At 40.4% G+C, this 144,179-nt stretch overlaps 3 protein-coding genes across 10 annotated transcripts in view; 2 read left to right on the forward strand and 1 right to left on the reverse strand.

Moving 5' to 3' along the window:
* Positions 1-17,270: 17,270 nt before the first annotated feature.
* Positions 17,271-77,209, reverse strand: PLEKHA8 (pleckstrin homology domain containing A8). Of its 8 annotated transcripts, XR_009696689.1 has the most exons (15): positions 77,030-77,199; positions 53,841-53,957; positions 52,582-52,737; positions 50,922-51,046; positions 45,692-45,850; positions 44,619-44,659; positions 42,340-42,497; positions 39,936-40,095; positions 39,477-39,562; positions 35,921-35,979; positions 35,352-35,482; positions 34,631-34,701; positions 29,311-29,465; positions 23,346-23,407; positions 17,723-17,764 (listed from the first exon to the last, which is right to left on the reverse strand). XR_009696689.1 is itself a non-coding variant. In XM_061165447.1 (14 exons), the coding sequence occupies exons 1-14, from the start codon at positions 77,067-77,069 to the stop codon at positions 17,567-17,569; spliced, it is 1,563 nt and encodes a 520-aa protein (XP_061021430.1). In that variant the 5' UTR covers positions 77,070-77,209; the 3' UTR covers positions 17,271-17,566. The 8 variants fall into 8 exon arrangements, 7 of the variants coding, with proteins under 7 accessions (XP_061021430.1, XP_061021423.1, XP_061021429.1 ...); XM_061165447.1 differs by lacking the exon at positions 29,311-29,465 and having other exon boundaries at positions 17,271-17,764; positions 77,030-77,209; XM_061165440.1 differs by lacking the exons at positions 29,311-29,465; positions 77,030-77,199 and adding an exon at positions 76,634-76,688 and having other exon boundaries at positions 17,271-17,764.
* A 2,926-nt stretch (positions 77,210-80,135) lies between these two features.
* Positions 80,136-92,429, forward strand: FKBP14 (FKBP prolyl isomerase 14). The gene is made up of 4 exons (XM_061165449.1): positions 80,136-80,497; positions 83,515-83,666; positions 87,228-87,355; positions 90,133-92,429. The coding sequence occupies exons 1-4, from the start codon at positions 80,301-80,303 to the stop codon at positions 90,289-90,291; spliced, it is 636 nt and encodes a 211-aa protein (XP_061021432.1). The 5' UTR covers positions 80,136-80,300; the 3' UTR covers positions 90,292-92,429.
* An 11,957-nt stretch (positions 92,430-104,386) lies between these two features.
* The window catches only part of SCRN1 (secernin 1), a 62,017-nt gene continuing 22,224 nt past the window's right edge, over positions 104,387-144,179 (forward strand). The window contains exons 1-3 of the mRNA XM_061165450.1: positions 104,387-104,500; positions 124,442-124,601; positions 140,980-141,161. Coding sequence (XP_061021433.1) covers positions 124,443-124,601; positions 140,980-141,161 — 341 coding nt within the window. The 5' untranslated portion in view covers positions 104,387-104,500; position 124,442. The remainder of the gene's footprint in view (positions 104,501-124,441; positions 124,602-140,979; positions 141,162-144,179) is intronic.

Below are 144,179 nucleotides of genomic sequence, written 5' to 3' on the forward strand. Positions count from 1 at the left end.
AAGACATTTATGGACAGTCAAAAGATGTCCTTCCTGAAAATTTTATTTCCTTTGTGTCCACGAGCAGCTGGAGTGAGCTGAGAAGGAAGTAAGTACCTGTTAGAAACAGGTACCTCTCTAACCACTCTGCCATCACCACTTAACTAGTCTTGCCATGTGCTGGGCACAGTGTTGCTCATCATACTTACTCCTCATAACACCACCATATCAGTCTTAAAGATGAGGAAGCAAAAGATTCAAGAGGTCAAATAACCCAGAGAATAAATTACAAGAGCAGAATGAGAATCCAGATCTGTCCACTCCAGTCCCATGCGATCTCCATCTTCATGCCCAGGAAGGTAAGGGTACAGAAGGATGTGCACAAAACGTGAGTTCCCACCACATACATGTTCAGAAGATTCAAACATGGGCCACAATGAAAACACCCACAAGCTTGTACCTGTCCAGGTGAGTAAGGCAACATACCAGGGGACTGTTATATGCTGCCTCACTGAATCCCTCCAAGGAGCTCAAAAGCAGGGAGTGTCCCCTCATTCTTTTGGTTTACAGAGGAGAAAGTGAAGCTCAGAGAAGGTAACTTGTGCAGAGCCCCACAGGCAGGGTGCGGCAGAGCTGGGGTTCAACTTCAGGCGTCTTTTGTAAATGACATCAGTCACTGAGCACCCAGGATGTGAGTTCTAGAGTCCGCCTGTCTGGGCTTCACAGCTCAGTTCCACCTCTCACACACATGCTCCCTGGACAGATGGAGCAGCATTTCCAAGCCTGTTTCCTCATATATAAATGGTGTTAAAAATAATAGCATGTACTTCCTAGTTAGGGCTTCGCAGGTGGCACCAGTGGTAAAGAACTGGCCTGCCTGCAATGCAAGGAGACTTCAGAGAGCGGATTCAATCCCTGGATTGGGAAGATCCCATCAAGAAGGAAATGGCAACCCACTCCCGTATTCTTGCCTGGAGAATCCCAAGGACAGAGGAGCCTGGCAGGCTACAGTGCATGGTGTTGCAGAGTCGGACATGGCTGAAGCAATTTGGCACATTCAGTTCAGTTCAGTTGCTCAGTCATGTCTGACTGTGACCCCATGGACTGCAGCACGCCAGGCTTCCCTATCCATCACCAACTCCTGAAGCTTGCTCAAATTTGTGTCTATTGAGTCGGTGATGTGATCCAACCATCTCATCCTGTATCGTCCCCTTCTCCTCCTGGCTTCAGTCTTTCCTAGCATCAGGGTCTTTACCAATGAGTCAGTTCTTTGCATTAGGTGGCAAAAGATTTAGCACATACTTCCTGGTTATTCTGAGGGTTAAATGAGATACTATGTATGAAGTTCTTGGCACAGTTCTGGGTGGTACACAAAAATTCATTGCTTGTAATTGAGGAAGGAGGTAAAGGCTAACAGAAAGCAAAAACTCAGCCCAGCATGCTGGTGCTGCTGCAGAACAAAATAGTTATGACTTAATCAGACCTCCAGCTGGCCCTCATTTTAGGCACATTGCTAATTTTCCTTCTGTTAACCACAAAAGATTACATCCATATATTATGTGAAGGCAGAAAGCACTGAGAGAGAGTATGGTCATCTAGCCAGTCTTGGACTCATTTGAAAATTTCTCAGGCCTCCCACAGCTACAAGTGACAGAAACCCAACTCCAGTTAGCTCTAAATGAAGGGGGAAGTGATGATTTGTATGTTGATTTATAGGGCTGGAAGAGATGGCCGCCATGAACCCACCCCAGACCTGGTCTGACCCAGCACTCAGCAGCATCTGTCCACATCTTCTCGCTGTCTACCCTCTGTGTGGCCATCCTCAGCTCTCTGCTGCCCCCATCCCCTCCTGTCACAGGCCTCCACACAGCCAAAGGAGGCAGGCTGCAAATGAGTCAGTCTTCTGCCACCCCAGGTTGGTAACCCTAGAGAAAACGGATGTCTTAGTCAGCTGAGACTGCTATTCCAAAATGCCATATTCTGGCTTAAACAATAGATGCTTATTTCTCCCAGTTCTGGAGGCTGTTAGTCTGAGATCAGGGGGCAGCCTGGTTGATTCTTGGTGGAGATCCCCTTCCTCCATGGGCTTTCCTGGTCATGGCAGAGACTCCTTGTCTTCCTTTTATAAGAGCATCCATCCTATCATGAGGGCCCCACCCTTATGATGTAATCTAACCCTAATTACCTCCAAAAGGCCCCACCTCCTAACATCATCCCACTGGGGGCTAGGGGTTTCAATATATAAACTTGGGGGACACAAACACGCAGTTCATAACAGGGATACTCTCTCCCAGTGTCCAAATACATTGTCCTGGAGAAGTTCCATGATGGGCCCGTTCTGGACCACATGCACTCTGCTGTGGCCAGAGGGCTGGGTACTGTGATTGGGGGCCCAAGCAGAACTCACAGTAGTGAAGGAGCTGTCACTCAAAGAAACAAGTGTTCCAGAGCAAGAGGAGAGGAGATTAGGGCAGAAAAATATATTAGATGTCCTCTGGAGGGAGGGGGAATATCCTATAGAAAGTGTCAGGTCCACCCTAATGCCGTGTGAGTTCTTCCGGAATCCTCCAACCGGGATATAGCTAGGAAGCATCACAGCTGGCTCTAGAGCTCAGGCTAGGAGGAGGATATGCCATGGTCTCCATGGAAACGGGAATAGGTGAAGGTCTCCTTTTTGAAAGTGGCGAGACATTCACTGCAGGGAGGGGACCTGCGCTAGAGGCAGCATTGGATCCTCTGTGACAGCAGGGACAAGTGGCCCAAGTAAGAAAAGGTATATTCGGCCAGGAAAACTCCAGGCACGATGACCTTTTTTTTCTTTTTAATATTTATTTGGCTGTACCGGATCTTACTTGCAGCATGCAGGATCTAGTTCCCTGACCACAGATTGAACCTGGGTGCCCGAAGCATTGGGAGTACAGAGTCTTAGCCACAGGACCACCAGGGAAGTTCCATGATGGCCTTTAAAGTTCTACCTCCTGTTGAAACAATAATAACAACAACTATTACTATCACCACCACCATTTTTGGAGCTCTTACCTTCACCTAGACACTGTGCGACCTGACATTATGCACAATTCCTGATTTGATCCTGATAACAACCTTTTGGGGTACTGATTATGACCACTACAGATGAAGGAGTCTTCCAGTTCTACAATCTAGTGATTATCTTTCTATACTAATCAAGTCAAGGATCTGGGGTTTTATAAAAGAGGCCTGCTCTCACACAAGCCATAGCAGAATATCAGGCTCCCATGAATTTCCGCTAACATAATGTTGAATGGTCTTGAAAACAAATGCTTATTGAAGACAGGTGACTGCTGCCTTCTCCCACCTGCCATCCCTGGCAGCTGAATTTGATCAGCACAAGCTAATCCTGAACTACAGCTCTACTGCCCAGCAATTTCACTTGGGCAGAGAAAGGGTTGACATTTTATTTCCAAGCTCAGAAGCACAAAGAAAGAAATCTTTCAGCATCTCCAATGGACTGCAGCCAATTCATGTGCAAAATTCCCAAGTTGCTGAGTCTTTTTGGCTTTCTCCTGTAAGATGACTGTCAGCTACTCCAAATGGCTTCTTTTTCTATTTTTTCATGTTTCAGATGCACTGGGCAAGTCAGTAGGTACCATCCTGCTGTTCCATTCCCCCCCCACCACTTAGCCCCAAAGAATATAACACTCAGGAGTTGTATAAGATGGGATATTTAGGTGAGTAATATGTGAGTAAAGAAACAGCAGCTTACGTGTGAAAAATAACCAGTGGGGAGAAAGGAAGTGTGGTGATTAAGTGAACAATTTAAAGTTCCTTGCTCAGAGTTACGAAGCAAACGTGGTCTAAGGAGCAGCATATGCCAGGGGTCCAACCATACTATACAAGGCTTTAGATTGTATAAGTCTTGTTTTAGAATAGGCCTCCTGCCCTCTGTTTTTAAAATAAAAGGATAGCATAGTTATCAAACAAAAGTCAAGCAATATAATAAACTATAAAGAAAAAAATTAAACTAAATCTATACCCACTTAAAACTAACCATCATTAACTTTAGTTAAATATCATTCCTGACTTTAACACACAGATTTTACAGAAAATAGAGGACATGTTTATAAACATAGATATATACCCCATAAAAAGTGCTCATGGGTATTGCATTCTTCGAGTTCGTGCATGCTTAAGAGTACTTGATTTGACAACTTGGTTGGCAATAATACACTTAATCCTCAGAAAACTAAAAATAGAACTGTCATATGATCCAACAATCCCACTCCTGGGCATAAATCTAGATAAAACTGTAATTCAAAAAGATACATGGAGAAGGAAATGGCAACCCACTCCAGTATTCTTGCCTAGAGAATGCTGTGAACAGAGGAGCCTGGTGGGCTGCTGTCCATGGGGTTGCAGAGAGTTGGATGCGACTAAAGCAACTTGGCATGTATGCATGCATTGGAGCAGGACCTGGCAACCCACTCCAGTGTTCTTGCCTGGAGAATCCCAGGGACGGAGGAGCTCGGTGGGCTGCCGTCTATGGGGTAGCACGGAGTCAGACACGACTGAAGCGACTTAGCCTCATCAGCAGCAAAGATAACATGCGCCCCTATGTTCGTACCAGCACTATTCACAACAGCTGAGACATGGGAACGACCTAAGTGTCCATGACAGATGAGAGGACAGAAATGTGGTACACAGACACAATGGAATATTACTCAGCTATAAAAAAAAAAGAATGAAATAATGCCATTTAGAGCAATATGGATAAAACTAGAGATTATCATAGTAAGTGAAGCTAGTCAGAAGAGAAAGACAAATACCACATGACATCACTTACAGGTGGAATCTAAACTATGACACAAATGAACCTATCTATGAAACAGAAACAGACCCAGAGACATTAGAGAACAGACTTATGGTTCCTAAGAGGGAAGGGATGTGGGGGAGGGATTAGCAGATGCAAGCTATTACATACAGGATGGATAAACAAGGTCCTACTGCATAGCAGAGGGAACTATATTCAATATCCTGGGATAAACCATAATGGAAAATAATACAAAAAAGAATGTATACAAGTATAATTGAGCCACTGTGCTATATAGCAGAAATGAACACTGTAAATACTTCAATTTAAAAAACTAAATTAACAATTATACCAAGTCACTCTTTTTTCTCCACTCAGAACTTTGGAAACATTTCTCCATTGCCTCCAGCCACTGAATCTGGCGGTAAAGAAGTCTGAGACCCTTTGGAGTTCCTTCCTAATCAGCGAAGAATTCTTTCTTCATTCTTGATGTTCATTCATTTATCAAGCTATGTTTTGGGGTCAAGTGCTTTCTGTAAGATTCTCTAGAACATACTGTAGTTTTTCAATCTGAAGATTCATTCCTTCATTTCAGGAAAAAATTTCTGTATTGTATCTTTCAGTACTTTTTTCAGTTTCTTTTTTTGGACGTTAATGTTTGAATATCTTTGTCTTTCTATAATTGTCCACTGAAGAATTAATCTTTGTTTTTTAAATTCTTCATTCACTTGAAATCATCTCAAGCCTTTTCTTGCATGCTACCAATTTCATTTTCAACGATGTTTCTTGCTATTTCTAATTTATTTATGTGTTCTATAATAGTGCTTTTGGCCAAGTTGTTTCCTTAGCTCTGCAATCTGACTTTTTATCTCATTCTTGAGAAATCTGTATGCAAGTCAAGAAGCTACAGTTAGAACCAGACATGGAACAACGGACTGGTGCCAAGTTGGGAAGGGAGTAGTACATCAAGGCCGTATATTGTCACCCTGCTTATTTAACCTGTGTGCAGAGTTCATCATGCAAAATGCCGGGCTGGATGAAGCATAAACTGGAATCAAGATTGCCAGGAGAAATATCAATAACCTCAGATATGCAGATTACACCACCCTTATGGCAGAAAGCGAAGAGAAACTAAAGAGCCTCTTGATGAAGGTGAAAGAGGAGAGTGAAAAAGCTGGCTTAAAACTCAACATTCCGGTCCCATCATGTCATGGCAAATAGATGGGGAACCAGTGGAAACAGTGGCAGACTTTATTTTCTTGGGCTCCAAAATCACTGCAGATGGTGACTGCAGCCATGAAATTAAAAGACACTTGCTCCTTGGCAGTCAAGCTATAACCAACCTAGACAGCATATTGAAAAGCAGAGACAATACTTTGCCAACAAAGGTCCATCTAGTCAAAGCTATGGTTTTTCCAGTAGTCATGTATGTATGAGAGAGTTGGACCATACAGCTGAACACTGAAGAATTGAGGCTTTTGAACTGTGGTGTTGGAGAAGACTCTTGAGAGTCTCTTGGACTGCAAAGAGATCAAACCAGTCAATCCTAAAGGAAATCAGTCCTGAATATTCATTGAAAGGACTAATGCTGAAGCTGAAGCTCCAATACTTTGGCCACCTGATGCAAAGAACTAACTCATTGGAAAAGACCTTGATGCTGGGAAAGACTGAAGGCAGGAGAAGGGATGAGACGATTGGATGGCATCACCAACTTGATGGACATGAGTCTGAGCAAGCTCTGGGAGATGGTGAAGGACAGGGAATCCTGGTGCGCTACAGTCCATGGAGTTGCAAAGAGTCAGACACAATGAGCGACTGAACTATTTTACTGAATTTATGTTCTTTTGATGTTCTTTGAGAATATAATACACCTGTAGAAACTTTTGTTTCTTAGGTAAATTCTTCCCCACTAGTTTCCTCTGTTCCCCACTCTGTTGCCTTTGCTGCTGTAGCATATTTATGTGGTTACCAGGTCATGTTATTTAAATATGCTCATGCTTAAGGTAGGCAGGTCTGTTCAGACCATTTATTTGCTCTGACACAGTGTTGGTGTATTCTACTTGACATATTTCCATCTCAGATGACAACTCTTTCTCTTCCCCTGTGTGCTTGTATTCTATATACTTTTCTGCATGGATGATATGAAAAATATTTCACAACTAGTATGACACAGACACTGAATAAGCAGGAAAGAGGTTGACCACAGTTCTGCAGCAGGGGCCTTGTTAGGCCACGTTGCCCCTTTAAGATAATAGACTGTGGGGTGGTCTGGAGTTGGATGGTTCTCATGAGAGGGGCTGGGGTCAAAGCTGAGACACTGCAGATAGTGATTATTTACTTCCTGGTATAGAAGCATTTCAATATTGTAACAGTCAGCACAGTCACACCAGTGTGTACCAGCCAAACCCGAGGCCTGCCTGTCTGTGTGCATCTGCATGGGGGAGGGAGGAAGAGCTGTGTATACAGGCTTTTGTTGGAGGAGCTGGGCTCTGCTCTGCCCTCTGATGGTTACAGCAAGTCCTGCAGCACTGTGAACTCCAAATGGAGAGGAGAGACATCTACTCTATCATGGGAGACAGAAGACCCTTGGGATGTGGGTTTTTTCCTTAAATTAGGAATGGGCTGGTTGCTCCTGTCCCTGGTTCACCCATCTTTCCTCAGCAAAACCCCCTCCCCTAAACACGAACACACAGAGAGTGGCCCCACTCAGAGGAAGTGTCCAACTCTCCAATCTTCTTTCCAAAATCTGAGATTTTAAGGAAAATTCTGCATTTTGCAAATTCCCCCAATAGGGGCAGCATTAGGAATTCTTCTCATTCTTGCCAGAAAACTTGGTCTTTTCCTTTGGCAATTATATTTTGAAGTTTAGGGCACAGTGACAAGGTTGGGCTGCTTCAGACGAATGGATAAGGAAGCTGTGGTACATATACACCATGGAATATTACTCAGCCGTTAAAAAGAATTCATTTGAACCAGTTCTAATGAGATGGATGAAACTGGAGCCCATTATACAGAGTGAAGTAAGCCAGAAAGATAAAGAACAGTACAGCATACTAACACATATATATGGAATTTAGAAAGATGGTAACGACAACCCTTTATGCAAAACAGAAAAAGAGACACAGAAATACAGAACAGACTTTTGAACTCTGTGGGAGAAGGTGAGGGTGGGATGTTGCGAAAGAACAGCATGTATATTATCTATGGTGAAACAGATCACCAGCCCAGGTGGGATGCATGAGACAAGTGCTCGGGCCTGGTGCACTGGGAAGACCCAGAGGAATCGGGTGGAGAGGGAGGTGGGAGGGGGGATCGGGATGGGGAATACGTGTAAATCTATTGCTGATTCATGTCAATGGATGACAAAACCCACTGAAAAAATAAATAAATTAATTAATTAAAAAAAAAAGGTTGGGCTGCTTCTCTCATCGCTGGTGAAACTTTTTACTGGTTAGATTTTTTTTTTTTTTTTTTACTGGTTAAATTTTTATTTTGGTAGTTCATTTTGTTAGGCTTCAGGGGATGGAGGTTCTGTGATCTGGCCTTTTTTATCCTAAAAGACCCCAAAGCACAATTTTAAAGGCCTAAACCAGCAGTTCTGGAGTTCTCAATCTGGCTGCCTATTAGAATCACTGGGCAGGTTTTAGAAATACAAGCGAAGTATTCCACAGATTGATTTAAGTGGTTTGGGAGGGGCCTATACATCAGTGCTTTTAGTTATTTGTTTTTAAATTCTTTTTATCGATTCAGATGGAAGGACTAAACAGGGTTGAGAACCATGAACCAAGATTTTGCCTTCTGATTGTTCATAATTTGATACACATAAGTACCACTTACAAAACATTTTATACCTGTATTAACAAAGGCAAAATATTTAAAAAAACACAAATTATTTATACTTTGAGTGGTCAGAGTATTACTTGAGCAGCCAAGGAAGCAGGAAGGAATTGAAGATATGTGTAGGACTTTGCTTCAAAATATTTTTATCTAACTGGATAACAGAACTTACACACCTGAAGAAAATAGGGAACACCACTGTAGGTAACGCCCAACTTCTAAGACAGTTCTGAGATCCTCCAATGGACAGAAAGGCGCTGCTGAGTGCTGGGCACACTATTGTGAAGAAGGTGAAGTTCATGATTTGGTGAGGGAGACAGCTACAGTAATAACTAGTCCAGTTCCCATGTAATCACACTTCCCATCCTTTTAAAGTTCTAATTTATGCAGTATTATCTAGAAGTGCAGGATGTGTTTAGAGGTGAAATTGATGGTTGGGATTTATCGTGTCTGGATAGTTTCTGAAGAGACTCAATCTGGGTTTTCAGGAATGGGAAAGGGCATTTCAAGTCTGTAAAGGAACCTGAACTGTGGCGTGGAGTCATCGAGGATCGTCTGGAAGACAGTAACAGGTTCAAGGAGCACAGAATTCAGAGATCAAGGCTGTAGCCACTGGGAGTGTAACAAATTGAGTCAAGAAGTGAGGGAGGAGTTTAAGGGTGTCTGAATTTCTTGCCTGAGAGACTAGAATAATGGTGGTGTCACTGACTTAGATGACAAAGCTTAAGGAGCAACCACATTGGGAACTGAGGTTTCAGATGAAGGTAGGATATCTAAGGATTGATGATCAGGAGGTAGGTGGGTCTAGATAGGAGCTCCAAGGCCACAACCCATGTGAGCACCCTGCACCTGAAGTGTAATTTCAGGGCTGTCTGCATGGAGGCTGCTCTCTGAAGCCTGGAGATGAGTTAATTTAGCAACGGAAATGAGTAGACAGCTAGGTCTAAATTAGGAGGAACTAGGCAGAGAATCATCCACCTCCCCCAGTGACTCACAAAAGCCAGGGGAAAGAGATTTGGTCAATGAAGCACAAAGGTCAGGGGAATGTCTAAGGTGATCTCATGAAGGCCTCCGAACCAGGATTTGACCCTTAAAACATCCAAAAACTTTTCAACAACAACTTGGACTGTCAAATCAAAGCAAAAAGCCCTCACACTGGTCACACTCAGTGTTTGCATAGAAGTGACGGCCCTGTTATCTGAGGAAGGAAATGTGTTTACAGAGTAAACCATTCACTGTGATCTCAATGCTGATGTCAGACCATTAACACTCATCAATTCTTATCAAAGCAAGCCATCCCTGCTCCAAACGTACCTCTCCACTGTGTGCTTCTGGAATGATGGTGATGATGAGGGTCAAGATGTGTCTGTGTGAATGCATACAGACACATGTGTACGTATGCTCATAAAAAGGGTCTTGGACATTTCTAAGCTACCCATGAGAATGTGAGAATAAAAATATTAACTGTAGGATGGCTCCCTTCCTTCTTGCTCTTTGAGTTTCCCCATCGCAGCCACTAAGCATAGATCTTGCAAGTATATTCACGTTCCTGCAGAAGGTAATAAAACAGGTAGAAAACATACCTATATTCGCAGGTTCTGGAAGAATAGGAAGCAGCAGTTGTTGCTTTTCCTCAGCTGGTTCCTAAAATTAGCACAAGGCAGCTTTACTCCCCTGCCTGCTAGAAATCAGGACAGATATACAAACATGGTCTCTTGAACCCACCTTGGTTCAATCTCCAGGAAGCTTGTGTTTTCATGGTTTCCAAGTACCCCAGGGTGGAGCTGAGGGTCAGCAGTTGATTCTTCACTCTCTCTGAGCATTCTACTCCCAGCAGGTATGAGAGAAGGCAGGAGGTGGTCACCTGGTTATACTGCCATCTCTAGCAGAACTGATGCTTATGATAAGAACAAAGCTATTACAAAAAGTCTCCTGGAGTTTTGTAGGGGAAATGCACATAACTTGGAATAAGCAGAACCCACATAAACTGATTTCAGGTCTGGATGGGCATTTCCATTTTACACAGTGAAAATAATGATAGTGGTGGTGGTTCTTCATTGTATGTTACTTGGGTTTTTGTGGATTTGCCCATATTCAGTGTGGAACAAAGACACACATGTGCTTTTAGATACACCTGCTAAAAGCAGTGTAAGCAAAAGGGCTGGGGTCTTACTGTAAAGCCACACAGTTCTCAAGGGGAGGGAGCTAGAAGTGAGAAAGGGAAAGCTGGCCTTCAAGAAAGTTTTGCTGGTGCCTGGCGACTACCTAATTCCTTGTCCCTGCTTCTAGTGTGCCTGCATCATCCGTTCCTTCTCCACTGGCTTTCTCTTCTCCTTTCTCTTCCACGTGACCCAATACGGCCACCCCAGCTCAGACTCCACAGGACGCTTTTGCTCCAACACTACCACACTTCACCAGTTTCTCTCTCTGCCTTCAAACCTCCCTGTCCCAATTCTAAGCAGCCCAGCTCATGTAAAGAGGTGGCTGGAGAGGAGGCCTCAAGTGGGCACAGGCGGGAAGCTTCCCTGAGGAGGTGGTGTGGACAGGGTTGCACTCTAATGCCAGCCACACGTACCTATCTATCTGCAGGCATCCTAACGTCCACCAACAAGTTTATGAGAGTGGAAACCTGACAAGTTCAACCCTACCTTAGCACCAACTGATTTAGACAAAAAGAAGTATCTGCTTTGAATGTAAACTTATTAATCAAACAGCAACTCAAACATTTTGCATAGCAAATTCATCTCTTTGTTCTGCATTTGTGGTTTCTCTGAAAACAGAATTAAACCAGGCCAAAGAACATGGCCACCTGTGACAGCAGCTGGTCTTTCTAGTCTGCTTAGAATACCCTGGGCAGTGCCACTGTAGTAGCCATTTGATGCTTCAAAATTATTTTTTGTTTAGGCCTATGTAGTTTGTTATAAAGATTTTGGAGCTAGGCTGCCTGAGTGTGTAGCCTGGCTCTACTCATAAGGTGAGGGATCTAAGACCAGGGGCTTCCCCAATCTGTGCCTCAGTTTTCTCATCTGTAACTTGAGGCTAATAACAGTACTGGCCCTAAAGGCTGATTAGGAGGATTAAGTGTATTAATATCTGTAAAGAGCCTGGGATGATGCCCAGCAAGTAGGATGTGTTCCAGTAAATGAATCTTATTACTGGTACATTCATTAAACAAAACCCCACACAAAAATCTTCCAGAGAAGCACTTGATAAAATACTTGAAAAATAAGTTTATTATAACTAATGAATATAAAATCTGACAAATGTTTTCAAATACTTTTGCAAAAAAAGTAAATCCCTCCCTTGTTCCCCCTCCCCACAAAATACAGAGTATGAACTTGGACAAAGTTTAACATGAAACCTAAACATGAAATTCTCATTTATCCAGTTGATCCTTAAAGGCTCCAACACATTATATCTAAGTAAATGTCCATTAAAATTAAGGAATCAACAAACCACTGGACACTTGCTTTCCACCGTCATTATGATGCTCATTCAAAATGCTGAAGGACAAGAACAGGTAACATAGGACTGCATGTGACAGATATTCAAAGTGCATGGATCTATGAAATCACAACCAACCGAGATGAAAATACTGGGGGCAGAATTAAACACTGACTTTAAAAAGCAATCCAAGGAAATATATGTACATAGTAGCCTTTGGCATCTGGTCTAATGTGTTTCTTCTTTACAGAGACATTATGTTGTCCAATCTATTAACCAGATTAAATCAACCTTAACACATGTCTCATCTGACACAGATTGTCCACAGCCAATTTCACATGAGGTAGTTGGGCTGCTTACTGACATTCTAGGGAAATTGTCATGACACCGGGGACTCACACATCAAACATGCCACGAGACTGGCTCATTAGCCTTCTGGGAAGCAACAGAATTACTTCCAGATCACCCTTCTCGTCACAACTGACTCCATAATACACCTATAAATAGACATAGATATGTGGGAATCTATGGATGAGATCAGCTTTGCTAGGGGTAACAAGCATCCCAGAGTGGTTTCTGTTTACAAAGTCTGGGAGGAAATACTGATCGGACTTTAAAATACATAAAATAGAAAGCCCAGTGCTTAGAACAAGCAAGGTCTCTTGCCTGTGTTTTCATATAGTGTAGCTGAGAACATGTGTTCACTCTGAAAGAGAGGTGATTAAAAAGGGTAACCAAAGAATTTGGAAAACTTGTGTTCCGCAGGAGTGCTATGTTTTCTCCTTTTGAAATGAAAGGTTATACAGAAATGGTGCAGAAGAAAGATCAACGCCTGCGTCAACTGTACTGCTGAGGGGCACTTCCAAGTGCCCTGAGGCAGCAGTGCGGTGAGAAATCGTGCAGACGGCCTCTGCACACAGGCTACTGCCTGTGCCAGGACTGGTCTGCGGGCATTTCCAGACGTGATTGGGCGCGTTCAGGGTGGTATGGCCGTAGAGGGGGGCATTTCCAGAGGAGGTCAAGTGAACAGTACGCTCATGGAATTGCTGAAAGGACCCCTACACCCTGTTAATAGATAAGCAGTCTTAAAATACTATTAGACAGCTAGTCGGGATTTTTATGACATTATTATGAACCCCTGAGTAAGCAACTGCAGACAATGAAGGGCCACCTGGAAGCAGAGTGTGTTTCCAAGTAAAGCACTCTACATGCATGTCATTGGGACATGGGTTGCTGTTGACACTGAAGCTCATGTACAGATTCCACCAGATCACAAACAGCATGGAAGTCAGGCATTCCAAGACAAAACACATTAGCTCAGCTAACAGAACAATGGCTTAGGATGTACTGTACTCATAAATTCTAAACTGAAAAAAAATTTTAAAGGTTGACACTTCACTTGAAAAAAAAGGAACCAAACATGAGGGCAGGAAAGCTGAAGAATTATTAAAAAAAAAACAAACCTAAAATCAGAAGCAAGTGATTCAGAAATGCACCATCATGTAACCAGCTTCTTATAGTACATGGTCATTTAGTAGGAAAAAAACACAAGAACAGTTTTCTTCCAGAAAGCTCCCAAAATCACATCTTGTATTGCTCATAACCCTCTGGCTTTCCTTACTGACTTAAATGATATTTCTTCTGATTTTTCACCATTAGATTTGGTTTCTTTAATAAGATACCTCTTGCTTCAGCTCTTTTAGTTTACTTCAAATTTAATAAAGAAAAGTGTAATTTATTTCTTGGTCCCTACCACAAGCTTTTCCTAATTAAAAACACTTTTCCAAAAATAGGAGACTGAAAACATTAACTTTAGGGATGGATATATGTGTGTGTGTGTAATTAATAATCAAAAAGAGAAGGCTGCAAATCTTTCCAGCAGCATTTATCTAATAACATATCACTTTTCCTAGACAGTACATACCATGTGGTCACCTGCCTCACAGCTATACCTTGGGACAGGGGTTCTTTAAGAAGCGCTCGCAGACTGAGAGAGAATCCTCATTGGCTGGGCACCTGACCCCGGCTAGGCCGGTGCCAGATGCTCCACCTATGTGCCAGAAAGCTGCTGCTGAGGAATAGAGCAAAACAGTTAAAAAAGGGGATGGGTTTGGTACTCTGATGAGGGTACTATTCACAACCATTAGTAACAGAAGAGGAGAGAGAGGCAGCAGGACTGAACTATGGAGTTCAGATATCCCTCATCATGGAATATGACACTTGGGGAGGATTTATATTCAGAATGACACAAATAATGATGACAAGGCCCCTGAAGTCAATACTTAGACATCCTAACAAATGCTGCCTTTCAAAGTCAATTTCCTGGGGATAGATGTCCTCAACATTCCAAGAGCCCCACTTCTACACTTCCTGTAGAGCTGGATCAGGAGGTGATGAGAAAATCATCTCCTCTTCAAAGACACAAGTTGGTTTCTTCCCCAAAAGGTACCCCCTTCTAACTTAGCATTTTTGTCAAGATTAGATACAAGGAATCAAATTTGCTTTCAAAGGACAAAAAATTGCCATCATTAACAGGATTTTATTTTGTTCAGTTAGACAAACACACGTTAATCCCTCCTAAGTGTAAGGCCTGGCTTCTGCTGTGGGAAGAAGTATAGACATGAATGAAATTATGAAAGTATGAAAGGTATGAAAGTACCTTGTGAGAGATTGTTCAAATGCTACTTATTAGCTTCTAATGACACCTAGAAGACACATTACCTTCTATTTTCCTTCAAGATCTCTCTAAAGGTTAATCTAGAAAGGGAATCCTAAAAATGATTGAGCAAGGTGATTACTCCACCAACAAACATAATACCATTTTCCCATCTCCTCTCACTGTCAGAATGAAAGCAAGCTTGGAAGCCCCAGGAATCTTGGGAGGATTCTGGAGAGAAAGCCTTAACTCTCTTTTCTCTTTGTCCTCTTCTTAGATAGTAAATGCAAATTAGCACAAATTGTGACTTTAAGTAAAATGGAGAAGCAAATAGTAAAGGTCCAGGATAAAGCTCTGACTATGTCAAGCTTCAGGTCAAATTGAATTTATCATCTAGTATGATGATAATTCAATTTCTAGAGCTTTATGCATCTCAGGTAAACTTAACATGCTCCAGTAAGGAAAATATTTATTAAAAAACATTACCCCCTTTCTGTAGGGCTGGAAAAGTGTTGAGTAGATAACGTGACTTATTCAAGTTACTCAAGCTTCTCTGACCAAAGATCCCAGATAATATGAAATCTTCTCCAGAAAACTGGGTCATATATGCCAAGGCAGTACCTATATAATGTGAATGGTTATGTTGAGCAGCTTTCTTTTTGTGTGTATTCAGAGCCTCGGTGGAAAATCTGAGGTATTTTCCGTGAGCCCACCTCTGCCAGGGACCACAGCAGTTCACCTGATGTGACAGGAAGCACCAGCATTTGCTCAAAATGGTCATGCTTCACAACACTTACAATCTCCAGGTAGCCTCCCCACCTGATGGCACAAGGGCTAATGTGCACATTCACTCAACGTAAAGCAAAGGCTGGTGGCTTTTTTCTTCCCTTTAGGAGGCTCTCTGAAGGGCAGGAAGTCTAAATTATCCCCGAGTCCTGCCATCATGCCCACATTAGCCAGAGAAGGAGATGCGCACTAATTACTTGTGGGAGTGGAGGAGACAACACACACACCTTGGCAGCTGCCAACAGCAAGTGCTAAAATATGAAAGAATCAATGTCACTTCAGCACTTTTTGTCTCTCCAGCCTTAAAATAGCCGATGCTGTTTTTCTAAAGTTTAAGCATTTTACACAAGTCCTTATTGTACAGAGTACCCAATTCAATAATTTGAGCTACGTTAGCTGCCCACTCATCTGTTTAAAGACAGACAAAAAGACCAAATCAGTACCCTTCCCCATAGCAACCTCCCACCCAAGGAGAGGGTTCTCTTTGCTCTCGGAGCAGCATCCCCTGGACCCCTCAAAGGAACACCACTTCCAGCTGGAGAGCCACCTCGTGCTGGACCTTTCCTTCCAGCGACTTTAAGCTAGTGGTCTCTGGCACAGAAGGTACCCGTGGCCTCTCCCCCATGCCCACTCCTGGCAGCCTGGCTTACTGCGGGACTGAGGCCACAGTCCTGGCATCACGTCACACTCTTTGGGTTGTTTCATGAAAGACTTAAAAATCCCACTTTTAAACTGTGACATGGTCCCAAAGCTCTTGAGACAGATAAGCAGCTGCATTTAGCCCACTCTGCAGTATTGGCGAGTAAGCCAAGACTGGTCAGAGAGCACATTCGGAACTGTGGCCCCTGGGGACAACACCAAGGCCTGCTGGTTCAGTTAAGAAAGCTGCTGAGTAAACTCGCTCCACTTCTCACTCTCCTTTTAACTACTTCACTTCAATGATGGCCTCCTCCTCTTTGCAAGAAAGGATACATTTAGTTCACGCAGAAGACTGGGAATTCCATAAACTAGAATTTAATCTCATAGTTCTTCAACCCTGTTGCACAAGAATACCTTGTAAAATTTATTCAAATTCAAGGTTTATTATCCTGAGTCCTACTCCCACAATTATGAATCTTCAGGTCAAGGTAAGGCCTGGGAATTTAATTTTCAAACAAGCTCTCCATGTGATTTTGATGCAGAGGTGGTCCAGGTCACACATGGAAATCATGCGGTTCCTCTATTTAGCGGCTATGTGACTGAGCCTATCCCTTGACCTCTAAACCTTACTTATGAAGTTTAATAATAATCCCTGAATACCATGGTTTTGCTGTGATGTCCAACTGAGACGATGCAGGGGAAAGCAGGTGGCAAAGGGTGTGTACTGCACAGGGGTCACCTCAGATGACCCACCCACCTCTCCCGTACTATCCCCCGGCTCGGGACAAGGACACACCACTCGTCTCTTCAGGGCCAGTCTCCCCACCTATAAATGGGATGGTACTGCTTGGTTACAACCAGTGTACCGGATGTGTTGAATACACAGGTTCTTCTGGCCCACAGAGCCACAGAGAAGAGAATTCTCTGCAGAACATCTAGGAATAGCAAACTCTACATTTTCAATAGCTTCAACAGAGGGGCCTAACTCCCTTGAAAATTTTAGACTAATCTAAGTTGACTGAAACACTGGCTATGAGTTATAGTCCTCATACAGAGGACTATACAGAAAATTGCTCCTTTTCAGCTTGGGTTTGGGTGACCCATTAAAACTAAAAGCTAAAAACAAAACATAATACTAACAAATTCATTTGTCAAATTTGCTCTTATAACTTGCTGTTCACATCTACATAACAGCTACAATTTGGTTTTCCATGAGGCCTTTTAAACTAAATATATAGCACCTTGATTTTTAAACACATGAAACATACAGCATTGAAAAAAATTATATATAAAAGCACTAGGCTTTGCCTTCCCCTCTCCATTCCCCAAGTAAGAGATTGGAGAGAGTTGGAGCTGCTGCTGGAAATTTAAGTCGGGCAACAAAACACTTTAGCAAACTTTATTCCCTGAAGTGAGGAGGCAGCGCTAGCCTGCAGATGTCATACCACCTCATCAGACTCCAGTCCGTGGACCTCGTATAAAGTGTCCAGTATCGCCAGCTGCTTCTCCATGGCAGGGAGGTAAAGGCTGAGGTCCCTCTGCATCCCAACACTGAAAGCTGCCTTCTGGTGGTCGCCTTCCTTAATGGTTAATGCAGCCACAAAATCTTCATAGGATGGAGCTGCCCTCAGAGCTAACTGCAAAAGAATTGTTCGTGAAAAGCTGCACCATGACATGCTCTCTTGTGCATTATACTCATGCACAAGCACATGCGTGCACACACAGTCACACAGAGACACAGAGCTAAGGCGAGCAAGAGTGAAAAAACAGGCACACATTCCTTCAGCTCATGGACTCTTCAATATGTTTCAAGAACCAAATCACTTTAATGCTTGAAGAAGCACGTGGGCTTGGGCTATCCTGAGGATGAATGATCCCATCAAGTCTTGGGCTATCCTGAGGATGAATGATCCCATCGAGTCAGGGAATGGTGAGAGGAGAACAGTTTGAGAAAAGCTCAAACTTTCTCATTCACAGTGATCCAGACTCTTCCCGTGGAGTGCTCAGGATGACTTGCACGCATGCTACTTGCACAGTCTCTGTTGGCACATGGCCAGCCTGGCAGCAGCTCACCATCCTGTTTATATCTCATCTCCACATACTTTCTTTACCTATGTCCCATTCACCCTTATGTAGAGATTTCCTTTGTATTCATGAATATTTTCTAAAAATGAAGGGGGCTAACATTTATGGTTTGCTTGCATGCTGGTGCTTTAACATATTTTATCCCAGCTAATCTTTGTAAGAACCCTGTACAATCTATATCCCTATTTTACATATGGAAATCACACAGCTAATAAGTGCCAGGGCCAGGATCTGAACTTAAGATCATCTCTCTACTTTTTCAACCACACCACCAACCACACTGCTTCCCTGAGGAAAGATTTCCTAAGCTCCTTACAGCTCCCCTCCCTCTGCAGGCCAACTGTTCCCTAAGCGTACTGAAATCTGTTCTCTGGCATCTACCGGTTTGGCTCTACAGAGCTCTCCGGAGGCTTTTTAAATCTTCAATAGATTGTAAAAAATCTTGCAGTTGCTTTCTTGAGCTTCCTTATGTTGAAAGCCTTTGAGAATCAACCCTCTCCCTTTCTGCAACTGGAGAGTGACTGGCATTATGCGGTGGTTACAGCACAGCCACTAGGTGAGGAGACTTGGACTTGAATCCCAAATCTTTTACAGGTTAGCTTGAGGAATTTAAGCAAGGGGACTAAATTAGAACCTCAGTCTCCTCGTCTGCAGATGACTGGTAGCACTTTCCTTATTTGAGGGATTAATGGGACATGCAGGATGTGTTTACTCCACTACCTCGCACATCATAAACACTCAAATAATGGTAGGGGTATATGGGAGAGCAGAGGACGGAGGAAAAGCAACTGTCCAAAAATATCATGAGAGAAAATCTCCCAGAACAGAAGGATATGAGTCTCCAGATTTAAAGACCTAGTCAAATGCTTAGCAAAATGAATGATGAAGACCAAAAGGCGAACATGGTGGAATTTTAGAATGTGGGGATAAAGAATAGATCCTAAAAGCATCTAGGAGGAGGTGAGGAGCGGTTCATATACATTAGATTTTACAGGTTTTAGAGTAGTAACACTGGAAGCTGGAGAACATCAGAGGACCGCCTTCAAAGTTCTGAGAGAAAATCACTATTAACCTAGAATTCTGGTGGTTCATGGTAAAGAATCTGCCTGCAATGCGGGAGACACGGGTTCAATTCCTGGGTTGGGAAGATCCCCTGGAGAAGGGAATGGCTACCCACTCCAGTATTCCTGCCTAGAGAATCCCATGGACAGAGGAGCCTGGTGGGCTACAGTCCATGAGGTCGCAAAGAGTTGGACACGACTGAGCAACTTTCACTTCAGAATTCTACACCAGCCAAAGCAACACTCTAGGAAATGGGGGCAGAATAAAGACAATTTCAGGCATGTAAGAACTCAAAAATTTAGTTCCCTTGCACTCTTTTTTTTAGGAAGCTAATAGAGTTTGGATATCATAAAAAAAAAAAAGGGGGATTAGACCAATAAATAGGAAGTCACAGGATTTGGGAAATAAAATTAAGGTGAGGTGGGGACTCAGTATAGGGAAATTTGAGAACAAAAGTTCTAGGACAACAGCAGTACAACAAATCAGACTGGAATAAGAGTTTAGAAAGTTCTGGAAAAAATATAGATAATCCAATAATAATCCATAATAATCCAATAATAATCGATCATTTTGTGAGTTCAAAATGATGGTGATATGAGAGAGTTCATGGTACAGGGAAAAACATAAAAGTCATTTAAGAAAGAACAAAAAAAGTCATAGAATTCTGGCTCATCACCATCATGTTGACTTGTGATATAATTAATTATACAGGGAAAGGGGAGGTAGTGACAGTAAGGTCTGAGATAGCTAAACTCTAATCCATAACAGAAATCAACATTAATTAAAATTGATAGGGCCACAAAGAAGAGTAAATAGTTTTAGAATTACAGAGGTATTGGAAGAAATAGCCAAAGCATTTGAAAGTTGCAGCCTCTTTTAGTGAGTCTGGGAAGTATGGAACAAACTGTCGTTTTTTGTTATAACCTTTTTGGTCTCTGTAATAAAAAGCAAAATAAAACTACATTCGTGTATTTACATAAAATAAAAAATGTTTAAAGTTTCTCCAGAGTGGAGTCCACAACAATGCATTTCTCAAAGGCTCCTAGGGAACAACGATGCAGCTGAGTTTATTTGGGAAACAATGACAGAACTCAGCTGAAAAGGAAGCCAAAAAAGAGAGCCACAGAAAGGGACAGAGCCTAGACCAGACGTCAGTTCTACAGACCATAACTGTTCAAAGATGAACGTCCAATATTTGGCTGTTAAGTCAGTCAGATTCTGTGAGTGTAAAAGATATTTCCCTGAGCAACCAAGATTAGTTAGATCTTCCCCTGATGATTTTAATCAGGACATCAGAAAACTCAATAAACTTCCCAAAGTAGGGATGACTTGGAGAATAATAGGAGACAGACTGAGAGGAAGTTCCTCTATTAATAATGCTGTTACCAAATGCTCAACAGAATCTATTTTCTTAAAAATCAGAAAATTTAAAAACTATTGGCAGTAGCATCAAGAGTCTTCAAGATGCTCTTTTCCTATAACTTTGGGTGTTATTACCTGACATCCATGTGTTTCAGGTTTCGTTTATAAGCAGGGAAAATAGGAGAACCTACTTCAGAGTTATGAGATTAATAACTTTACGTAAGTAAAGCACTTAAAACAACATCCAGTGCACTGTAAGTGCTCTAAGTTGGGGTTTTAGTTCTTTGCGTTAGACACAGATATTCTATGGAATATCTTCTAGGAATACTTCTAGGAATACTACGGAATACTTCTAGGAACCTATTTTGAGGAAATAACTGTTTTAGTAAAAAATGCATAAAAACAGATGCCGTTTCATCTGTAAAAACAAACTTAGAAGCAACTGAAATTTCCAACACAAAGGTTTGGACAAATAAATTACATTACCTCTATTCTGGGGGGAAATATTATGCAATCCCTAAAAATAAGTGGGGATGGCTACAGCTAATACTGCTGTTGGATATACAGCAAACGTGTTAAAGAGTAAATTCTAAGAAATCACATCACAAGGAGAAAAATTTTTCCTTTTTCCTTTCTTTTCTTTTTATTGTATTTATATGAGAAGATGGATTTAGCTGAACCTATTGTGGTAATCATTTTATAATACATTTAAATCAAACCATCTTGCTGTGTGCCTTAAACATACAGTAACGTATGTCAATTATTCCTCAATACAACTAGAAAATATAAAAACTTAAAGAGTGGAGAAAAACAATACAAAACCAGCTAAGTGTCAAAAAATTTATATGCATATACAGAGTAAGTATACAAAATTAAGATAATTATACACATAAAATAAACATAAAATAGAAATATCTATTAATAGATATTTATATAAATATACACAATAAATAGAACATTGAAAAGAATATGTTAAATATATCAAAATAAGAGCTAAGAAGATAAAACACAAAAATGTTGAAGATGGTTATTATAAAATGGTGAGACTGTGGACAGTTTAAGTTTTACCCTTTCTATTTTTCTATACATTTTATGTTTACAATGAATCTAAATTACTAAATTAATTACTAAATTACTAAATAATCTAAATTACTTAGAAAAATGCTGTAAGTTAAAATGTCCTCTCAAAGACATGCTCATGATAAATTTTCTGCTATAGCTTCATTCTTGTTGGCAATGTCTCTTGGATCATCAATATTTCAGGATTAAACTCTGCCCTCTCTACTGAAAAAAACAAAAACAAAAACCACATTTATGTTTCTTATAAATGAGGCAACTCAATGTTTCCCTGCTTTTCATCTCACCAAGGGAACTTGCGTGTCAGGCACCTGCAGGCAATCACAGTATTTACTCAAGGAGATTGATGAATGGAGCAGCATCTTTTGCCTAATTTCTCACTAGCAGCTTCTCAATGATTCTATCTTCACTGTGGAGAGCTGTGATGTGTGGGATGAGCATCAGCCTTGGAGACAGATTTGGGTTTAGACCTGGGCTCTGCCCCTGCCTCACTCTGGGACTGAAATGAACAGTTCTGAACTTGTAAAACAGCAGGAGCTAATCCTAAGGATTCCCAAAGATAATGAACACAGAAGTACCTGGCACAGTGTCTGATACACGGTGTTAAGTGTCCAATAGCCACACAGAAGCTATTATTATGTTATTAAACATCCACTGAAGGTGGATGTGTGAGCAGTGTGTAGCTGCAACTGGTCTGGCTCCTATTCCAGTGAACAGTAAAATGTTTCATTTTCACTAAAATTTGATTTCTTCCATGATAAATTCCTCCCACTTTCTTTACCTTTCTCCTAAGAAATCATGACCTGAACAGTTCTTACCTTGGGTAAACTAGAAAAAGACTTCATCTGCAAGCTAATTTTAATCTGACATTTCCTATTGTACCATGACATGAGATTCAGCCTTTTCATGGCTGCACCTGACTATGGCTGACCTCTCGCCCGATGGGAGAATCACAGAATATTATTGCTGACAGAAAGGGGCCATCTGCTCCAGCTATTTTACAAAGCAGATGACCTGATCTGTCCACCTGAGTACTATGATTCTCAGGTGTGTGTTCTTCCCAGGTCATGCTAGGAAGGAAGGAATAATAGGTAACAGGAGCCAACACACACAAATACAAACACTTCCACAAGGAAAATAATTGGCGAAGAAGAGATTTCCAGTTCTGGTCACTGGCAACCCAGGTCAGTTAATATTCAAAGATACAATTCAGTTTAGGAAAAAAATGACGTATTAAAATCTGAGAATTACCAGGCCTGACCCTGACAGGCAGCAGAGGGAGCTATGGGCTTGAAACCACCACCGGTTTCCCCTCAGAGGGTGAGCACCTGGCCGCCTCCTGCCTATCTCTAGTATACACCGACACTCTTTACTACCTCATCAGAAAGGCAGCCACTTCTGAGACAAATCTCAGGGTCCCTGGAACTAGATAAGGTGAAGCACACTCTAAGTCTTTTCTTACTGTTTATTGCCAACATTTCCACACAACAGACCTACAGATTTCAATGAAATAAGCAACGTTTTGTTCTTATTCTCAAAAACAAAGCAAACAGAAATACCACACACATACAAAGCAAAACAAAACACCTTGCTGAGACCATCAGAACATTAGGAGGCAGAAGGCTTACTTACCGCAAAAACTCCTCGAACCACCCAGCCATGGTGCTGCCGTAAAGTTTTACCATATGCATTATCTTGAAAAGAAGAAATACTCCATGAGGGACAATTTCATCAGAATTTGATGTGTTATTTGCATCATGTCCTTTCTAATGTACATAGCAGCACATTCCTTAGGTATTAAAAACTGAGGGAAAAAAGCTTAAAATTACAAGATTACATACCCCAAAAGTCCTTGAGCAGGAAAAACAAAACCTCCAGAGATTTTTTTTTTTAAAGAAAAATTGGTATTTCCACTCTTACCCTGTGTCAATATAGCTGAATGGCAGCTTATTATTATGGTTGGAAAATTCAACACATATAAGGAAGTAAAAAGGGAGGAAAGGATATTGTCATGTGGAGAATATAATTTAAAATACACTATAAAAACAGAAAAATGCAGTTCTTTGAAATGTTGTGTGACCCTGCACCAGTCCCCTAGCCAACCTCTCTAACCATCTGTTTTCCTCTTTGTAAAGTTTTCTCTAAGTATTTTCTCTTCAATTCTAACATTCTATTCTGGGATGTCAAATGTTAGTCCTAGATGTCCCATGACCCTGGATATACAGTATTAAAGCTAGAACTCTGAAAACTATCATGGAAAGAACAGCTTGATGTTATTAAGCTAGATATAAAGTAACTGGTGAGGCTTATTAATAAGTCAATTCATATTCTAGACTTTAAAGATAAAAACCTATTATTTTTTTCGAACTGAGTTTTAGAAGGAGATTTTAAAACTTCTATATAATAATTTTAATTACAAAAAATAATCTCAAGAACAAGATTACTGTATTTTATGCAAGGGATGTGTTCCTGAAGGCTTTGAATAATTCAATATATGCCAAATTGAAAACTGATTTTTCTACAGGAATAAACATTCTCTCAGGAGGCACAGCTCTATATCACCACAGTGCATTTTTATTTCAATGCTCCATTTTATTTTTTCAGCATCATCTTTAGTGGTCTACAGAGTCCTCACATTCCTAAATTATAGCACAGAGTACCACGGGGGTTGTTTGACCTTCTTTATCATGTTTTACCACATCAAAATTTTATTCCAAACTTGTTTATTTTCATGGGCTAGTTTTAGCACTAGTACAAGCACCACTGCCATCTAATCAGTGCTTGGGTAACACTATAATAGGTTACAAAGACATTTTAAATTGTAACAAGAGCAGAGGTAAAAATAATGACAACAACAACAAAAAAAACCCTAGACATCAAAACTACAACCACAAGTTCCTATGCAGCAAAACACAGTGTGGCTCACAGAACTGCCGAAGGACATCAGATATCTGCCTTTTACTGAGCAAAACAGCCAGGTCGCGTGGCTGCAAGTTTAAACACAGTTTACAATTTATTTGAGTCCTCTAGCTTTAAAATGATGTAATTCTTGTCAATGTCTATTGTTAAAATTAGGGTGAGGCTTCATTAATACTTTTAGGATCAGCTCAGTTCAGTCTCTCAGTCGTGTCCGACTCTTTGTAATCCCATGGACTGTAGCACGCCAGGCTTCCCTGTCCATCACCAACTCCTGGAGCTTGCTCAAACTCATACCCATCGAGCTGGTGATGCCATCCAACCATCTGATTCTCTGTCGTCCCTTTCTCCTCCTGCCTTCAATCTTTCCCAGCATCAGGGTCTTTTCCAGTGAGTCAGTTCTTCACATCAGGTGGCCAAAGTATTGGAGTTTCAGCTTCAGCATCAGTCCTTCCAACAAATATTCAGGACTGATTTCCTTCAGGACGGACTGGTTGGATCTCCTTGCAGTCCAAGGGACTCCCAAGAGTCTCCTCCAACACCACAGTTCAAAAGCATCAATTCTTCAGTGCTCAGCTTTCTTTATAGTCTAACTCTCACATCCATACATGACTACTGGAAAACTCATAGCTTTGACTAGACGAACCTTTGTTGGCCAAGTAATGTCTCTGCTTTTCACTACGCTGTCTAGGTTGGTCATAGCTTTTATTCCAAGGAGCAAGGGTCTTTCAATTTCATGGCTATAGTCACCATCTGCAGTGATTTTGGACCCCAAGAAAATAAAGTCTACAACTATTTCCATCTATTTCTGCTTTATTGACTATGCCAAAGCCTTTGACTGTGTGGATCACAATAAACTGTGGAAAATTCTGAAAGAGATGGGCATATCAGACCACCTGACCTGTCTCTTTAGAAATTTGTATGCAGGTCAGGAAGCAACAGTTAGAATTGGACATGGAACAACAGACTGGTTCCAAATAGGAAAAGGAGTAAGTCAAGGCTGTATATTGTCACCCTGCTTATTTACCTTATATGCAGAGTACATAATGAGAAACGCCGGGCTGGAAGAAGCACAAGCTGGAATCAAGATTGCTGGGAGAAATATAAATAACCTCAGATATGCAGATGACACCACCCTTATGGCAGAAAGTGAAGAAGAGCTAAAGAGCCTCTTGACGAAAGTGAAAGAGGAGAGTGAAAAGGTTGGCTTAAAGCTTAACATTCAGAAAACTAAGATCATGGCATCCGGCCCCATCACTTCATGGCAAACAGATGGGGAAACAGTGGAAACAGTAGCTGACCTTATTTTTTGGGGCTCCAAAATCACTGCAGATGGTGACTGCAGCCATGAAATTAAAAGACGCTTACTCCTTGGAAGGAAAGTTATGACCAATTTAGACAGCATATTAAAAAGCAGAGACATTGCCAACAGAGGTCCATCTAGTCAAGGCTATGGTTTTTCCAGTGGTCATGTATGGATGTGAGAGTTGGACTGCAAAGAAAGCTGAGTGCCGAAGAATTGATGCTTTTTAACTTGGTGTTTGAGGAGACTCTTCAGAGTCCCCTGGACTGCAAAGAGATCCAGTCAGTCCATCCTAAAGGAGATCAGTCCTGGGTGTTCACTGGAAGGATTGATGTTGAAACTGAAACTCTAATACTTTGGCCACCTGATGCAAACTGCTTACTCATTTGAAAAGACCCTGATGCTGGGAAAGATTGAAGGCAGGACGCAAAGGGGATGACAGATGATGAGATGGTAGGATGGCAACACCGACTCAACGGACATGAGTTTGGTTGGACTCTGGGAGTTGGTAATGGGCAGGGAGGCCTGGCGTGCTGCAGTCCATGGAGTCAAAAGAGTTGGACACGACTGAGAGACTGAGCTGAATTATTTCCACTGGTTCCCAATCTATTTGCTATGAAGTGATGAGACCAGATGCCATGATCTTCGTTTTTGAATGTTGGGTTTTAAGCCAGCTTTTTCACTCTCCTCTTTCACTTTCATCAAGAGGCCCTTCAGTCCCTCTTCCCTTTCTGCCATAAGGGTGGTGTCATCCACATATCTGAGGTTACTGATATTTCTCCCGGCAATTTTGATTCCAGCTTGTGCTTCATCCAGCCTAGCATTTCACATGATGTACTCTGCACATAAGTTAAATAAACAGGGTGACAATATACAGCCTTGACGTACTCCTTTCTCAATTTGGAACCAGTCTGTTGTTCCATGTCTGGTTCTAACTGTTGCTTCTTGACCTGCATACAGATTTCTCAGGAGACAGGTCAGGTGGTCCGGTATTCCCATCTCTTGAAGAATTTTCCAGTTTGTTGTGATCCACACAGTCAAAGGCTTTAGTGTAGTCAATAAAGCAGAAGCAGATGCATTTTTGGAACTCTCTTGCTTTTTCAATGATCCTACAGATGTTGGCAATTTGATATCTGGTTCCTCTGCCTTTTCTAAATCCAGCTTGAACATCTGGAAGTTCACAGTTCACGTACTGTTGAAGCCTGGCTTGGAGAATTTTGAGCTTTACTGGCGTGTGAGATGAGTGCAATTGTGCAGTAGTCCGAACATTCTTTGGCATTGCCTTTCTTTGGGTTTAGAATGAAAACTGACCTTTTCCAGTCCTGTGGCCACTGCTGAGCTTTCCAAATTTGCTAGCATATTGAGTGCAGCATTTTAACAGTATCATCTTTTAGGACTTGAAATAGCTCACCTGGAATTCCATCACCTCCATTAGCTTTGTTTGTAGTGATGCTTCCTAAGGCCCACTTGACTTCTCACTCCAGGATATCTGGCTCTAGGTGAATGACCACACCATCGTGGTTATCTGGGTCATTAAGATCTTCTTTGTACAGTTCTTCTGTGTATTCTTGTCACCTTTTCACAGCATCTTCTGCTTCTGTTATGTCCATACCATTTCTGTCATTTGTTGTGCCCATCTTTTTGTTCCCTTTTCATTCATTCAAAAGGGAACTTTTAGCATACCTTACTACAATTTTACACAATTCAAATTTGCATAAAATACATTATATTTTGTATAAAATAAGACTGCACATTTGAATTCTAACAGCAGATTTCCCTGGCTATCTAAAGTTTTAGGAATGGGTTGAAATGCCAGCATCCAGTACAGCAAAGCTAAAGTAGAAATGATAAAAACGAATAAATTCAAGTGTAGAAGGAGCTCTTAGAGAGCCTAAAGGAGAAATTAAGAGTAAATTCAATCTTTTTCTTAAGAGAAGAGTCTGAGTAGGCTAGAGCATTGTCAAAGATATAAGTCTTCAATGAAAATCATACTTAAACCCTATCTGATTCTCTAAGGGGACGGATGTTATCAGAGACATTTTAGAAGGTATACAAGAGCTTAGTGAAGAAAGGGTTGTCAGCACACAAAGTGTACCGGTGCAGATGGGCAGGAAATACTAGGCACAGCCTCTGGGGTAAATCAGCAAGACTGTCAACTTTCCAAGCATCTGCGGAGCCGTCTGGGCTGGTAATATAGTGTACAGGCCCATGGAAAACATCCAGAGGTGAGTCACAGAGTACAGTGGGAAAACTGTATTTCTTGTGATCCTCATCCATGTAAGGTATTAAATACCATTAAAAATTAGCAGATGAAATTCAGTGCCATTACAATCTGCTCATGGACAGTCACAATGGAACAGCTGCTCCATCAATAAGAATTTCATATGAGCCTACCACACGCCCTTTACTGTGCAAGGCAGCATGGATCTCTGGGTGATTTAAACTCAGTCCCCTATCCTCAGGAAGTTCATGGGCTTTTAAGAGAACCAGTGTTTAACAAATCATTATTATGTAAACTGCCAACTGCTGTAACAGACATCTGTATCCAGTACTACAGGAAACGAGAGAGGTGAATCCAGCCTGGGAGCATGTGGACAAAGAGAATTCTCCAGAGGACTCGCAAAGGCTGGCTAGGGCAGAGAGGAGGGCGGTGGCTGGAGCTGCAGATGGAGGAAGCTACATGGAGATGGTGGCAGGAAGGGAGAACCATTCACTAGTGTTGTGGACACTGGAGATGGGGCCAAATTGGGAGGACCTTTTAATGCCATGTAAAGGGTTCTGAACTTCCCATCTAAAGCACAGTAGTAGTTTAAAAAGGTATAAAACTTACTGCTTTTTTTTTTTCCTTCAAAATTAATGTGTTCATTGTTAAAAACACGGACAATGTAAAAAGGGAAGAACTAAAGAGATATATAATCATGCCTCCCAGAGATAACCACATAGGGCATTCTAGAGGTATACTCTTTTAAGTCTTCTTTACTATACAGATAGTATTATTTTCTTCTACTAATAGTCACGATCATTCTAATTTGGAAATTGTGGTGGGGAAGTAAAAAGAAACCCACATTTCTTTACAGTATGTAGCAAACACAGGTGCCTCCTGTCTTGGTCTTTGAGCCTTCAGCTCCAGAGCTTACCTGGCAGACAAACTGCCTGTTTATAAGGGCTCTGGATCCAGTACTTCTCCAACCTCAGGGACTTTATACCTTTCCTACCCTTTGCCAGTGAAGTAAAATACTCAAAAAGGCCCAGAAACCTTTCTTCACGCCCCCTTCTATGGGATAGCAAGAAAACAAGGATGTGGTGAGCCCAGGTAAGAGGGGCAGCCTGGTCTAAGGAAGAGAGAGCTTCTACAGGAACACTATCTCTGTATCCCACCTGGTCCTTCTAGAGGAGGCAGCTGTTCTTTGCTGTGCCTGCATCTTGCCAAGAGAAGAGTTCCACTGGGCAAACACCAGCCAGGCAGTCTAACAGGAGAAGAGGGAAGCAGAGAATTTCGGCTGGGTCCTGAAACAGGCCTAGGAAGACCACTTCTGCAATTGAAAACCAACAAATAAAACTCATAAAGAAAAAGACTTGACCAAAGTCCTTAGGTGACTTCTAGGGCTGCACACATCTCTGCCACGTGAGGATGCATTAAATTAGGATGAAGTCTATAAGCCTGACCTATTTTGGTTACCTAGAGAAGATTAGAAAATGAAATACATTAATCTTCACTGAACTACCCATTTATTATCATAATGCATGTTCTATAATCTGGAAGTATTTTTGGCCTCTGAAAGACATAAATGATTCCCTTCTTCCAGTTCTTTTAAATGTGTCAGTTCCTTAGAAACTAAATCAAAATTTCTGAGTAGGAAGCACTGACAATCACCTTGCCCAACTCTTTTCTTTTTATAGATTAAAAAAACAGAAGACCCAGAGAGATAGTTACCTGCCGAAGGTCACAAAACTAAAAGCAATGAGGACTTAGGCCATTCCTGTCACATTAAAGCATCCTGACAAAACTGATGTTTATTCTTTGTGATACAACAAAATAATGAAAATGAAAAATGTGCCTTTTCCCAGCCGTATCTTGAAAAAAATCGGAACCTTATTCTATTTATGGAAACAACGCTGATCTCATTTTTTTTAATGGTTAGTCAAAACCTTTGTACGAAGTATTTAGAAATGATGCCTCAATCCATTACAGCATCTGAGTACCAACAACCTTTCCATTACTGCTGATAGACAGCTATTCTGTGCAGAAGCAGAATGCATGAGAATGTTTCTTGTAAATCTATAACTAGTAAGGACTTACAAAGTTACTTTGGGTTGTACAGGGGACAATAGAGAAATACAAATCCAAGGTTTAAGAGAGCTTGAGAAGCAGACAAGTAAAGGCAGGAAGCGTGGCATCAATCATTCACTGAGCTCAGGAAACACGAATTACCTCAGTTCTGTAAATGAGTTAAATTAGGAAGTTCTCAGACAAGAATCATGAACGAAGAAAGATTTGAAAGTGAATAAGCAGAAAACAGAGTGGAAAAGGAATAATGTGTAAATGTGACACCATGTATATGAATTTAAAACATGCAATATAATATAGATACTGTTTATGGACACATAAATATATAGTTAAAGTATAAAAGCATTTATTATATAATAATAAACTACAAATTCTGAATGAAGATCTTCTCTGGAAGTAATGGGGTCATGAGGTAGTAGGTGGATTGTGTTTATATATTTGTCCAAATGATAAACATTTGATATAATTTAAATGGGCTTTCCAGGTGGCACAGCAATAAAGAATCCGCTTGCCAAGCAGAAGACGCAGGAGTCATGGCTCAATCCTGGGTCGGGAGGATATCCTGGAGTAGAAAATGGCAATCTGCTCCAGTATTCTCACCTGGAAAATTCCAAGGACAGAGGAGCCTGGCGGGCTACAGGCCACAGGGTTGCAAAGAGTTGAACGCAATTGAGCACACACATCAAAAGACCTACTACTAGGAAAACCCCCAAATTCTATAAAGTGACTAAGTTTCAGGCAAAATGAATAGTGTGGAGAAAAGCTAACTTAATAACCAGTTGACGGAGATGAAACCAGTACCCAAAGATATCCTACGTTACCTTCAGGCACCATGGAGATGAAAACTTGTACTGTAAGCCAGTTCTGCCATTAGAGCACACGCTGTGAATAGTTCTGAAGATGGCATGACTTCATTCACACGTCCCAGGACTTCCAGAACAGTTAGATCAAGTTATGATTTGATGTCAAATATCTAATAGCAAGTTCTGATTTTCTCTCTCATATAGCTCTCCTTATTTGTGAAAGCCTTTTATATTAACTGTATAACTGAGTATCCTTTAATTTTTTTTTCCTATTCTATGCTAGAGATTTTGGTTAGGTTAATGTTTATATGACATTTATGAAATCGTTTGGAGGTGAGGGATGCGGTAATACGCTATCCTGCTGAGGGAGCAGTGCAGAGCATATAACATTTAGTACAATGGTGCATGAAATGGCAGAGCAACTTTTCTTCCTTTCACTTACAAGGATGCTTTTTGAAGCCTCTTTTTGATGTGGCATCTGTGAATGGAGGGGCTCAGCTACAAGGTGGATCATTAAACACATTTGCTTTGTGTACCCAACTCTTTCCTTAGAATGATCTCTAGAGAATATCAGAGGACACTAGAGTTCCGAGCAGCTCTTGGCATGAGACGACCCAAAACATTCCACTCTGATCATCACTATGGGGGATTCAAGAGATGGCCCAAATGCAAAAGGGGGCAGTGTAAAGCTGATGGTCTCCCTCCAGATGCTGAAAACTCATTCTAGGTCACAGAACTGCAGCAACACAATGACTATACATGCATTTTCCAGAAAGTTAATAGATGTTACTGCTTTCATTTTGTCATTTTCAACTTTTACATATCTCCCATTTTTAAAGCCATTAAGACTATGCAAGTTTTATGAGCATTTACCTCAAAACCTGTCTTAGGCAGTAGATTTCAAATTTGGGAGTATCATCAAGGTTTATCTTTAATTTATCCCCACTAATTCTCCTACTACTCCTAGGTTAGGAAAAATTTTCAGGCATTGGATAACCAGTCCATTATCATGAAAAGGAGGCAAAATTAACTAATACTATGGGTAACTAATTTCAGTACTTTTACTTCTGCTTATTTAATAATCATTTAGAGGCAGTCAAAATTCCCAAATAACCAAATGTAGCCTAGCAACACGTGAGCTTCAACATCCCAGCTCTGGATGAATGAGTTTCAAATTGTAGCATGGATTAGAATCACGGATCACACACACTGTTGGGTCCCATTTCAGGAGTTTCTGAGTCAGCAGGTGTCAGGTGGGACCCACTAGCCTGCAATTCTAGTAAGTTTTCAGATGCTGCTGTCCTTGGACCACTCTGAGAACCATTGGTCTGGATCTGGGACCCTAGGGAAAGTACTTATCTTCTCTAAAGTTTAGTTTATCACTATAAAAGGGGAGTACTCAGACTAAAGAAGATGTTTATGGAGAACCTTGTGTCATGCCAACACTGAGTGCTCTATAAATGGTAGCTGTTATTACAATAACTCAAATTCAATTTTAGAATGAAAAAATGTAAGCTAATTTGCCTATATATGTCATATAAATTACACATACCCACTCTTTAACCTATATACCCAAACTACTTCATTTTAGATAAAAGTTCTACTTATAAAAGCTATTATTTCAAAATGAGAAAAAAGAAGCCATTAGTCTGAAGAAATATGCATCAAGGAGCCTATGGGTTCTGAGTGGTTAATGTGTAACATTTCTTATAAAGCTCTATTTGTTTGCACAAAGCTTGCTGTGTCTGTGTTCAGAGGGGAGGGGGTGGTTAGGGGAGCTTTCTCGCTCCACGTTGAACCACAGCAGGAAACTAGGAATCCCTGTAAGCAAAGATATTTTAAATCATGAAAACCTCTGAAATAATCCTAAGCATCAGGATGAAAATCTTAAATTTACAGTCCCCCTTTCCTTTTCACTAAAAGTAGTCCAGCAGGGAAGAGAAAGAAGGAAAAGTTGAGACTGGCTGTGATTATTTCAGCTTTGAAGCAGCATTTACCCTTTAAGTCTCCCCTCTCTTCACAAAGTCAACATCTCTGGGCCCAGTCTCCAAATAAAAGGTAGGGGAAAAACAGGGATGGGGCAGGGCAGAAATGGCATATCCTCAACTTCCTCTCGACCTCCAAGGTAAGCAGCTGGGTTCCCCTCTCCCCTAGCTCCAGCAGAGGGGTGGTGGGATCAGCATCCCGCACTGTCCCTCACACAGCCAACAATCACAAAGCAGCAGCATCCTCTGACAAGCAGAGTGCACCCCCAGGCACCCAGTGCTGAATCCCGTACCATCTGCATTTTCTTGCAGGTGGAGGTGGTGGAATCTTCCTTCCACTGTGAAATTTCCATACTGAGAAGTCAATCTGGAGGGAAATTTCTAGCTTAGCAACTGAGCTTTGTAAACTTTCCATTTCTGATTTGGGACAAATAAGCCCATTTTCTGGTGGGTTATTAACTGTGCATATGTCATGATGATGAGAATATAAACAGCAATAGAGTTAACCTCTGTAAGTGCTTACTGGGCTTCCCTGGTGGCTCAGATGGTAAAGTGTCTGTCTGCAATGCTGGAGACCCAGGTTCGATCCCTGGGTTGGGAAGATTCCCTGGAGAAGAAAATGGCAGCCCACTCCAGTACTCTTGCTTAGAAAATCCCATGGACCGAGGAGCCTGGTAGGCTACAGTCCATGGGGTTGCAAAGAGTTGGACAGAACTGAGTGACTTCAGTTTCAAGTGCTTACTATATGCCAAATTTCTAATCTTTTCACATGCATAAATCTACTTAATCTTTACAACAATCTTATTAGGGAAATCAAATCATCATTCCCATTTTATAGATGAGGAAGCTGAGGCACAGAAAAGTAAATTGCCTAAGGGCACAATACTTTCCAGAAAGTCCATGATGTTAATCACTCCACAAAGTCATAAAATTTGATAGATACTGGTTACGGGGTCCTAACTGTCATGGTGAATATACATTTAGTACTGAAATCAGGACATACAGTGGACAATATAATTGATACTGTCTTCGAAATTCAAGGATGAATGAGAAGCCCCAAAATGCAGGTAGCTCAGGGATGGTGGAGAAGACCTTTTGTGGGAAGAATGAAGACCCTGGAGACAGCAACCCCAAAGTGACCCTGCTCCAGATCCTTTGTAGTCTTAGCAAGTCTTTTAGTCTTTCAGAATTTCTATAACCTGACCTGTAAAAACAGATCGATGTTAGGATTATCTAAATTTTTTATACAGTGTTACAGAAATATCAGCTTTATATTGTTTCATGGCACATCAGCAAGTTTCCAGACAGGGAAGCCTGGGAAAATTATGTAGGGCTCATGACACATAAGGATTTATTTAAGAAGAACTGACTTCTTTAAAATATTAGGTTTTCCTATTGAAAGATGGTTCTCTATTAATTTAGCTCTTTAAGACAAACTGATTTTTAATAAGTTAGATGTAAATTACCAGGTCACTATCTCATGGGTAGTGAGAAACAATTAATAATAATGAAATGGAAAAGAAACAAAATCAAATCTTGAAAAGCACACCCTGTCTCCTCCTCCAGGGGTCTCCATTCCACATCCTCTTCAATTAATCAATCAAAATGTAGAGAACACTTACTCAGGGCTGTCTGGATGTCCTTTTCTCCATTTTTCACTTCGGTCAAAAATCCTTTCAAAAATTTGAGACCTCTGAAACAAAAAAAAAAAGGAGGAAATATTATTTCCAAAGTTCACTTATATTGAATAGGTATGAAAAAATGGCAGACATAAGCTTCTTTTTCAACAGTATCTTGGGCACAGCAATAAACAGATTAAGTCACATGGCTGTCCTTTTTGTTTCTTCCCTGTGATTTCCCTTTAGCTTGCTCTAGATCATTCTTATCTGAAATACCTAAACAGTGGTTTTCAAAATGTGGTCCCAAGACCAGCTGCTTCAGCATCATCTGGAAACTAGCCAGTAATGCAAATTCCGGGACCCACTCCAGACTTGCTGAATCAGAAACTGTGGGTTTTGGGTGGGGCAATCTCTGTTTTTTTCAATAAGCTCTTGAAGTGATTCTGATGCTGTTACAGTTTGTGATCCACTGACTTAAAGACAAACTAATCAGCTTTACTGTCCTTTATGATTCCTATCTTTTATATTCTATTAATATGAACAATGTTTTATCATTATCAAGACAGAGGCAAAAAAAAAAAGTTGGCGTTCTATTCATCAGGCCTTCTGTACAACTGCGTTCCAGCCTTCAATTAGAAGTAGCCTCCTTCGCCTAACAATTTTATTGCAGGTAACATTTCAACTTGACTAGATTTCACCTGCTGCCCTACCCCGACCACCTCACCTCTTCAGCCACAGGAGGGCTTCCGTAGCTGAGTTCCTAACCTGGGCTACATCGGCCTCCACTTCGTGTAGCACTATCTTCTGGAGTGTGGTAAACTCTTCTTTGTTGGTAATATACTTCTGGTTCACTTTCTGCAGGAAAAGCAGAGAAATAAGTTTAAAGTGCTAAAGCTACCAAGCAAGTCAGTTTACATAAGTTTGTTAAGCAGGCCTCTAAGAAATTAAAATATATTAATATTTTATAATATTATAATTTTATAATATTATATAATATTATAATTTAAAATATATATTAAAATAAATTAAGCCTCTATTACCTTCGTCTTTATGTTTTCCAAGTAATCTGTTTTATTTGTTTGAGAATTCTTATTGGGTTTAAGTCAGATTTAAATAGTTTGAGGGTTTTAAGGCACTGTTTTTAAAGTATTTTTTTCTCCTGTGAGAAAGGTTCTTACAGCTGGCCTATGCTTTTCATCCCGAGTATAAACTCAACAACCATTTGTTTTTGATAAGATTTCATGCAACTACTCCCTCCAAATTAAGTCTTCAGAGACAAGCTAGTATACTCACTTTAATATTTCCAACTAGATCCATCTTAACAGGAGCAAACACCGTAGGGCCAAGTTTGTCTAGAAGAAAAAATTGAGAACATCATTGAAAAACAAATTTTTTCAAGTGGAAAATAAACTTAATGGATAACACTCCCAACTTTCATTTTTTGCTTTTAAATCATTTTCTAAACATAAGCTTCAAAGATTTCTGGGACACTGTCATTACTTTTTTCTACTATACTGCTCCTGAGTTAACTACAATGAGGCCTTAAGGGCATGTGAGGATAATCTTCTAAGTTGAGAACAGGGCTGCACTGTCCAATATGGTAGCTGGTAGATATGTGGCTATTGAGCACCTGGCAATCAATGTACCTATTCCAAACTGAAATGTGCAGTAAGTATAAATATACCAGACTTCAAAGACTTAGTATCAAAGAAAAAAAAAAAGGCTCATTAATGATTCTTTTATACTGAGTCCAAGTTCAGATGATATATATACCAAGTTAGATAAAATACATTATTAAAATTAGCTTTATCTGTTTTGCTTTACAAATTTAATATGCCTGCTAGAAAATTTTAAATTATATATAGTAGCTTAAATATTTTTGTTGGAAGAGCAAATTAAAAGAAAAAAATAACATAAAGAGTATAGCTAAAAAGACAAAATGTAATAAAATTCTAAAATACTTGACTCATCCAAAAGAAAGGCAGGAACAAAGGTAGGTAAAAAGCTAAAAGAGGAAGTAAAACAGAATATGAAAAAGTAATTGACTAATTGTCTAGAAATCAAGAAAGGAGTACATAAGGAAGAATATATAAGACAAATACAAAATAAGTAGCCAAAATGGTAGAAACAGCAAGATAGAAGGCTTAAATTCATCCAAACAATGTAATTTATTACATTAAGTACAGGAAAAAATGATAATTTCAAAAAACACAGAAAATACATTTTGTAAAACTAACTCATCCATGATTATAAAAAACTATTCAATATACAAGTCAACTGTATCTGTATGCTATTAATGAACAATTAGAAAATGATATACTTCTCCTGATAGCATAAAGAAACATAAAATTTTAAAAATCTATTCATGACAAAAGATGTGTAAGAGTCTCATGCCCTACCGATTGAGCTAGCTGGGCAGCTTCAAAAGATGTGTAAGACCTTTACACTATACAAAACACTGCTGTGAAAATAAACACCTAATTAAATGGAGAGATACGGCACATTCATAAAAGACTCAATGTTGTTTGAGATATCAATTTCCTAGTAACTGGTTACAGATTCAACTGAATCCCAGCAGACTTGTTAATAAAATTGAAAAGCTAAAATTCATATGGACATTCAAAGGACCTAGAATTGCCAAACATCTTGACAAGGACGATTTACATTATCTGATTTCAAGCCTTACAAATGAGGCACAGTAATTAAGATACTATAATTCTAGGGTAACGAAAAACAGATTATTGAAACAGAAGAGAGTCCAGAAACAGATCCACACTTATGGGGTCAACTGATTTTCAAAAAACTGCCAAGTAACAAAAAAGGGAAAAGATGCTTTTACAACAACAACAAAAAAATGGTTCTTGAACAACAAGGTAAAGGAAAAGAAAAAAAGGAATCTCAACCTTTACCTCACACCACATAGAAAACTAATTTCAAGATGGATCATAGGTGTAAACATAAAAAATAAAGAGTGTAGAAGACAACACAGAAGAATATTTTCATGACCCTGAGGATAAGCAAAGATTTCTTAGGATACTGCAAGTACTAATTATAAAAGAAATAAAATAAATCGATTTAATGAAAATTAAAAATTCCACATTCTTCAGAAGGCATCATTAAAAAAAGAAGCAAACAAGCCATAGTCTGGGGGGAAATATTCATAATGAAAATGTCTACAATGAAACATTATTCAGAACACACAAAGAACTCTTTCAACTCAATAATAAAAAGAAAACTAACCAACTTTTAAAAATAAATTAAAGATATGAACAGACTGCATGAAGGAAGAGACAGTAATGGTTTATATATGAAAAAGTGCTCAACATCATTAGTCATCGGGGAAATAAAAATTAAAGCCACAAGGTACCACTGAACACTCACAGGAATGGCTAAAACCAAAAATACTGACACCATCAAGTGCTAGTGAGGACGTGAAGCAACCAGAATCCTCATACATTACTGTTAGGCGTGCACAACGGTGCAACCACTCCACGAAGTTAGAGGTACAAACCCTATGAATCAGCAATTCCGCTCTACGTTATTAAGAAAAATGAAAACATGTGCCCACAGACGCAAAAATATTAAGAGCAATTTCACTTATAATAGCCCCAAACAGGGGCTTCTCTAGTGGCTCAGTGGTTAAGAATCCACCTCAACGCAGAAAACATAGGTTTGATCCCTGGATCAGAAAGATCCCCTGGAGAAGGAAATGGCAACTCACTCCAGTTTTACTGCCTGGGAAATTCCATGGTCAGAGGAGCCTGGCAGGCTACAGTCCCTGGGGTCATAAAAGAGTCGGATATGACTTAAGAGACTGAACAACAACAACAAAGCCCCAAATAAGAAATTATCCAAATGTCTATCAGTAGAAGACTGAAGAAACAAATTGGGGTATACTCCCGTAACAGAATACTATTCAGCAATAAAAAGGAATGAGTTACTAATAAACCTAACAACAAAGATGAAAACTTTACACCGAGAGTGTAACACAAGAGTACGTAAGTGATTCCACTTATTTGAAATCTTAGAACATGCAAAACTAACCTACAGTAACAGAAAGCAGTACGGTTGCCTTGGGCTGGGAGACAGTTTGGGGACTGACTGCAATAGGGGACATTCTGGGATAATGAAAGCATATTCTGTCTTGATAGAGGAGTGGATTACACCAGTAGATGCGTTTGTCAAAACTCATTAAATTATAACAGTTAAGTTCTATGCAAAATCAACCTTGACTTAAAAAAAGAGATACATAGTTAAACAGATTCTACAGCAAACTTTAACACATTAGCAATTCCTGGTATTACTGGCTCTATAAAAAGTCAATGGAATTTAAACTTAAAGTTATATATGTAATGTTTTTAATCTGAAAAAATGTTTTAGGTGGTAAAATGCGTTTGCATCGTGTTGTTGCTGTTGCTCACTTGCTAAGCTGTGTCTGACTCTTTAGGACCCCACAGACTATAGCATGCGAGGCTCCTCTGTCCTCCACTATCTCCCAGGGTGTGTTCAAACTCATGTCCATCTTCATACTACTAGTGGATTTGAAGATCTGTTCCTCAACTGCTAATACTTTCACTTTTGCTCTTAAATATGATTTCTAGAAAACAGAATTCCCTTTTTTCATTACACAGCTCTGGGATCATTATTAATCATAATTAGAAATGAAGTGGAATTATGTGATAATGTTTAAGGTCACACAGTTTTAACTGTATGTGTCTGGTGATATGAAGAGGTAGATAAGAAGGGTCATCTAACTGTACACATAGTTCACTGTATTTTTACTGCAAAATAACTTCATTGCAACAGATTCCAGAAACAAATGAATTTAAGGCAAATCTAGCAATCTTACCTAATACTGGAACCACAGCATAACATGATGCTAAGAATGCTTCTGTGGGAATGCCACTGTCTTCCAGAAGTTCAATGTCACTAAAGCTAAACAATTTAGTGAAACAAAGGAGGAAAGATTGAAAATACAATATTAGCATGCTCTGCACTTCAGAGGTAGTCATGAAAACAGCTAAGCCTCTGAGAACACATCAATTAGGCTTATTCACAAACACGACCCACCCAGTGACTGTTTTCCTATTATAACACGGTCTAATAAAACCACTTTCCAAAGGCAATTCACCAAAGCAAGCTAAAACTTGTTGACAGCATATATTCTTGCAATCCAACTTCTTCTTATCCACTGCTTCAGACAAGGTGAACAATAAAGCAGACACATGGTACGCCACAATCTCTATTCTGGAGGAAGACTGGTATCCAAATGTCAGTGATGTGAAAGAGTAGAGAATACCATGAATACCTGGTGTTCATGGTACTAAAGAAAGTTGGGATGACTTCTTGGTCTTCTTCCCAATGGGATTCTGGAGAGCTGTTTGTGGAGTGCAATTCAGGCTGTGCCAAGTCGCTGTCATGATTTCCCAGGCTTTCCTCTCCATCTTCCTTCATCATTTCACCTTGGACTGTATAGCAGAAGATACCTATTAGTAACCTTTATTTTTTACAAAGATTAATATATATACATATTCATTGTTGAACATTTCTAACACAGCAAAGTATAAAGAAAGAAAAATCAATGAGTGAAATATTACACATCACACACAAAATTGGGTTTAAATATATGCAGATTTTCATCCAGCTTCTTTTCATTGATATCATAAATGTTTTCATTATCACTCAATACATTTCAAAACATGATTTTAATGATCATGTAATACTGCATCATGCTTATGTGGAGGGCATTTAGGTGATTTCTAAAATTTGAGTATAATAAATAGAGTTGAGCCTCATCATTATTAGTGTATTCTATCTTTGCAGATTTGCTTGCCTGTTTATTTGTAATACTAAAATCAATGCGTATGGCATTCTTGCAGTCATTCTAGATATGTGCAGAGTGGTAAAAAAAAAAACTGAGTTACCTCACACACGTGTTCCCAACAGAAGCTAAACAACGTGATACTGCCTTCTTGTTTCACCTTTCATACTGTACACAAATGTGTTTATTTGGTGCCACGTTTTTTGTACTTGTGTGCATTTCATTGTTGATTTTGCTGTTTAAAAGGCCCTCCAAGGGTAGTGCTTTCTAGTGTTCTAAGCATAAGAAGGCTGTAATGTGCCTTATGGAAAAACGCATGTTATTTAATATATAAGCTTATATAAGATAAGCTTTGTTCAGGCATGAGTTATAGCACTATGCTGTGAGTTCAATGTTAATGAGTCAACAATATAAACACAGTGTCTTTTTTTTCCCTTTGGGAGGAGGGATATTTTTTTCTTTTCTTTCTTTTTTAAATTTTTATTGGAGTATAGTTGATTTATAATGTTGTGTTAGTTTCAGGTATACAAGCAAAGTGAATCAGTTATATATACATATATCCATTCTTTTTTAGATTCTTTTCCCATATAGGCCATTAGAGAGTACTGAGTAGATTCCTTGTGCTAGACAGTAGGGCTTTATTAGTTATCTATTGTATACATGTGCGTCTGTGCTGAGTCGTTTCAGTCATGTCCGACTCTTTGCGATGCCACACACTGTAGCCGCCCAGGCTCCTCTGTCCGTGGGATTCTCCAGGCAAGAGTACTGGAGAGGGGTGCCATGTCCTCCTGCAGGAGATCTTCCTGACTCAGGAATCAAGCCCATGCCTCTTACGTCTCCTGCACTGGCAGATGGGTTCTTTCCCACTAGTGGCACCTGGAAAGCTTTTAAGAACCTAACCATGTGTTTCCCCTAGGAGCAACAGTTCAATATTTGCTAGTTTAGGGTCTGCAGTAACTGTATAGAGCACAACTACCACGAATGATGAGAAGTGACCGTAACGTCATAAAGGTCATCCCTGGCCACAGATAACTGTCCTTAGATCCACTATTCCCTGAGGACAGATTCCTAGAAGAAAATTACTGGGTCAGATAAACAAGAGTACTGTCTTAACTGAAATTCTCCTGTCTTTATTATTTACTCAAGGGATAAGACTTCGGTGATGTATGGATTGCTAGGTGCAGATTAACAGCTATAAAAATGCATCTTTTCTTCCCCCCACTCACCAGGGGAGATGAGGAGAAAACTTTCTAAAAAATTTTATTTTCAAACTATTTAATATTTAAACAATTAAAAGCTCTAAGATGGTTGTCATGGACTGATCTGAAGTTGGTTTTAGTGCCTAGAGACAATGAAATTAGTAAATCCAAAAGGGCAGCATTTTCAACTACAGGTTATTACTTAAATTTGAAATTTGGTTTGATGAACACAGTGAAGGCCAGGTGAAAATCTGATGGTGGCTGGTGAATTCTGTCATCCTCAGGCCTCATCAGAAATCAGGAGCACAGAAAACTGAATTGCCATAACGTTGCAGACCCTTAAGTTTCACATCATAGTATACATTCAAAGGACTGAAATTCTGAGAAGGCTCTAATACTCACACTCTTAAAAAGTCAGCACAGACAGCTACAGCTCACTGAAGCCCATGAACATCACAGCTAAGAACAGTGAGTGGGAAAATCCCTCTTCATTCTGCTTTCTCAACACATGGATCAGATGGGATGGCAGAATGTGTCATGTGACCTGTGTTATCTAACCAACATCTGCCTTAGGAGCTACCTGGCACACGGTCTTGAGGCCAATCCCTATCAAGGATCACATCATGGATAACGAATCAAACCCCCACAATCCTTTCAGTCAGTGGTTTGCTTCACATCTTTTTTGTTTTTACCTGTTACATTATCATCTGTATTTTCTTCACTTGATATGCTGCAATCTGTCTCCGCAGGTTTCAAACATAAGGAGCTCTTGTTTCTCACTAGGATTTCTTCATCATCATTTATTTCCATATTTAAAGATCCATTTTCACAACTGTTTAACTCCATTTGCCTAAAATTTTTTAAAAGGAAAAAAGTCCAATTCTTGGTCATAAATAGACTGCACAGATGATCTTATTCTGAGGGTTGGTGGGGAAGGGTTCACAATTACCAACTTCTTTTAACACTGATTAAAAAACAGAATTGCTAAATCAAGCCAAATCTCTCATCCCACCCTCCTGCTTCCAAGACAGGTATCTTCCTGTGTCGGGAGCAGGCCTGACTCCAGGCTGAAGTTCAGAAACCATGAATGGCTCTTTATGTACCCTAAGCTTACTCAAACTTCCTGCTCCCCACCAGCAACAGGAAATATTCACTGACAGCTCTTTGGTTTTCAAACAACTTTTCTACACGTACCATATTTAACACTTTTCTCACTTTCCTCAGCTTCTCCCTGGGAGGTTTTTTTCTATTCTCAGGTCTCAAATCACTGACTACTTCCACTTGTTTGCCTAGCAATTAACTGACGAGAAGCCACAAGTTGTGGTCCAGGAAGACAGAAAAAACTTGGGAAGACACAATACATCCTGAGAATCTGTTGCTCTTCAGGGTAACAGAAAAGGCTATTCAATATGCAAATGAAATAGCTGATTCCGTTTAAGGGACAATCATAACACCTTATACCCCTCTCCAGTACTCTTGCCTGGAAAATCCCATGGACGGAGGAGCCTGGTGGGCTGCAGTCCATGGGGTCGCTAAGAGTTGGACACAACTGAGCGACTTCACTTTCTTTTTTCACTTTTCATGCATTGGGGAAGTAAATGGCAACCCACTCCAGTGTTCTTGCCTGGAGAATCCCAGGGACGGGGGAGCCTGGTGGGCTGCCATCTATGAGGTCGCACAGAGTTGGACATGACTGAAGCGAATTAGCAACAGCAGCAGCAGCAGAATACCTTATAAACAACTCAACTCAGCCAAATTAGAACAAAGACGCATTCCTCTAAGGCGCTTCCCTGGTGGCTCAGATGGTAAAGAATTTGCCTGTAATGCAGGAAACCTGGGTTTGACCCCTGGGTTAGGAAGATTCCCTGAAGAAGGGAATGGCTATCCACTCCAGTATTCTTGCCAGTATTACACTAATAAAATTAAAGGGGGGAGAAAAAAAGAATAAAGGGAAAAGGTCCAAGCTATGTGGTGATTCCAGAAAAACCATTTGTTTTGTAAAAAGATACTATATTTCAACTCAGTAATTAAAAATGAGTATATATTGATGAAATACTTCAAAAGAAAAAAAAATCTACAAAATGTTCCTTGTAGAAATATTTAGATCAAGAGAAAATTGTTAACCAAACAGGAACAATCTTTGTACTAAAGAAGCAAACAGTATATAAAGAGATGAAATATTAAATTATAACTTGAAAAGACAGATACACGGATTATGTCAAAATATGGAAATGCTTACATGAAATAATAACCAAGTAAAGACCTTCACTTTCACTTTCAAAGACCTTATTTAATAACTGGAACACAACTGTGTAAATATGTACTTTTTTCTAATAATTCAGATTTTGATATTACATCCTTTTTCCAACCCGTAAAGCTATCTTTTTATTTTTAAACAAAATAGCACTGTCTTTTCTGATACATGAAGTGAAGTCGCTCAGTCGTGTCCAGCTCTTTGCGACCCCCATGGACTGTAGCCCACCAGGCTCCTCAGTCCATGGGATTTTCCAGGCATGAACACTGGAGTGGGTTGCCATTTCCTTATCCAGGGGATCTTCCTGACCCAGGGATCGAACCTGGGTCTCCCGCATTGTAGGCAGACGCTTTACTGTCTGAGCTACCAAGGAAGCACACTTAAATCAATGCTCAGCTCCTCCACAAGAGAGGAGGTTCCAACACTTAGGCACCAGAGAGATGAAAAGTTACTAGACAAGATGCATGAGATCCATATCCTGGGGAAATGCAAACTTCTTCACTAGTAGTCAGTGTTGAACGAAAGTCTGCATTGCTTTAGGCTCACCCAAAAGAGACACCCAAAATCAGACACTGTTTCCCTTGGTATCATCTCAAACCATGAGAAAAACCACCACATGATAAAAATATTATTAAAAAAAAAAACAAAAACAAGAAATACCAATATCCTTTTTTTTATATTTTTAGAAAGAAGAAAAAACAAAAACTGTTACTGTACCTTTCCAATGAATTATGAATCGGTACAATAGGATGTTTCATCTTTAAAAGAAGCAAAGAAAAGAAAGTTCACATGTTAAAACACCCAATAGAATATATTTAGACTTTTATCCCATATGAGAGTGGTAAACATGATCATAATACACACTACCCTACTCAAGAGGAATCTCTTTAGGTCCCGCCAAAAGAAAGGAGTCACTGAACCCAACCAGTCTTTCACAGTTATTCAAATAAGGGTACCCAAATTTCCAAGAAAAAGGAAAATGGTCTTTCAAAGGACCTGAATACTATATTCAAATGCTTGGCTTTCTTGTAATTACAATTACACTCATTACAATATTATTAAATGCCAAACTATGATACAGCATTTCACCAAACACTGGAAGTATAAAGGTTCACAGTATAGAGTTCTTGCCCTCAAGGTAATTTCAATACAGACTGAGGCTAAAACAGGGGTATGTGTAGAGGAGGAACTCTTAGCCCAACTAAGGGATTCAAGGAAAGAGATTAAACTTTGAGGGATGAGTAAAAGCTAACCAGGGAAAGACATGTGAGAAGTGCATTCTTGGTACTGAGAAACGGCCCAAAGAAGTGGGGGAGCTATAAGCAGTTAACAGGTTTAAACCTGGTTATGACAAAAAAAAAAAGGCTGGTGATGTGGGAAGCAGCTAAGACATTTTGATTTTAACCTGTAGGTAACAAGGGAATCACCAAAAGTTTCAGGTGGTCCAATTTACACTGCATGAATAGAAATATTGTAGGCTGCCTGGAAGAGTAGCCAAAAGGCAGTTAGTTACAAGGTTACCACCAATCTCAACAAGACTCACTGGACAAGGAGGCTGGAGAAAAGAGGCCAGTTACATCAGAGAGAGACACGTCTAGGTGGTAAAACTGCCAACAGTACCTGAGTGGATATGAGGGACTGAGGGCAGATGTAAAAGTGCACATAAAGGAAAGTCCACTACAGTTGCCAAAGGGAACTCATCGGTTGCCTTCCTTATATAGCAGCTCAGTCTAACACGTTCTTAACTTTCCATTATGCCCTGCTGCAGCCAAGTTGAGCTGGTCTGTTACCTTGTTGGACTTGAGCATAGCCAGCTGAGGTGACCCTGGAGGTGTGCGGTAGAGCAGCTCAGAAGTGAAGGCTGCGTTTGCAATCTGCATGCATTCTTCCAAAGTCTTGAGAAAAGTGTTACAGGTTGATTTCAGCAGAGTTCCCACATCAATTCCCTCCTATAAAACAACCAGAGTGGAAGATGCCTTTACTTTGCCAAAAAGGAAAGAGGCCAATTGTGGAATAGTCTTAGAGGTTTTATCCACCACAAAACAACAATAATAATAATCCCATCTATTTTGCTGGACAAATATGTGTACCAGTTATAAAAGAAAATGACTAAACAAGTCTAATTTATCTATTATCCATACATAAGCCTTACCCTCAGCCTGCCTTTCATGCTTACCCACCACTCCAGCTGAAGGCAACAACTTCTATATGACAGCAATATGTCAGGCACTGAGCCCTCATGGAGTTTCTAGTCTATAAGGGGTGGCAGACACCAAACAGAGTCACATGGATTGATGACCAGTGGGACCAATGGAGAAACATTTTCTGAGTAAAAAATGAGCTTCCAGAACAGAAGTATTAGAAACCAAATACCATAGTGTTTGCTTTCAGATGGGCTTTTTGGCTTTCAGTACAGATGAGTCTAAAAGGTTTTTGCAACTGGAATTCTTTTGAGCATCAGATCATTTTTTTTCTCCAAGTCATTTCACTTTCTCAGTGTGATACTGGATATTGATACTAATAAGTTGTTCAGAAAACAGGCCACCCTCAGATTAGAGAGTATGGTAACCACATCTTAGTGGTGTTAAAGCTATCAGATTTGGCCCAAGATGGAGTCACTCATGCTAAGCCTCACATCAGCAAACCAGAAATGTAGCTACGTTTCTATGCTGGGCCTCCCAAAAAAGGCAGGCCTAGGTCAACCAATCAGTGCTTGCCTGCTCAGCGCAAGTTACTGACCTGGCTCCAAGACTTCCCTTTGCTCCATATAAGAAAAGTAACCTTGTTTTAACCATTCAGGAAATATCCACTAATAACTTCCTTGTTCCTGCTCACTTTGGTCCACAGAAATCTCTAGCCTGGTACAGCTCTTCATAGCTCCTTTCTATCTGCTGATGGACTGGATGCTGCTCAATTCATGAACTGCTGAATAAAGCCAGTAAGATCTTTAAATTTTACTCAGTTGAATTTTGTTCTTTAACCATGGCCCCTATGTTTGCTTTAATTTATTATTTCTAACAAGTGAGATGTTAATGGTTATGAACCACTATGATTCAGATACCAATCAGAATGTGTGATTTTTTTCCACACCACCAAGAAATTCCTGGAAACCAGCCAGGTGTCCAACAGGTCTACACAATATTCCCGGAAATAGTGTCAGGTCTCACAGATTACATGCTCAGTCCTACAAGATTGCTTCCCACCCCCACTTCAGACACCAATGGCAAGTTCAGGGTGTCACTTGTGCTACTGACTGACCTACTATAGACTGAAGATTCCAACAACCCCCTCCTTGTGTTTAACTACTTTACCAGAGCAGTTCACAGAACTAAGAAAAACATTTTACTTACTAAATCACTGGTTTATTATACAAGGGTATAACTCAGGAGCAGCAAGATGGAAGAGATGCACAAGACAAGGCATGTGGGAACACGCTTGGAGCTTCCATGCTCCCTTGAGTGTGCCCCTCTCCCCAGTCAACACTATTTACCAACTCAAGAGCTTTATAAACCCCATGCTTTGAAGTTTCATTAAATGGGCATGATTGATTAAATCACTGGCCAAGGGTGACTGAGGGTCAATCTTCAGTCCCTCTCCCCTCTCAGGAGGTGAGGGGATAGGAAAGAAAGTAACCAACCCTACTTAGTAGGGTCTACTGTCAACCAGAACCTCCATCTTTAGGCACTTTTCAATAGTTGCCTTATTAACATAACAAAAGACATCTTGATCACTTGCCGGACAGGAAATTCCAATGGTTACCTTAGGAACTCTGTGCCAAAAACCAAAGACCAAACATATGTTTCTTATTATAAACCACAATAAGGCTTCCCTGTTGACTCAGTGGCAAAGAATCCACCTGCCAATGCAGGAGACCCAGGAAAGACAAATATGTCTTCAAGAAAACTGGAGATATCAAGGGAACATTTCATGCAAGGATGGACACAATAAAGGACAGAAACAGTAAGGACCTAACAGCAGCAGAAGAGATTAAGAAGAGGTGGCAAGAATACACAGACGAACTGTACAAAAAAAAGATCTTAATAACCTGGATAACCACGAAGGTGCGGTCACTCACCTAGAGCCAGGCATCCTAAAGTGTGGGGCCAAGTGGGCCTTGAGAAGCATTACTATGAACAAAGCTAGTGGAGGTGATGGAATTCCAGCTGAGCTATTTCAAATTCTAGAAGATGATGCTGGGAAAGTGCTGCACTCCATATGCCAGCAGATCTGGAAACTCAGCAGTGGCTATGTGCTGTGCTGTGCTGAGCTGCTCAGTCGTGTCTAACTCTTTGCGACCCCATGGACTGTAGCTTGCCAGGCTCTGCTGTTCATGGGGATTCTCCAGGCAAGAAAACTGGAGTGGGTTGCCATGCCCTCCTCCAGGGGATCTTCCCAACCCAGGGACCGAACCCAGGTCCCATCAGCATTGCAGGTGGATTTATCAACTGAGCCACAAGTCAGTTTTCATTCCAATCCCAAAGAAAAGCAATGCCAAAGAATGTTCAAACTACCATACAATTGTACCCATTTCACACACTAGTAAGGTTATATTCAAAACCCTTCAAGCTAGGCTTCAGCAGTACAAGAACCGAGCACTTCCAGATGTACAAGCTGGGTTCAGAAAAGGCAGAGGAACCAGAGATCAAATTGCTAACAATCAATGGATCATAGAGAAAAGCAAGGGAATTCCAGAAAAACATCTACTTCTGCTTCACTACACTAAAGCCTTTGACTGTGTACAACAAACTGGAAAATTTTTAAAGAGATGGGAATACCAAACCACCTTACCTGTCTCCTGAGAAACCTGTATGCAGGTCAAGAAGCAACAGTTAGAACTGGTTCCAAATTGGGAAAGGATTATGACAAGACTGTATATTGTCACCCTGCTTATTTAACTTCTACACAGAGTACATCATGTGAAATGCCAGGCTGGATGAATCCAAGCTGGAATCAAGACTCCCAGGACAAATATCAACAACCTCAGATATGCAGATGATACCACTCTAACAGCAGAAAGTGAAGAGGAACTAAAGAGCCTCCTGATGAGGGTGAAAGAGAAGAGTGAAAAAGCTGGCTTAAAACTCAGCATTCAAAAATGAACATTGTGGCATCCAGTCCTATCACCTCATGACAAATAGAAGGGGAAAAGTGGAAGTGGTGACAAATTGTCTTTTTTGGGCTCCAAAATCACTGTGGATGGTGCCTGCAGCCATGAAATTCAAAGATACTTGCTCTTTGAAGGAAAGCTATGACAAACCTAGACAGTGTATTACAAAGCAGGGATATCACTTTGCCAACAAAGGTCCATATAGTCAAAGCTATGGTTTTTTCAGCAGTCATGTATAGATGTGAAAGTTGGACCTTAAAGAAAGCTGAAGGCATCAGAATTGATGCCTTCAAATTGTGGTGCCGGAGAAGACTCTTGAGAGCCCCTTGGACTGCAGGGAGGATATCAAACCAGTTAATCTCAAAGGAAATCAACTCTAAATGTTCATTGGAAGGGCTGATGCTGAAGCTGAAGCTCCAATACTTTGGCCACCTGACGTAAAAGAGCTGACTCACCGGAAAAGACCCCGATGATGGGAAAGATTAAAGGTAAAAGGAAAAGGAAGTGGCAGAGAATGAGATGGTGAGATAGCATCACCAACTCAATGGGCATGAATTTGAGCAAACTCCGGGAGATACTGAAGGACTGAGGAGCCTGGCATGCTGCAGTCCATGGGATCACAAAGAGTCAGATATGACTTAGCAGCTGAACAACAACAATAAATCACAACGCCATAGCCACAGTTTCATTAGCAAGTTTCCAAGGCACTTACTATAAACACTTATTACTAATACAAACACTTTTGAATTAAACACTTACTATAAACACTTCTGAATTAAAAGTTGCTGCATTCACTCTCTTCTTTCCCTCTAGACCAGGGCTTCTCTTCTTGGCTCCACTGGCATTTGGGGCTGGCTAATTATTGGAGGAGGAGATGGAGGGGGAGTGGCTCTCCTGTCCCTTCCAGATATTAAGCAGCATCTGGCCATCTGACCTCTCTCCCTTAGATGCCAACAGCACTCCCTCAGTAGTGACAACCGAAACTGTCTCAGCCATGGCCCAATGTCTCCTGAGGCGCAAACTGCTCTGGCTGGAGAATCACTGCTCTTGGTTCTAACATCCCAAAAGCAGGACTGAAATGTTTTGGTGGCCCTCCCTCTGCATAGTGTCTTGTACACAACACGCTAAATTAGTAAGAGAGATCCCCCCACCCCAAAGAGTGAATGAAAGTGAGCTAAAACACTTTTATTAGAAAAACTTAGAGCACATATACTATTAGTAGCATAGTGCTATATTACCTAAGTAATGATAATCTGCAGATTCATTTTCGTAGGCACCGTTTCTCAGATAACTTCTTTGAGAGCAGAGCAGAGACCTCTCTCTGGCTAACGTGAACCATTCAATACACAGATTAACACCAGATACATCTTTTAATATATGTTTTAGAATGAGAAAATAACAATTTCATTAATAAGTGATAAAGATTTCAATCCTTGCTGACGATGGAGAGAAATAAAGCTGTGTCTCTATCTCTGAAAACGCTAGTCTATACTAAAGCAGAACATCTACCATGGTGAAATAAATCCTGTTACAGTCTCAACAGAGGTGACAGATACGCATAACTGACATGCAAGATGCTGTCATCTTAGGAGCCACATCAATAGTACAGAAACAGCGCTGTTAGACAGTTAAGGCTGTATTTTTAAAAGTTATGCAAACTGAGAAGACACGTATTCTAGTACACTAGTACTAAAGTTAAAAGTTCCAAATGTTATCAATTAATCCTGAATTCTTCCCAGGAAGGAAAACTATATGCTTCCATATGCTGAAATGCATACATTTCTTCTCTTTGTTTAAGTCTATCACTTTTTTTCTGTGAAAAACAGTATATTCCACGGTATGGATTATGTAAGAATATGCATCACGGGTAAGCAACATCTGGTGCTACTTTTCAAAGACGAATGGTATTTTACCTCAGAACTGGACACGCCAGTTGTGGTCACTTCTTTTGTTTTATCTACTTGCTGAACAAGAAGATCACAGTAGAGTCTTAGCTCTGACATTTTGGTTTTCAAGTTTTCAGTGTTTTCAGCAAATTCTAAATAACAAAATGATGAAAATGTAATTATCAGAATAAATAACTGATATACTAGTTGGTATACTATACAGATAAAATATAATCTATGTTTTAAAGTCAGATGTTTATATTATGGGCTACAGATACTATATAACTGAAGTTATGGGAACAAGAAAAACAGAAAAAGGAGATTCCTAGCCTTCTGAAGTAATCTACACTATTTCTTGACCCAACATATTTACTAATCACCAGTTCAGGAAGGAGACATATACCTCTGATTCACTTGTGTCAGAACTGGGAACAGAGTCAAAGGTTCAGAGTTTTGATCTCAGTTCTGCCACAGTTTTTCTATCTGTAAAATGGGGTCACACCTATCTACCTGCTAACATGGTGCTCAAAACTGGGAAGCAGTGGTCTGTAACATGCAATGACCACTAATAAGACAGCTCATGAATCAGAGGACTGGTCCAGCATGCTGCCTGGAGAGGCAAATGGCACCCTCTGCACACCTACTGCGTTTTCATTAGTTCGGCACTCCATCCACCCTGGCACCAAGGGCTCGGCTACAGTCATTACTGCCTGTTTTGTTCTCTGTGAAAAAGCCGGCACATTCTACCTGACATGAGTCAGAGCTCACAGAGTCAAGAATTTGCTTTTGACTTAGCATTAAAAGGGCTTCCCTTGTAGCTCAGCTGGTAAAGAATCGGCCTACAATGCAGGAGACCCCAGTTTGATTCCTGGGTCTGGAAGATCTGCTAGATCCAGTATTTTAGCATTAAAAACCAACCAAGAGGCCATCTTACTGTGCCTACCTCAAAAGTGAAGCACATCTGCCATTATGTGCCAAAAGAAAGGTCCCTGAAACACTTTTCCCAGAGGCCCCTCTCTCTCCTACCAATCTTTCCAGGTGTACATTTGGGGATGCAAGGTCGGAAGGCAGAGCTCAGGCAGTAAGCTCAGGCACTTGTGACCCAGGACAAATAGAAAGTCATGTCACGGTTCTCAGGAGACCTAATGATGTTGAGTTAATGAGCATTAAGCAGCAGGAACCTGACAATTAAGCAGCCATCCACCCCAGGAAAAAGGAGGGGTAAGTGGGGTGCTACTGTAACAAACACTCAGATCCAAGGCTTCCTCTGGCTCAGTTACCCTTTACCAAAAGTGACCTTTGTGCCAGACAAGGTACTAGGCAGTTTTATATCATCACTGATCCTCATGGTAATTCTTGTAAGGTAGGTAATTACCTCTTCCTAAAACATAAGGAAACTGAAAATGAGAGAGGTCCTATGCCGAGGTCACAAAGCCAGTACCCTACAAAGCCATGATTTGAACCCAGTTGTGTCTGGCTCCAAAACCTACCCTCTTTCTACTATGACATGCTAGGAGAGAAGAGTCAGGTATAGATTGTTTAAGTTCCACTGAGATGTACAGCACCTACATGACATAAAAAGCTGGCTGTGGCTAGGTGGTCAGAAGCAAGATAACAAATACGGGAACCCAGAGATGCCACCAGGTAACTCCCAGGGTTCCCAGGCCAGAGGACAATCAATACTTGCCTTTCTCCTTCTGGGTCCTACTGTCTGTCAGGCAAGCCTTGGCTGACCCCAAGGCTACCAGCCACCGCTGTCTCTCAGCCACACTTCTGGCCTTCAGGTAGAAATATTGTTCCCCAGGGATGATCAGATCCATGCGTGTGTTATCTACAGAATGAACTGGGAGCAAGGCAGAGGGAGGTCAGAAACCCAGAAGAGCCCTGTCTGGGTAGCCTCCACTCTACCCAAACTCCTCAGCTTTACTGGGGCCAGTCACTGAGGACTTCTTCCAAAAGAGGATGCCAGCCCTCACAAATTCTGGTTTATTTATCTCTTCCTAGAGGTCTCTGTTGATGAAGAAGGAACACTCTGCAATTGGCTCCAAGGTCTCACCAAGACTTTGGCCTAAAAAAGAAGCACTTAAATCTCCTCAGGATCTTTTAGAAGAGGAGAGAGGAAAAATCTCTCTTTTGGCGTGTGTGTGTGTGTAAAGCATGCTGCTCTGCAGCCAAAATGGCTTGATGCAAACAAGTAAGGATGTGCTCTTCATCTCCTTGGGGTACTGGAAAGCAATTAAACAGAGTATTTTTACTCTTCTACCTTCCTTTACATGTCATATTAAAAATGTGACAACTGGAAAGCAATCAAGAACACAGCACTTTCCCTTTTCTACCTTCCTTCACTCATTATGTAAAAAATGTGACAATTCCCTTAAAGCCTTTAGGAGAAGAAACAAGCAAGCCACACTCTCCTTCACCCTCCAAACCCTGGGCCCCTAATTCCGTTCTAATCGGTTTCTGAGCCACACCCTCCCAGCATATCCTAAGATTCCTAAAACCAGGAAGTAAAGGCTGTTTGTAGGTCGGTTAGGTGTTTGCTTGTTTAGTTTTGAGTATGGTGGTGGTGGTGAGAAGGCAGGTACGTGTCCTGATCTAAACACAGAAGTGTCTGATGTTGCAATAAAAACACAAGGTTAGAAAATTGCCTCAAGTGCCAGGTGAGCAAGAGACTGTGAAATGGTACTAGATGTGTGATTAATAAACACACTGCTCTCATTTATTTTCACTACCTCTTAACCAACCTTCTTGTAAAAACTGCCTGCAGTTTTAGGTCTTACTTGCAAGGTTTTTTTTGGGGGGGGTGGGGTACGTAACATAATATATCTTTGTCTATACTTTGGAAGCAGCACAGAAAGGCCTAAGAAACCAGTGTTTTGTTTTTTTTTTAATCTTGGGGGAGAAACAGAAAGAAAAATAAACCCTGCAAATTTCTTGGCTTCTCACCTTGGATTTCACAGACTGCCATCTGGATGCTCCCTTTGCAACCTTTCCAGGCATCTTCAGGAGAATCATAGTAAGATAATATCCCCCCACAGAGAAGGAACCACCGAGGCTGCCAACCTGCAAACAGAAGCAAGAGCATGGTCTCAATTACTGCTTCCCAGGACACAGAATAGGACCTAACAAAGGATGCTGGATTCCAGCCCCAAGGAACTTACCTTCTGGGGGAAAATTCTAAGGGAAAAAAGCTAGAAAAGATGTATATTTGATTTCATTTTTGCATAGGAGTCTGGAAGGAGCAGCAATAAATATAGCGATGATTCTCTAAGTAAGGGGATTACTGATGATTTTTATTCCTTTTTCTCTCCAATACAGTACTAGTAATCTTTGGTTTTTAATTTTCCTAAGATTAAAGATTATTGTTTTCCAAACATTATTGTTAACACACGTGCTCTCTTCCCCTCTGGTTAAGAAAAATTATTCTGAACCTCAAAATGAGACAAAGGATTATACTGACCTTTCAACATTACACAAAGTGCTGCCTAACAGGCCTGCCTAAGGTCATATGATTTCTAGGAATAGATAACTTTAATTTACTGTTTGGTATTGATGCACTGAAATGTAATAATCTTAAAACATTCACGGGCTTAACTATTTTTACTTCAGAGAATTTCACAGGACAAATCATATTCAGTGGAAACTCACATCTTATCTAGTCCTCTTACACAACCTATATTCTAGTCACACCAAACTTGCTGTATTCCTGCTTCAGAGTTTTCGCTCAAATTGGATCTTTTTCCTAAAAATGTCATCCCTGACTATCTCTTGCATAAGCCTTGTCAGTCTCCTCTGTCAGATTTTTTTTTCTCTCTCTCTCTGAAATGCCACAGCCCTTTAAGGATACATTTCTCTCACTGGACTCTTCTATGACTGAGACAGTCAGAGAGAAGGTTGGTAGGAACTTCGGGCAGGGCCCCAAGGGCTGCTCAGGTACATACCTGATGGGCTCTTGGGAACAGATTCACACCAAGTAAATACGTAAGTCACCTATTGATGTCAAAATAGTAATGTCAGGGAACCACTGACAGGGAAGCACCTAGACCCTTTACTGGATGTCAGGAGTCCCAGGGCCTTAACTCAACACCCACACAAGTCAATTACTGGATGGAAAACCTCTTGGGATGAACTTGTAAATTTTGTTTCAGAAGGTGATGCTTCCTGGGCCTGGTTTCAAATTATATGCAAACAAACCTGAAAGCTACTGTTCTTGACACAAACATTACAATTCAAGAAATCAACCTGGTCATGAGATTATGACTTGTTGAGTATACAATCAGCACTCCAGGAGTTGGATACTACTAGTGATACTGTAGCCCTCTGCAAGTCATTGTTTACACCTTACGCATCTCCCCTCACTGAAACAGAAGAATCAACTGCTAAGACTCTGAGAAATGAAAAAGGATTTTGAAATCACCTAGTTCAATCAGCTCTTTCACAGAAAATGAAACCAATCCCAGACAGGTTAAGTGACCTACCTAAAGTCACAAACGAAGTATACAACAGAGCTGGGAAGAAAACTGTCTTTCTAACACTGTCTCTCCTGGTGTAATAACTCCCAAACCCTGACTCCCCATTGCCAGAAAGCTATCCTGGTATAGAACAGTAGCATCTTCTCACTTACAACTCAACTTCCATGATTATGTTCGGTGTGAAACATTCTCCAAAACCACCATGACTCTCAATTAGAGGGAAATCAACGTACCCTCAATTATCATATTTTATCAAATTTCAGACCTCACCTACATTAGTCTTCATTCTCCAGAGAAAGAGAACCAATAATACGTAGGCATATCTACACATAATTTATTATAAGGAATTTGCTCACGCATTACAGAGCCTAAGAAATTCCAACATCTGCAGTCAGCAAGCTAGAGAATCAGGAGAGCCAACTTGTAATTCCAGTCCAAAGTCAAGAGGCTTGAGACCCAAGAAGAGTCAATGTTTCAGTGAGAGTGAAAAAACAGGAAAAGACCAAAGTTCCAGCTCAACAGTCAAGCAGGAAGAGTTATTACCCCTTATTCCTTTTTGTTCTATTTAGGTCTTTGGATGGGACCCATTCATGTTAAGAAAAGCAATCTACTTTACTATGCTTACCAATTCAAATGTTAATCCCATCCAGAAATACCCTCAAACACATCCAGAATGATTAGTCAAATGTCTGGGCACTCCATGGCCCAGGTGAGTTGACACAAAAAATTAACCATCAGATACTATCAATTTTAAGATAAACTGAAGTATTGGCATATGATATGATTAACAAGGTTTAATTTCCAATATATACAAATAGCTCATACAACTCAACAACAAAAACCAAACAACCCAATCAAAAAATGGGCATAAGACCTAAACAGGCATTTCTGCACAGAAGACATATAGATGGCCAACAGGCACATGAAAAGATGCTCAACATCACTAATTATCAGAGAAATGCAAATCAAAACAATAATGAGGTATCACCTCACACTGGTCAGAATCAGTTCAGTCACTTAGTAGTGTCTGACTCTTTGCGACCCCATGGACTGCAGCATGCCAGGCTTCCCTGCCATCATCAACTCCTGGAGCTTGCTCAAACTCATGTCTATCAAGTCGGTGATGCCATCCAACCATTTCATCCTCTGTCGTCCCCTTCTCCTCCTGCCCTCAATCTTTTCCAACATCAGGATCTTTTCCAATGAGTCAGTTCTTCGCATCAGGTGGTCAAAGTACTGGAGTTTCAGCTTCAGCATCAGTCTTTCCAATGAATATTCAGGACTGATTTCCTTTAGGATGGACTGGTTTGATCTCCATGCAGTCCAAGGGACTCTCAAGAGCCTTCTCCAACAGCACAGTTCAAAAGCATCAATTCTTCGGCACTCAGCTTTCTTTATAGTCCAACTCTCGCATTCATACATGACTACTGGAAAAACCATAGCTTTGACTAGACAGACCTTTGTCGGCAAAGTAATGTCTCTACTTTTTAATATGCTGTCTAGGTTGGTCACAGCTTTTCTTCCAAGGAGCAAGCATCTTTTAATTTCATGGCTACAGTCACCATCTGCAGTAATTTTGGAGCCCAAGAAAATAGTCTGTCACTGTTTCCATTGTTTCCCTATCTACTTGCCATGAAGTGATGGGACCAGATGCCATGATCTTAGTTTTCTGAATGTTGAGTTTTAAGCCAGCTTTTTCACTCCTGTCTTTAATGGCCATCAATAAAAAGTCTACAAATAATAAACTGTAGACAGGAGAGGGTGTGGAGAAAAAGGAACTCTTGTTACACTGGGTTGGTGGGCATGTAAATTGGTATAGTCACTATGGAAAACAGTATGGAGGTTCCTTAAAAAATTAAAAATAAGAGTTACTACATGATCCAGTAAAACCACTCCTGGGCATATATCTGGAAAAAACTCTAATTCAAAACGATACATGCAGCCCTGTGTTCACAGTAGCACTACTTACAATAGCCAAGACATGGAAGCAACCTAAATGTCCATCAACAGATGAATGGATAAAGTAACACCTTGTAAATCAACTACACTTAAATTAAAAAAAAAAACTTAGGAAGAACAATATGGCGGAGGAGTAGGTGGACATGAAGTACATCTCTCTCCACAGATACATCAGGAATACACCTTCAGACACAGAAGTGCATGCAGAACACCAGTTGAGAGCAGACAGGAGTACCTGACCAGCAGAAAAGAATATACAGAACCACGCAAAACTAGGTAGGATGAAGGGACTAGGGGGAAAAACAGGACTGTTGGTAGGACTGAACCTGTCCTTGGGGGGTGGGCGAACTGAAACAGGGGTCCGATCCCCACATGGGGGCAACTGTCTGAGTCAGAGGAGAAACATTTAACGCTGAGAGTGAAACAGTTGATCTGTGGCGGCCTAAATGGAATGAGAATCAGACAGTCTTGCCACAGCCATACATACTGCGGACAGGGAGGAGGGCCCTCTGGAAGGCGCAGCAGCTGGGAGCTGGAGTTTGGGGACTGTGAAGCAACCCCAGGGCAAGGGCTGCTGTTGACTGCGGAGAGACCGATCGAGGGGATGTGAGGGAGGAGATCGTGGTGGGAAATGCCGGTGGAGGAAAGCCTGGCAGCCATGGAAGCAAGGCAATATTGCTGAGTCATGCATAGCGGGTGGTGCCATCTCCACAGCCTCTCTCTCCCCACAGGCCAGCATCGGCAGCTGAACAATAGAGAGGCTGGACCATCAAACGCCCGACGCACTGAACTACAGAGCAGAACACCATCCTGGGTGCCCCTTTAAGTGCCTGACTCGCTGATCTCCAGAGGAGGACCCCAGCCAGGGGGGCCCTCTATGTGCAGACCACCACCCTGGGCACCCCTTGAAGTGCCTGACTCACCAATCTCCAGAGTAAGACCCCAGCCAGGGGGCCCCTCTACGTGCACACCACCACCCCGGGCGCCCCTTTAAGTGCCTGACGCGTCAATCTCCAGAGTAGGACCCCAGCCAGGGGGCCCCTCTATGAGCCTGACGCACTGACAACAGAGGAGCCCAGGCGAGGGAGTCTGCTCAGAGCCTGAATGGGAGGAGCTATGGAGAAGGACTGGCCAGAGACGCCTTTTTATGGCCAGCTACAAGAGGCTCGAAGAAAGACTCTGACGGGGCCGAAACTCCTGCGGCGGAGGCAGGCTGCGTCCCTGCACACTTGGCCGCCAGGGTCCCCGCAGGCCAAGCAGCTGTGCCACCTTCGCGCTTGACTCTCACTGGGCAGAGCTGCCACAGGCAAAAAGTCTTGAGTCGCTGTGGTCGTGTCCAGCTCTTTGCGACCCTGTAGACTGTGGCCTGCCAGGCTTCTCTGTCAGGGCGGGGGATTCTCCAAGCAAGACTACTGGAGCATATTGGCCAAAACTGGTTGCCATACCCTTCTAGAGCACTATATTTCCTGCTGCCCTAGCTGCAACTCCCCTGAGAACCTGGTCTGCCAGAACCCCTGTAACCCAAGTAGCTGCACCACCTCCACACCTGGCCCTCACAGGGCCAAACCCAAGTCCTCCAGGGCAGCCCCAGGAGCAAACCCCAGTGGATGACCCACATGCAGAGGTGGAAATAAAATCACGATTGAAACCCAGGGGCAGTGTGGCTAAGGAAGAAGACCCAAAACTTTCCCACAAGCTGTATAAGCTGCAGATTAAATTCACATGATCAACTAGGCAGACTCTGTGTCTATGGAATATATAAAAGATCATTGCAAGCTCTCACAAAAGCAAACCTGCTAGTTCTGATAGATGTGGACATTGGAGGCAAGAATACAGAGGAGGAGGACCAGATTAGAATCTGAGCTGCCCCCGCTGCAGGTCCAGAGATGAGCACAGTGTTGGAGGGCATCCTAGGGAGGGGAGGTGGACTGTGACTCCCAGCGAGGGAAAGGACTCTGACAGCAGTGACTTAAGAAAAACATTTATTATTTTTATGTTTTGACTTGCTCTGCAGATTCTTTGGATTTTTTTTTCTTTTGTTTTCCTTCCCCCCCGCCTCTGTTGTAGTTGTCGATTTTATTGCCACTATGAAATCTAATTAAGCTTTTGAGTTTTTTTCTCAGTCACATTTTTTACTGCTGTTATAAACCTCTGCCTCTACATTGGGCTTTTGCAGTTCTGTAGAGTTTTCCTTTTTCGCTTTAATTTTAATTTTTTACACCTATTATTATTTTTTAGACATTTATTCCTTTGCTTGCTTTTCCTACTGTTCTTTTCCCCTCACAGTTAATCTTTAATGTATATAAATCTTCTTTATCTACCCATACTTAACTTGCATATCTATTGTTTGTTTCTTTCCTTTTCTTTCAACATATTTGTTAGTTTTATTTTCATTGCTTTATTCCCCAATTGGCACCTTGGTCTAGTTTTGTTTTCCAGTTTGTGCTTTAGCTAGTTTTGTTCTGGTAGATATAATTTTTTATTTCCTTTGTTCGCCAGGTCAATCTATTCTACTTTACTTTTGTTGGACTGTTTTGATTTTGCTTACAGGTGTATATGTATATGTGTATATTCAGTCACACTTTTTATTGTTGCTATATGCCTCTGCCTCTACATTGATTGGGCTTTTGCAGTTCTGTGGAGTTTTCCTTTTTTTCCCCTTTTTTCTTTCTTCTTCCATTTTTTTTTCTCATTTTTACAATTTTAATTTTTTAATTTTTCTGGAAAAACCTATTATACTTTTTCTACATTTACTCCTTTGTTTGCCTTCTGTTCTCTTCCTGTTCTCTTCCTCTCGCAGTTAATCTTTAATGTATATAAACCTTCTTCGTCTACCTCTATTTAACTTCACATATCTATTCTTTCTTTCTTTCCTTTCCTCTCAACATATTTGTTAGTTTTATTTTCATTGCTTCATTCCCCACTTGGCACCTTGCTTTAGTTTTGTTTTCCAGTCTGTGCTTTAGTTAGTTTTGTTCTTAAATAGTAAGTATAATTTTTTATTTACTTTGTTTGCCAGGTCAATCTACTGTACTTTATTTTTGTTGGACTGTTTTCACTTTGCTCATGGGTGTATATGTATATGTGTACATTCCATTATTTTATTTATTATTTACCTGATTTTGTAACTGCCATTTGTCTGGGGTTCATCTTTGGTTTTGCATTTTGGGATATTTGTTTTAATCTCCCTTAATGCCATAACAAACCACTTGTGGAATCTTCATTCCTGACAAGAGATCAAGCCCTGAGCCTTTGGAGTGGGAGCATTGACTCCAAGACCAAGACTACCAGAGAAGTAACCCTAGGGAGCATCAAATAGTGAGAACTCACACAAAGAAAACCCCTTGAATACAAGACCCAGCATCACCCAACCACCAGTAACACCCTGGTGCAGGATGCCTCATCTAAACAACAAACAAAACCAAAATACAAACCCAATCATCAGCAGACAGGATTACCACCTCACTCAGCCTTGCCCATCAGAGGAAAAACAAACAAAAACTCAGCACAAATCTCACCCTGTACGAAGCTTACACAAACCACTGAACCAACCTTAGGAGGGCAGAAACCAAAAGGAAGAAAGAATCCAACCTTGAAGCCTGGGAAAAGGAGACCTCAAACACAATTAATTAAAAAAAAAAATAATGAAAAGGCAGAGAAATGCTACACCAATGAAGGAACAAACTAGAAACACAAAAGTCCAAATAAATGAAGAGGAAACAGGCAAACTACCTGAAAAAGAATTCAGAATGATGATAGTAAAGATGATCAAAAACCTTGGAAACAAAATGGAGAAAATGCAAGAATCAATTAACAAAAAGACCTAGAAGGATTAAAGAATAAACATACAGAGACAAACAACACAATTACTGAAATTAAAAATATTCCAGAAGGAATCAATAGCAGAATATCTGAAGCAGAAGAACAAATCAGTGAGCTGGAAGCTAAAATGGTGGAAATAACTTCAGAAGAGCAGAATAAAGTAAAAAGAATGAAAAGAACTGAGGATAGTCTCAGAGACCTCTGGGACAATATCAAACGCACCAACATTAGAATTATAGGGGTCCCAGAAGAAGGAGAGAAAAAGAAAGGGTATGAGAAAATTTTTGAAGAGATAATAGCTGAAAATTTTCCCAACATGGAAAAGGAAATAGTCAATCAAGTCCAAGAGGCACAAAGAGTCCCATACACAATAAACCAAAGAAGAAACACACCAAGACACATGTTAATTGAACTAACAAAGACTAAACACAAAGAAAGAATATTAACAGGAGCAAGGGAGAAGCAACAAGTGACATACAAGGGAAACACCATATGCTTAACAGCCGATCTTTCAGCAGAAACTCTGCAGGCTAGAAGGGAATGGCAGGATATATTTAAAGTATTGAAAGGGAAAAAATCTACAACCAAGATTACAGTACCCAGCGAGGATCTCATTCAAAATTGATGGAGAAATAAAGTTTTTCAGACAAGCAAAAGTTAACAGCATTATGTACCACCAAACCAGTTTTACAACAAATGTTAAAGGGACTTATATAGCCAAGAAATACAAGAGAAGAAAAAAGATCTACAAAATCAACCCCAAACAATTAAGAAAATGGCAATAGGAACATATATATCAATAATTACTTTAAATGTTCAGTTCAGTTCAGTTGCTCACTCATGTCCGACTCTTTGCGACCCCATGAACCGCAGCACGCCAGGCCTCCCTGTCCATCACCAACTCCCAGAGTCCACCCAAATCCATGTCCATTGAGTTACTTTAAATGTAAATGGATTAAATGTTCCAACCAAAAGACACAGACTGGCTGAATGGACACAAAAATAAGACCCATATATATGCTGTCGACAAGAAACCCACGTCAGACCTCAAGACACATATAGACTGAAAGTGAGAAGATGGAAAAACATACTTCATGCAAATAGGAAGCAAAAGAAAGCTGGAGTAGCAATCCTCATATCAAACAAAATAGACCTTAAAATAAAGAAGATTACAAGAGATAAGGAAGGACACTATATAATGATCAAGGGATCAATCCAAGAGGAAGACATAACAATTGTAAATATCTATGCACCCAATATAGAATGAACCTCAACACGTAAGACAAACACTAACAGACATAAAAGGAGAAATTGACAGTAACACAATAATAGTAGGAGACTTTAACACCCCACTCACACCAATGGACAGATCATCAAATCAGAAAATTAATAAGGAAACACAAGTCTTAAAAGATACATAAGATGAGATGGATCTCATTGGTATCTTCAGGATATTCCATCCAAATGCAAAAGAGTACACCTTCTTCTCAAGTACACATGGAACATTCTCCAGGATAGACCACATTTTGGGTCACAAATCAAACCTCAGGAAATTTAAGAAAATTGAAATTGTATTAAACATCTTCTCTGACCACAACACTATGAGACTAGATACCAATTACAAGAAAAAAACTGTAAGAAACACAAACACATGGATATTGAACAACACTGAAGAAATCAAACGGGAAATAAAAAAATTTCTAGAAACAAATGACAATGAAAACATGACAACTCAAAACCTATGGGATGCAGCAAAAGCAGTTCTAAGATGGAAGTTTATAGCAATACAATCCTACCTCAAGAAACAAGAAAAACATTGAATACACAACCTAACTTTACACCTAAAACAACTGGAAAAAGAAGAACCAAAAAACCCCAAAATCAGTAGAAGGAAATGTCACAAAGATCTGAGCAGAAATAAATGAAAAAGAAATGAGAGAAACAATAGTAAAGATTAAAAAAACTAAAAGCTAGTTCTTTGAGAAGATAAACAAAACTGACAGGCCTTTAGCCAGACTCATCAAGAAAAAAAAGAGAGAAGAATCAAATCAACAAAATTAGAAATGAAAAAGGAGAGGTTACAACACACAATGCAGAAATTCAAATAATTTTAAGACACTATTATGAACAACTATATGGCAATAAAATGGATAACCTGGAAGAAATGGACAGATTCTTAGAAAAGTTCAATCTTCCAAGAATGAACCAGGAAGAAATAGAAATCATGAACAATCCAATTACAAGCACTGAAATTGAAGCTGTGATCAAACATCTCCCCCAAAACAAAAGCTCAGGACCAGATGGCTTCACAGGAGAATTCTATCAAACATTTAGAGAAGAGCTAACGCCTATCCTTCTAAAACTCTTTCAAAAAACTGCAGAGGAAGGAACACTTCCAAACTCATTCTATGAGTCCACCATCACCCTGATATCAAAACTGGACAAAGACAACACAAAAAATGAAAACTACAGGCCAGTATCACTGATGAATATAGATGCAAAAATCCTCAACAAAATTTTAGCAAACAGAATTCAATGACACACAAAAAACACATACATCATGATCAAGTTGAGTGTATTCCAGGAATGCAAGGATTCTTCAATATATGCAAAATCAATGTGATATACCATATTAACAAATTGAAAGATAAAAACCATATAATAATCTCAATAGGTGCAGAAAAAACCTTTTACAAAATTCAACACCCATTTATGATTAAAACTCTTCAAAAAATGGGCATAGAAGGAACCTACCTCAACATAGTAAAGGACATATATGATAAGGCTACAGCAAACATTATTCTCAATGGTGAAAAACTGAAAGCATTCCCCCAGGAACAAAAGATCAGAAACAAAAGATCAGGAACAAAGGGTGTCCACTTTCACCACTGTTATTCAACATAGTTCTGGAAGTCCTAGCTACAGCAATCAGAGAAGAAAAAGAAATAAAAGGAATCCAGATTGGAAAAGAAGAAGTAAAGCTTTCACTGTTTGCAGATGACATGATACTGTACATAGAAAACTCTAAAGATAGTATCAGAAAATTACTAGAGCTACTCAGTGAATTTAGCAAAGCTGCAGGATACAAAATCAATACACAGAAATCACTTGCATTCCTACATACCAACAATGAAAAATCAGAAAGAGAAATTAAGGAATCGTTCCCATCCACCACTGCAACAAAAAGAAATATCTAGGAATAAACTTACTTAAGGAGACCAAAGAACTGTACACAGAAAGTTATAAGACACTAATGAAAGAAATCAAAGACGACATAAACAGATGAAGAGATATCCCATGTTCCTGGGTAGGAAGAATCAATATTGTGAAAATGACTATAGCACCAAATGTAATCTATAGATTCAATGCGATCCCTATCAAATTTGATGCCTATCAAATGATATTTTTCACAGAACTAAAACAAAAATTTCCCAATTCATATGGAAACACAAAAGACCCCAAATAGCCAAAGCAGTCTTGAGAAAGAAGAATGGAGCTGGAGGAGTCAACCTTCCTGACTTCGGACTATACTACAAAGCTACAGTCATCAAGACAGTATGGTCCTGGCACAAAACAAAAACACAGACCAATGGAACAGGAGATAAAGCCAGAAAATAAACCCATGTACCTATGGGTACCTTATTTTACAAAGGAGGCAAGAATATACAATGGGGCAAAGACAGCCTCTTCAATAAATCATGCTGGGAAAACTGAACAGCTACATGTAAAAGAATGAAATTAGAACACCTCCTAATACCATACACAAAGATAAACTCAAAATAGAGTAAAGACCTAAATGTAAGACCAGAAACTATAAAACTCTTAGAGGAAAACATAGGCAGAACACTCGATGACATAAATCAAAGCAAGATCCTCTATGATCCACCTCCCAGAGTAATGGAAATAAAAACAATAGTAAACAAGTGGGACCTGATTACACTTAAAAGCTTTTTCACAGGAAAGGAAACTATAAGCAAGGTGAAAAGACAATCCCCAGAATGGGAGAAAACAATAGCAAATAAAACAGCTGACAAAGGATTAATTTCCAAAATATAGAAGCAGCTCATACAACTCAATGCCAGAAAAACAAACAACCCAATCAAAAAGTGGGGAAAAGACTTAAATAGACATTTCTCCAAAGAAGACATACAGATGGCTAACAAACACATGAAAAGATGCTCAACACTGCTCATTATTAGAGAAATACAAATCTAAACTACAATGAGATATCACCTCACACCAGTCAGAATGGCCATCATCAAAAAGTCTACAAACAATAAATGCTGGAGAGGGTGTGGAGAAAAGGGAATGCTCTTGCACTGTTGGTTGAAATGTAAATTGATACAGCCACTCCACTATGGAAGATGGTATGGAGATTCCTTAAAAACTAGGAATAAAACCACCATATGACCCAGCAATCTCCTAAGCATAACCCTGAGGAAACCAAAATTGAAAGAGACACATGTATCCCATTGTTCGTTGCAGCACTATTTACAATAGCTAGCACACGGAAGCAACCTAGATGTCTACTGACAGATGAATGGATAAAGAAGTTGTGGTATATATACACAATGGAATATTACTCAGCCATAAAAAGGAATGCATTTGAGTTAGTTCTGATGAGGTGGATGAACCTAGAACCTACTATATAGAGTGAAGTGAGTCAAAAAGAGAAAAATATCGTATTCTAACTCATATATACAGAATCTAGAAAAATGGTACTTAAGAATTTATTTACAGGGTAGCAATGGAGAAACAGACATAGAGAACAGGCTTATGGACATGGGGAGAGGGAAGGAGAGGGTGAGATGTATGGAAAAAGTAACATGGAAACTTACATTACCATATGTAAAATAGATAGCGAATGGGAATTTGCTATATGGCTCAGGAAACTTAAACAGGGCCTCTGTATCAATCGAGAGGGGTGAGTTGTGGTGGGAGATGGGAGGGAGGATCAAAAGAGAGAGGATATATGTATACCGATGGCTGATTCACGTTGAGATTTGACAGAAAACAAAATTCTGTAAAGCAATTATCCTTCAATAAAAAAAAAACCTAAAAAATAACCTGCGCATTAAGCAATGACATGATCTCATTCCCAGATGCTTCCTGGCTTCAGAACTATTGGAATGTGGAAAATGCCTAAAAATCGAAAAAATGTGGTATAAACTAGGTTTATCTTACAGGAATTTGAAAACTGTTAAATAGCCCAAATACACACACACACACAAAGCACAGCTACAGTACATTTTAAAAGTAGCTTGTAAATGATAACAGTAACTGTAACAATACCTTCTCTGTAACAGGTTCCATATTTATCTAGGAAAAGTTGTAACAACAATAGAAGGGATTCAATTATTTTATTCTGCAGTTTGTAACTAGAAAAACTATGACCAAGAAAAGCTTTTCTTTAAAGCATAAAGCTTCTAGAATTTCAGAAGGCATGTTAAGAGACCACAGAAGTCTCATTCCCATTATCTAAGACGTAACGGCAGAGTAATGGAGAAACCGTGCTTTCCTGGTGGCTCAGCAGTAAAGAATCTGCCTGCCAACGCACAGCTTTGGGTTCAATCCCTGGGTCAGGAAGATCCCCCGGAGAAGGAAATGGCAACCCACTCTTGCCTGGCAAATCCTAAGGACAGAGGAGCCTCGAAGGTGACAGTCCATGGGGCTGCAAGAGTCAGATAGGACTCTGGAACTAAATAACAAATAGAGAGCCCAGAGTAGTGTAGAGAACACACTCTTTCAAGATGTCCTGTCTTGGGAAGCCCATATATAGCTTAGGAATGATGGATGAACTGCATGAGGAAAGAGGTGTGGATGATGAAGAGGCCATTAATCCACTTCCTGCTTTAAATTAATCTGCTGTTATCTTGGTTTACAGTGATGATTAATTTTATATATCAGCTTGACTGGCCCACCGATGTCCAGATTGCTGGTAAAACATTCTTTGCGGTTGTGTTTGTGAAGAGGTCTCTGGGAGATATTAGCATTTGGATCAGTAGACTGAGTATCGATTGCCCTCACCAATGCAGCTGGACATCATCCAATCTAATGAGGGCTTGAATAGCACAGAAAGGCAGAGGAAGGGTGAATATACTCTCTACCTGAGATGTGACCACCACCCTCGATTCTCAGGCCTGTGAACTCTGACTGAATTGAGTTACCAGCCTTCCTAGTTCTTCAGCTTGCAGAGAGCAGACTTAGGACTTTACAGTCTCCATAACTGCATGAGCCAATTCCTATCATAAAACTCCTCCTATGGAAATACATGGTTCTGTTTCTCTGGAAAACCCTGATTAATACACTTGAAAATAAGAAAATATTCAAGGTAACAAAAGAGCAGTTAAAAACTATGGGTCTGTACCAGCCCCTGATTCATTCAATTACCATTAGACTACCTTCCCATGCAACCCCACTCCCTTTTTTTGCCATCCCCTACTGGAGATGGAATGCGGTGTCAGCTCAACTCCCTGCTAGGAAGATTAGCTGAGAAACTTCAATGAGTAGGAAAAGTATTAGAACCTACAAGCTACTGCTGCCAGGGATGGGATATTTAAATGCCAACTTCACACATTTTGTATTACCTTGGATTACTTCACTGTAGAAGGTAAAGTGGACATTTACTTTTGGCAACCAGGCATCCACCTCCTACATTTCTGCTACTGAAAACCCCCTTCTGCACACTCTATCCATGTAGTTTCAATGGGGCTGACAAGCCCCAAGGGGGGCATGTGATTCAGGCTTAACTGGAACTTCACATCCTCTTTCCTCAGAGCTGTGTTCCAAGACAGGCAAGTGGCCCAACCAGAAGTAATTCTGGGACTTTTGCTGGGACTGGGGAAAGGTCGAAAGAAATGGAGACTATCTCTGTTTTCTCTTTGGTCTCTAAGGTGTTTGCCACCACGGGCAATCATTGTGCCATCACATGGACCTAAACACGGTTTACAGGTCCAAGGAAAGGGGGTGAGAGGACGGGAGGGAGTCAGAAAAAGGTAGCAAATCTCGATGACAGTTTTTGAACACCTCAGTCAGACTGTGTCATACCTACAGATAAGATACCTTCTGGACTTTCCAGTTACATGGACTAATAGAAGTTCACTTCTTACTTCAAACCTGAGCTGGATTTTTTTGTAAATAAAATATTTCTAAAAAGGTATCACATGATTATCTCACTAAATGTAGAAAACATACTTGACAGAATCTAACATTCTTTCATAAAAATTCTTTTAAAAAACTAGGTATAATGGGAACTTCTTCAACCTGATAAAGATATCTACAAAGACCCAAGGCTAACATTATGTTAGTCTCTCAATCTTGTCCGATTCTGTGATCCCACAGACTGTAGCCCACCAGGCTCCTCTGTTCATGGGATTCTTCAGACAAGAATACTGGAGAAGGTTGCCATTCCCTTCTCTAGGGGATCTTCCTGACCCAGGGATTCAACCCAGGTCTCCCGCATTGCAGGCAGATTCTTTACTGTCTGAGCCACCAAAGACCAGATGCTTTTTCCATGAAATCAGGAATAAGACAAAGATGCTTACTCTCACCACTTCTAAGCAACACTGTATTGGAGGTTCTAGCCAGGGCAATTAGAGTACAGAATTATATAAAAAGCATTTAGACTGGAGAGGAAGAAACAAATCTATCTCTGTTCTCAGACATGCTAATGTATATATATATATATATATGTATATATATATATATATATATATATTTTTTTTTTTTTAAAGGAATCACTTTAAAAACTATCACAATGAGTTTGGCAAAGTTGCAAGATTTAAGACCAATATACATATATCAAGTGTATTTCTATACAATTACAATGAACAATCTGAAGATAAAAGTAGGAAAATAATTTCATTTACAATAGTATCAAAAAGAACAAAACAGGAATAAACTTGACAAAAGAAGTATAAAACTAATACTCTGAAAACTACAAAACATTATCCAAAGAAACTAAAAATTTGAAGATCATTATTGCAAAACTGTTATCGGCTTTTTTTTCTCTCACATAGTGCAAATGTCTTTTTATGTTTAATTGACAGTAATTATTTGCACAATTCATTTTTCAGTTCAAGTAACACTGAATGGTATATATATTTTTTCAACAAGAACAATTTTTCTTTAAAAATATGCACTTATATTTGGATATAAAAGGGCATAGCTCAAGTTAATTCTGCACTATAACTATATATTCCTTTTTTATTTCATAATAGCCATCATTTTTAAATCAAAATTTTTAGCGATCTCCTTATTTCTTTAAAATCCAAATCAAACAAATGATTACTTGTGAGTCAAACACACATCTGACAAAAACACACTGTAGTTTCCCTTATTTTTTACTCAGCAGTCTTGTGACGAGTAGTTCATCCAAACATATCACTCAAAAAAAATTAAAAAATTAAAAACTTCACTCCATTAAAGACTTAAATTAAAAAAAAAGACTTAAATTTTTTAGTATTTTAAAATTTATGCATAGTGAAATTTCTTCTTTGGTTAATGGTTCTGTGTTTCAATAAACACATAGTCCTCTAACAACTCAAGATACAGAAAAATTCCATTATCCTCCTTTTGTGCTACTCGCTTTTCATCAAGCCCTTCCCCCAATCCTTTACCCCTGGCCAACCACTGTTATGTTTTCAATTTAAATTGAAAATATTCTCTAATTTTCTTGGAGACTTCTTTGACCCATAGGTTATTTTGATGTATTACTGTTTAATTTCCTAATGTTTGGGGAGTTCCTACATCTTTTTGTTATTAATTTCTTATTTACTTTCGGTAAAGACACATAACATTATTTTAAACTGGGCAAGGTTTCTACTATACCCTAGAGACTCCCTACAACACCAATTTGAAACTCGCAGGCTTGGTTTGGTTTAATAATCTAACACTAACAGCACCCCAGTATATCCTCCTGCTCCCAGAAAAGAACCCTCCTTTTTAGTCCTGCTGGTTTCTTCACTGAGGGTCTCTTCTGTTCTCTCACATGTACTCCTGTCCAAGCTGATCCCACCAACTCTTTGGTCCCTCTTTTTCTGTGAAGCTTTCCCTGAGGGTGATCAGTAGCATCCAAGGGACCAGCTATATGCAATGTGGTCCCTCTAAGCCTTGTAAAGCCACAGCCTCAGAATAACCACATAAAAGCTTAAAGGTCAAAATCACAAATTTAGCAGGAAGGGTATTTTCACCACCCGTCGGTCCCTTCTTTTCTGTGAAATTTTCCCTGAGAGTGATCGGTAACATATAACTATTCCAAGGGACCAGCCACGTGCAATGTGGTCCCTCCCTCTAAGGCCTGTCAAGCCACAGCCTCAGAATAACCATATAAAAGCTTAAAGGGCAAAATCACAAATTTAGCTGGAAGGGCATTTTCACAGTCGAGAAAGATTTTCACTAGACCATGATCTTGGGGCTTCCCTGGTAGTTCAGATGGTAAAGAATCCACCTACAATGCCTAAGACCTGCTGGGTTCGATTTCTGGGTTGGGAAGATCCACTGGAGGAAGGCAAAACATATATGAACAAGTGTCACCGTTTACCTGGGGGGATAAGCAAAATTGAGCTTTTTGGCTCAATTCTAAATAAGATGAAAGGGTAACAGGAAGTGGTAAGGATTAAACACTGAGTACACTCTGAGAACAATGGCCCCCAGGCTTCTTCCATCCATAAACCACTTCAATCACATAATACTCCATGGATCACTCTTAGTATATCCAATCACATCACACATCCAAATCAAGGGGAAGAGAGATATTGCTTCCGGTAGAGTACTAATGAGGCAACAGTTTCACATCTCTTATGTTCCTTAACATAAGAGCTGGGAGCAAAAGTACAGAGACAAGTGTTACACAGAATCGCGTGATCTGCAATAATCATTCATCCACAAGGATGACTGTCATAGGACTGCAGAGTCATCCAAAATTCCGATGGTTTATTTGAATCTTTTCCTTTATAATTTATACCTCTCCAACTTCCAAAAGAACGATTTAAGGAATTCAGGATACATACACTCTCAGAAATCATGAGAAACCACAATTTTCACACAGGCATTATAAACTGATTTTTTCCTGGCATCATTAATCAAAACTACTATCCAATTAATCTACCCTTAAGTGAACTAGGTACCAAGCAGGTTCATATATGCTATCCATTTCATCCTTATAACAAACCTAGTATGGCTATTACTCTTGCTGTCACAAAGCTGAAGCTCATGGAGATTAAGAAGAGCTAAAACTATTAAAAAAAAAAAAAAAAAGAAAACTTCTAGAAAAAAAAATAGGACCTAGGGTTAGGCAAAGTGCTAAGATTTGACACTAAAAGCACAGACAATAAACAAAAAAATTGATAAATATCAAAATTAAAAAATGTTGTGCTGCAAATGATACCGTAAGGAAGTGAAAGACAATCTACAGAACAGGAAAATATATTTGCAAATAATATATGTGATAAGGAACTTGTATCTAGAATAAAGAACCCTAACAATTCCATAATGAAAAAATAAATAACCCAATTAAGAAATGGGCAAAGGATATGAACAGACATTTCTCCAAAGAAGATATACAAATGGCTAAATAAGCACATGAAATGATGAGCCACATTATTAGTCACTGGGGAAATATAAATCAAACCACACTGATAAATCACTTCACACTCATTAGGATGGAAATGAGACAGACAATAACAAGTATTGGTGAGGATGTGAAGAAATAAGAACCTTCTTTTATTTATTTATTTATTTATTTATTTTTTAAGAACCTTCTTTCATTACTAACAAGAGTATAAAATGGAGAAGCCACTTTGGAAAAGTTTAGCAGTTCCCCAAACTGTTAAAGTGTTACCACATGATCCAACAATTCTACTTCTTTGATTAATGTTCAAGAGAAATGAAAACACATCCACACAAAAATCTGACACAAATGTTCACAGCACCATTACTCATATTAACCAAAAAAACGAGCAATCCAAATGTTCATCAATGGATGAGTGGATAATCAAAATGATATTTCCATATAGTAGAGTATTATTTCTTAATAAAAAGGAATAAAGTACTGATGCATGCCACAACATTGATGAAACCTAGCAAAAAAAATTATGCTAGGTAAAGGAAGACCACATAATGTATGATTCCATTTACTGCATTTATATGAAATGTCTGGAATTGACAAATTTATACAGACAGGCAAATGTATACAACCTTCGTGGTTGCCAAGGACAAGAGGGGGTGGGATGGGAACGGTCGCTAATAGGTATTTCTCTTCAGGATAAGGCAAATGTTTTAAAATTGATTGTGGTGATGGTTGTACTCTGTGAATATATTAAAAAACACTGATGAGTATACTTTAAATGGGTGAAATTCATGATAGATTAATTAATTACTACCTTGGTAAAGATATTTAAAAATAATTACAATGAAAAAGCTTGACTAGTGGTTGTGAGCCCATGCTCTGGATCCCTCACATTCCAGATGACTTCTTAGTACTGTCTACCCAGCACAAACATATATGGACAAGAGTCACCCTCTACCTGGGGAAATAAGCAAAACTACAGCACCTTCTCAGACAATCATCTGGTGAGCATGATGCAAGCTTCTGTTATTTTTGGAATGCAGTACTGCAATATGCTTGTGCTGTAATGCACCGAAGGGGCCCAAGAAGCCTGCAGCTGGCTAGAGCTCATGACAGCAGCCCTCCTGTGTGCTGAGTGGGCAGGAAAGCGAACTAAAACTGAAAGCAGCAAGCACAGAGCACAGTTCTGAAAATTTCTTAGTGACAAAACACATGCACAACACCAGGCACAGTCCTCCTTGCTCCCAAACTTCTCCCCACCTCCCATTCCCAAATAAAGTCTGCTATTCTAGGGCAACATACTTTAAATATAGGTACATTATGAATCAGCTAGAATTATATAATGACCAAGCAGGAAGGACCTTTACAAGTATTATGTAATGAATGGAGCACAGACGCTGGAGTCACTTACTAACTCTGTAACCTTGGGCCAGTTCCTTCCCCCATCTTTCTCTGCCTCAATGTCTTCATCTGGAAATAATAAAGTCAACTGCTTCCTAAAATTGCTGCAAAGATTAAGTAACTTAATCTGTGCAAAATGTTTAGAATAGTGTCTGGAACATCAGAAATGTTTAAGTCTTTTTACTATTGTTACAATTATTAATGGGTAAATCTCATCACTCTTATGGAGGAAGATATTAAAGTTCAGAATGATAAAGTGACTTTGCACCCGGCAGTGACAGAACTGGCACCAGACTTCAGGTTTCTCTGACTCCTCAACTAGTGGTCTACTATGGAGCATTAACGAATAACCAAGCAGGTATAATATCCCTCTACTAACATTTAGGGCTTGAAAGACACAAATAACAAACTCACAGTGGCCTAGCGTTCTGTCTCACACAATAGAGATGTTTGTGAAATGTTTAATCCATTCCCTTTCCATTTCAGGTTTAATCCTCTAATATGTGAAGATAGGGCTGGACACTAAATCCCAGAATATCCAATGTTCTCCTGCTCAAAACTGGGTAGCTCAAGAATGTTAGAGAAAATACACAAGACACTCCTTTTCTTTTCCTTTTCTCCTTTTCTCTGATGGAGCAAAGGGTACTTGAGTGTGCCTAATATATTAGGGAAAAGAGACTTTTCTCTTTCTGTATTTTAGCAGTACACTCATGCAAGCAATTAAGATACAGCTATTCTCAGGTCTTGATGGACGTTTACAACTTTCAGTAACTGAAACCTAAACAGTTTAATTCAAGAGGCGAGAGAAGCTCACAAAATAACTACAGTATTTGGCAAAATACAACAAATGTAGCCAAAGCTAGCTTTTAAACAATCTCAACATTTCTTTCTTTCTTACACAAGCACACTCGCACATGTGCACGCGTGCACACACACACACGTGCATGAACACTCTGCAGTGCTTAAACCAGCCTATGAGGACGTGCAATTTCAGGCCTGCCCCCCATCTCCACAGTCTTGTTGGAGCCTCTTCTCAACTCTCCAGACTTTTGGGTCTTCTTTCCTTAAACTCACCAGTCTTTATCCAGCTTTACGGCCTTCACACTGATAGTCTCTGTGCCTAAGTTTCCCCTTTACAGCCTCCAACTGCACCTCTGCCTTGGCCTCACCACCTACTCAGCTTTTATTTATCCTTCAGGCTCTGCTTAGATATTTTCCTAAAAGAAGTCTTCCCCAATGACCCAGACTTGCCTCTCCCTTCCTCCCCTCTCAAATCACACACACTTGAGCACCTGCTTCTAACCACTTATCCAATGAATGCCTGTCTCCCCCACCAGACTGTAAGTTTAAGAAAGGCAGGAACAGTGTCTGTCTTAACACTGCTTGCCCTGTGCCCAGAACAGGGCCCAGCACACAGCAGCTGGTGAACGAAATTAACAACATCCTCCAAGGATTCAAAGGACTGGCTGATAAACTGATTTGCTAATTCTCCACTCAGATTTGGAGACAAGGCATCCCGTATCAAGCTGTAGATATGACAGAAATACACAAATGGGTTAAATACTCTCTTTGAAGAAAAACTCAAAATGAACAAAAACTTAGACAGATATTACATGTATTTTTAAGTTACTATGTGCAAAACCATAAGAAAAAAATGTTACTTTAAAAAAAAAGCTTCAGGAAAAGAAAATTAATGGTGTCTCCATTAGCGCTTGTCATTAACACTCAACACTATCCGCTTTTGGAGAGACTAACTTGCACAGGGGAGGGAAAGAAACTAGGATGCATTTGCTTCGCCTAGGTTGTTACCATTCCTTTCCAGAGTAAATGTATCTCCTGAGGAAACAGAATGCACTGGACAGTAATTTTAAATATACCTAGGGAAGGCTTCCCAGGTAGCCCAGTGGTAAAGAATTCGCCTGCCAACTCAGGAGACATGAGTGAGGGACGCGGTTTTGATCCTGGGACCAGGAAGATCCTCTGGAGTAGGAAACGGCAACCCACTCCAGTATGCTTCCCTGGAAAATTCCATGGACAGAGGAGCCTGGGAGGCTACAGTCTATGGGGTTGCAAAGACACAACTGAGTGTGTGCACACACGCACGCACGCACATACATACCCAGAAAAAGTCCCCCATGGTGTGATGGGCTTTTATGCACAGTGTGTCCACAATGAGGTGGCTTGTGGGCCAGGGGAACAAGCAGAATAAAGTAAAGCCAGCCACTGGCAATGGCTCCAATGTTTCGTTTCTTTAGGGCTTCCACCACGAGGGCATCACTCACAAAATTAACTTCTCTCACTTGGGACAGAAAAAAGTAGACGTTTTCCAACAGAACAGATGGTACGGGAACCATATGATAAAGATTCCAAAGATCCTTCCAGAGAAATTTAGCTTTTTTAAAGAATACATAAAGACAGTCAGGGAGAAAAAGGCATTTCATGAGCAGGGAGTAGGTACAGTAACAACAGACTAAACTTGGTAAAAGAGGTAAACTTGGAGAAAAGCAAGAAAGGAGAGGGGGGAAAATACGGCAAAGGGAGATGGAAAAAAAAAGAAGAGCACTGAGGATCAAAGAAATAAGTTAAAAGGCATGTGTGATGGAAAGGGGTGAAAGAACCAAGACCAGTGACTAAATTTCACTCAGGGGCATAAGATCCTACATCTCAGAGCTTAGAGATACCTCTGAGGCAAATCGCTTGATCAAACATCCTCCCTAACAGGCAGCCAAACCCAGTCATGAGGTATCTACATCTAATATATCAAATGAAGATCCTTGAAGCAAAGAGCAAGTCTTTTAAAACACTTCTCCTCACTCAGTTTCTACTAATGATCACAAGAAAAATAAACAGAATTCACTTGTAATCACACTATGCATAGGGAAGAGATTCTGGGTACCCCCAACAGGCACACTTTCAGCTGTGCTTTATAACCTCATCAAAGTCACTACTGCCAACTGATCCTCCCAGACACAAACGTCCTTAAAACACCCCAGAGAATCATACTACAACCCTAAAAAAAAAAAAATCCTAGGCTCCACAGGATGGGAAAATACACCTCCACCACTTAAGAATCCCTGGGAATATTTCTCATTTCAAATACATTGCTGTTAAAACTCTAAGAGCCTGCCTACCTCATTTTCCATAATAAAAAGTTTAATTTCAAAAAAGTGCCTAGCACAGTTTCCAGCGCACAGAAGGCTTTTATTTATATACTCATTTATGAAAATGCTCCTTCTGAATCATATTCACAGCTGAAAAATAGTTATGACCTTCTCAAGATATGAAGTACTTCCATAAATTGGAAGGGGGTGGGGTACTATTTTTAAGCCATTCTGTTCAGCAGGGCAAGAAAAGAGCTGCTAATATTTGCATCCTATTTTACGGTCCTTTCCGAGTCTGTAAAACAAAAAGAAATGTTCGGTGAGAAAACCAAAAACGTGCATACTTTGGAGCTGAGACTCAGATATCCCGGTCTGCACTCACAGAACTCTGCAAATGATGAAAGGAAAGTGCCGTACCTGGGGACTTTGAAAAAGAACCTCTGACCTCTGCTCGCATTCATACGAAACCTTCCCGAGACCAGCTCCTTCGCCAGAATTCGAGACTCCCAGAGGACCCCACAGCCGGAATCAGCATTTCCCTCCCGCTGACACCGAGGACATCGTGCCTTTCAAGTCACCCCAAATCTCAGGATTCGGAAGTGAGGAGAGCTGCGGCTCACAACCAGCCCCAACAGGGGGCTGTGTCTGTACCGCACGGGAGACAGAGAACTGCTGTAGGGAAACATTCCCGGTCCACGCAGGCCTCTCTGGTCTCAGGAGAGACCGTGACCCCGACACCCAAGAGGCGAGGCCGGACGCCGCCCTCCCTCGGCTCAGACAAAGGACCGGAACCCTGGCACGCCCCCCACTCACCGCTCAGATAGTTGGTCCACTTATACAGCACCCCCTCCATGGCGCCCGCGACCACCTCGCCCTCGCCCGCCGGCCCCGTCACTGCTCCAGGCTCCAGGAGGCGAGGAGCACCGGCAGCAGGGCCATCGCCGGCGCTGCCGAGCCGGCCACTCCCGGCGCCCAGGCCCAGTGCGGGGACGCCCCGCGGGCCTCACATCCTGGGCCCGGGGGCGGGGTCACTGCGGCGGCCTCCGCACGTGAGAACGCGGCCGGCCGGTGGTCCCAGGCGCCGCAGGCGGCGCGCTGTCCTCAAGGAGGCCAAGGTCCTGGGTGGGTCCGAGGGGCGACTGAAGTCACCAAAGTGTCGCGAGTGAAGTAGCCGGTCGCTGGCCGCGCCACGGCGCGCTACCTGAGTGCTCGACCCACCGGGCTCAGGGCCCGCTCGCGCATGCCCAGTGCACCGCCTGCGCGCCGGTTCCCAAAATCCACTCCGGAGTTTAGCTGAGATACCGGCGTGGCTGACCTAGTGAAAGAGGCCCGCAGGGAAAATGAGTCCTGGGACTAGAGGGAGGGTGAGTAGGGAGTAGGGAGCCCTCTGGGACAAAGGGGAACACAGTCTTGACTCTACGGTACCAGGTACCATAGATGGGTTCCACCTCCCGATATTTGGGAGCCACCGTGGCCCCTTAGGGTGCCCGCTGGATTCTAGTCTTCAGAGCCTCTTATTTCAAGGCTAATTGATCCTACACACTTCAAGGCTATTGAGGGGGTACCCAACCACAGGGCGTAAGGAGATGATGGGAATTTCACTATAGAATACTGTGAGTGACCAGGGAGCACAAACAGATGTTTAAACTCTAAAACGCCCGCTGCACGAAGTGTGGGCCGTGCACAGCCGCACTGAAGGCCCCTAGGAACTTGTCTGAATGTAGGATCTTAATGCAAGGCGGCCAACTCCTGAAGGAGCTCTCCAGGGGGGATTCCCATGCATATTGAAGTGTGAGGGAAAAAAAAAAAAAAAGTGTGAGAAAGTTCTGTGCTAAGAATATTTGACTAGGGAAAATGTTAACTATAGATTCTGTGGTAAAAGCAGGTTACAAAACAGTGTACAGTAGGATCCTAATTATTTTAGGCATATGTCACAAAACCATGTGCCAAAATGTTGATGATTATTTCTGCATGGTGGCATTACAGATTTTTTCTTTTTCTTTAGTGTAATCTAAAGAATTAAATAAAATCTTTTATTTGCAAAATCTGTTGCCAGAGTCCACAAATAAAAACAGAAAAATTAATTTGCTATTTATCTGAAATTCAAATTTAATTAGGCTCCTCTATTTTTTTTTTAAATTATTTGTTTTTAATGGGAGGATACTTGCTTTATAATGCTGTTTCGGTTTCTGCCATACATCAAAATTAATAAGCCATAGGTATAAAGGAGATCAGTCCTGGGTGTTCATTGGAAGGACTGATGCTGAAGCTGAAACTCCAATACTTTGGTCACCTCATGCAAAGAGTTGACTCATTGGAAAAGACCCTGATGCTGGGAGGGATTGGGGGCAGGAGGAGAAGGGGACCACAGAGGATGAGATGGCTGGATGGCATCACCGACTCGATGGACATGAGTTTGAGTAAACTCTGGGAGTTGGTGAGGGAAAGGGAAGCCTGGCGTGCTACAGTCCATGGGATTACAAAGAGTCAGACACGACTGAGCGACTGAACTGAGCTGATACACATATCCCCTCCCTCTTGAACCTCTCTCCCACCTCCCACCCCATCCCACAGATGGGTTGTCACAGAGCACTATGCTGTGACTCCTGTATTTTAACTGGAAACTCGAGTGTTTTCCAGTTTCTTCCAAGTCAGCTTCAATGAACAAGTATTGCTTTTGAAATTATGCAAAAAATGTAAAACAAAATCTTTAAACTTAGCCTGTGTAATTCATAACTGTAATTACTATTTCTACTTTAAAACAGAGGTCTGTATATCCTTATCCTTGATAGAGGCTATTATTGACCCTCTCTACACTTTCGTTGTCCAGTGGCCAAGTTGTGTCCGACTCTTCAGGACTCCATGGACTGTAGCACACCAGGCTTCCTTGTCCCTCACCATATCCCAGAGTTTGCCCAAGTTCATGTCCATTGAATCGATGATGCCATCCAACCATCTCATCCTTTGTCGCCCTCTTCTGCCTTCAATCTTTCCCAGCAGCAGGGTCTTTTCTCATTATTGACCCTCTACACTAAGGTCATCTAAAATTATTTGTGATCATAATATTGTGTGGTGTTGTAGGATGAATCAGAAGATGGTTCGATGATGGAGCTCAACAGCTTTTGAGGCTCAATAACCTTAAGCAGGACACTTAACCTCTCCTAGCCAAAATATTAACTTATCTTTTAGAGGGATAAAAGAACTTGCCTTACCCACAGAGTAGTGAGGTTCACGAAGAACCGGAAAGTACTTTGAAACCCAAATCACTGTTACATGCCTGCGTGCCCAGTCACCTGAGTCTCTGCGATTCCATGAACTGTAGCCCACCAGGCTCCTCTGCTCATGGAATTTTCCAGGCAAGAATACTGGAGTGGGTTGCCATTTCCTACTCCAGGGGATCTTTCCCAACCAGGAATTGAACCCGAGTCTCCAGCGTCTCCTCCACTGGCAGGCAGATTCTTTACCACTGCTCCACCTCGGAAGCCCACTTACCATACTTTTGGGCGTGCGGGGGGTTTGGGGGGAAGGGGGCGGGTTCTCTCACCAACCGTGAGACGAAAGGAGTCTTTCCAGAGACCTGTGCCATTTCCCCTGGACCCAGGACTTCACACCCCTGCGGATTCGTTACACCTCTGAATCCGTCTGAGGTTTCCGGTTAGCTTTGCTCCCCACCCCTCTCTCCAATTCCTAAATTGTGGAATTCTGTAATCCCCGGCCTTCAGCACCACTCCGGGTGGTTTGCTTCTGCGCTACCTCCCCTCAGCGGAACTGCAAATTGCAATACTGTGATACCATTGGCTTAAGAGGCTCCTGAGGGACAGAATCACAAGCCAATGGGAGGCCGTCTTTCCAGGAGCCTGCGTTGTAAGAGCCAGTCAGGGCAGCGTTTGGGCTTAACTCTTTAGAGGTGAGTTCACTAAGCGTGGGAAAGTTGTCCATGGTGAATGTGCCACGTCTGCTAGGAAAGGGGGAGTCATGACTTGCCAGAGGCTGTTGTCTTTAAGTCTTCAACTACTTTCTTAACTCTATGAGGTCGGGGGCCCTTTCTGTGTTTTTGTAGCAACTTCTTTCCTGCCCTGGCAACATGAGGCTTTTCTTGTGGAATGCAGTCCTGACACTGTTAGTAACTTGTTTGAGTGGGGCTCTCATCCCAGAACCAGAAGTGAAGATTGAAGTTCTCCAGAAGCCGTTTATCTGCCATCGCAAGACCAAAGGAGGGGATTTGATGTTGGTCCACTATGAAGGCTACTTAGAAAAGGACGGCTCCTTATTTCACTCCACGTAAGTTATTATACCCTTCGGGTAAAATAGTAAAAGAACCCAACCCACATATGCCAGCTCTTGGGCAGGGATAGTGGCACGTACCAGCTTTATCTCTCTAAAAAATTTGAAATATCTAATTTTTTTCTATGGGGAAAGGTAGTTGTTGAAAGCCAATCTTATATAACAAGGCCTTTGAAGATCTTATTGGAAACGTGCTCAGGATAAAGCAGTAATTTTTTTAATTATAAAAATTAGAACTAGAGTTTCTGAAATACTGTAGAAATATCTAGGTGTATCATTAGGCAATAAGTAGAAAAGACTTAAAGGAATTCTCATTTCTCAAACTTTGATCCTGAGGGAAAATAACTTTAGTGTAGGTGAAATTTAACTTTTCATAGCAACTTCATGAGCAGAATATACTGTCATTTTTTTTGCTTGTTATAGGATATGTTAACGTTAGTTCATTGACTTATTTAAATTCTGTTCTGATAGATGACACTTTGGTCAAGGCACAGGACCATGATTCATTTCACTATTTGTTTCTTTCTAGAAATCAAAGACTTCATTGATGGGTGTGGGTGTGGTTATGGAAGATTAATCCAATACCTACAGTGAAGGATTTTCAGGTGGTTACACATTATTTCTGTTTCATAAAGAAAGAAATTGCAACATGGAAATCTTTTACAAGTATAGTGATTTCCAATTAGGCATTGAATCTCTGATTCCATTCCAAACTTATTTACTGAACATTTACGTTAGCCCTTTTGTTTGATACTAGAGAAATTTTAACTATCTGACTTCTTTCCAGCCTCATCCATTCATTCATCTATCCATCAATCAAATCCTTACTGAGTGACCACAAGTCAGGCCCTAGGGATACAAAGATGACTAAGAGGGGGTTCTTCTCTAGCAGGACACTGTCTACAGGGGGGAAGGAAGACAAATAACTCATGATGTAAAGGACAGACTGTTCGAAGTGCTCACAAAGCATAATGCACTCTAAAATTAATCGTGCTCTGAAGGTGGGGAAAGAGAGCGACTTCCCAGAGATCATAATTGAGATGGGTCTTGAAAGATGGATGGAGGTTTTTTGGTGGAGAATGAGGAAGGGAGGACATCCCAGGTAGAGTGAATGATGTGAACTAAAGCAGCAAAGTTTCATGGCCCTTCCTAGACCTTGTTTTCTGATAAACTGCCTTTACTGGGCATTCTGATCTGGTCTGTCATGACTGTCAGAAGAGTCAGTGGCACTCTTCTCTGAACTCTGTTAGCCCTTGAAAAAAGTTCCAAGATGGTGGCTTGCCACTGAATTCTCAATAGCCCTATCTTTTTTTATCAATCAGGCCAGTGCCATGTTGGACATTAAATAATATTATGATTTGCATTTGAAACTTTCAATTACATTTTTATTTTAGTCTGATCTATTTTAGATCCAGCCTTTCAAGTCTCAGAACCAAAAGCCTGTGTGGACTTCAGTGTAAACCACTTGACATTATTTAACACTTTGCTACTGAAGTTCTAGTTCCTGATGAGCAGAATATTGTCATGCAGCCTCCATGTAAATATCCAAAACCTGCTAACTCAGAGTATTATAATGAAAGTACCACCAAATGATCAGTTTATAAAGCACGTTCATCATTTCAAGAACCATAACCTTTGTGGTAAATGGCCTAAATCCTTTAGCATGACAGTAAACGTGCCCAAACTGCAACAGTACTAGGTACTAGATTCTTTCTTCTTTCTTTATTCTGTCCTAGCTTTCCTCTATGTTCTACAGTTGCCATTTTGCTACTTTCATCATGAGCGAAATTCAGGAAAAGAAGTGATGGCTTTTACCTACATTTAGTAACCATGGTACTTGGGAAGCTTAGTAGAGTGACTTCTGGTTCTCACCTACAAGAGAATGAGACAGTTCCCTTATTGCACTGAAGTGATGTTAGTCTTTCAGTCATGCCCAACTCTTTGGGCTCCCATGGACTGTAGCCTGCCAGGCTTCTCTGTCCATCGAATTCTCTAGGCAAGAATACTGGAGTGGGTTGCCTTTTCCTTCTCCAGGGGATCTTCCTGACCCAGGGATCGAACCTGGGTCTTCCACATTGCAGGCAGATTCTTTACCATCTGAGCCACCAGGGAAACCCCCTTATTGCACTAAGAGTGAGTTAATTGGGTTAGATACTACTCAGCCCACAAGCCCCTCCAGTAGCCCATCAGGTTGGCTTTTTTAGGCTGGCCTTTCATGAGCCAGGATATCTTGGCCATTCACTTCTTCTCCAGTCGCTGAGGGGCCCCTCTCCCAGACTTCCTTGCGTAGCCCCACGATAAACACCTGGGGAGAGAATTAGGCCAGGGTCTGAGTGGGGATTCAGGGCTGAAGAGCAGCCTCTTGCCCCTGTCCGAACCATCAGCAGGCTGAACATCAGGAGGGGTTGTAGAGAGGACGTAACATGCTGTGCTCTCGACTCTCCATTGTCCTTGTGAGTATTCCCAGCCTCTCGTCCTCCTTCCCAAACTCAACCATATTCCATTATTTTATCCCTCTTCTGCACCCTAGTGGTCTCCCAGGGAAAGCATCACTGTGTGATTAAGACTTTGAACTTTGGAATTCAAAGTTTGAACTTTGAACTTTGGAGTTAGGTCAGATACTGGCACACTTGAGCTCAGTTTCCTCCACTGTACAATGGTGTAATAATGGTACTTATCTCTTATGATCACTGTTAGACTTAAAAGAAGCAAACATTTAGATAATACTTGGTATACAGTAAGGCTTCCCAGGTGGCATAGTGGTAAAAGAATTTGCCTGCCAGTGCAGGAGACACAGGAGATACAGGTTCCATCCCTGGATTGGGAAGATCCCCTGGAAAAGGAAGTGGCAACCCATTCCAGTATTCTTGCCTAGAGAGTCCTGTGGACAGAGGAGCCTGGCAGGCTACAGTCGATGAGATCACAAAAAGTCAGACACAACTTAGCAACTGAGCATGAGCAGGAGCAATGATAAAGTTACTAAAGAGTCCAAATGTGTTTTCTTTCTGTTGTAGTCACAAACATAACAATGGTCAGCCTGTTTGGTTCACCCTGGGCATCCTGGAGGCTCTCAAAGGTTGGGACCAGGGCTTGAAGGGAATGTGTGTAGGAGAGAAGAGAAAGCTCACCATTCCTCCTGCCTTGGGCTATGGAAAAGAAGGAAAAGGTAATAGCAATTCTACATTTGTACTACAGCTTCTCTGGATTAGGCATAGAAGGTAGTAACTACTGTGTATTTTTTTTTTCAAGAAGTAAATACAGGACTTGTATATCTTAGGAAAATATAATTATGTCTTGATTATCATTTGAAGTGGCCAATTAATCATAATATATAAATGGTCAACTGAACTATCAATGAAAAAATGTTCTGTAATCTCAACTTTGTTACTATTGCTCACCAATATGGTGGGTTTTTTTTTTTTTTTGGTGGGGTTTTTTTAATGGTAGTATTAAATATATAACATAATGTTTACCATTTTGAAGTATATAGTCTAATGGAATTAAGTACATTCACATTGTTGTGCCAGTGTCACCATTGTCTCCTGGACTTTTTTATCCTCCCCAATTGAAACTTACTGATTTGTTTTAATAATGCAGAAAGAAAGACTACTCAATATAACTGTTTTGGTGAGTTGAACATTTGAAATATAGATTATTAAGTCATTAAATGCAGTTTTAGATGTGAGCTGTGTGTGAGTCACAACTGACATCTCCCACAACAGAGCTTTTATTGGAGGTTCTTTTCATCTTTGTTTTAAAATTGTTTTATAAAGTGTTTGATAATTTATTTAAATAAATAATGGAATGACATGAAATGAATTTAATAAAGCAGAAGCGACTGGGCTAGTTGGTTCAGGAAGCCTTTGTGCTAGTATTCTAGGGCAGTCAATAAAACCTGTTGTTTAGGTGGGAGACCATGCAGTTTTCCAAAGGGCTACTTATGAGAAGCCTAAAGATGTTTATATGCATGCATCCTATAATTCCTTCATTAAAATCTAACCTAAGGGAATAATCTGGTATTGGGGAAAAATTTATAAACAGAATGTCCATCACTATGTTGTTTCTAATAGCTAAAAGACTGAAACCAACTTAAGTGTATAATAACAGAGGTGTAGCTAAATAAAATATGACCCAGTTATTTTATTTTATTTTTTTTTTCTCGTTTATTTTTATTAGTTGGAGGCTAATTACTTTACAATAGTGTAGTGGTTTTTGTCATACATTGACATGAATCAGCCATGGATTTGCATGTGCTCCCCATCCCGATCCCCCCTCCCACATCCCTCCCCATCCCATCCCTCTGGGTCTTCCCAGTGCACCAGCCCTGAGCACTTGTCTCATGCATCCAACCTGGGCTGGCGATCTGTTTCACACTTGATAATATACATGTTTCAATGCTATTCTCTCAGATCATCCAAACTTCGCCTTCTCCCACAGAGTACAAAAGTCTATTCTATACATCTGTGTCTCTTTTTCTGTCCTGCATATAGGGTTATCATTTCCATCTTTTTAAATTCCATATACATGCATTAGTATACTGTATTGGTGTTTATCTTTCTGGCTTATTTCACTCTGTATAATGGGCTCCAGTTTCATCCATCTCATTAGAACTGATTCAAATGTATTCTTTTTAATGGCTGAGTAATATTCCATTGTGTATATGTACCATAGCTTTCTTATCCATTCGTCTGCTGATGGGCATCTAGGTTGCTTCCATGTCCTGGCTGTTATAAACAGTGCTGCGATGAACATTGACCCAGTTATTTTAAAATGGCATTTCAGGGCTTCCCTGGTAGTCCAGTGGCTAAGATTACAACACTCTTAATGTAGGGGGCCCAGGTTTGATCCCCAGTCAGGGAACTAGATCCCACACGCTGCAACTAAAAATACTGTATGCCACAAAAAAGATCAAACATCCCGTGTGCTGCAACTAAGACTTGGTGCAGCCAAATAAAACTAACTAAATAAATATTTAAAATAAAATAGTATTTTAAACATTTAAAAAAATTATATCTAAAATATGTATGCTATAATGTTACATATAAAATTAGAAAACAAAGATATATATAGTCTGATAGTAAGTACTAGGAAAAAATAAATACACATACAAGGTGAATCACAAGGAAATAGAATGTTGATAATGGACAGTGGTTCTGGGAGTTATTTTTATTTTTGGTTCTATCTCTTCCACATTCTCTACATAATGAAGAAAAAAAGCGTAAGAAGTCATTAGAACTAGATATAACACCACTCTGATGTAGTAAAAATGCAGACTTCATAGCCTCCAAGCTTAACCATTTACAAGGCGGGGACTATGGTTTCCTAGCCCAGTTTCCTAAGAAGAACATAGGTGCCATATATGAAGTATTACATATTCTAAAATGGACCTTGCTATTCAAATCTTCTACATTGAACAGGATTTATTACAAAATTCAATTCTTGTTTTAATAATAATCCTTTTAGAGGATAAAGTCAAGTATCTGACGTTTAACATATTCTTTCACTTTTCTGTATTTTTATTGTTTCACCTTTAATATTTATATAAATATTAAATGTTATTACTCCATTTCTGTCTACATAAGTGATATTAGTATATTAATATAAATACTAAATAGTATTAGTCCATGTCTCTTTCTCCATACTCCATTTAACTTGATTTTACTTTGTAACAAGTAGAGATCTGAATTTGAGTCATTTCCTTCAAACAGAGTCCCATGAGACTAATCCTGCTAACATGTACTTAAACATGAATTTTGTAGTTTTTTAGTACCATGTTTGCATGCCTCCTTTTGGAAAGATACCAGTTTTCTCCATGACCTCTAGTGCATGCCCTTCTCTGCCTAGATCTGGAATGGTAAGCTTCAGCACACAGTGTAAGTTTTGTTCTTTGGATGCTTACAAATGCTCTTTCATGGGAATATGTGGGAATATGTGGGATGAGGGACTGGGGCACTAAGAAATATTTGTAATCTTTACCCAGACCTGTATGTTAATTATACTTATAAGAAAACAAGTTGGAAGAAAATAATGTCAGTTTCCCAGAAGTTTTTGGTTTTGTTTAGTTTTTTTTTTAAGGTCCCTAGGACTCTAACAAAGCTCTTTTCACTTTAAAAGATTTTTATCTCCCTTCTCAGCAATTTGTTTTAATATCTCCCCCTCCCATGTAATTTCCTCAAGATGTGTTGAATTTGCTTCCAGATGAGAAAACTGAGACTTAGAGAAAGGCAGATGTGTTTTGATCCCAGGGTGACCCCAGAGCTCACCTTGTTATATACTGCCTCCAAGTGGTAGAAATGGCCATGCTAGATGTGTCTCTAGGCCAGCAGCTTCTGACCCAAAAGTTAGTAAATCACTTCTACTATGATTAACTCTGAATGAAAGCCTAGTAAGTCATTCTTGACATATAATATGTAATCTCTTAATTATATTTGAAATTTAATGCTCAGACCACGAGGCATCTGTGTGTATGTGTGTGTATGTGTGTGTATAAAACAATCTTAAATTGCAAAGCCAAAACTCTCTTTTGGATCTAATAATTTGGATTGTTCTTTCTTTAATCTATTTGTTTGAATAAACTATAAGTAATTTCTCTATATGTGACAGTCTGAGAAATGTTCTTCATTTAATTCAGTTAAAATACTATTTTGTTAATTACTGCAAGTTTTCTATCATCTAAACTTTGTGATCTTTCTAATAAAACTTAACCCCCACCCTCTCTATGTGTCAGGTAAAATTCCCCCAGAGAGTACACTGATATTCAACATTGATCTCCTGGAGATTCGAAATGGACCAAGATCCCATGAGTCATTCCAAGAAATGGATCTTAATGATGACTGGAAACTCTCTAAAAATGAGGTGACCTTCCCTTTCTCTCTCTGTCTCTCTCTTCCCTTTTTCCTCCCTTCTTCCCTTCCTTTTTCCTTCTTTCCTATAACTCATTTTTTAAGAAATGTATTTTTAAATAAAATTTATTTTTATTGTGTAAAATGTTATTTATAAGTTTTCTTAAACACTGATACTTTGAAAACTGCCTTTTTTTCCATAGGAAATCATTGTATTGGAGAGAAGTATATTGAAACTTTCCATTCTTTTGCTTTTTTTTCTCCTAATGCAATAGGATTCACTGTATCTTGCTTTTGCCCTGTCTTTTGTGTTTTTTTTTTTTTTTTTTGTATTGTGGTGTAGCTGATTAGCAATCAGGTAAATAGCAAAGGGACTCAGCCATACATATACATGGATCCATTCTCCCCCAAGCTCCCCTCCCATCCAGGCTGCCACATAACATTGAGCAGAGTTCCATGTGCTATATAGTAGGTCCTTGCTGGTTATCCATTGTAAATATAGCAGTGTGTAGCATATCCTTGCAAACTCCCTAACTATCCCTTCCCCTCTTCCTTCCCCCTTGTCCAGAGTTTTTGAAACTTTGTTTTACTAAGACAAATTCCTGTAAGAAACATAGATGTCCTGCATAATGTCACTGGTTGTTAAATGAAGTTGTAGAGTGATTGTCTTGCAGTTAGCAGCAGCAAGCAGATCACATACCCAGTTTTGCTCAGGGTAGGAGACCCCAGTCTGGATTTTTCACAGAAGCAGACAGACCTTTCCCAGCTCCCTCAAGGTCCTGGTGTTAGTCTCTAAGTCTCAGGGGAAAGGAAGAAGACTTCTCTCTATAATTTATGTAGGCTTTTGCAGCCATTGCTACACATACGTGTCTTAGTCTGGCTTCTGTGGGGAAAGAAATGGAGAAAGATCTGTATCCTTACATTTTTTGTCTACTCATATTCTCCATTATGGGCTTCCCTAACAGCTCTTTGGTAAAGAATCCACTTGCAATGCAGGAGACCCTGGTTCAATTCCTGTGTCAGGAAGATCCGCTGGAGAAGGGATAGGCTACCCACTCCAGTATTCTTGGGCTTCCCTTGTGGCTCAGCTGGTAAAGAATCCGCCTTCAATGCGGGAGACCTGGGTTCGATCCTTGGGTTGGGAAGATCCCCTGGAGAAGTAAAAGACTACCCACTCCAATATTCTGGTCTAGAGAATCCCATGGACTGTATGTATATAGTCCATGGGGTCTCAAAGGGTCGGACACGACTGAATCATCCCCCCTATTCTTCATTATGGCTTGGCTGGTCAGAAATCAAGTCCCTTAAACAACAACAACAACAAAAAAGAAATCAAGTCCCTTTTTATGCTTTCACCCATTTCATTTTAATAACCAAGAAATGATTGAGTCTTGAATAAGATATGTTGTTATAAACCACAGGGTCATGATCCACAGCTACTAAATTTATAACACCTCAGAGTGTTTATCAGTCATGAACTCTTTTCTATCCAAGATAAATTTGAATTCCCTTTCATTTAAAAAATCCTGAATAAACAACACATTCACATGGTTCAAAGAAATCAATTCAATATAAAAAGATTTATTAAGAAGTCATTCTCCCACCTATATCCTCTTTTACCATGTGGCCTTCCCCTTCCTATCCAATTTTATTAGTTTCTAATGTATTCTTCTAGGTATTTCTCTATCCAAATACTAGCAAACATGAATATATAATTTTATTTCCCCCTTGCTTACACAAAAAGCAGCATCCTATGCATACTGTTTGGCATCTCACTTTATTCACACAGTATACCCTGGAGACGTGTTCTACATTAGCCCATCTATTATCACCACCTCTCCCCCTTTTTCAACTGCATTAAATCCCCTTAATCTTAAAAATAAATGTGCACATTATGTTGGCATCTTGGTGGCAGGGGGAGGAGAGAAGGTTTGAAATTGCTCATCTAACAGAGGAATAATAGGGATATGATTAAAAATGATGAACTGCATTATGGTGACTCTAGTAGGTAATTGGGGGCAATATTTTGTTTATATATTCAAATATCTGTATAAAAATGGAAATTTTTAGTCTAAATACTCATCAGTCTGGATTTTGCTTTAATCTCTGAGATCAAAAGGTCAAGTGGCATGATCATATCGAGGTCCAGAGCAGCTACTGTTTCTAGTCACCTACTTAAATTGTAAAAAGGCCATCACTTAGTCTGATTTTAAGAGAAATACCTGGAATTCTGATCCTTGTTAGAAAACTAGATCTGGATAATTCAGTGGGTTGAAAGATAGCGGTCCTTCAAATCCTTGACTTTATGTGGACTGGGATTAATATGCTTTATTGTGTGTTTTTCTCATGCTATAATCCTTATGTTTGCCTCTGTGCAAAATTCAGTCTCTCTGCTATAGCACTATTTGTTGTTGTTTACTCGCGTCCAACTCTTTTGTGATCCCCTGGACTGTAGTCCACTAGGCTCCTTGTCCATGGGATTTCCCAGACAAGAATACTGGAGTGGGTTGCCATTTCCTTCTCCCGGTGATCTTCCCGACCCAGGGATAGAACATGAGTCTCCTGCATTGCAGGCGGATTCTTGACCACTGAGCCACCTGGGAAGCCCATGGCACTAAAGAAACAGCTTTTAAGGGGAAAAGTTCTTTATAGCTCTTTTGCTATCATATGTAGTTGTTTAGTAGTTGTTATATATAATTAAATGCACTACCCATCTAGTCTATAATGTTGATTGGCTCAATGTGGGTGTCTTATGAATCTGAATTATTCATGTGACCCATTATTTTGTAGGTTAAAGTGTATTTAAAGAAGGAGTTTGAAAAGCACGGTGCAGTGGTGAATGAAAGTCATCATGATGTTTTGGTAGAGGATATTTTTGATAAAGAAGATGAAGACAAAGATGGATTTATATCTGCCAGAGAATTTACATATAAACACGATGAATTATAGACACACGTCTCCCATTTTACATGGCATCCATCCTTAAAAGCAAGGGCAGTCATCCTGAAAGAAAGTCTTATTTGTTAACTATGTTCCGTTCATGCTTTGTTTTATTTTTATATATTTTTCTGAATATTATTTGAGGAATCCCTTAGGGCTTCTAAGTACATTTATTTCTGGTAAGTTATTGGGAATAAAAAGTTGATCTGTTTTTGAAGAGAAGACTTCTGGGCCATTTTTCACTTTCACATGTGAAGCCATATGTTTTACTTGCATACATGTAATTTTAAAATATTGCAACCAGGAGCGTGCCCAACATAAGAACAGGTTATAGCACAGATCAGCACCCTCTATTTCTTTTTCCTTCATCTCCAAGTTAGATGCTGATATTTGAAAAGCCTTTAGCAATAACCCAAGGCTTATTATTTTCATGTTGTAATGAAACAGTGTGCCTGTTACTGCTTTTAAGTCTCTGCTTGAGGAAAACAGGAAAATGGTTGTTGAGCTCTACTTCTAAGTTACTGCTTTACTGTGGAGATGTGCAATGCTGAAGTGAGTAACAAAATTCATAATTTATAAATGTTTACATTGAAATATTCTGCTTGGGATTTAAGCTACATAACTAGCAATGAATGACCTACCATGATTAACAGAACAAATTATTTATGTGTTTATTTCTTCATAATAAAATGTGTCAAAATATTGCAAACGAGGTGAAGAGTTGGATTGAGTCACTGTTTACTTTTTAAGGCTAGCAGATCACCCTTCCTCATTCTTTAATTGATAAATGTCTATAACTGATGTGTTATACTACAGTAACATTATCTTATAAGAGAAATTAATGATACAATAAAAAATTTCCCATTTCTGCCTCATCAAAAAAAATGAGGCAGACCCAGAGCAGCTATTTTTTTTTTAATTTTTATTGAAGAATAGTTGCTTTACAATGTTGTGTTAGTTCACAGCAGCTACCTTTGAATAGAGGTCTGTCCAGAGTCAAAAGTTGATGATTTTATAATTTTATCTTAAATTGGAATTCTTCCTTAATACTTTTTAAAAATACCCAAACCTCATTTGCTAAAAGTTTACAAAGTGATCTCAAGGGCATCATTGTCTGATTCTCACTAAGTCTATGAAAAAAAGAGATCTTACTGTACCTATTTTATAAATGAGGACGTTGTCATTCAGAGAGATTGATTGTTGTGCCCAAGGTCAATCAATAACTGACTTGTAGACCCAGACTTCAGTCCCCAAGTTAAGTATCTTTCTACTGCCCTCTAGTATTGAAAAGGAGTCTCTTCAGTTTGCTCTCCTAGTAGTCAACTCTTTTTTGTCCTTGGATCCTTATCCTTTTAAGATAGTTAACTGGCCGTATATGGCGCTTTTGAATTCCCATGATCCAGAAATGTCTCTGGTCTCATTGAATAATCTTAGGGTGAGCACTGAATTGCCTCAAAAACCCTAGGGGTGAGAGGGTCCAGGTGTGTGTCTTAATCCTTTCATTCCTGTTTACCTCTGGGTGGTTTGTATGTTATTTTAATACTTATGAACAATTACTACATCATATGTGGACTACTTTCACCGATTATATATTGACATTTTCATCACTAAAACAGGAAGTTCTTGGGAAGAACATAAATAACACCTTTCTCTGATGAAGTCACCTATATTTAGAAAACTGTTGTCACTGCTGTTTTCCTCAACTTGAAGGAAAATACAGAAAATACACAATACAGAAAGCTTTGCACTGTATTATTGAGGGAAAGAAAGTAGCTTGTCATCCCGTGCTATATTGTATAAACATTACTGGTGATGCTATCTATGGTGGAGGAGGAAAGGGAAAAGAATTTTGGTTATTCAGGGAGCATATCATTTATCTTGTATGAATTTGGATCAATTTCCACCTAAATATTTAGGTACAAGTATGAAATGACAGCATATAAATAGGTTATGGTTGTTTTTACATTATCTGCCTGTTTAGTGTAGCAGCAGCTTTGCACGTTTTCATTCGTAAGAACAATCAGACATGAACTGTGACTCCACTTGTATATAATTTGCCTCAGTAATACTGATAAGATGTGTTATATTTAAATTTCTACAACTCTGTTGTGGTATTCTTTTCAAAATAAAGTTTACTTGGGAAATAATTGGTTTTGTGAAAAATTCTTCAAGCCCCAGTTGACTCAGCAGCTTTATTGATTTTCTAACTGTTATTCTTGGTCTTAGATTGAAACTAAGTGAGGAATATGGACAGGTAAGGTGAGGAAAGGGGTGTGTTGACATTTTGAATGTGTCCTTGGTTATCCACTCTGTTTAGATATATCTGTAAAGAAAGCTGTGGTGTGGTTTCAATTGTTTTGAAATTAGCATCAAACTATTGAGGGCAATAGTTAATGGTGAATTTTTGGGCACTGGTATGTGGTGCTTTGTTTTGGTGGTAGTTGTCATTAATGTTTTAGTTTAGAAGTTTATTGTGTATCACCAGTAGGCATTATGATTAATGCCTTCTCAGGGACTTGCCTGGAGGACCTGAAGCTAAGACTCAGCACTCCCAATGCAGAGGGCCTGGGTTCGATCCCTGGACAGTCAACTAGATTCCACATAATGCAACTCCAAGAGTTCACCTGCTGCAGCTGAATGATCCCACATACTGCAACAAAGATTGAAGATCCCACATGCTGCAGCTAAGACCTGGCACAGCCAAATCAATCAGTAAAACAATAATGCCTAGTGAGTAAATTAGTGCTATAAAATTTCTTACGTAATTAAATGAAATTCTGAGTTGCTATAAAGATAACAAGAAAAGATGATTCTGATTCAGATGGGTCATTAGCCATTTGAATGTTTCCTTGTAGAAATGAATTTGTACTTTTCCTCTTATTTGTGATACAAGATATTGCTTACATCTATAATGCTGTTTAGATATCAGCATGCTATCTGTCCCCTGAATTGAGAACACGGGTGATTTCTCAGTGTTGTTTAGAAACTACAAGAGGAGAAAAAGAAACTTGGTGAAATGTTATGGGAAAAAGTAATGCCTTTGACCTCTCATAAAAAAAGCAAGTTGTCTGGATAGACCTAGAGATTATTGTACTGAGTGAAATAAACCAGAGAGAGAAAGACAAATAGTATGTGATATTGTTTATATGTGGAATCTCAAAAATAATAAACATAAATCTACATACAAAACAGAAACAGACTCACAGACATAGAAAACTTGTGGTTACCAAAGGAGAAAGGCAGCGAGGGATAAATTAGACCAAGGATTAACAGATACACACCACTGTATATAAAATAGATAAAGATTTACTGTATAGCAAAGGGAATTATATTCATTATATTGTAATAACCTATAATAAAGAATCAGAAAAAATATGTATAAATCATCTTGCTGTACACCTAAAGTGACACAATATTATAAATCTACACTTCAATTTAAAAAGGCAAATTGTCATTACAATAATAACTCTGGGAAAAGAATAACAAAGGACTTATTTTCCAGAGATGCAGAGCACCCGGACATAGAGTTTCATTTTAATTCTTTTTCTTACCCACTTTAGTTTGAATTGAAATCTGAAATGTCAAACATGAATATAAATTAATATGCCCATTTGAAAATATTATAATTATAGTACTTCTATCTCTTAATATCTGTAGCATTCTAATTAGAAGGATTTGCACATTCCCTTTTAGTACAATGAAATCCATACATTCTTACATATGGGTTTGGAGCCTTTGTGAAAGTTGCTCAGTCATGTCCAACCCTTTGTGACCCCCATGACTATATAGTCCATGGAATTCTCCAGGCGATAATACCAGAGTAGGTAGCCTTTCCCTTCTCCAGGGGATCTTCCCAATCCAGGGATCAAACCCAGGTCTCCCAAATTGCAGGAGGATTCTTTCCCAGCTGAGCCACCAGGGAAACCCAAGAATACTGGAGTGTGTAGCCTATCCCTTCTCCAGAGGATCTTCCCAACCCAGGAATCAAACCAGTGTCTCCTGCACTGCAGGCAGATTCTTTACCAACTGAACTACCAGGGATTTGAAGGTAAATTCTTTTCTCTCTTTAAAACACTATTTTGCCTCTGCTTTTAACTTTACCTCTGCACCTTCCTGCTCCTTGCTCCAGACTAGTAACAGAAAGAGACCTTGGCAACCACTGGTTTCATAGCTCAGTCTTCAAACATAATGAGAGGCATGCTTCGGTTTCTAAAGGCTATAGAAATATAGCAATGATCCAAATTTCATGTACACTACAATCATGTGGGATTTGTGTTAAGAGTGCAGATTCCTAACTCTTTCCCTAGAGATTCTGATTAATGGGCCACGAATCTGCATTTTAGCCCACTTGCTAGATGATACTGATGCAGGTGGTGTAAGAACCTTAATTTGAAAGACAGTTAATTTCACTCATTCTCTGCCCTTGAATATGCAGTCTCCTATATTTTTTTCTTCTATAAATACTACTTTTTTTGCATTTTGGAAAACACTAGGCACTGAGGCAACTAATTGTGCCTAAAGAGGAATATACTGTTAAAGGCTAAGTTGTGTGGGGATATCATTTTACCTAGGGTTAGAAATTTTTTATGACTAAATTCTTACAGCAGAATGTTAGTCAGTAAAGCTATTTTGTGTACATTTTGTCCAATAAAAGGAGAAAAGAGCTCAGACTTTCCCCAAATTTATTCTTCTATATATAATTTTTTTCAGAATTATCTACAACCCATCCCTTTAGAACATACAGTTGAGATTTAAGAAAAAAATAAAACTATTCTCTTAAACATATATAGATGTATATATGTGCATATATATATTTATATAGTGCAAACTATATACTGTGTATAACCTATAAACTGGATGTATATATAGTATGTGTATGTATGCAGTGTGTCTGTGTGTGTATATATATTGTGTATGTGGCTATAGTTTTGTACCAGTCATTGAAATGCTCTGTCTAGTATATGACTTCCTCTCTCCAGAAACTTCTTTACCATGCAGTCAGACTTCATTTTTGTCAATTTGGAGTCTGTCATTCTCTACTTAGCTCACTTTTCTGTGTTTCACTTATAATTTAGGTAAAATTTCCCAGTCATCCTCTACGTAAAACCAACAATAATGTTTCTTGACCCCTTTTGCTTGAGGGTTGCCAAAGGATGAAGTGGCTCCTTTTGATATGCATAGATTATTTTTAGGGAAAGGATAAAAACTGTAGGAAGACTTCAGGAGATCTGCAACACCTAGCAGTGCCTGTGGATTCCTTTTTTTATCAGTTCTTTGTGTTCCTGTGCTGCTAATAAAGCCTCTGGCATAAAATGGATGCCTTCAGTGAGTATGAGTCAGCCAATAATTTACAAAACCAATCTAAGTGCCTGTGAGCTAGCCTACCATCAATTTCATTTTATGATCTAAAAGCAGATGACATGAGATGTTTGCTGAGGTTGTATTCTAAAAATCCAGAGTGAAGTTGAATGCTGTCACCTTGGTCTCTAGTAAATGATATCCCACTTGGGGATTTCTGGGAATGTACAAGTCATTTCATTAATTTAAAATTCCATACTACAGCAGGATAAAGATAATTTCTTTAGTAAATAGTTACAGTAAAAACAATTCCATACACAATGTAAATTGTGGTATTGAGGGATAGTTTTCATTATGGCAAAGAATGAAGGGCAGGGAGATCTTTGGGGCTTAGTTCCAATTTCCTATAGCATTTTCTTATTCATTTGTTGGATTTACTCTGCTAGAGTGCATTTTGTGTTAATATAACTCTGAATTTAATTTTTACCTCTGGATATGAGAGAGTAGGGTCTTCCCTGGTTGGCTCAGTGGTAAAGAATTTGCCTGCCAATGCAGGAGACACAGGTTCAATCCCTGGGTAGGGAAGATGCCCTGGAGAAGGAAATGACAACCCACTCCAGTATTCTTGCCTGGGAAATCCCATGGACAGAGAAGAGTGGCAGGCTATAGTCATGGGGTCGCAAAGAGTGGGACATGACTTAGTGAATGAACAATAACAAGAAGAGGAGGCTATTATGACATTCAATCACACATTGTTGGTTCTTTACGCTTATGATCCCATTTACGGGGACTGCTGTGCAGCTTTTCTGTGTGGTATACATTCTCTTTCAGACATCCTAGGTTTTAAAAAGTTGGTTCTTAAGTTAATAGCCAAATTTAATTAAATGGGTAATTATACTTTTGTGGAATAACCAGGAGGAGAAGTTGTACAAGTACAGAAGATTTGCCCTAAAATGAGAAACAGCATTTTACTTGTGGGAAAATAGGGAAGAACTTAAAAAGGATTTTGCTGTGAAATCCTCATTTGAATGGCCAGATTTCCTCCCAGCATAATTGTTCTCTCCTGTTACCTCTATACCAGTGGTTCCTGGAGACTAGTCACAAGTTTTTCCTTGTACTATTTTGGCCACATTTTATAATATAAGATCTTTTTACAAAATGTCATACCACATCCAGTAGTAATTCAAGTTTTTGTTTTAAATCACAGGCTTTAAAGAAAATTAAACAGCCTACTAAAGTTAATTGATTCTTTCTTACATTAAGACTGAACAGTAAATCAAAAAAAAAAAAGAATGAACAGTAAATCAATTCTCCTAAGATTTTTTTTTCCCAACATTTTACTACTATGGCAATAATTCCTTGAAATTATTAACTCTTTATTGTTCACCTATTTCCCTCAAACTGGGCAATGTTCTTTGGTTTTCTAATATTTCTTCTTGTGTTTTTTATTTTCAGGTGAGGTATTTTATTTCATTTTTTATAAAAATTAATTTGTAGTACACTAATTTTTTTTTTTTTTTACATTTCAAGAAATCCTAGTACACTTGCAGAGTTATATTCATTATATTCATTTATATTCATTCATTATATTCATTTTAGGACATTTTCATTACCCCAAAAAGAAACCCTATACCCACTGGTAGTACTTTCCCCCCAGCCCGTAGCTAACAGTGTACTTCCTCTATGTGTTTGGCTATTCTTGAAATTTTCTAATAATTTTTAAAGCCCAATCCTTTCTTTGTATTCATGGTAAAGAAAAACCAGTAAGCTGAGAAATTCATATGACGGTAAAATAATCTCTGCTTTTAATTTTTGTTTTAAAAAATATGAGCAGTGCTTTTTGAAATTCAAATAGAACCAAACAAAGATTCCAGTTCTCAGGAATAAATTACTGTACATATGCAAAAGGTCAAATCCTTTGCACATGTAAGAGCTAGAGCCAATGGTATAAGGGATATAATAAGAGGAACAGTATAATGGTATAAGGGATATATAAGAAGAATAGTAAAAATGTAGAACTTGGTTTATGATTAAGGTAGAAATGGAAAAGAAAGAATGATCATGGATTTAAGAACTAAACTATCTCTATATATCTGGATTATTGTCAGTTCTCTGAAGTTAAACTGACAAAAAACAAAATAATACCAGTTTGTTGGTCTTCCGTAGAACAACAAAAGAGCACCCCAAACAAAATACCCTTTCTCTAGAAGCAGAAATTTTATAAATTCTCTCAATAGGTGAAATCACTGTTTAATCACTAAGAGCATGAAGATCTTTTAATTGAAACCAAAATTTCTACAGCAATTTAGACAGACTTTGTTTTTTCTGAAGAACTGGAAAATAACTAATAGTAACTTCTGATAGAGTCATGTATTATCTCAAGTGAGCAGTGATGTTAAAATTGTCAACATAAAAGGCTCAACATTTACAATTCAAAACGAGCTTTCATCTATTAAAAGGTGGCCACAGGTGTCACTAGAGAATTAAAAGCAAGCGCTATTTTAAAACCATATACAGCATGAGGTCAACCTTTTCTACACACTGTAAACTAGGAAAACGTATCAGCAAGAAAGGATTAGGTTGAAACTCCTAAGTCTGATTATAGAATCTTCTAGTCTGCTCTTTGATGATCATAAGATGAAGTTTCAGCGGCTGTCCTTTAAATGATCTGCTCAGTTGGCTAAACCCATGAATGAGTCCTAAAGTTGAAGCAATGAATGTCAAACATATATAATTTGTTTCTAAAACCAGGTCCTGAACATTCATGAACTGCTATCTTATTCAAAATTAAATAGGAGCCACTCATTGAAATGACACATTTGAATAATTGAACTTACAAGCCCATGATCTAATTATATGAGTAGGATTTTACACCTTTTTGCTAAAATACAATTTATGGTTGTCTAAACTACATATCTAAAAGGCCAGATTGATCATTTAAATTCTAAAAATAATTTAAAAATAGATATGCATACTTATAATCTCTCAGTGTTGCCTATACTCAATACGGGTAGTCATTCTGTAAATTGTTTTAAGGGCATTCTAAAGGTTTGTTACCATGGTAACCAAATTCAGAAAACTAACCTTCTAAACATGGTTGTCATAGGATTAAAGCAGGTGGCTGACTAATCTTAACTAGTGCTTTTCATTCTCTTTTTCCCATGGCATCCTGTCAGCTCCTTTCTGTGGTTCTCATACGATTGCATACAAAGCAGTTACACAGGCTTTCTTACCCATATGTAAGTGTCTCACTCACATAATGTCTGTCATTCATCCTCATGGAGTTGCCCAATGATAGATCTTTTTCCTCCTCCTAAAATTACACTAAAAGCAGTACTAAATGGAAAATACCTCTACATGCAATGTGTTAAATGGATTTCTCAATTACACATGCACTTCAGCTCCCCAAAATCATTGCATCGGGTTCTTTAGACAACCAGTAACACTGGTTGAAGAAAAGGCAAAATCATCATCAATATATTAAAAGAAATAGTCTTATATTTATTTATTCAGCTGTGCTGGGTTTTAGTTGTGGCATGTGGGATGTAGTTTCCTAACCAGGGATTGAACCCGAGCCCCCTGCATTTGGAGCTCAGAGTCTTAGCCACTGGACCACCAGACAAGTCCTATCATCAGTGTATTTTTTTAGGTAGTCTGGATTTGGTTATTCCTCATTTATGATTATCTTTTAAACTTGTTTATATTTCCCAACATGCTAGATTAATGTATTTATCTATGCATAACTCTTATGTTACCCTGACAGCAACATACAATATATGCATATATGACTTCTATACTTTATTATTATTTCCCTGCTTGCCTCTAACTTCTTGAAAGGTGGGGCTGATATACCTTTTTCATCTTTGCAGCAATAGTGCATTCCTGGTACAAGTGTCCAATAAATGTTCCTTGTTATTTCAGTATGTTGAAGAAGTTTTGTAAGTATAAACTATGCATTTATAGTTCTTAGGGCTTCCCTGGTGGCTCAGCTGGTGAAGAATCTTCCTGCAGTGCGGAAGAGTCTAGTCGTATCCAGACATTTGGTTCCTTAGGGGCATTAAGATTAGTGGTCTTTGCCTTCCACATCTGTCCATGAAGGAAGAATTTCTATGGGACTTGTTATCCTATTGTGAACAACTAGAAAACTGGGCAAAATATATGAAACAAATTTTGTCAGACATTGGACAACCCATGAGCAACTAGAAGAACAGGACTGGGATTCTCAAGAGAAAGGAAACAAATAAGAGCTGCAGTTACCCCAATTTTCTTCTGTTTGGAGGCAATTCCTGAACCATACATGATAAAAAAATAAAAAAGAAGGAAAACAAAACAGAGCCCAGTTGTCTTGTAGGGTTGAAGAAACAGACATCAGAGTTGAAGGAGGTCAAAGCAGCTAGAATTTGTCGGCAGAGCTCTGGAGAAGAGAAAACTAAACAGAAGAAAGCCCAGAAATTTGCATAAAGTTTTCCTTGAGTCACTGAGAGAAGACCAATCTGTGCATGCATATGGTAAGTCACCACAAAGGAGGGCAAAGAATAACTCCTAAGGAAAGAACAACTGTTGCATAGCTATGCAACAAAAAATTCTCAAAGCTCGCACAAAACAGAATTGTCCAAATTCCTACCAGCCAGAATCACCTGACTGATTACATGGAACATTCATTAGCGCCAATAGATGAATCATACCTTCGTAAAAACCAAAGCAGTCACAGAGGTAAAGCTACCCTGTGTGCATGCTCAGTCGTGTCCAACTCTTTGTAACCCCAAGGGTTGCAGCCCACCAGGCTCTTCTGTCCATGGAGTTTTCCAGGCAAGAATACTGGAGTGGGTTGCCACTGGCAGGTGGATTCTTTACCACTGAGCCACCCGGGAAGACCAAAGCTACCCTAGAAAGGTTCTAAACAGTTTTTAAACATGTCTCGTGTGAAAATGATTCTTAAGAACTAAGTCCAACAACCTTTAAAGAAATATAAGAAAAAATCCATCACTCGACTACATAAAATTCACAAAGACTGACATCCAATGAAAAATTACAAAAGAGACAAAGAAGCAGGAGATAAAACCACCAATAAAAGACTAAAAATAGAAATGGTGGAATTAGCATACGAGGACTTTAAAACAGCTATTACAATATATATGATCTGATATTTAAAGGAAAATGTGTATGAGAAATGGATAGTATAAAAAGAAGAATAGAACTTAAGAGAGATAAAGAATAATGTATCTTACATAAAATTTTCATTGACAGGTGGCATTTAATTCCTTTTACTTTGCAACTTTGCTTCACTCCGCCTAGTTTCTGAAGCTATAAGAGATGTCAGGTCCGGATCTCAACCAGGCCAAGTGAGGTCTGTAGACCTGAGATGTCTACTGTGGGGATGAAGAGGGATTAAGGGATTCCTCAGGCCAGGAGAAGTGTAAAAGTCCCTTTGAAAAAAAAAAGAGAGAAATAAACTTTCATTGACAGTATTAACCATTAGTAGATTAGAGACTGCAGAAGAAAAGATAAGAGAACTTGAAGAAGTGTCAACAGAAATTATTCAAAATGAAGAGAGTATAAACAGTAGTAGGGAGAGGGAAAGAACAGATTCTCAGTGATCTGTGGGACAATTTCAAGTGGTCTAATAAATTATAATTGGGGTCTCTAAATTTGGGAGGGGCAGGGTACGATGGGTAAAATATTTAGAGATATAGCAGCCAAAATGTTTCCTAATTTGATGAAAACTATAAACGTACAGCTCCAAGAAGCTCAGTAAGCCCCAATGGGATAAACACAGGAAAAACAAAAACAAACAAAAAAACACACCAAGGTACATTATAACCATATTGCTCAAAACCTGTGTTAAAGAAAAAACTCTTAAAATCTACCATAGGAGAAAAAAAGGACATATTACGTACAGAGGGAGAAATACAATCAAACACAGACTTTCCTTCAGCAACTTTGCAAGTCTTGTTTGACAATAGAATATTTATGACAATAGAATGGCACCTTTAAAGTGCTGAAAAAAATGAAGCTCTCAACGAAAAATTATGTTGCCAAAAAAAAGTTTCAAAAATGAAAGTAAAGTGATGACATTTTCAGACAAAGCTTGAAAGAGCTCATTATCCTATAACCTGCACCTATACAAATGACAGCGATAGCAGTAAAAATGGGGTGGAACATAGGTATATGGTTGAAAGTGTTCTGCATTATATCTGAAATTGTACTATTTGAAGGTAGACAGTGATAAGTTTAATATGCATATAGTAAATTCTAGGAAAATAATAAAAAATAAAATGAAACAACCAGTATGGCTAATAATTTTTTTTTTTGACCCCATAGATTTCAGCATGCCAGGCTCCCCTGTCAGTCCGTGGGGTCACAAAGAGTCGGACATGACTGAGCAACTGAACTGAACTTTGTTTTTCTCATTATTTACCATAATGGTTGTAAAATGGAATATGAAAAATACTCAATGCTTCAAAAAAAAGGAAAGAGATAAAAGCAAACAAAAAAGAACACAATAAATAGAAATAGCAAGATGTTGCTTGAAAACCTATCATATTGATAATTACATTAAATAGAAATGGTCTACACCTGAGTTTCTCAACCCTGATGCTACCAACATTTAGGGCTGGGAAAATTCTTAGTTGGGGCTTCCCAGGTGGTGCTAGTGGTAAAGAACCCACCTGCCAATGCAGGAGACATAAGAAATTCAAGTTTGATCCCTGGGTGGGGAAGATCCCCTGAAGGAGGCAACGGCAACCCACTCCAGTATTCTTGCCTGGAGAATCCCAGGGACAGGGGAGCCAGGCGGGCTACAGTCCATGGGGTCGCAAAGAGTCCAACACGACTGAGAAGCCTTAGCACAGCACAACACAGTTCTTAGTTGTGGGGACCTGTATTTTGTACTTTGGAATATTTAATAGCATCTTTGGCTTCTATGTGGTAGGTGCCAGTAGAGACCTCCTTCACCTCTGCCATCCTGACAACAAAAATGTCTCCAGACATTGCCAAATGTCCCCGGGTTTAAGAGCCACTGATCTAAGAGCTCCAATTAAAAGGCAAAGAGTGTCTGACTGAATGAAGATTCAATTATACTCTATCTAAACAAAAACAAAATCTACTATATTATAAAGATAAAAGTTAAAAGGACAGTTTCCATGGTTGGATTAAATGCATAATCAGGTCCCTTTGTGCTCCAGGATTCTATGACCACTGCTCTATTCTGCAGTATCTGCCTTGATTCCCCCAGCCCTCTCCCACAATTCTTTCACTCCTGGCAAACCAGAACCACAGGCTTAACACTTAAAGATGTTAAAAAAAATATCTCCTTCTCTCTCCTACATTCAGTAACCCAGTTCTCCCTGGTGACATCTACTATGACAGTTTCTTAGGTATCCTTCCAAAGATAGTCTGTGTGGTTTCCAACGAGTACAGGCATATTTCCCCCCACAACTGGTAACACATTTACACAGTGTTCTTCACAGGGCTCCCCCACCCTTACTATAGATTGGAAATCTTTCGTATCAGTACATAGATCAGTACTCATTTTTTTTAAATAGCTGGATAGCATTCTATTGTACAATGTGCAGTTATATATTTGAACAGTTAGTTCTCTGTTGATGGGCATAGGCTTGGTAATCTTTGCTAGAAAAAAGGATGTAGCAATGGATAACCTTGTACTCATATCATTTCACACTTGTGTTGGTATACCTGTAGGATAAATTCCAGAAATGGAATCTTTAGGTCAAAGGCTATGTTTGTATTTGTAATTTGGGGAGGTATTGCCAAGTTATCCTCTATGGAAGTTATAAAACTTTGATTTTTGCTACTCTGACACGTGGAAAACGCTACTTTATATCTGTATTTGTTACAGTTAAGGGAGCTGGAATATGTTTTTCATGTGCCTGAGGGGTATTGCAGTTTGTTTTCCTGTGAACCATCTCTTCTTATCTTTTGAGGTGATCTTTCTATGAATTTTTAAAAATTTATTTATTTTTAATTGAAGGATAATTGCTTTACAATATTGTGTTGGTTTGTGCCATATATCAACATGAATCAGCCATAGGTATACATGGTCTTTTCTTATTAGTTTATAAAAGGTAGAGTCTGTTCTAGTAACAGACGGATGGATAGTCATGTCCTGACCAGTGACCTTGACGCCAGCATCAACACACTCGGTACCTGTCTACAGATTTATTAACCTAGGTTTGGGATCTTGGCTTCGCTACTTGCTATGTGACCTTGGGCGAGTTACTTAACCTCTTTGGGCTTCAGTGTCTTAAGTATGGGACACAGGGTCTGGCTTATCAACATGGCGCAGAACCGTACCTTTGAACCCAGGGAGGGAGTCGGCTTGGACATATGAGTCAACAAAGTGTTGGACACGTTTCTCCGCGGAGAAATCTCGCTTAGGCACAGAGGCCCGCACGTAGCAACCGAAACGGAGGAATCCCGGAGAGGCGCCAGAGAAAGTGGGGTCTGTCTGACTCCTTAAAGCCCGAGGTCTCGCTTGAGAGCGAGAGAGACGCAAGCCCGGCTGTGATCAAGAAATAAAGATCGAGCAAAGGGGGGAGCCACTTTCCTCGGTGAGATTCGCCCTCTGAGCCGCCCCTTCTGCTCCCAGGCGCCCGCCGGGATCCGGCCCAGGGCGGGTGCGGCGCGGCGCGGTCCGGGGCCAGGGTGTGCGGAAGGAGGCGGAGGCAGGGAGGGTGGGCCCCGCGGTCACGTGAGCCCGGCCAGCTGTTAGCTGGGGGCGGCGGCCCGGAGCTTCGGGAGTCTGGGGTGGGGGAAGCGCCCGACGGCCGCCTCCGCCGCTGCAGCTGCAGCCCCCGACGTCGCCACAGTAATCGCCGCAGCCGCAGCACGCGCACGCTCGCCGGCCGCGGCATCGGCACCGCAGAGCAGAGCCCGGAGCCCGGAGCCCGCCGCCCCCCAGGTGAGCCGTGCAGGGCACCCCGGGAGCGCAGGGCGTCTGCAGCCGCTTCCCCCGGCGGGTTTCACCCTGATCCGCCATCCCTGTCCCCCGTGTGCCTGGTCGGCTCTGGCTGCTTCTCCAGACCCGCGGGTGGCGCTACCTGGGATCCGCTACGCGGATGCTGGCTAGGGGGTCTCTAGGGGATCACGAGACAGGGGGGCCTCAGTCCGGGGTTGGGGGTGGGGGAAGGTGATTTGGGCTGTAGACTGCGGGGGCGCAGGAGAGGGATGCCCCACCCCAGGGCGCGAGCACTGACTGCAGCCTGGATGGAACCTGCCCCTGCCCTCCACACCCCAACCTCACCCTCCCCGCTCATCCTCCTCCCCCCCACCCCAGCCACTTCTTTTTAACTCCTCTCGCTCGCCCAGGCCGCTTTTCCTGTGTTTCCGTTGCCTGATGTCTCAGTCGCTGGCCCGCTGGGGTGTGTACCCCGTGCCACCCGCGCCCTCGCCAGCCGCCCGCTCCGGGGGACCCCGGCTCGCACTGGCGCATCCCCGGTGGCGGAGCGGGCCTGGCACCTTCTCGGTAGGTAACGCACCTGCCGCGCCGGCCGGCTCGCGCGAACATGGCTGCCGGGCGGGCCCGCTGCCCTGGGCCCGGCTCTGCCCGCTTGAACCGGTCTGTGGTCGCCGAATCGTGACCAGAGGACTACCCTCCCGCTAAGGGCAAACGTGTCAGCTATTGCCGGAGTCTACCCGGGCCGAAGGACTTGTCACAACACCCCACCCCACCCTCAAGCCACACCCAGCGAGGTTCTTGGGGATGGGGGGTGTCTGGGCAAGTTAACGGGGTGGCTCTCTCTGGGGCACTTAGTGGTCAAAGGCACTCGTATTTCTGAGATGATTATGCACTTCAGCTTGCCTTTGCGCCCTCCGTTCGCTGGTCTGTTGGATCGCGGATTATTGGGCGACATTACTCCTGAGGTCTGAAACGAGTGGGAGGGACGCAAAGCGGGAGGGACGCTTGAACTTTAGAGAAATTGACGAGAACTCAGATTTAGGGGTTAAATTTGTCGATTAAACCTAGACGCATGTAAGGAAACAGTCATTTGCTGTGGCTCCACACTGTTCTGGTAGGGTTCTGTTAACTAATACTGTCTTTCCGGATTTGCTGTTTAATTCTGGCTTGCAAGTGTCTTGAATTATGCTTATGTCCAGCTCCCCCGTGGTGTATGTGTGTGAGTGTGTGTCCCGGTGCCTCCTCTGTTCCAAGCCTGATTAGAAGATGCATACGTTGCAGAGGAGACTTCTATCAATTCAAAATGGCAGCATGAAAAATGAGGCCTGGCGGAATCGGCACAGACCAGAGTTAACATCAGCTGCCCCCTGACTTAAGCTTTGGTGGGGGTGGGGAGAGGGTCTACCGGAAGGAGAGCTCTCCTGGGTATGGATACAGCCAGCCCTAAAGGGTAGGATGTGATTCTTGGAGCAGGCTAGATTTTAGAGTGCTGCAAGGTTCTGGGGAGGTTATGTGGGAAGTGTGGGAAGCTGTGATTATCCTAATTCATCAAAAGCTGGTGCAAAGACCTGATTAAAACTGTGATTTTTATCTGGCTGCTGATAGCTGTTTGATAACTTATGTGTTGTTTTGTACCTACAAGTGGCTCTTAAAAGAGATGAATGCCTGGTATAAATATCATCTAAGAACAGTACATGGAACAAATAACAGGTTCTTAGAGCAAGTCTTATTGGAAGTGTTGATTTGACATCATGACCAAGCACTCAGCCACCAGAGAATGATACATTCTTGAAAAGTGACTCATTTGAAATTTTAAAATAAAACAGCCTTTCTTTCCCATTTCACTGCTGTGCTGCCAGCCATCTTCTCCTTTAGCAAGGAGGAGATGCATGAGGAGGCAAGTGTTTCAGGGATAATGGGATAGAGAGAGATTAGTGCAAAGGTCAGGAATGGCAAGCTGGAAGCAGCCTGAGAAAGGGCTTTGCTGTCAACCTTCTCTTCACAGCCGGTGAGGCTGAATCCAGCAGGGTGAATGGACTGCTCCCAAGGTCATGTAGCTGGTTGGCAGCTGGCAGTGAGAACTGAAATCCAGGTGTCAGAACTCCCCATTTTAGGATTCCACATGCCACCTTCCAAAGCCTAGGAGAAAAGGGCAAACGTATCATTGTTACAATGGCAAACACTTCAAGAAACCAAACTTTAACATAAATTTTAAAATCTATAGGTATTTAAAGTAAGCGCTCACACCTTAGTTTCCTAATTTAAGTCCATTTAACTTCTTAAGCTGTGTCCACTTCATGTTCCCATTTTCCAGAGACTAGACTGTTTCTGTATTTAAGCACCAAACCATAATTTTATGGTTTTTATATTTTATGTCAGAATCTTTGAGGTGAGAAGTGCAACTAAAAAATTAGTTGCTTATGTTGCTTGTTTTTTTTTTAGAAGCCACGGTGGGGCATATAATAGCTTTTGAATATATCTAACTTGAAATAATTAGTAAATAACAAACCTATTTTAAAATAAGTTTGAAGCAGCGCTGAAGACAGCAGCTTCAAATTTGCTGTCAAATTTGAATTTAAGTTCTCGGAGTCATATACCAGTGACCCTAGTTCTACTAAAGCAGAACTAGAAATTGTGCATGGTATTTTTGCAGAGGTGTTGAGAGTGTGGGAAATATTTCCTCTGGGCTTTCTGTACCTTCAACCCAGTGATCTGCAGAAGGAGAAGGTGGGTGGGCTGCATGCAACTGGGAGAATAATTTACAGTGGTGAAACAGATAGGAACTAAGTATGAAGTGACAGGTTGAAGTGAAGACAAGTGTTGATGCCACATATGTGTGCCTGCTCAGTTACTCTGTCGTGTCTCTTTGTGAGTTCATGGATAGTAGCCCACCAGGCTCCTCTGTCTATGGGGTTTCCCAGGCAAGAATACTGGAGTGGGTTGCCATTTCCTTCTCCAGGGGATCTTCCTGACCCCTAGGGATCAAACCCTAGTCTCCTGCATTAGCAGGCAAATTCTTTACCACTGCACCACCTGGGAAGCCCGATGCCGCATGTACCATTAAAACAACAACTTGTATTAGAGCATCAATGTGAAGATTCATTCATTGAAATTCTCTCTATATGTCAAAGACACAATCACAAGTTTCAAAAATACATAAACACATGCAATCTGTGTTTGTTGGAGGACAATAAAAGATACAGGTAAGCCAAAGTTATTTTTAAAACACCACCCATGATCCCTTTATCCAGCAATAGTCAGTCATTGTAAAGGTTTGGGACCATTTTCACTGGAGTGAGAGTCTAGGTTTGTGCTGTTCAATTCAATACCCACTAGCCACAGGCGACATGTGACTACTGATTACTTGAATTGTGATGTATTACAATTGTGTGTTCGTCTGAATTGTGATGTATTGTAAATGTAAAATTTACACCAGATTTCAAACATTTATAGGAAAAAAAGATTTTAAATATTCTATTAGTTATTTTTATTAAAGTATTGTTGATTTATAGTATTATATTAGTTTTAGGTATACAACATAGTGATTCAATATTTTTGTAGATTAGACTCCATTTTAAGTTATTATGAAATATTGGTTATGTTCCTTGTGTTATACAATATATCCTTGATATTTATTTTTAATATATAGTAGTTTGTACCTCTTGACCCCCGTATCCCTATCTGGTCCCTCCTTCCTTCCCTCTCCCCACTGCTAACCTTTAGCTTGTTCTCTATATCTGTGAATCTCTGTTTTGTTATCCAGATTTGTTTGTTTTATTATTTAAATTCTCATATAAGTGTAAACATACAATATCTGCCTTTCTCTAACTTATTTCACAAAGCATAATACTCTCTAGGCTCATCCATATTGCTGCAAATGGCAGGAACAAATACAGCTGATTAATGATTTTATGTTGATTATACATGCATACCTTGGTGATAGTGCAAGTTGGGTTCCAGACCACTGTAATAAAGCAAGTATCAAAATAAAGCAAGTCATATGAATTTTTTGGTTTCCTAGGGCATATAAAACTTATGTTTATCATGTAGTCTAGTAAGTGTACAATAGCATTATGTATAAAAAATGTATATGCATAATTTAAAAATACTTGATTGCTAAAAAATGCTGACATCATCTGAGCCTTCTGCGAGTTATCTTTATACTAGATCAAAGAGCACTGATCACAGATAACCATAACAAATATAACAATAATGAAAAACCTTGAAATATTGTGAGAATTACCAAAATGTGACACAGAAAGTGAGCAGATGCTGTTGGGAAAACAGCATCTATAATCTTGGTGCACACAGGATTGCCACAAATCTACAGTTTGTAAAAAACCCAATTATCTGTGAAGTGCAGTAAAACAAAGTACAATTAAACGAGGTATGTCAGTATTTTGAATTAATATTTTGGATATATTGGATTTAAACAAAATACATTGTTAAAAGTAATTTCATCAATTTCTCTTTACTTTTTAAATGAGGCTCTTGGAAAACATAAAATTACATATGTGATTCCCATGTCTTGCCCTGTATTTCTTTGGGGCTGTGTTGGTCTAGGTCATTAACAGAAAGTGAAGGTTGGTTGAAGTGTATGATGCTGTTCATAGAGTTGGATGTGGATAGTGAGAGAGGTTTGAACAGAGCCTGGAGGGGAGGAGATGGGATGAGTGGGAAGGGCTCACATGATGTACATGTCAGTCACACCCACCTGTCCTATCCCTCCAGAAACTTCCAGTATCCTTAGGGCCTCCGGCCAGTCTGGAATGGTGATGAACTGAAACAGGTGGGTGACTGGAAGGGGAGGAAGTGGGAGGTCTCCCAGCTTGAGCCTTATCGGCAGCAGAGTGAAAGAGCTTGAGATGTTAACGTTCCCTTCTCCTTCTGTTCTTAATGGTTATGTATTTAACCTGAATTTCCCAGTGCTTAATCTACTCCCTAATGTGAGCTAAGTGTTCCTGAAGGGTTCCATGAGCATTGCTGATCACTGTCTTAAGCTGGGCTACCGCCCTCCTCCTCTTGGTGGTTTACATGAGCACCTCTTCTTCTAGATGGTACAGACCTTGAGAAAATCTTTTTAGCGCCATTTTCCTCTTAGGTTGCACACAGTGCTTGTACGTGCTTAGGGGGTCAAAGTACATATTAGTAATTCATATCACTTCTTAAAAATCCTAGTTAAAATCATACAGTGATCACTGCTATATTTAAAATAGATAACCAACAAGGACCTATTGTATAGCACATGGAACTCTCTACTCAATGTTATGTGTCAGCCTGGATGGGAGGGAGTTTGGGGGGAGAATGAATACATGTATATGTATGACTGACTCCCTTTGCCGTTTATCTGAAACTATCAGAGTGTTGTTAATTGGCTATACCCTAATAGAAAATTAAAAGTTTAAACTTTGAAAAAAAAAAGCATACAGTGATCAAAGGCTCACCTGAATATCCTTTTCTCCTCTCAAAGTAAAACCTTAGTGTATTTTAAAATTGCACTTAGCATACGTGCTTAGTGACCTAAAATAATTAAATGAGATGTCTTAAAATGTCCTTTCTTGAGCCATGAAGTAATCAGATTTTTAAAAATAATTAACAATCCAATAAAGCAATGCATGTATGCATGCCTAGTCACTTTAGTCGTGTCCGACTCTTTGCAACTCACTGGACTGTAGCCTGCCAGGCTCCTCTGTCCAGTGGATTCTCCAGGCAGAAATACTGGAGTGGGTTGCCATGCCCTACTCCAGGGGATCTTCCTGACCCAGGGATCAAACCTGAGTCTCTTATGTCTCCTTCATTGGTAGTCAGGTTCTTTATCACTAGCACCACCTGGGAAGCCCAATAAAGCAATATGAGCTTGCTATAAAGATATTTAGAATGACATAAGTGGATAAAATTGGAAGTTTCTGTCTCTATACCCCATGCTTAGTCCCACTTGCAACGCTCAGGATTAATATTAATCCTTCCAGGTCCTTCTTTTTTCTCCCTACTTCCCTCCTTTCCTCTCTCCCTTCGTTCTATCTATAGTATATATTTATTTTTGCATAAATGGGTATTTACATTCACATGTATATGTATTTACATACACACACTAATATGTTTATATATATATGTATGTAGGTTCCTTTTTGGTAATAAAATGGGTTAAATTTCCTGATGGTTTTTAACACAGCAAGTGGCTCTAGTATTAATGGGCACTTATACAAAGTGCCCATTTTTTTTTTTTTTTTTGGCCCTGCCAAGTGGCATGAGGGATCTTAATTGGGTCTTAGTTCCCAGACCAGGATCAAACCCATGGCCTCTGCATTGGGAGCTTGGAATCTTAACCACTGGATTGACAGAGAAGTCGCTACAAAGTAGTTTTCAAATCCATTTTGCTAGACATAAAGTAACCCTGTGGTTTCATACTAGCAAGATTTAAATTTCTTCTGTAGGAGATGAATGTATACCTGATATGTTTTACAGGGACAGAGTGTATACCACTGTTTTAAGAGTGAATGGGAAGATTATTTAAACCCCAGTTTACAGCGCTAACAGGTACATATCAAATCATACTAATGGGAAAAGATCAGAATAGACAATAGGCTATTTATATGGGCGAGGAAAACAGATGGTGGGAATAGGAAGGTCATCATTTGTAGCAACCTTGCCAAATTAGTGGTCACAATGGCAGCAATGTCAGAAATGAGAATAGAAGGGAATAGAAGAAACTTAGATGTGACTTGTTCAATAGCTCCCAGTTTTTCCCACAGGGAATGCTTTTGGAAGCTAAACATATACCTGTATATTTCAAAAACAGTGTTTTTCATTTATCTCCATAATCATTACATTCCCAGAACCCTCATCTTTAAGACCAAACCTTCCTTGAATGTTCCTCTATTCCAGATACTCTGCATTTAACATCTCATTTAATCCCCATAACAGTATGTGGTAGACATCATGGCCATGTTTTATAGATGAAGAACTTAGTGATTGGACGAGCTGCACTTGGAATCTGGGTCTATCTGATTCCGTCTTATTAATAAAAAAACATAATATATTCTCTTAGATTATTCCGACTGTACAGGTCTAATGTATACTATTCATGTGATGCAAGTCATTTATTTTCTTTGTATCATTATAAAAGATAGAAAACTGTCTTTCAACCTGCCATATATTGGAAAATATCTTCCTTATCAAGTCCAAACTTGATCAGACTGTATTTTTCTAACTTGAATGAAAAACAAATACTGCTTGTGCTACTTATCTACTCTTTTTCCCATTTAAAAAAATCAGTTGTTTTATCTATGAGAAATGGATGCCATTCAACTAATTCTTTCTCTTCCCCTCTAAAATTCCCAAGAGCTCTTTCAAAAGTGATACTCGTGCAGCCTGAGTTTTCTATAAAGTGGGTTCCTTATTTTAAATGCACCTGAGTGATGAACAGATCACTGGGTATGGTAGAGTTTTTGAAGGTAGGCCTTGAATTCAAGTGTGTCCCAACACTGAATGGACACAGAATAAGTAATGAGTCATACATATTGTATCTTTAGCATTTATTTTTAGATGTATAAGGATTTTATTACCAGTGAGTACATACAAGTGGTTTAGTCGCTAAGCTGTGTCTGACTCTTGTGATCCCGTGGATTGTAGCCTGCTAGGCTCCTCTGTTCATGGGATTTTCCAGGCAGCAGTACTGGAGTGGTTTGACATTTCCCTCTCCAGGGGATCTTCCCAACCCAGGGCTTGAACCCTGGTCTCTTGAACTGCAGGCAGATTCCTTACTGAGTGAGCTATCTGGGAAGTCATACAGATGCATTTAAAATGTTATTAAATTCATAGCATATATTTCCCAACCAACTACAATCACTGTTATGTGGGGTGTCTATGAAATTTTTTTGATGTTTAAAAGTTGGGAAACAGAATATTTTGCATTATAGAGACATTCTGGAGTGATTTGAAGAATAGTGATTTGACTGTAGAAAACTCTGTTTCCTTAACAGCTGTCACCTGAATCATTCATTAAGTTGCACATTTTACTTTATTCATATTTCTCATTGTCAGCATATCTTGAAAATGAGGCAAAATCAGATGTGGCCAAAAGATAAAACGAATCCATTTGCCATAACTGAACTGTGGTGTTGTCCTTAATCCCTGGGTCTCTGCCTTATGAAAGGCCATATTTATTAACTGTAGTGTATTGGGAAAATAAGTTATTTCTACTTTAACAGTTCCTTTTCTTTTTCTAAAGTATTTTCATTACAATTCAGATTTTCATGTTGGAAATTTGAAAGTGCCTGAATATAGGTTAAGAAATTGTCTGATTTTACAGCCCAGGAATATTATTACACTTAAAAATTTTGTTGCATTTCATTACAGTCTTTTCACGTCAACTACCTATATAGTATACATAATTTGAGTGATACCGCATGTAATTTGTGTGACTTCTTTTTGCTTCACCAGCTTGTTCTTGTGTATTTATATATTTGCCAGTATTTTATGATATGTCAAGATAGTAAGTTATTTATTGTGTTTGTTTTGTTTTTTTATTCTTGTGATCATCTAAGTGGCTGTATTTGGGAGGTGATGCACCAGCAGTAATCCATTAAATTATCAGAGGTGATGGTGAAGTTGAGTCATTGTTAATTACCTGGAATTTTGATTTTGCAAATTTGAAATACACACTCTTTTCATTTCCTCTTGCTAATCACCTAGATTGAAGTAATTTTGGAATGGAATAGCAAATCAGTCTGTGATCATTTCACTCATGAAGGAAAAAGCATCCAAAGAATATTTCTTAGCAGGTCCTACTGATTTAGAAATATTCAGCCACCTGAAATAATATCTAGCTTTTTTTTCTGGCTTAAATTCTTTCTATCCAGTTCAGAGAAGTCATGATCCTTACTAAAGGATTTACTTTGCATCTATGTTGAAATGAAGAATGCGTTTTTTTAAAAGACATTTTTAAAAATTTCAATGATTTTATTTCTTTAAAGTAGTGCAAAATCCCAAACATTTAAATAACAACTAACAAATCTTCCTGATTATCATGTAGAGTGATTAGCCTGATTTTCCAGTTTTTAAGTCAAGGACTGAGAAAACACAACCTCCTACATCTTTGTCATACTTCTCTCAAGTTAACCAGGGATGTGTTTCACTCACCTTGGTCTTTAAGGCAAAGAGTATTGCTGCTGATGCTGTTGCTGATTTCAGTAATATTCAGTTAAAACTAAATGGTTTCCTTAAAAATGAAACTGAGAAGCAAAATGGCAGATAGTTGTTGGCCCTTGAAGCTGGTTAACACCTTAGGGGCTTATAGTACTCTTTTCTTGTTTGTATATATTGAATGTTTCTACACTCCCCCCCCCCCAAAAAAAAAAACAAAAACAAGAAAACAAAGCCAGACAGAAAAAATGCATCATACTTTTGAGAAGCAAAGAAGTTTAATAACCTATAACAATAGATATTCCACACCAGTCTGAACTGATGCATCAGAATCATCTGGGCATTTGTTAAAAATATACTCTCTGAATTCAGCTCAGACCCACTGAATCAGGATCTCCAAGGAGAAGGTGTCAGGAACCTGCTCCTCAGACCATTTCCACGTGTGGTCCAATATGAATCACACTGATTGAACCACAGCTTGGGAGTACCATGTCAGAATCAGATTTTCCTGCTCTTTTTCTCTCATTGGAGATGAAATTTAGATAGATACCCTTTCAACCTTCATTTTGCTCAACAAACATTTGTCAAGGTCTTACCATGTGCCAGTCTGTGTGCTAGGTTCCTGGGGAAATAAGGAATTATCTAAGTGTCCTTGCCCTCATGGGGCTCATAGTCTAAAGAGATAGAGCAAGATAGAGGGAAACAGGGGCTCTCCTCTTCCCCCAGTGCACTAATATACCGAGGCAAACCAAAATCCCTCCCCATCCTCCCTGCCCCCAGTTATCCTTACTCAAAGAGATATCTGAACCCCTGAATAACTTACAAGTTGATCAGTCCAGTGCATGGACAGAGGAGAATGGTGGGCTATAGTCCATGCGGTTGCAAAGGATTGGACACAACTGAGCACACACATACAGTGCTATTTCTAACCTTAAAAGAATTTTAAACATCTTATCATGTGCATTACTTTTTAAGTAAAGAGAACAGTATAGGTTTTTTGTTTTTTGTTTTGTTTTGCCTTGCTGCACCTCTTGTAGGATCTTAGTTCCCTGGCTGGTGTTTGAACCTGGGGCCCTCGGCATTAAAATACAGTCTCAACCACAGTACCACTGGGGAATGTCTCCTAACTGTCATAAAATTTTTGTACAGATTGTTTAAGTCAGGATCTAAATAAGTCCCACTCATTGCAATTGGTTGATACATCTCTTAAATAACTTTGTCTCTTCATCTTTTTTTTTCTTGCAGTTTTTGTTGAAGAAATCAATTTGTCCTATAGAGTTTCCCATAGTCTGGATTTTGCTGATTTCATGCCCATGGTTGTCATTTGTATTCTCTGTAAACTGATGCTTCAATCTAGAGACTCCATCACTCTAGTCTGATCCTCTAAGCACATTTTAGTTACACATTGGAATGTGAGTGTATCTGATGAGACAGGTGCAAACTTTCAGTGAGAAGATGAAGGAACATAGTAGGGATTGTTGCAAAAGTGGTAAACTCATGACCAGTGACTAGTAGCAGGGAGGAAAAGGAAAAAAGAAAGCTCAAGTGAAAGTGTTAGTAGCTCAGTAGTGTCCAACTCTTTGCGACCCCATGGACTGTAGCCTACCAGGCTCCTCTGTCCATGGAATTCTCCAGGTAAGAATACTGGAGTGTGTTGCCATTTCCTTCTCCAGGGGATCTTCCCAACCCAGGGATCAAACCTGGATCTCCTGCATTGCAAGCAGATTCTTTACTGTCTGAGCCACCAAGGAAGCCAGCAGTTTAGGCCAGTGCTCTGGACCAACCCAAATGAATGCACAACCTGCCACCCTTAAACCATCCCATGCTGCTCAGAAATATGACAGTGAGTGAGTGGCATTGAACTCCACAGGAATCAGCTGTCAGAGGTAGGTGTTGCCCTTGGGCTTAGGGAAAGGGCATAGTGACCAGCTCTTAAAAGCCTTTAAGTGACAGTGGAGCACATCTTTAAACGGTGAAAGAGCACTTAGACACCGTAAGGAAAAAGCCAGGTTTCTAAAGTCTGGTTTGTTCAGATCAGACCTTGACAAAGGAACAGCCTTCATCATGTACCTTTTCTCACCCTCACGGTGATGTGTCCTTACTGTGTCCCAGATGGCGTTCTGAGCACTTTATGTTTCAGCTCATTTGAACCTCACCATGACCCTGTTGTTATCCCTGTTACAGAACAGTGACACGGGGTTGAGATTTGAACTCAGATTGCTTCCAAAACCTGCCTACTCACTCAATACCTTATGTGGTCTTTCTTCCATTAGGTAATTCCTCATAAAGACATTGAATATTAGAAGCTGGAAATCACTGGCTGTGGAGTCCTAAAGCTTTGTCCTCTGCTGTCTTGAGCTTTCAGTAAGACACTTAATAGCATCTTTCTTGTTTATCAGGCAGAACTTGATGAGTCTGATGTACGTATCTTCCATCAACTGGCGTTTTCATCTCAATTCAGTTAGATAATTCCTTTTCCAAACACCCTATTTATCCTTGACTGTCTCAATAGCAGAGAAAGGATAGGAAAGGAAATTTATAAGTGAGTATCATTTGTCCTGTTTTCAATTGAGCAGGAATGTCAATGATTTAAGAAATGAATTTATTAATAAATATAGAATACATTCTTCTTTGCTTTTCTGAAAGAAGGTAATTAATGTACATGGACTTTAAACTTACCCAATCTGCTCAGTAAAGCTGGGAGCTTGGAAAGTAAGGACATTTGGGTTTCATTTCTTTATGCAAGAAAAGATCCTTTGTCACGGTTATTTGCAAGACAGCTAATAAACCTATAGCTTATACAGACAGTCATTTTCTTCCTCTCAGGCAATTCAAGGCTTTCTTATTACTGGGTATGGTGACCGATGAGGGCCACTGTAGCTTTTCTGAGATGAAAGGGCAGGGCAGTTTGGCATTCAGACGAAGAAAACCCCTTCTTGGCTTGGAGCATTCATGCTCTTCAATAACTACTCACTGAACTTGAGGACAAAGACCTTCTTTCCCATGCAGCTACCTCCTTCCTTGTCTAGACATTCTGTAAGCGGTCTCCTAGTTACAGAGGTGCAGCACTCCATCCCCCTAAGCCTGTACCCAGCCTCCTGTCACCAGCCAGAGGGGGATGTTGGGCGACGCAGCTCTGATGCTGTGAGCTCAGGGACTCTGCAATTATAATTCCCAAGAGGAAGTCATGACTCCTGAAAAGATTTTGACGGTTACAAATTGCTCTTAGAAATACTTTACCACAACTGATAGCACCCTATCTAAAGCTGCCCAGGCCACTGCGGTAGCCTTGAGCCACCTGTGGATATTTGATTTTTATGTTTAAAATACACATAAGATTTACTATCTTAACCATTTTAAGTGTACAGTTAAGTTGTGTTAAGAATATTCATGTTGCTGTGCAACCAATCCCCAGAAATTTTTCACCCTGCAAAACTGACACTCTGTACCCATTAAACAACTGTCCATCCTCCTCCCTCTCCTGTCCCTCCCTGGTCCAGCCCCTGATAACCACCATTCTAATTCTGCCTCTGTGAATTTCACTGCTCTAGGTAACTCATATAAGTGAAATACAGTATTTGCATTTTTGTGAATGGCTTATTCTACTTGGAATAAAGTACAGATAAATGTACTTTGAAATATTCTTAACAAATACTTCCTAGGAAATGCCTGTCAGTTTAATTGTCTACAAGAGTTAAATTAGAGTGTTTCATTAATTGGAGCTGTTAGTTTTCCTGGCAAGAATCCCAATTGGTATTTACCACAAAGAAGCCTATTCAATAGACCTGCCCTCTAAGCCTGTTGCTTTTGAAGATTTTTGCTTGAAACCTGTAGCAAAAGAAATGTATCGTAGCCCAGTGCATACATACACTTCTGTGTGTATATTTGAACTTAAAGTTTCTTGTGCCAATGCTTACCCTTCCTATATGAGATGCATATATTCTTTTCTAAAAAATGTTGATCTTGTCCAGTAGGTTGATTCCATAACCCACGAAAGGACTACAACATGCAGTTCAGGAAACAGTGCTTTAGACATTCCTGGGTTCAGTTTTAGGCCTGTAGTATAATCCTGTACCCCCATCCCTACTTCTGGATCCTCATGACTCAGAGATTGCTTCAGAATTGTGCCTCAAAGCAAGCAAGTTAAGAAAAAAAGTCATCAGTCATGGCTTTATTTCTTGAGTAAGCTTTGTTCATTGATTCTGCTGCTGGTTTAAGTAGAGTGTAATTATAATAGAAAACCCATTCTTGAATAGTTTTTCTGTTTTCTAAAGCTGATTATGAATGATGAAGAAAAACTATGCAATAGATTTCTGTATTAGCATATGTGATTAGGAGTTAATTAAATTTTATTTTTCTTCAGAGGAGATTATGATATCTCATAATGCTGGATAAGATTACAGAGGGAAAAGGAGAAAAATTGTAAAGTCAGTCTTTTGTGTTATACATGAATGATTTAGCAGTTTATAAAAATACTGTAAACAGAGACTTCAAAATGCATGTTTTATACAGTATATAGATGAGTTAACATCTCAATTTTTTTTTTTAGTGGAATATCTGGTATGTTAGCCATTATTATGACAGATAACGGGAGCAAAATTGAGATCCCTTGAATCAGTTTCGAAAGAATTCCATCTCAGGGTCAGCAGAAAGTTGACTTTCTGATTGGCCAGTTTTTCTTTTCCTGTTTAAGGAGGCGACTGTAGGAGGCCTGCCTGCTATTTGTATAAAAAATAGTAATGCAAATTTGTGTACTCCTTGAGTAATTCTGAATTGAGCAGACTGTAAAGGAAAAAGAAAAAGAAAACAAAATACCAGAGAATAACTATAATACTGAATAAATCATTTGTCCTAACTATAACTCAAATAAGAATTTGCCAGTTTTGAAATTTCTTGTTTTTGGCCTTGCTACACAGTTTAAGGGATCTTAGTTCCCCTACCAGGGTTGGTACCTGGGCCCCCTGCATTGGAAGCACAGTGTCTTAACCACTAAACTGCTGGGGAGGTTCCCAGTTTTGAAATTTTAAATGTTGGGATGCAGAAATAGAGCCAGATTTTTTATTTGAAATTAAATTCCTAAATTGGCAATACTCACAGGTTTAATTTTTTAAAATCTTTTTTGTGTGATTAAATAAATATAAGTACTTGTCGGAAAATCGAAACAAAAGAAAAATATAGAAAAACAAAGAATTTCGTGGTCAGGCTACTACTTGTAGTCTTTTTCTATGCACATTTTCACATAGCTGAGATAATCCATTTTGGATCCTCCCTCCACTTCCCCACACCATTTCTCCATTCAATTAAAAACGCTTCACAAACATTTTAATGGTTTTATGGTGTTCCACTCCACCATATAGACGTAGCATAAAATTTTAGCCACTTCTCTGATGCTGGACAGTTAAGTTTGGGCAAGTTTTTCACCTGTATAAATACTACTGTAATGCACTCTTTTGTGCATAAATCTTATCCATAATCCTGATCATTTCCTTGGAGTGTGTGTATGTGTGTTAGTTGCTCAGTCATGCCCAACTCTTTGTGACTCCATGGGTTGTAGCCCTCCAGGCTCCTCTATCCATGGAATTCTCCAAGCAAAAATATTGGAGTGGGTTGCCAGTTCCTTCTCCAGGGATTTTCCTAGTCCAGGGACCGAACCTGGGTCTCCCACACTGCAGGCAGATTCTTTACAGTCTGAGCCACCTGGGAAGCCCTTCCTTAGAGTAGACATTTAGGAATGGAATTATCTTTCATCTACTGCACTGTCTCCTCCCTAATGTATCAACTTCTTTGAAAAGTTGTGTGTGCACTGGTTCCATTTCCTTCCTAAAACCTGGCTTAGAACCCTTCAGTGGCTTTAGCGTTTATTATGGGATAGACCCTAAAATCCCTGCCACCTCCTTCAAGACCCAATAGGAACCAGCCTGTCTACCTGCCTCAGCCTCTTTCCCATTCTCTCTGGCCTCAGCCACACTGGCTTTTCAATGTATTGACTCCTTCCCTTTCTCTAGCCTCAGGGCCTTGAAACCTGCATATCCTCCTTCTGGAACAGTCTCCCTCCCCCAGCCATCTGTCTTTTGTGGACAAGGAAGTGAAATCTGTTTAGAGGAAGTAGTTGGAAGTTTAAAGAGAAGTGAAGGTATCAAAAGTTCATTTAGGAGGTAAAGAGAGGAGCTGACCAGCCAAGTACACAGAGGGTTCCAGGTAGCAGTGAGGGCCACTTTCCTGGTATATTCAGAGTTAGGAATGTGAGATTCACATCAAGGAAAACGGAATTGTCCTCCAGGGCTGTGATCACCTTTAGCCTCTGGAGGAAGGAGCTTGCTTAAACTCAGTTCACATGGTGAGTTCAGTAGCCTCTTCCTAATGTTTATTTTCCTTGGTCTTTTGAAAGTATCATGCCTCTTCTTTGCTAATTCAGTATAAGTGGGTGATAGCCCGTTTTGTCATTAAAATAAGTGTCATTGTGCTAAGTCGCTTCAGTTGTGTCCCACCAGGCTCCTTTGTCCATGGAACTCTCCAGGCAAGAATACTGGAGTGGGTAGCCCATTTCCTCCTCCAGGGGACCTTCCCACAAAGATATTGAAACTACGTCTCTTCTGTCTCCTGCACTGGCAGGAGGTTTCTTTACCACCAGGGCCACCTGGGAAGCCCTAGAACAAGTGAACCATTTCACAAATAAGCACTTCTGGAAACCTCAATGTGAAAATCTTCATTTCTGGGTTTATTAGGAAGTTGTAATGCTGTTCTGTCCAATAGAATTTCTACCTCCCATGTATGGCTATTTAAATTTTGTCATAAAATTTTAAGTTTAATTCCTTAATTATAGTAACTACATGCCAATAGCCACTTGAGGCTGGTGGCCACCATATTAGACAGTAGAGATAAAACATTTTTGTCATTGCAGAAAATTCTTTTGGACAGCACTGATCTAGAGGATAGACAAGGGTCTAGCTAAGTTATCTCTGAGGCTAGTCATTGTGTAGAATGGTGATCTAGGAAAAGCAAATGGACAATTTGCCTTGGCTAGTTTGCTATAGGCTGTAATACCCAGTTTGCTGATTCATCTAGCATTAAAAAAAGTAGACATAAAAATTCTGCTCCCTTCTGGCATTCCCAATCATTCCCAAAATTCAGCAGAAAAGCCAACTTCCCTGTGCTTCTGTTGCCTGTACATTGGTCATGGTCGGGTGTTTCAGATGACTTGTTGACCAAGCAGATGTCCAGGCTGAAGAAGAAGTCCTCATCAGAAAAGCCATGTGTGTTGCTTGTTTTCTGCAGATACATCTTGTAAATTCAAGGCCAGTGGATTTTTACCATTTTTAAGGATCAAGTAAGATAAGGTTCCATTCATAGTTGCAATGCCAGTACTTTTGACATGGCCCAACAGTCGGGAAGGAGGGGAATTCCCATTGCCTATGTGAACCATACAAACACAAGGAAATGTGTCCTTTCTGCACATTATCTTCTAGTCTGTTTCACTTTATTTGGCTTAGCCTGCAATTCTTCTTACCTCCTAATTTTAGGCGCCCTCTATAAAGGCATCTTATTACAATTATTGTAGGTCTTTCTTACACACATGGAGTCTTGATTTATCTGTCTCTCCTCTTCAAATTTGAAGATAATGTGGTTTTGTGAAAATGGGAAAGGTTAAGAGGAGAAAGAACTGAAGACTCTTTATCTTCTCACCTTTTCTTTCCCTTTAAAGGACTGGAGGATATTTTCATGAACTAGAAGGAATTTCGGGGCTTCCCTGTGGTAAAGAATCTGCCTGCCAAAGAAGGAGATGCAGGAGATGTTGGTTTGATCACTGCATCAGGATGATCCCCTGTAGTAGGAAATGGCAGCCCACTCCTGTATTCTTGCCTGGAAAACTCTATGGACAGAGGAGCTGGGCGGGCTACAGTCCAGGTTGCAAAGAGTTGGACACAACTGTGCATGCACGCAGCAGGAAATGATTTTCAGACTTACGGACTCCGCTACTTCTCTGTGCCCTGGAGAGGGACCCGACATAAGCACCGCTGGGAAGAACTCTTGACAGTCTGGGGTGTGGATGTGCAGATGAACCTGAAGTAGTTTGGTTATAGATGTAGCAACATCATCCCTCACAAAGATGTTTCTAACACAGAATGTTGCTGACTCTGACTTGATAGCTGCTCTAGTTGTGAGTGAGGAGTGTTGATTTTAATTGACTTGTTCAATGGAAATTTTTGAAATGCTGCTGTATTTGAACAGTCAGAACCCAGGTAGCCTCCATAGTTTTCAAAATATTTTCTCAAGCATCACTTCATTTGATATTCATGATAAATCTGAGGGCTGGAGCAAAACATTTGTGGAAAGAAAACTTAGGCTCAGAGGGGTAAAGTAACTTGCTTAACATCACACAGCTAGTAGGTGGCGTTGGCAGGACTACGGTTTGGATCCTGGTTGCTTTTCTGAGAATATTGCTTTATTTCACATTTTATCTTAGGATCATAAAATAAAACACATTTAAGTTGGGTAATTCATGGCACAAATATGATAGTTGGCTCAATAATAATGTTTGTTGAGTGTCTATAGTTCAGAAAGTTGGGGAATGAGCTACTGTAATTGGGTGGCATGGGTTCTGCCCTCAGGGATCTTTATTTGAAACATCTGAAGTGGTACATTTATAAATAACGGAGGCACGTTATCCTCAGACAGACTAGATGCATCAGTGTTTATGGGTGCTGAGAAAATGACAGAGTTCTTCATAGAAGGCTTTTTGAAAGAGAGGGAGTTTTTGAATCAGATCCTGAGGGACATGTGCAGAGACAACGGAGGGGCACTTCAGTGGGTGCAGAAGCATGGTGGTGAGAAAGAGCTGTTGAGAGTCAGCCACAGTTTGGTGGAGCATTAAGGAAGGACTGAGCACTTGGTCGTTATTTATTGAACATCTACCCTGCAGAAGTGGCGGGGGTGGGAGGGGCTTCCCTGGTGACGCAGTGGTAAAGAAGACACCCGCCAATGCAGGAGATGAGGATTCAGTCCCTGGGTCTGGAAGATCCCCTGCAGAAGGGAATGGCTACCCATTCTGGTATTCTTACCTGGGAAATCCCATGGATAGAGGAACCTGGCGGGCTACAGTCCCTAGGGTCACAAAAGTGTCATACACAACTTAGCAACTAGACAACAAAAGTAACCCTGCAGAAGACGCTGTGTAGTGCTGGGTTTACAGAGATGTGCAAAAGAGACATGGTCCCTGCCTTCATATTTTTAAACTTTGATGGGGGAAAGAAAGACTAATTACTGATTGTTGGTAATGAAATAATTACAGGGCTGTTTTAGATTGTGATTGTAAAGTACAATTGACTGATGTAGGGATCAGGGAAAGGAGTGCTGAGGAAAGAGGGTACAGCTTGTGCAAAGGCTCTGGAGTATTGAGAAACTAGAAAAAGGCCTCTGTCTTGGAGTTGAGAGACTGGAGAGGTGAATGGTATGAGATGAGGTGGGGAGACGACATGGGCTTGATCAGCTTTTGGTCTTTATTCTAAGAGCCGTGGGAACAATATGGAAGATTTTAAGCAGGAATGACATGATCAAACCTTCCTTTTATTTTATTAAAAAAATTTTTTGGACACATGGCATGTTGGTATCTTAGTTCCCAGATCAAGGACTGAACCTGTGCCCCCTGTGGTGGAAGTGTGGAGTCCCAACCGCTGGGCCACCAGGGGAGTCCCCAAGTCTTTCTTTTAAAAAGGTCACTTTGGGTGCAATGTGAGGAATGTTTTGGAGAGAGACTAATAGCTGATATAGCGTCACCCCTTAGGAGCAGTTACAATGATCCAGGCTTAGAGATGATGGTGGCTTGGTGCAGGGTAGGAGTAGTACAAGTGGGAAGAAGTGGATAGTTTCTGTAGAGATTTAGGAGATTGGATTTACAGAACGTGGTGATATGTTAGGTAATGGAGAAACACATGGTAAGGATAGATTCTGATGCTCCATTGAGATGGATGATGGAGCTGGCCACTGAGACAGGGAACCTTAGGAAGGGACCCAGTTTGGGGAAGATGATGAAATCAGCTTTGGATATCAATTAGGCTGGGTGTGTGGGTCAAGAGCTCAAGGAGAGAACTGAGCTGGAATTATATGTGTAGGTCATTGGCTTGTAAATGACATGGGGAGCTCTGGGCATGGATGAGTTTTCACAGAAAGAGCATTAGATGAGGAAGGAAGGACCAAGCTGTGAAGATACTTAGTAGCCAGGTGGAAGAGAACTAGCCAACCCAGGAGCAGCTGGAGAGGTGAGAAGAAAGCCTAGAGATGATTGTGTGTGATGTCATTGAGGTAGAGTGAAAATAGATAAAAAGAGAGAGGTATCTTTCAGTTTATTTCCAGACCCATTTCCCCATCAGCACTCTAAAATCTATCACAGGGTGGCCATGGCCCTCTAGATCAAGAGGCACTTCTGTAGTGCAGTTTTAAGGTACAGGTATCTATTTTTCTATTGCTGTGACAGATTGCAGTGTGTGTGTGTATTTTCTGCCTGGAACAATAACCTCCTTTCCTTTCTCCTACGTCATTGCGCTTTTGGCTGTCACTGCGTTCTGTTGCAAATCTGAGCTCGTTTAATCCTACAGAGTACTAACAGTATCTGGTCTCAGTGGCTCCGTAATTCTACTCCAGACACTCCTGCTTCATTTGCCAGCTGGGATCTTCAAATGAGCTCGTTGCACACAGTTCAACAGTGAAACTTGGTTAGCTGGTGAAATATGTCTGAAGAGCTCACTGGTGGAATTTTCCACATTAGGCCTGCATCCATTCTCTCTGGCATCTCTCTCTTTTTAGGATGGCTGTAGCTCCTCCAAGTTACTGCTTTGTGGCCTTCCCGCCACGTGCAAAGGACGGTCTGGTGGTATTTGGGAAAAATTCAGCTCGGCCCAGGGATGAAGTGCAAGAGGTTGTGTATTTCTCAGCCGCTGATCATGAACCTGAGAGCAAGGTTGAGGTAAGTCGCGTGTTACTCTCTCTCCGTTAACACGTACTCTCTTTCTCAGGCTTTGCTCAGCACCTTGACTTGTTAATGTGGAAACCCGTTTACCCACAGAACTCTCTTGTGGGTTCTGTTGATTCCTCTTTCCATTCTGGTTTGTTTGTAGCCTTAAAAACCCCGGGTCCAAAGAGAACTCATTGCTATGGCACATGTTTTATAATTAAGTAAACTATTTACCCATTCCAAAGTCAAATCTATGAAGTAAAATATATTCAGAGAAGTCTAGCTTCTACCTTTGTATCATTTCTCTATTTCCCTTTTCTTCTATAGGTAATAATGTTTTGGAAGTTTGGGGTTTATCCTTGCATTTAAAAATTTACATGTATATGTAGCAAACACACTCACATATGTATGTGCATATTTGTCCAAGTTCCTTTCTTCCTTCATCAGATGAATGGTAGCATGCTATATATACTTTTTTCCACTTTGAATTTTTCAACGAAAACTCTGTTTTGCAAGTCATTCCATCTGGAGTGACCATCTTCATTACTCATTTAAAACTGTGTAGTGTTTCATTCTATTTAATCAGTCTCATGTTGATAGACACTTGGAGTGTTTTCCAGTCTTTTGCTATTACAAATAGTGCTGGTGTGCATAATAGCCTTGTACACCTGTCACAGTATCTGGTCTTGGTTGATATATTTTTATTATGTTAAAAAATTATCCACCAATTCTTATTTTGAGTGCTTAAAAACCTGTTCAGTCAATATTTTAGGGGATAGGTGCCTAGAAATGGGATTTCTGAGTCACAGGGTTTATAAGCATGTGGCTTTGTTTTGCCTACTTTCTCAGTCGCTCAGTCGTGTCCAACACTTTGTGACCCCATGGTCTGTAGCCCATGAGGCTTCTCTGTCCATGGGATTATCCCAGCAAGAATGCTGGAGTGGGTTGCCATTTCCTCCTTCGGAGGATCTTTCCAACCTAGGGATTGAACTCACATCTCCTGAGTCTCCTGCATTGGCAGGAGGATTCTTTACCACTGAGTCACCTGGAAAGCCCATGTGATTTTGTTATATATTGTCAAATTTCTTTCTATAGGTGGTGTGCCATTTTACATTCCCACCAGCAATGTAAGACAATGCCTGTTTGTCCATATTCCCAGAGTGTGGTGTCAAACTTTCATGATGGCTATTTTTTAAATTAATACATTTTAATTGGCAGCTAGTTACTTTACAATATTGTGGTGGCTTTTGCCATACATTGACCTGAATCAGCCACGGGTATACATGTGTCCGCCATCCCGAACCCCCCTACCACCTCCCTCCCCATCTCATTCACCTGGGTTGTCCCAGTGCACTGGCTCTGAGTGCCTTGCATCGAACTTGGACTGGGGATCTATTTCACATATGGTAATATACATGTTTCAATGGTATTCTCTCAAATCATCATGATGGCTATTTTATGTTAATTTTACATTCTACTTTTTAAACTAAATTCTTTTATTTATTGCGTCAGCTTGTATTATTGATTCTCTTTGATTTTCCAGCTGTGTTATTATAAAACCTGCAAATACGGATAGTTTGATTGTTCTTACATCTCTAATTCTTTTCTCATCTGTTTGGCTTATGGCTTGGATTCAGTATTAATAACGATGGAGAAAGTGGGTATCTTTGCCTTGTTCCTGACCTGAGTGGGGCAGCCTCTAGTGCTTCCATATTATGTAAGATGCTGGCTTTGGAATGGAGATTCATATCATTTTGTCATGTTAAAAAGTGTACATCAGTTCATGCTTTGAATGCTTTTAAAAAACCCTGAGAAATAGGTAGTACATTTTGTTAAAGATCAGGAGATAATCAGAATTTAATTCCCTGATTTTTTTTTTTTTTACTTTCTATTTCATGATAAATTGAACCATCTTTGCATGGAATAAACTTCTTGGTTATGGTACAGTTAGTTGTATGTGTTTAAATGGTAATTGTTAAAGGATGAAGAAATTAGAGAAAAAAAATTGGGGGCTGATAAATTAACAGGCTCTTGCAGCTGACATAATCTCTACCCTTTGGTGTTTTATACTTTATAAAATAAACCAATTTTTCTGGTGATTGTGCATTTTAAATGGGTATTCATCCATGTGTATTTCATTTTCTTATCTGAATCTCTGTTTCAGCCTTCTAAAAGCATTAAGCTTCACCAGAGAGCAATAGCCCTCTACAAGGAGCTGGTTATGCTAGGTGAATTCAGCAGCAGCACTGAGATGAATGGGCAGAGTTGAGCAGGTCATGGTTCTAGTCTGTGGTTGGGGCAGTGGCAGACTCTCTCCCACAGGACCTTCGCCAGAACCACTTGCCTCTGATGTTGCACCATTAACTTGGTTCTGGCTCCTAAACTTCAGTGAGACTTTCCTTTCATATGGGCGGGGAAGAGTGCTGGGTTCTCTGATGCTCATGGTAGGTTTTAAATGGGTCTTCATTAATGTTTGAATGTCCATGTTGTCTAGATCTGAATGTTTCTGTTTCTGGGACAGAGGGGACTGGATATGGATCAAGTTGGCTTGGTTTGAGTTGTTACTGACCTACCCTGGCTGCCTTCTCTACGTGTTTCTTTTTCCCAGAGAGTCATGCACACTGAAGCACTTTGATTTTCATGTGGGCAGATTTCCCGAAGATGGCTCTAACAAATCCCACCCCACATGTCCTTCTCACAGTGTGCTGGACACACCTCCATGGAGTGGGGGGGTTATGCCCCCCCCACCCCTGCCGTGAATCTTCATGAGGGCTTCTGGTGGCACCAGGCAGTGAAACCTGATGGAGGTGATGCTGCGTGACCTGCAGGGCTAGGTCACAAAAGGATCTGACTTCTGCTTGTCTCCCTCCTTTGGGGCTCTAGCCCTAAGTTCCCAGGCACAATGCTGAGAGGAACCCAGCAGATACCATGCGGTAGGGCCCCCATGGAGAGCCTGCAGCCAGTGCCAATGCCAGATGTGTGAGTGAATGCCCCTTCAGTGATTCCAGACCTCAGACTCCATGGAATAGACTCACACCATCCCTTCTCTGCCCTGTCCAAGTTCCTGATGCATCGAATTCATGAACATAATAAATGGTTGTTTTATATCACTAAATTTGGGGGTCATTTTTTAGTAGCCATAGTAAGTACAGTATTGCACAAAACCTTTTATAACAAATAATATTTTAGGAAAATTTATTTTCTTTTTTGGGGCATAGTTTAAATGACTTTATATGTTTTATTCTCATGGTTACAATCATTTTAGGAAATAGACTAGATTCCTTTCACTAGTTATGATACATTAATGCTCAAATACACCATGTGTTTATGGTGTACACCTCAAATACACCATAAATTATGTCCCTTGCCTAATAACTAAGCACAGTTTGATACATACCAGAGTTAGTTGCTAGGCAGCCTTGACCTTTTTTCTGAGTTGCATATCTGTGTTCTGAGTTGCCTTGGCATGTTTCACATCCGTATGCTGCAGGTAAAATAACTTCACAGGTCAAAAACCAAATTCACTATTCCCATTTCATTTGCTTCTCTTCCTCTGTCAGCTCTGTTGTCTGCCACAGAGTTTATTCTAGAAACCAAAAGCAAGTGTTGAGCCATGTTTCCCGACTCATCTGTGGATGCAGAGGGACAGCGGTCACTGAGTCTTGTTGCTTCCTTGCCTGTGTCCCCATCTCCTCACCGCTCCCAGTTCATTCACACCCACGCCCATCTCCTTTCTGCTTTGATCTGCTTAGTGGTGCCCAGGTCTCTTTCCCCTGAATTCTGTTCCCTGCAGGGACTTTTCTTTCCAGATCACAGCGTTGTCACTGTCTTGTTTAAAAATGTTGGGTTGTTGTTTATAAAATGAGAATCCAGGCTGATTTGCATGCCATTCAGAACTCTTCCTGCCTGGCATCCTGTTCACTTTTCTTTCTTTTCTTTTAAATTAATAGACATTTTTAAAGCAGTTTTAGGTTTGTGGAAAAATGAGTGTAAGTACAGAGTGTTCTCATATAACCCCTCACCACCCCTGCTGCCTGCCTCCCAGGTTCCCCTATTATTAACATTTTGCCTTAATATCTTTTACAATGGATGAGCCTGTATTGATACATGATTATTGACCCAGTCAATAATTTATTAAAGTCCACTCTTTGTGTTGTGTATTCTCTGGGGTTTGACAATGTCTAATACCATGTATCCATCTATCATTCAGAGTGTTTTCAGTGCCCTAAAAATCCTCTATGTTCTAGCTAGTCATCTGTCCCTTCCCCTAACCACTGGAAACTCCTTATCTTTTTACTGTCTTCATAGTTTTCCCTTTTCTAGAAGGTTATATAGTTGAAATCATATAGTATGTAGCCTTTTCGGATTGGCTTCTTTCACTTAGCGATAGACATTTAAGGTTCACTGATGTCTCTTCCAAGCTTGATAGAATGTTTTCTTTTTTGCTCTGAATAATAATCCACTGCCTGGATATACCACAATATATTTTTCCATTCACCTATTGAAGGACATCTTGGTTGCATCCAAGTTTGGGCAATTTTGAATAAAGTTGCTATAAAATTTGTGTGCAGGTTTTTTGTGCACATAAAATTTTAAACTCATTTGGGTAAAGGTATTTTTTAATGTAATTTTATATTTTGAGTAAGTGATAAAATGATGTGGTTCAAAGATTTAATAATATTAAAAAGGTTTATGTAAGCAGTCTTAATCTTCCCTTACTCCTGTCTATTAAAATTTCCATCTTATGTAATCCTTTTTTTTTCTTGCCCATCTTGTCATCTTTTATGCAAATGCAAATAAATATGTATATGCCACCTTTTCTTTTTTCATGAAAGTAGCACATTATATACACTAGTCTGAGACTTGATTTTTTTAACACAATTTCTAGCCTACAATTGGCTTTCTTTTGTCTAGTAACATTTTCTAAAGAGTTTTCTATAGCTAAAAGCTTTCTAAAGAGTTTTCTATAGCTGAACATTGAAATAGAGGTTATTACTATTCTTTTACAGCTGATAGTAGTCTATTGTGGAGAAACTCCATAATTTAATCAGTTCTTTGTTGGTGAATGCTTGGACTTTTGGCTGGTCTGGAAAGTACAGCAATGAAGAACATTGTACACAAGGCTTTCTGTACATGTAGTCATTGAACACACTTCCACATGCAGGGTCACTAGGTCATAGGGTACATTTTTTTGGTAATAACTGACCTCTGTAAGGGTTGTACAATTCCCTGCTTACTTTTTCATCTTCATGCTTAGTTTGCCTTTCCTAGCTTACACAGTAGGCGTCAGCTGCGCTGAGCTGCTTCTTGAACGAACAGCACACTTTCATTTCTCTGTTCTTTTGCTCTATCCTTTGCTGAGTCTCTCCTTCCTCTCCCATCTCCTCATCTACTTGGTAGACTCCTGTGCATCCTTCAAGGTGCCAGCACCAATGTCCCCCTCCTCCCTTTAGCCTGCCACCCTTCTGTGAATGTGTAGCATCTTAAGTGTCTTTTTCTCTTATAAATTAATTGAAATTCATAATCAGCTGAAACGAGGGGGATGAGTTCTGGCTCAGGAGGCAGGGTCCTGTGTTCTAGTCCTGCCTTCTTCATTGACTGCGTCTTGGACCTTTGAGCCTTTGAGACTCAGTTTCCTCATTTGCCAGACAGAGATCATAGAACCCCCCATCCCGCTGTGTCTGCCTTCCTGTAAAGCACGTGTGAGCTAACATGCGAAAGAAAGCACTTTGTAAACTCCAAGCAGAACTCTGCAGGGAGAGATTTTTCTTTTCTTTTTTTTTTCCAGGTTTTTTTGTTGTTGGTTTTTTAAAAATTAATTTATTTTTAATTGAAGGATAATTACTTTTCAGAATTTTGTTGGTTTCTGCCAAATATCCACATGAGTCAGCTATGTCCCCTCCATCTTGAAGATCCCTCCCATCTTTCTCCCCCTCCCACCCCTCTAGGTTGTTACAGAGTCCCTGTTTGAGTTCCCTGGGTCACACATCAAATTCCCCTTTGTTGTTGTTTAGTCGCTTCCTTCACGTCCAACTCTTTTGTGACCCCACACACTGTAGCCCATCAGGCTTCTCTGTTCATGGGTGGGATTCTCCAGACAAGAATATTGGAGTGGGTTGCCATTTCCTTCTCCAAAATTTCCATCGACTATCTGCTTTACATATGGTAATGTAAGTTTCTGTATTACTCTTTTCATACATCTCACCCTCTCCTTCCTGCCCTCCCATGTCTGTAAGTCTGTTCTCTATGTCTGTGTCTCCATTGCTGCCCTGCAAATAATTTCATCAGTACTATCTTTCTAGATTCCATGTATATTATGATATTTATCTTTCTCTTTCTGACTTATTTCACTCTATATAATAGGCTCTGGGTTTATCCTCCTCATTAAAACTGACTCAAATGCATTCCTTTTTATGGCTGAATAATATTCCATTGCATATATGTCCCACAGCTTCTTTATCCATCTGTCGATGGACATCTAGGTTGCTTCCATTTTCTAGCTGTTGTAAATAGTGCTGCAGTGGACACTGGGGCACATGTGTCTTTTTCCGTTTTGGTTTCCTCGGGGTATATGTCTAGTCGTGGGGTGGCTGGGTCATATGGTGGTGTGGTTCTTGTAAAACACATGTGAGCTAACATGAGAAAGCACTTTGTAAACTCCAAGGAGAACACTGTGCAGAGAGAGATTTTTCTTTTTCTTTTTTTAAACAAAGAATCAGGTAGTGTTGAGAGATTCTGTAACTCCAGGCCTCAGTTCCTAAACTCCTAACTTGTAGCATATGCTAAATCTGCTTTTCAAACTTACTCTGTGTCCTTAATTCCCATACAGTTACACCTGTCTCTATCCCCTGTTCTTGTCCCAAGTACAGAATGATGGGTTCTTTTCTACCAGGCTTTTGAGCTACAATAACTATAATGTAACTTTCATAATAGTCTTCATTAGCATACAGAAAATTTTAATTATGAAGACTGAGAACTTCTCATAAAAACTCTCCTGTTACTCAGCCTTTTCATGACATTTTAAACATTGTCTGCAGTTTCCCTGGAAATCTCATGTGAGTGTTGCAGTCTGAAGCCCATTTTCTGAGAATAATCCTGTGCAGAAGGTCACTCTGATTACTCATTTCCACCCACCTGCCCACGCTTCCAGCTGGGCCATCCTCTCAGGTGGTCTTGCCATTCAGTTCATGCCCTTACCCACTCTTCCCTTCATCCTGCCCTCAGTCTGTCCATCTGTCTGCCTGTCCATCTCTCACTACTCTTTGTCCAGTTCACTCTACTTGAGATGGAGGAATAAATGGGGTCCTTCAGCACTGAGTTCCTCAGTTTCTAAAATTACACTGGGCATTTTGTTCAGCTGCACACTTGGCAAATCAGAGCATTTTATTTTGCGCTCTTTAGTCTTTCTTCTGCAATTCTGGGTTTTTAACAACTCCCACTTTGGTTGCAGAGTAGGATGGGTAAGTTCAGGTCAGTTCAGTCACTCAGTTATGTCTGACTCTTTGTGACTCATGGACTACAGCACGCCAGGCCTACCTGTCCATCACCAGCTCCCAGAGTTTACCCAAACTCATGTCCATTGAGTCAGTGATGCCATCCAGCCATCTCATCCTCTGTCGTCCCCTTGTCCTCCTGCCCTCAATCTTTCCCAGCATCAGGGTCTTTTCCAATGAGTCAGCTCCTCGCATCAGGTGGCCAAAGTATTGGAGTTTCAGCTTCAACATCAGTCCTTCCAATGAACACCCAGGACTGATCTCCTTTAGGATGGACTGGTTGGATCTCTTTGCAGTCCAAGGGACTCTGAAGAGTCTCCTCAAACACCGAGTTAAAAAGCATCAATTCTTCGGCACTCAGCTTTCTTTACAGTCCAACTCTCACATCCATACATGACTACTGGAAAAACCATAACCTTGACTAGATGTACTTTTGTTGGCAAAGTAATATCTCTCCTTTTTAATATGCTGTCTAAATTGGTCTTAACTTTCCTTCCAAGGAGTAAGTGTCTTTTAATTTCATGGCTGCCATCACCATCTGCAGTGATTTTTGAGCCCCCCAAAATAAAGTCAGCCACTGTTTCCACCATTTCCCCATCTATTTGCCATGAAGTGATGGGACCAGATGCCATGATTTTAGTTTTCTGAATGTTGAGCTTTAAGCCAACTTTTTCATTCTCCTCTTTCAGTTTCATCAAGAGGCTCTTTAGCTCTTCTTCACTTTCTGCCATAAGGGTGGTGTCATCTGTATATCTGAGATTATTTATATTTCTCCCAGCAATCTTGATTCCATTTTGTGCTTCATCCAGCCCAGTGTTTCTCATGATGTACTCTGCATATAAGTTAAATAAGCAGGGTGACAATATACAGCCTTGACGTACTCCTTTTCCTATTTGGAACCAGTCTGTTGTTCCATGTCCAGTTCTAACTGTTGCTTCCTGACCTGCATACAGGTTTCTCAAGAGGCAGGTCAGGTGATCTGGTATTCCCATCTCTTTCAGAATTTCCCACAGTTTATTGTGGTCCTCACAGTCAAAGGCTTTGGTATAGTCAATAAAGGAGAAATAGATGTTTTTCTGGAACGCTCTTGCTTTTTCGATGATCCAGCAGATGTTGGCAATTTGATCTCTGGTTCCTCTGCCTTTTCTTTTCTTTTTTTTTTTAAAACATTTATTTATTTGGCTGTCTCTGGGTCTCTTGTTGTGGCACGTGGGATTTAGTTCCCTAACCAGGGATACAATCCAGGTCCCCTGCATTGGGAGCTGGGTATCTTACCCACCGAAACACTAGGGAAGTCCCCCCTCCTCTGTCTTTTCTAAAACTAGCGTGAACATCTGGAAGTTCACAGTTCATGTATTGCTGAAGCCTGGCTTGGAGAAGTTTGAGCATTACTTTACTAGCGTGTGAGATGAGTGCAATTGTGCGGTAGTTTGAGCATTCTTTGGCATTGCCTTTCTTTGAGATTTGGATGAAAACTGACCTTTTCCAGTCCTGTGGCCACTGCTGAGTTTTCCATATTTGCTGGCATATTGAGTGCAGCACAGCATCATCTTTTAGGATTTGAAATAGCTCAACTGGAATTCCATCACCTCCACTAGCTTTGTTCGTAGTGATGCTTCCTAAGGCCCACTTGACTTCACATTCCAGGATGTCTGGCTCTAGGTGAGTGATCACGCCATCGTGATTATCTGGGTCGTGAAGATGTTTTTATACTGTTCTGTTTATTCTTGCCACCTCTTCTTCATATCTTCTGCTCTGTTAGGTCCTTATCATTTCTGTCCTTTATTGAGCCCATCTTTGCATGAAATGTTCCCTTGGTATCTCTAATTTTCTTGATGAGATCTCTAGTCTTTCCCATTCTATTGTTTTCCTCTATTTCTTTGCACTGATCACTGAGGAAGGCTTTCTTATCTCTCCTTGCTATTCTTTGGAACTCTGCATTCAAATGGGAATATCTTTCCTTTTCACTTCTCTTCCTTTCGCAGCTATTTGTAAGGCCTCCTCAGACAACCATTTTGCCTTTTTGCATTTCTTTTTCTTGGGAATGGTCTTGATCCCTCTCTTCTGTACAATGTCACGAACCTCCGTCCATAATTCATCAGGCACTCTATCAGATCTAGTCTCTTAAATCTATTTCTCATTTCCACTGTATAGTCATAAGGAATTTGATTTAGGTCATACCAGAATGGTCTAGTGGTTTTCCCCACTTTCTTCACTTTAAGTCTGAATTTGGCAATAAGGATTTCATGATCTGAGCCACAGTCAACTGCTGATCTTGTTTTTGCTGACTGTATGGAGCTCCTCCATCTTTGACTGCAAAGAATATAATCAGTCTGATTTCGGTGTTGACCATCTTGTGATGTCCATGTGTAGTGTCTTCTCTTGAGTTGTTGGAAGAGGGTGTTTGCTGTGACCAGTGTGTTCTTTTGGCAAAACTCTGTTAGCCTTTGCTCTGCTTCATTCCGTACTCCAAGGCCAAATTTGCCTGTTACTCTAGGTGTTTCTTGACTTCCTACTTTAGCATTCCAGTCCCCTATAATGAAAAGGACATCTTTTTTGGGTGTTAGCTCTAAAAGGTCTTATAGGTCTTCACAGAACCGTTCAGCTTCAGCTTTTTCAGCGTTACTGTTCAGGGCATAGACTTGGATTACTGTGATATTGAATGGTTTGCCTTGGAAACGAACAGAGATCATTCTGTCACTTTTGAGATTGCATCCATTTCGGACTCTTTTGTTGACTATGATGGCTACTCTATTTCTTCTAAGGGATTCCTGCCCACAGTAGTAGATATAATGGTCATCTGAGTTAAATTCACCCATTCCAGTCCATCTTAGTTCGCTGATTACTAGAATGTTGACGTTCCCTCTTGCCATCTCCTGTTTGACCACTTCCAATTTGCCTTGATTCATGGACCTAACATTTCAGGTTACTATGCAGTATTGCCCTTTACAGCATGGGACCTGATGGGTAAGTATGTATCTATTTGTGAAGGCCTCTGAGTCCTGAGGATGCTATGCACTGTGCATTGCAGAACTCGTCTCCCTTTACGTTGGGCCCTGTGGGTAGGGGTGTTGAGGAAGCAGACAGATGATTTCCTGGATTATGATGTTCTGTCTGTGCATATATGCATTTGTGTGTGGATGTGGAATGGGTTTAGGTCTATTTGTAAGTGGTTAAGCCTTCTATTTAAGAAAGAAAGGATACAACACTAGAATGTTTTCCTGGAAAAAACAGTGGATTTCAACTAAAGTTTCCATTATCTATACTTGGTGCCCAAGAGAGTCATTATATCATAACTTATGGAGACAGAATTCTTGATAGCCAAGTCAGGTTTGATACATAATTGCTTTTTGAAAGATTCTCTTATTATTGTATAATAAACCTCTCCTCCATTTTTGCCTCCTTTAGACGTCATTGTTTCCTTTTTTAGAAAGTTATTTTTAATTTTTTTTTTTAAATTTTCCACTACATGAAATTCTGTATGGGATTAGTATCCTCAGTCAGGTTATACAGTTTACACATTTTGGGATAGATTTTTGGTAGATAGTTTTCCTCCTTTCTTCCCAAAGAAAATATTATCAAGAAGAATAGAAAATTACCAATTCATGGTAGCTGGTGGTGTTATTAGTAACATTGTCCATGCCCATGTCCTTGGTGGGGCAGGGAGTGGGTTCTGAATGTTATTTCTGAAGATTATCCCTTACCACAGGGGAGTACAAGTCATTCTGGAATCAGAAATCTGAGCAGAGCACCTTGGTCACTAAGTAGATTGTATGGTTTTCTTCCTGCCTGTTTTCCTGTTTTCATGTCTTTAGCCCCAGAGGCAGGGGTTTCATCTCCCTTGCCCCATGGGAGAGTGGCTTGGCCTGGGGGCTTCCTTCCATTGCATCCCGTTTCCCAAGCCTGTTTCTGAATTCCTTGCATTGTCCATCCTTAAAGCTCTTGCAGCTTCAGGGAGATAAAAAAACACCTCTTCTAAAGTATAGTTAGCATCGTCTTTTGTCTTTGTTTAGACTCATATAAGCCTTAATGGCACATTTCCCAAAACCAGTCAAGTTGCAGGCAAGAAAACACTGGGATAAAAAAATTCAAAAACAAACAACCTCAGTGATAATCTCAATACTGCTTTAGAGTCACAGGTTTTCTAAAACTAAACCTATTTTCCTAAAGCATCCCTTTTTTTCCTACCTTTCTTTCTCCTCCTAAGAAGTCTGGCTGACTCATCAACTCATTTCACAGTGGTTTTCGCTGGCAGTGCCAGGGTTGTGTACACCATCTGAGTACAGTAGGAAAGGCACAATGGTTGCATTGCATTAAGTGAAATGTCCATTGTGTGAGTGTATCTATTCCCCTTTCATTGGGTGATATCCAGAAATAGTGTGTGCAGGAATGTGCAGGGGCTAGGCGACAGCATGACGCTGATTTTGCTTTTTCATTTTGGGCACCGTCACACAAAATAATAAAGGGCGCGCCCTGCAGAAGAATTGTCTTTTGTGTTTGTCTCTGGGGCCTTGTCAAGGTTTATCTTTCCATCCTCCAACCAGGTATGTGTTCCCAGGAGCCACCTGAAACGACAAGCTCAGTACAGTTAACGTCTTTCAAACCTCGATGATTAGCATTAGGCAGTGCTGACCATTCTTTTTTAAGTTTGCGTTTCATTTTTCTGGCCGTGCCCTGCAGCCTGTGGGATCTTAGTTCCCTGACCAGGGATTGAACCTGCGCCCCCTGAGTTGAAATTGCTGAGTCATAACCACTGGCCTGCCAGGAAGTCTCAGAGCTGACATTTAGGACTATGCCTCACCCCTCACCCCCCACCCCTCCTCGGGCTTGTTGTGTGGTCTTGGCACCCGGAAGTCACACTAGCTGACAAATCTGTTTTACTAAAGACTGGGTGGGCGTGGCCATGGGGCAGCAAGACAAATTGCTCCTCTTTTTGTGCAGGCCCCTTGAACAGCTTAATCACCAGAGCTGAGGCCAGAACTATCCCCCTAAAGACTGATCTCTTGAGTGGTAAACATTTTCTTTTTCCTTTTTTCCTAACAGAAATCTGGCTGGAAATTTTCACTTTAGAACTAAGTTAAAAAAAAAAAAAAGAACTAAGTTTTTTGTTTTTGTTTTCATGCTGAAAGATTTCAGGTGCTTTTGCATTTTTCCCCTCAGAGAAACCTTCTCTGCTGCTTCAAATCCCACTTCTTCTCTGCCTCGTTAATGACGTGGCAGTTGTGTTGGTGAATCTTATTTAAGAAAATGACTGCTTGCAGAGTTCCGGTTCTAGATGGCTGACTGAAGTTTAACTCATTACATCGTGTGTAAATGTTCCTTATTTGTGAGATTTGCTCCCAAACTGGGACTTTTAAGTAACTAATCTCTGTGAAACAAATGTTTCTTCCTCCCAGACCTGGGTGTGATTAGTCAGGTTTCAAACCCGGTGGACTGTGTGTGAATTGCAGCCACAGAGGAGCCCTTGTTAAGCCAGACTTCGGTGGTCCATGACCAAGATGCCCTGAGGGTGTGTGTCACAGGCTCACTTGGGCTTCCCTGGTGGCACAGGGTTCCATCCCTGAGTCGGAAAGATCCCCTGGAGAAGGAAATGGCAACCCACTCCAGTATTCTTGCCTGGAGAATCCCATGGACAGAGGAGCCTGGCGGGCTGCAGTCTATGGGGTCACAAAGAGTTGGACGTGACTGAGGGATTGAGCGCACACACGTAAGACTGGGATGCTCACACACCAGCTCCCCCTCACCTGCCCTGTGTCCTGTGCAGGGATCTGGGGGTCAGCTTTCAGCCTGGTGCTTGAAAGGCGCTGATTTAGCTGATATGTCTAGTTGGGGATCTCCTTGCTTCCTCATGATTCCCATTTTGGCGTGAAAAGTGTCAAGTTGGCTGCATGTATTTGAACGCCCACGACGCCCGTATGGTCTTTTGGACTCAGTGTTCAGCACTTTATCAGTCAGTACTTGGTGTGCTTTTGCAGTCCTGTGACTCAGCGCCATCACAGCTCCCCGAAGCGGCAGAGTGGAGGACCTCCCTGAACCGGGGACACATTTTTACCTCCCCACCTTTTTCTTCTCATTCTCTTTCCTCTGTCTGGAATACCTCGATGTCTGGCTCAGTTTGCGAGGTCAGCTCAAATGTCACCCACTTGATAAAACCTCTGCTCACTTGGATGTGTTTCCTTGCCTCTGAACCTCAATTATGCTACCTCTGACCTTTGTTACCAATTCATTCATTCGTTTATTGATGCCTGCTATGTACCAGATTTGGGATCAAGCCCTCTCTCACTTCTGTCTCTCTCATGGAGCTTACATTCTAGGCTCGGGAAATAGCATACATAAACAGCACATGCAGTACATAAGTCAATTATATAGTATTTTGGAAGGGTTAAAATGGAATGGAATGGGAAAAGGAAAAATAATAGCAGGATTGGGTTGGTCAGAAGTGCAAAGACTTCCCTCATAGCCCAGTTGGTCAAGAATCCACCTACAATGCAGGAGACCCCAGTTTGATTCCTGGGTCAGGAAGATCCCCTGGACAAGGGATAGGTTTCCCACTTCAGTATTCTTGGGTTTCCCTTGTGGCTCAGCTGGTAAAGAATCTACCTGCAAAGTGGGAGACCTGGGTTCAATCCCTGGGTTAAAAAGACCCCCTGGAGAAGGGAAAGGCTACCCACTCTGGTATTCTAGCGTGGAGAATTCCACCCACTCAAGTATTCTAGCCTGGAGAATTCCATGGACAGTGTAGTCCAGGGGGTCACAAAGAATTGGACACGACTGGGGACTTTAAGTTTTCACAAGGTGGGAGGAGGGGGAGATTGAGTGCCTATTAAGCAGACACGCCTTAAGTTGGCTGATGGTCATGATGGTCATGGTCACACACAATGTGTGTGCCTTCTCCTTTGCCAACGGAAGGGACAGAGTCTGGGCCCGTCACTGACTTATCTGCCAGCAGCACTTAGCACAAGCTGCCTTGTGTGTGGTTGGTGCTCTGTAGATAAGTGATGAAATGGGAATGAAGGTGTAAACACGAATTTGAGGACAAATAAATAAGCTCATCTCCTGTTTTTGCTTTTTTCCTGTTCTTAAAAAAATTTATGATAAATCTGTGCTTAGGAAGTTGAGATTCCACCCCTATTAAGTCAATCTTTTCAAGACAGAATTTGTCACTCGACCTCAGTGGGTACAGGGGTTTTGGAAAGTGTTGATCCATGTCTGGACTGCTTTTTGCATGCAATAACACAATTCTAACGTACACACCTCAGTTCCATGTAGAAGAGCACAGAGGACCACAGTTTGTGTAGTGCTTTGGCCAGGTTTTTGTTGTCAAAGGATCATTTTAAAAAATAAATAAATAACCATAGGGAACTGAATAAGGGAAAACATTTCAAGAGTATATTTTTTTTATCAGTTTGCCAAGAAAAACTCAAGGGTCTCTTGACAACCTCTGTGTTTAATTAGCTTTCAGTTTACAAATAGTTATCAAATGAAAGAACATTATCCCAGGGCAGAGCAATACCTAATGTGGATTGTGAAGGTACAGATGTCACGTGACCAGTGAGTGTGCATTTCAGCTCTTACCTGGGGTGTAGAGATTATGGAAAATCAATGCAGAATAGCTTTCTGGGCTGCATTCAGAAATATAACTGGGTGTTGAATTAAAAAAAAGAGATCTAAGGCTGCAGTTGATCCAGTGCTTTCAGATGCCCAATTTAAAATGTAAGTGGATGCTGCGGCTGATACAGTTCTCCTCTGACAGCTAAAAAGCCCTGTATAATTTAAAGCCCTGAGTTCCACAGCCTCCCCAGGAAGAGGGTGTCATAGATACTAGAATATCAGTGTCAGGAGGCCCCCGTGGCCAACCTAGTTTAGTGCTTTTCCTACTGCCCCAGCGGAGTCTCCTAGGGGCTCAATGTGGGGAGGGGAAGGCTCTGAGTGCTTTCCAGGCTGCTGTGTCTTTACTTGGAAAGGAATGAGCTAATCGAGATCACGCTATTTCTTTCCAAGTATTTTTAGCCTCAGAATCCTTCCTCCATGCAAACTTTTACCCAGAAGCATAAAGACAATAGACCTGGTCAAAGTATTTTGAGGTGAATTGAAAAACAGGCATGGGACTGGAGGAGGTAAGACACAGCTCTAAGTGGCATGTACCACAGTTGTAAAAGGAGTTCAAAAAATGCCTTTCTGGGCCTGTGTCCTCATGGGCTTAGTGTGGGGATCAAATGGGGCAGACTGGGAAGCATAGTGGATAAGAGAGTGTACGCTTAATGCATTAGTGAAATGTAAAATATCACTATGTTTTTCTCTTTTGTACCACTAGAACAATCATGTAGGTTGTCAAACTGTGTTCTAAGGAGCTGGGGATCATTATAGGAAGCTTAAGGGACCCCTGTTCTGCAGACAAATCATTTTCTTTTTATCTGCTTCCTTTTTATCTGTTAGGCATCTAAGTAGAATCTCCTTTACGGATAGAGCTCTATAACTTTGACAGAGTTTGAAAACTAATCTAGAAGGAGTTTTGCAAATAAATAGGTATGCTTGTTTGAAGTGCTGGTGGCCATCTATGCCTTTTGAAATGACCAGATACAGAATATTCAGGGCAGAGACCAGCTCAATACCTGGTACATGAAAATAGACCGCCACTATAGATGTCTTCTTTATGCACAGATTGGCTTGAACTAAAGAGACTGAAAACTGAGTGAGTGGCAAGACTGAAACTCACTGTGGAAACCTTTGAGCTGCTTTGAGATGTGTGGTGTCTTTTAAGTCTGGGTGTTCCCAAGGCCTTTTATTTCTTGGCTCTGTTTGTAATGGATGTGGTGATTTAGTGTAAGTACCAAGGTGAAAACTAAGTGGTACCTGACAGATAATGGCCCTTTCTTTCTTCTGTCTTCATTTTTTAGTGCACTTACATTTCAATCAACCAAGTTCCCAGGACCCATGCCATTGTGATAAGCAGACCTGCCTGGCTTTGGGGGGCAGAAATGGGAGCCAATGAACATGGAGTATGCATAGCCAACGAAGCCATCAATGCCAGAGAACCAGCTGCTGAGACGGAAGCCTTACTGGGGATGGATCTGGTCAGGTACTGCATGGTGACTCTTAGAGACAACTGCTTTCAACAGGTTGGGGTGGGGATGGGCTTCATCTCTCTCAAACCTCATACTTTGTTATGCAGTCCTTCCAAAGAAGACTTACACCTTTTGATGTAAATTTGGAGGTGGTGGAAAAAAGAGTAGACTACAATGGAATATTATTCAGAAATAAAAAAGAATCAAGTGCTGATACCTGCTATGCTTGAAAACGTTATATTAAGTGAAAGAAGCCAGACACAAAAAAGTCACATATTACATGATTCTAGTTACATGAAATACCCAGAATAGGCAAATTCACAGAAAGTGGTCTCCTGGGGTTGGAGTGGGGGATAGAGAGGGATTCCTAATGGGTACGGGGCTTCTTTTTGGGGTGTTTGAAATGTTTTAAACTTAGATTATGGTGATAGTTGCACAGCTTTATGAGGATACTAAAGATCATTCAATGACACTTCTAAATGAGTCAATTTGATGGTCTTTGAAATATATCTAATAATATAGAAAAGTAAAAAGAAAAATATATATAAAACACATAAAATATAGAGGAAGAAAGAACAGAAACTGCTTCCCTCCTTTCCCCTCTATGTCTCTGTCCTCTTTTCTTCTTTTCTCTCCCCTCCCAGCCACAGTGTAATGCATTCACGTTTATTGCATTAGTGAAGTGCAGAGGCGGGCCTATAAGCTTGGCAAGATGGAGGTCTCTGTTGGCGTGTTCACTAATGTGTCACAAGCACTAGGGCTGTGTCCCTGGTGTGCAGGAGCTGATCAGCAGCCAAGTTTGAAAAGAATGACTACACTCGAAGGCGGCAGGAATGAAACGACATTCTGAAATAGTTTCTTCTTTCCCGATGTAGTGAAATGCAATGGACTCGTGGCATGGTTGAAGGGGGATTGGGCTGGGAGCTGGAGGTCTTGATTTTCAGTGTGGAAACACCATTAGTGTCGGTGCCCATCATTTGTTCAATGTGAGTCCTAAATTGGATGACCTCCAGAGCTTCCCAAAGGGGACCTCCTACAAAAAGGAATAGAGGTTTTTACATTTTATAGGTTTTGCAGGGAGAAATTGCGCATCTACACAGAGATGTCTGTGGCCCATAGCTTCTTTCACCTGGTGGACAGGTCAGTTTGCGACACCTTTTTGATGCCGTGTTGCCTTTATGCCTTCCTCACCCTTCCCTACTATTTCTGTTGTTATAAACTCAGAAGGAGCAGGTCCCCTGAGCTGGAGAAAAGGAGGAAAAAGCCTCATATTTATAATGAGTTCTCTCTTGATCAACGGAGTGAAATGGAGAGAATAACAAATTTTCAGCTTATGTTTTGACAGCTGTCCCAGTAGTTTTACCTCTATGTTTAAGAGAAATCCTGAAAATGAAGAGTTAGCAATGGAAAATAATGCCCCTTTTATGCCTCATTTACAACCTTGCATTTTGAGTTATCATTGTCTTCATGGAGGGGATTAATAGAACTGGCAAATATCACCGTTTAAACAGTTGATTTCTAAGGGATGATAGAAGAGAATGGTTTTTTTCTTTCTTCAGTGCTTCTGATGTATCTTTTCGAGTTCATCAACCTATAAGACAACCAAAGTTATTGAATATGTGCTTTGTGTTAGACTCTGTGGGCACATGAAGAAGCTCAGACACTTCAAAGAGATCTGGTCTGTTTGCAGGGAGAAGACAGAAAATTGAGCAATGCAAGATTTTAGACCAATTTAAGATGACAGGAGGAGAAATGTGTCTCAAGGTGGTTGGAGATTTTTAGCCACATAAATGGTGCAGAATCCTAGGCTCTCAGCAAACACCGCTGGATGTTCAGAGATGATAATGGGCTGCGTCCGTTTAGGAATGCTTCAAGGAGATGCACTTCACCTGTGTCTACAAGGCCCAGGGATGTAGACAGAGAAGATATATTTAGCACGTAATTGAGGTTGTGATAGTTACCAAGGTCTGGGACAGTAACACATGTTGGGAGTAGATGACAGGGTAAGTTTAATTGTAGTCATTTAGCTTCAACTCCTTTTCTGGCCACCCATGACCAGCTATTACAATACAAAGACAGGTGTGTGAAGAGGACCCTGCCCTGGTGTCTGCACCTTGAGTGGCTCTTTGTGAGTTCAGGGTCTCAGCTTTACACCAGCTATGATCAGTTCAGTCACACACAGTCAGATACTGAGGAGCCATTCCATACCAATTGAATCCGAAAAGTGACCCCTGAGCCAGAAGGCCTCCTAGATCAATGTCTAAGAGCCTCCCAGATGATGGGTGCTGTAGCTCCATGTGTTTTCAGAGGGACTTAGGGCCGGGAGTGCGTGCATGCTCAGTCCTGTCCGACTCTTTACGACCCCATGGACCCCACCAGCCTCCCCTGCCCAGATTTTCCAGACAAGAATAGTGGAGCGGGTTGCCATTTCCTCCTCTAGGGGATCTTCCTGACAAAAACTGTAAAACAGGTACAAAGTTTATTATTAGAGACACAGCACAAGGTATGGGAGCGCACACGAAGAAACAGCTTGTGTTTAAGTCAGAAGCAGGGCAGAAATAGACACCAAAGAGGAGTGCGGCAAAAAGGTGACTTGAGTCTCATATAAGACAGTTCTTCCTGGTGTTTTTGGTGAGTGTGAGGACTCACTGGTGATTTGAAAGGGGATTCAGCCAGTGTCGGTTCTGCTCTTCTTAGGTGGAGCAATGTAAAGAATCCGCCTGCCAATGTAGGAGACACAGGTTCGATTTCTGGGTCGGGAGAATCTTCTGGAGTAGGAAATGACAACCTACCCCATTATTGCCTGGAGAATCCCCTGGATAGAGGAGCCTGGCAGGCTACAGTCCTTGGAGTTGCAAAGAGTTGGATACTACTGAGCAACTGAGCCCACACACTAACCAATGTCTGTAGGTGGAAAGAACCTGTGGAAATAAGAGTTACTATTTCCCAAACAGTGTTGTGTAATGTGTTTTGCAGAGAATATTTCATTTAACTCTCACCACAATCTAGTGAAGTAGGTATGGCTCCTTCTG

This window comes from Dama dama, chromosome 18 (genome assembly GCF_033118175.1).
Source record: "Dama dama isolate Ldn47 chromosome 18, ASM3311817v1, whole genome shotgun sequence".
Taxonomy (NCBI): Eukaryota; Metazoa; Chordata; class Mammalia; order Artiodactyla; family Cervidae; genus Dama; species Dama dama.

Coding starts and splice junctions, on each gene's coding strand:
- FKBP14 (XM_061165449.1), top strand. CDS start 80,301: ATGAGGCTTTTCTTGTGGAATGCAGTCCTGACACTGTTAGTAACTTGT. Junction 80,498..83,514: donor GGCTCCTTATTTCACTCCAC/GTAAGTTATTAT, acceptor TTTCTGTTGTAG/TCACAAACATAACAATGGTC. Junction 87,356..90,132: donor GGAAACTCTCTAAAAATGAG/GTGACCTTCCCT, acceptor ATTATTTTGTAG/GTTAAAGTGTATTTAAAGAA.
- PLEKHA8 (XM_061165447.1), bottom strand. CDS start 77,069: ATGGAGGGGGTGCTGTATAAGTGGACCAACTATCTGAGCG. Junction 35,980..39,476: donor TGCTGTGGTTCCAGTATTAG/GTAAGATTGCTA, acceptor TTTTTCTTCTAG/ACAAACTTGGCCCTACGGTG. Junction 34,702..35,351: donor GCCCTCCTGTGGCTGAAGAG/GTGAGGTGGTCG, acceptor TTTTTGTTTCAG/AGGTCTCAAATTTTTGAAAG.